The following is a 144,179-nucleotide window of genomic DNA, read 5'->3' as shown; positions in this document are numbered from 1 at the left end:
TGAAAAATATACATATCTAAAAAAAAAAAGAGAAATAAATATGAAATAAACTATAATATAAAAATAGAATAAGAATAAAAAAAGGGAGAGGGGTTAGTCTTATATATATATATATATATATATATATATATATATAAGGTTCGCTTTTTCTGCAGTTACTGTAGATAAGTTATCTGCAGTAAGCTCAATACGATGTCATTTTGAGGCACAAATCATGTTGTTTTTGTAATTTTAACTTATTTCAGGGTTATTATAAACTTTATAATTATTTTTTTTAATATTTCAATCTCAAAATGATGTCATTTTGGGCGTAATGCAGATAACTTATCTGCATAAATATTTTTCTGATATATATATATATTGAAAAGTTTTTTTTTTTACAAACTACACTAAGTATGACTAGTCAGACACTCTTGATTGAAGTCTGACTAGTCATACTTAGTGTAGTTTGTAACAAAAAAAGTTTGTCAATATAACCTCTCCCAATATATATATATATATATATATATGGATAGGTTATTTTTTCTACTCTTATTTTGCCTACCTTTGCCTACTCTTTTTAATACGTTTCGATTACAATCTCATCCAACGGTCAATGGTTGGCAGAGGAAGAGAGAAGGGAGGAGAGAGAAAGGGTGTGGGAGGAAGTGAGGAAAAGAAAGGGGGAAAAAGATTTTTTTTTTATATCACAAATATATACCGTTGGATGAAATTGTAATCAAACGGTATTAAAAGGATAGGCAAAATAAGGGTAGGTAGAATAACCTACCCTATATATATATATATATATATATATATATATATATATATATAGACACACACACACACATGTTATAAGAGATAAATTTTATCTCCTACACACACATAAAAGTGAGTGAGGCCTATGTGACTAGAAAAGAGAGAAAGAGAAAATATGGACCCCTGACATTTTTATGTGTGTGTAGGAGATAAATTTATCTCATATAACATGAGAAATAATAAACTCATATATATGGGGCAGGATATTCTTACACTAGTGTAAGAATAAGAAGTCTTACACTAAATTTTGATTGTTGTATTACTTGCATCTAATGGTTCAAATATCTAATAAATCAGAATTGTTAGATATAAAAAGGATCAACGATCAAGATTGAGAGTGTAACTTACACCGGTATAAAATAATTATGAACTTATATCCAGTGAAATCAAAATGACGTCATTTTAGGGTGAGAAAAAACTATATTTGTAATTCTAATTTATTGCTGGGTTATATTTGTCTTTATCATTTTTAATTTTTAATTTTTTAACCTCATAACAACATCATTTTGGGTTCACGGGAAATAATTTTATCTCCTATCACTTTTTTCGCTATATATATACGCTTTTCGCTATATATATATATATATATGGATTTACATTTACGTACTATCAGTGCTAATATTGCCATGTTTGGGTCGATGAAACAAAAAAGAATAACAGATTAGTCCTTCTACTATACTAAAAGTATAGAAGAGGTTATTCTACCTACTCTTACTTTGCATACGTCTTTCAATATCATTAGATTACAATCTCATCCAACGGTGAAGATTTACGATATAAAATAAACTCTTTTACCCTTTCTCTCTCCCACTGCCTCTCACTCTTTCTCCCTCCTCCCTTTCTCTTTCTTCAATGGCTTTTCAGCATAAAAAAAAGGTGCAATCTTTTTTCTCAATTCATCCAACCCAGCCATTGTTATGAGCATTTACATAAAAAATTGAAATGAGGTGTCAAGAATAAATAAACCCAGATGCCCTATGTTATGGAACCAAGTAGACTTGTTGTTGGGCGTAACATAGAGAGAACATAGATCTTTTCTTCACTTCAAGGTAAAAAATAAGATAAAAGAAGGAGATAAGTTGATTCATTTCAAATTTCAATAGCAAAGTAGAAACGTTACGGTAATCGTGGATTAATTCAAATAAAGGGTTTTTCGTGGTTTTCATTTTTTTGTAATTTTGTGATTTCTGCCGTGTTCAATTATATCAGATTCAAAAAAATTTAAAAATTATACTAATCAAGCAGAACCATCATGTCATTAATCATTGCATGGATTTAGATTCAAATATAAATTCAGGTTGTAAATTACGCAATTCGATAGAGAGAAAGGGGAGGAGAGAGAAAGAGTGTGAGAGACCGTAAGGAGAAAGAAAGGGAAAAAATGTTTATTTTATTATGCCAATCTCCACTATTGGATGAGATTGTAATCTAACAGTATTGAAAGGAGTAAGCAAAGGTAGGCAAATTAAGAGTAGACATAATAACCTATCTCTAGAAGTATAGAGTATAGGAATTGTTTTTTTCTTCTAAAAAAGAATCAAATTAAGAAATATTCATGGTAACCACTCATGCAGTTGAAATTAGTAAAATTATCCATGAATGTATTGAGCAATATAATACCGAAGTAAAAATTATAAATATTGGGACCGTATTTCAAGTAGGCGATAGCATTGCTCGTATTGATGGCCTGGATAAAGTAATGGCGGGTGAATTAGTGGAGTTTGATATATATATATATATATGGTTAAGATATGGTTGTAAGAAGTTGTAAACAAAAATAGGTTAAGTATAACCTTCCCTATATATATATATATATATATATATATATATATATATATATATATATATATATTTCATTTTTTATTTTATATAGATATATTCATTATTTTGTCTTGCCTTTGTTTTAATATAGACTATCCTTTTACGTAATTCTGATTTAATAGGTTCCAATTCTACAATATCCTAGCTATATTATATTATCTCGGTACTAGTATTTTGGAGATGCATACAATTACAAATATACAATATTGCTGTGGCAATTCCATCCGAAGGCTAAAAGGATCAAACTTTCAATTTTGAAATTTAAACAGATACTTTTTTTTTTTTTTTTTTTTGAGGTTACAAGGAATTGAACATAACACCTTACACTACTCACACCCCACACCCCTAGGCTAAAAAACAGTTACCTTTAACCACTACGGCTAAAAAACAGGACACTTCTTTTAACTCAAGCGAGTTTGCTAAATAATTAAGGAAGTTACGTTCTTTTGCTATTTACGTTTGAACTTTAGGCGAATATATATGGAAAATTTTTATTTATTTATTTTGCAAAAGAAAATTATTTTCCTTACAATCAATAAATTGAAATAGAAACTATTCTCATAAGATCGTTCAAAGAAAAATTTAATTGCAATAGTAAAAAATGATTTAAAAACATTTTTATCAGAAAAAATACTTGTCTTTACATAAATTCTGTTTAAAGACAATAAACGTCATAACAATAGTATTAAAATTTGAACACATTTCAGGCAAAGTAGCTATAGCCCAAAAAAGAGAGAAAAGTTAATTTCACTGTTATGCATACCACAATGATAACTTATAATAATGTAAATCTTGCATTTACTATTAAACATTGATTCCAATAAAGAGAAAAGTTAATTTTACTTTTATATATATATATAAAAGAATGATCAACTTACAACGGAGTCTTACACTCTGTATCGTTAGGTTTTGTGAGCCCACTATGTACCCTATAGGGTAATGTTACTATATGGATTATACCACTAGGCGAGGTAATGACCAGACTAGTAGGTATAGTTCCAAGAGGCAAGCAAGCTAATAGCAATGGCAGATTAATAACAAGAGTATGACTTGGAAGTAAATGAGCATAACAACAGTACATAAAAGATACCTCTAAGGTGTGCCCAGGAGGGCTATTTATAAGGGAAATGGAGCGGGTTGGTGAGGGAGAGGTAAACTCTCCTTGGGATTTACTCCCATGGTGCAGTGTTAGGCGTGCTGGCGCTGTCATTGTGGCAGTGCTGCCCCCTCTGCACTCTGGCGGTGTCAGCGCCGGGCAAAGGGGGAGTTTCCCTTTGTGGTTTCTGTCGTAGTCGCCTTCAACGGTTAGCGTTCCAAGATGGGACATTTTGGTGTATGCCTTGGGCCTGCTGCTACGTTGGGGGTTGAGGGGGTCCAGGTCAGCCCTAAGGGCTGACGTGGGGCAAGGCTGAGGCTGGGCTTGAGTGATTGGGCCAGCTGAGGGTTGGGCCTGTGTAAGACTCGTTCGGATCGGGATGTTTAAGATGCTCTGGCGACCGTTCAGGCGTTTTTTTTTTTTGGCGCGGTTGGTATGTCAACAGCGGCCTTATGTTGTAGAGACTATTAATATAAACGAGTGGATTTCCTTTACCTTTGTCATTTTTCACGCTTTGTCTAAAGAACCGCTTTATTTTCCTTGCTTACTTTTCTGTGAATTAAGCTTGATTGTAAGAGCGTTGGCTGGGGGTGAGGACCATCCCAGTCCAACTGCGGCGATGGTGGGAACCATCTTGCTTGCTAGGCGTTGGCTGGGGGTGAGAACCATCCCAGACCAACTATGGCGGGGGTGAGAACCGTCCCGTAAGTTGGCTGGGGGTGAGAACCATCCCAGACCAACTATGGCGGGGGTGAGAACCGTCCCGTAGCTGAGCGTTGGCTGGGGGTGAGAACCATCCCAGACCAACTATGGCGGGGGTGAGAACTGTTTCGTAGCTGAGCGTTGGCTGGGGGTGAGAACCGTCCCAGACCAACTATGGCGGGGGTGAGAACCGTCCCGTAGTTGGGCGTTGGCTGGGGGTGAGAACCATCCCAGACCAACTATGGCGGGGGTGAGAACCGTCCCGTAAGTTGGGACCAACTATGGCGGGGGTGAGAACCGTGGCTGGGGGTGAGAACCATCCCAACGTAGTCACATTTGATAGTGTTAAATTGAACTGGCGATCTTTATTGAAGCTCAAAACTCTGCCTCGTTAAAAACCTTTCCCAGCAAAACCCTATGGGACAAAAGCCTAGGAAAGGAAAAGAGTGCAGGAGTTGTTACATGATAACTTAACTATAATACATTTTGAGCTTATCGGCGTTCCAAGCCCTTGGCAGCGCCTTTCCTTCTAATGTTTCTAGGTAGTAGGCTCCATGACCTAATTTGTTGGTTACCCTGTAAGGTCCTTCCCATGTTGGGGCGAGCTTTCCTTCGCGGGCGTTTTTATTTCCAACGTCTGCTCTTCGAAGCACCAAATCTTTTTCTTGGAAACTCCTGGGGATGACCTTCTTATTGTAGTAAGTAGCTGATTTTCCTTTAGAATGGAGATCAGACTCGGCGGCAGACCTTCTGAGTTCGTCCAGCAAGTCTAATGCTTCTTTCAAATTCTGGGTGTTGTCGATCTCGGTTACGTGCTCTCGCCGCCAGGAGGGTTCACCGATTTCTACTGGGATCATGGCTTCAGCGCCGTAAGTCAGCCTAAACGGAGTTTCTTTTGTGGATGACTGGGCGGTTGTCCTGTACCCCCACAGGACGTTGTCAAGATTGTCAATCCATGCCCCTTTGTGTGCATCTAGCTTCTTTTTAATTCCTTTGCCCAGCATTTTATTGGCTGATTCAACCAAACCGTTGGATTGTGGGTGTTCTACGGCAGCAAAGTGGTGTCGTATGTGCAGGCTGCTCATTAATTCGCGGAACTTGGCATCGGTAAATTGAGTGCCGTTATCCGTGATAACTTCTCCGGGGATGCCGAAACGGTACACGATGCTTCTCCAGAAGAACCGTCTTGCTTTTTGAGAGGTTATAGTCGCCAAGGGTTCTGCTTCTACCCACTTGGTAAAATAGTCGATAGCGACTATCAGCCACTGAATTCGCCCAGCTGCCATAGGGAAAGGACCCAGAATGTCGATGCCCCACTTGTAGAAAGGCCATGATGTGGTGATTGATGTTAACTCTTCTGGCGGCGCTCTATGTATGTCGGCGAACCTCTGACATTTTTCGCATTTTTTGACGTGTTCGTGAGCATCACGTTCCATAGTTGGCCAATAAAATCCAGCTCTCAACGCCTTCTTTGCTAGTGAGTGACCGCCCATGTGATGGCCGTTGATTCCTTCATGGATTTCTTCTAACACGTATGGAACATCAGTGGGATTTAAACATTTCAAGAGTGGGGTTGAGAGTCCTCGCTTGTACAACCGCCCTTGTACTATGCAGAAGTGGGCGCTTCTACGAATTATCTTTCTAGCATCTTTTTGGTTGGGAGGTACGGCCCCTTCAGCTAAATAATTGACAATGGGCGTGATCCAGGTTTCTTCAGTGGCTCCAGGGGCTTGCTCTGAGATACACATGACTACGCACGGGTTTGGCATACTCTGCTGGACTATAGAACGATTGTTGCCTGGGCTTTTAGTGCTTGCCAGTTTGGACAGAATGTCTGCCCGGGTATTTTCAGTACGCCGGATATGTTCCACCTCAACACTCTCAAAACTTCCGATTAGCTCTCTGACTTTTTGTAAGTATTTGCACATCAGTGGTCCTTTGGCCTGGTACTCGCCGGAGATTTGAAATGTCACCAGCTGGGAGTCACTAAAGACTTTGAGGCGGTTGGCCCCCATTTCCTTTGCTTGGATCAGACCAGCTATCATGGCCTCATATTCTGCTTGATTATTTGTGGTGCTGAATTCAAACGATAAAGAATGTTCGATAGCCACGCCATCCGGATTTTCTATTATCATCCCAGCACCGGAGCCTTTGGCGTTTGATGAGCCATCTACGTATAGTTTCCACATTTCTGATAACGGTGTTCCCATGGCTTGGTTCTTGGGCGGGGAGAGCTGCGTCATTTCTGCAATGAAATCAGTGAGTGCTTGAGCTTTGATGGCAGTTCTAGGCTCATAGGTGATCTGATACTCGGACAACTCGATCGCCCACGACATCATTCTTCCCGCCAAGTCTGGCTTGTGCAGGACTTGGCGGATTGGTTGGTTGGTCCTGACGGTGATTGGATGGCATTGGAAGTACGGTCTTAAACGCCGTGCGGCAAAGATAAGCGTCAAAGCTACCTTTTCCACCTGTTGGTATCGAAGCTCTGCTCCTTGTAGAACCTTGCTGATGAAATATACTGGCTTTTGTCCTTCCATTGATTCTTTGACAAGGGCTGCACTGATTGCCTCGGTACCTACGGCGAGATACAAATAAAGCATTTCTCCATCGTCTGGTTTGGCGAGCACTGGTGGACAAGAGAGTGCCCTTTTGAATTCCTGGAAGGCGTTCTCACATTCTTCCGACCACCGAAAGGCGGTTCCTTTTTTTAGTAAGCCAAAAAGAGGGAGCGATTTGTGAGCCGAATTGGCCAGAAAACGAGTGAGAGCTACTAACCTTCCTGTGAGTTGCTGAACTTCCTTGATTGTTTGCGGGCTTCGCATTTCAATCACTGCCTTGCACTTATCAGGATTGACTTCAATGCCTCTTTCAGTGAGCATAAAGCCTAGGAATTTGCCCGCGGGAACTCCGAAGGCGCATTTGCTTGGATTCAAGCGCATGTTGAATTTTCTGAGTCTTTCAAAAACACCTTGTAGATCAACCAAATGTTGTTCCGACGTTCTTGATTTGGCGATCATGTCATCGATGTATACTTCGATGCAATTGCCAATCAGGTCTCTGAATACTTCATTCATCATCCTTTGGTAAGTGGCCCCAGCATTTTTTAGACCGAAGGGCATCATTGTATAACAGTAATTGGCGTTCTGAGTGATGAACGCCGTTTTGTCTTGGTCTTCTTCAAGAAGTGGGATCTGATTATAACCAGAGTATGCGTCCATGAATGATAGCATTTTGAATCTGGACGCGTTGTCAACCAACTGATCGATGCTAGGAAAAGGGTAAGCATCTTTTGGACAGACTTTGTTTAGGTCAATGTAGTCAACGCACATTCGCCATGCGCCGTTTGGCTTTTTTACCAATACTGGGTTGGATAACCAAGTTGTGTACTTGATTTCCCTGATGAACCCGGCGGCGTATAGCCTTTTGACCTCTTCATCAATCACACTCTGGCGGTCGGGACCGAATTTCCTCTTTTTCTGGGCGACTGGCTTGGCTTTGGGATCCACCGACAAACGGTGGCAGCAAACGTTTGGATTGATACCTGGCATGTCAGACGGCTTCCATGCAAACAAATCTTTGTTTTCCTTGAGCAACTTGATTAACTTGTATTTCATCTCTGGTTCGATGGTGGCCCCGATGGTTGTTGTTTGATGATCCGCATCTCCTAAGACAACATGTTCCAATGCTCCATCCGGCGTGGGTCTGTCATGTTCCACGCGCGGATCGTCTCTAGCGTCAAATTCTACCAAAAAACATTGGTCACGCTCTTTTGACTTCTCGCCGAGATTTCTTTCTGATGGCGACGTCGTCCCCTGCTTGAGCGCCCTTTCATCACTGAAGCTAGCTTTGGCCATTGGCCGTAAGGATATGTTGTAGCAGCTTCGGGCTATCGTCTGGTCTCCTCGCACTGTGGCGACTTTGTTCGGGCAACGAACTTCATTGCCAAGTGGGGGTGTGAAATGCTTGCCTCGAAGGCAGCAAACATCCTTCTACCAAGAATGGTGTTGTAAGCTGATGGGGTGTCGAGCACCAAAAACTGGATGTCTGCGGATCGTGAGGTGGGCGGCGTTCCAAGGGAGAGCCGCAAGGTAATCACTCCCAGTGGCTTTGTGGTGGTAGCGTTGAAACCTGAGAGTTCACCTGTAACAGGAGTTAGACTATCAACAGTGAACCCTAACGCTTTAAAGCATGGTAAAAACAAAATATCGGCTGAGCTGCCGTGGTCAATAAAAACGCGATTAACGCCGAAGTTGGCGATTATAGCTTGAATGACGAGCGGGTCGTCATGTCCTGGGAGGACGTCGCCTAAATCGCTGGCGTCCCAGACAATTTGAGGCCTTGTTGGACTAGGACTGTGCTTTTCTTTGCTGATCACTTTGCCAGCGACCGCCAGACACTGCTTCAAGTGTTTCTTTCTAGCGTTCGCAGTCTCTCCTCCTCCACTCAGCCCGCCTGAAATCATGTTGATCACCGCGGCTGAATCTTCGTCTACTTCTTCGCGCCTTCCTCTACGGTCTGGACTTGATTGCGCTCTACGATTCCTGGGGGAATCTTCTCTCCTGTCACGATTGTAGGAGGGTCTGGATCTAGGTTGACGCGTTCTCCTTCTTTCAGGCGACTTGCTGCGCTCTCGATATCGCCTCCCTGTTCCCGAAGGGCGTGAGCCGTCTCCTCCTCGCCTCTGCATTCCGCTTTTGATGAGTTCATCGATTTCGTCTTTGAGGTGCCTGCACTGGTCAGTGTTATGACCGTTGCTGCGATGGAACTTGCAGTACATGATGTTTTCTTCAGGCGGGTTCTGAGACTGTTGGGTGTTCTTGGATTCTTCTTTATACTCCGTTTGTAGGACGGCGTGTGTCTGACGACCTGATGTATCACGCCCGGAAGGGCGGTTTGAATATTTGGCTGGTTTATTACCTTTTTTACTCTCTTCCATTTGGTTCTTTTGTTTACCGAGTGCCTTTTCTTGACCGTGGGTGTCCTCGACTCGACTTCCTTTGTACTCTTTGATTCGCATGTACTCCTGGGCCAACCTCTTGACTTCTTCCAGGTCAGTGATCTCGTGGCGGGCGAGCTCGTACGCGAACGCACCTTGCCGTAAACCCGAAAGAAGTATATGTACCTGTACTTTTGGGTCCAGGCCTTGCACTTGTAGGGCCTCCTTATCAAAGCGATCTAAAAAGGACCTGAGGGATTCGCCTTGTTGTTGGCGTACTTTTTCTAGCGAGTGGACGGATTTCGGCACGGGGCAACTGGTTGCAAAGTGAGGCTGAAACTTGCTTGCCAACTCATCCCACGAAGCGATACTACCAGTCGGTAGAGTAGTGTACCATGTTAAGGCTCGTCCCCCAAGTAGCGTGGGGAAGGTCCTGCACATGAGGAGATCGGTTTCACCATGGAGAGTCATGGCTGCCTCAAACTTCTGGATCCATTCAAAAGGATCGGCATCTCCGACATATGTGGTGATATTGGAGGGTCCTTTGAAACCAAGGGGTATGGGAGTTAACCGGAGGATATCAGTCAGGGGTTTGTTGCGCCCTGACGTATGAGCTGGCGTGACTCGTAGGTGGTTGTTTCGGGGGGGCGGTCCATTTGCGGTTGAGGAGCTTCAACGGAGTAGGAGAGGGCTGGGGCGTGATTGAAAGGTTGTTGGGCGGCATATGGTTGCTGACCCTGGATTTGATAGGACACTTGGTGTAGTGGAACGGCCGGATTTTGGGGTTGGGCAGCGTAACCTTGGAAAGGAAAACCAGCTGGGTAAAGCTGAGGGAATGGGGCGTATGGTCCCATAGGGAACGGGGTGACCATCGGTGTTCGGTAATCGTTGTGCATGGCTACTGGTAGACTTTGGGCTGGTAGCGGACGATGGGCTCGTAGGACGGGAATGACTGGTGGGGCAAAAGTGTGAAGAGGCATACCAAAGCGAACTCCTGGTGGCGGGGGTTGGTCTTGTATCAAGTTTTCTCCTTGCATTTCACGCATAGGCGCGTGATGGTTTAACTGTGCTATCCTGGGTTCGACTGCTTGCATCTGTGGACCGACGGATTGTAGTACTGGCTGGAGCATCTCGCCGGGGGGTCTCTCGGCTAAGGCTGAATGCATCGATGGCGGGGAGTTTGAATGTATTGTTTGTACGTGACCGTCAGGTGTAACAGCCCTGGTTTGTTCTGCTCTTCTGGTTGTGACGACCATGTTTGTTACCAAAACGTAAAACACGTCTTGTGGATCTTTGGTAGGAGAATGGGAATAGAAGTTTATAGTTTCCCACAGACGGCGCCAATGTACCGTTAGGTTCTGTGAGCCCACTATGTACCCTATAGGGTAATGTTACTATATGGATTATACCACTAGGCGAGGTAATGACCAGACTAGTAGGTATAGTTCCAAGAGGCAAGCAAGTTAATAGTAATGGCAGATTAATAGCAAGAGAATGACTTGGAAGTAAATGGGCATAACAACAGTACATAAAAGATACCTCTCAGGTGTGCCCCGGAGGGCTATTTATAAGGGAAATGGAGCGAGCTGGTGAGGGAGAGGTCAACTCTCCTTGGGATTTACTCCCATGGTGCAGTGTTAGGCGTGCTGGCGCTGTCATTGTGGCAGTGCTGTGCCCTCTGCACTCTGGCGGTGTCAGCACCGGGCAAAGGGGGAGTTTCCCTTTGTGGTTTCTGTCGTAGTCGCCTTCAACGGCAGGCGTTCCAAGATGGGACATTTTGGTGTATGCCTTGGGCCTGCTGCTACGTTGGGGGTTGAGGGGGTCCATGTCAGCCCTAAGGGCTGACGTGGGGCAAGGCTGTGGCTGGGCTTGAGTGATTGGGCCAGCTGAGGGTTGGGCCTGTGTAGTTGGGCCGCCCAATATTTGGGCCATCCAGAACAGACAAGTAACCCCAAGCAGCACTGCAAGGAAACAACTCCTTCACCTCAGCGTTGTTGTAGATCTTCCTTGCAAGTGTGGTCTTGCCCAACCCACCTGTACCGATTATGGAAACTACTCTAAGACGTGAATCAGTTTCCTTGAGCTGCTTAATTACAGCACTGTCGTCATCAAGAACTAAGCCCACCACATGTTCCTCCTCCACGTCACTCCTCCTTTCACGGAGTGATTCCATAACTTCTTGTTCTGCTTCTCTTCTAAATTCGTCTTCTCCAATGCTGTATCTCCCCTTCTTTTCATAGATTTCTTCAATGCCGCTCTTGATCTTCTTTATCTGAAGATCAACGTCATGAAGCTCGATCAAGTGTGGTGACTTTTTAAACACGTTCTTGCTTCTGTGTTCGATGACACTGACAACGTAGGTGTCAATCACATCCTCAGCGTGACGGACAACATCTCTTATCTGGGTCGCCAATAGTTTCACAAAATCGTTGTCGCGTTTCCCCTCGGAGCTCTTGAGGAATAAGTCGATTAACTGGAGCTCTTTGGTGAGGGAATTAATTTTATCTTTTACCCCAGAAAGTGACTTATATTCATCCAGAAGGAGAGGTGTCAATTTCTCCATAAGGAGTGGCAACTTATTTAGCAAGAAACGAACAGCAATATTCGCCATTCGTGTCAAACAGAGGTTGATACAGCACAAAACTCAAGCGACAGAGAAGAGACAGCAAAACACAAAACTCAAGCGACAGAGGTCCAGGTTATTAACAAATATTAGAATTTGAGAGTATTTATAGATTTTTTTTAAAAAAGAATTTACTATTAAGGATTCATAGTATTGAATTTTAAAGAATTTTAATAGAATTCATAAGATTTGGAAGGACGATATGAATTTATAAAATTTTAAAAAATTATATGAACGATTTTGCGTTTGATTTGCGAAAATAATAATCATATATGAACAATTAACTTCCAAATTAAATATTAATGAATGAGTGTGATTTGCGAAAATAATAACGATTGATTGACGGAAATCAACGGTTAAGATATGAGTGTAAAAAGTTATAAACCAAAATAGGTTGTAAGTATAATATTCCCCATAAAAAAACAAAGAAATGCAATGAAATTAATAAAAAAAATAAAACCTAATATAAGTTTCTCAATCAGTAAAACATAATATAATTTTTCACAAACATCCAAAATTACTAAACAACAGTTTTTCACGTATCTAATGGGTTGAAATTTGTCTACTTCATTTGGTATCAAAGTTATGCAAAAAAATTAAGTTAATGCTTTTTAATAAATTAATTACGCATTTATTACAGTTATGGAAATAATTAAACATTTATTGCACAATAAGACGCACAATTTGGGCGTCACCAATGACGCCTAAATTGGGCAACACTCAGGAAGCAATTACGTCTAATTTAGGCGTCACTCCTCAGGTGTTGACACGTGTCATATTTTTATTCAAAAAAAAATTAATCATAAAACTTTTGACTCAGGTATCCAAATCGGATAATTATTTTTTTATTCCACATAACTTTTCGAGATCTACACAATGACATATCATTTGATATATTTTATTTATCACAAACATAATTTAAATTTAAATCAGGTAATCCTTCTTCCTTAAAGATTTAGAATATTTATTTAATTATTCCTTTATTAATACAGATTTTTCAAATTGATTTTTGAGTTTAAATCACAAATCAAATCTTTATTTTGTTTTCCTTATTAATAATAATTGTTATATTTAATTTAAATCACAAACTAAATTTTTTTATAATAAAAATATTAATTTAAATCACACATCAAATCTTGATTTCTTTTTTATATTAAATCACAAACGCAGAATTCAGATGATTCTGAGTTTAAAAATGTGACACATGTCAACGCCTGACACGTCATCAATCACGTCTAAATTGAGTTTCAATCAAGAGGCAATCACGCCTAATTTAGGTAATTTTATTTTTGAAAAACATTCATAAGTTATCATTAATTTCAGACCACGAATAATAACCCATAAGCTTATAGAATTAATCATTAATTTCAAAAATAATATCTTTCTTCCTTAGAGATTTAGAATATTTATTTAATTATTTCCTTTATTTCTACAGATTTTTCAAATTGATTTTTTAGTTTAAATCACAAATCAAATCTTTATTTTGTTTTCCTTATTAATAATAATTTTATTTTTTTAATTTAAATCACAAACCAATTTTTTGTTATAAAAAAAAAATTTATTATAAAAAAAATTAAATCACAAATCAAAATTTTATTTATTTTTTTATATTAAATCACAAACCCAGAACTCAGAGGCTTCTGGGTTTAACCGCTCTTATAATATCAATTCTTGCAAATTAAAATTGTGTTTGTGAAAAATAAAATATGTCAAATGAGATGTCATTGCGTAGATCTCGAAAAGTTATGTGCAATCAAAAAAAAAATATCTGATTTGCATACCCGAGTAAAAAGTTATGGCTTTCAAAAGTTTTATGATTAAATTTTTTTTTTTTTGGAAAAAAATATGACAGACCTGATAAGTGACGCCTAAATTAGGCGTGATTGCCTCTTGAGTGAGGCCCAATTTAGGCGTCATTGATGACGCCCAAAATGGGCGTCGTATTGTGCAATAAATATGTAATTATTTCCAAAACTGTAATAAATGTGTAACTAATTTATTAAAAAAGCATTAAATTAATTTTTTTGCCATCAAAGTTATACATATATTATTATAAGACTCAATTTTTTTAATTCTAAAAATAATTTTAAATTTGCATATAGAACCTAAAGTTCATGATAAAATTTCGATTGGAATTTTTTACAATTGATCTTGAAAATCTTGGAGTTTTTGTTTTACGTGATGAGAGTTTTCTAAAAATAATTCTAAATTTGCATATAGAACCTAAAGTTCATGATAAAATTTCGTTTGGAATTTTTTGCAATTGATCTTGAAAATCTTGGAGTTTTTGTTTTACGTGATGAGAGTTTTCTAACCATATATCATATGCATATTTTCATTGAATATTCTAAGAAAATTTTGAATCTGAAATTTTGGATTTAATTATATGAAAGTTTAGAAAATTTCTCAAAAACATTTCTGTCGATACATTAAAACCTTAAATTGCTTTGGGGCTTTTGAGAAACAAGTTTTTAGTAATCTATTGACAAAAAAATTGTTTGAAATCGTTTCCTACAGTGAAGGAATTTCATTCATGAATGTATTGTTACGAAATATAGGGTTCATATTATGAAAGTTCCAATCTTTCTTTATAAATTCATATTGTTTCATTGATGTAAAATGAAAATTGGTTTGAGGGTTTTACTTCCCCTGTTATTTTTCCACTATTTTATGTTATTTTTAATACAAAAATCACATGTTTTTGTGCAGAGAAAAACCGCAACCCATAACTTGAAAAATCACTTTTTAAACTTCCAAAATTTCTTAAAAAATGGCTCCAAAATATGTTATTTTTGAGATAGATTATATTAATCTCGTTGGTTTGTTATTTCTGGATTATTTTGTGATGAAAATCGCTCAAAAATATGCTCTTTTTTTTTTTGCAGAGCCGAATTTCAGTCAAATTGGGGGTTAGGGTGAGATTGTGAGAGAGACATCTTATTTATATTTTTTACTAAAAAGTCTCACGAAATCCACACCAATAGAAAATCAATTAAAATCGTCGAATTTTTGAATACCACGAGATTGTGATTCCGTTGTTCATAATCCTGATTGAATACCAACGGATTTGGACGTATTCTAAAATAATCCTTTAAAATCCTAATCGAATACCACGTGATTTTTTTTCAATCCATTAAAATATTAATCGAATACCAACGAATTTTTTTGTCCAAAAACAATCTATTAAAATCCTTTGGAATCTCAATCCAATACACCCTCCTAACTCTTACGTTAAGTCTAGCCCAACTCGTGTTGCAGCAAGTGAGTGTGTGCGTAAATTCCGCGTCAGATGCAAGGTTTATACAACCAACTAATCACTGCTATTGAGCTTACTTGTGTAAGAATTCTTTTCTGAATAACAAGAATGATTCAGTTTTCTCTCAGTTTCAATAGTTATCATATAAATATATTACTTACGGATAGAGCTGTCAAAATGGGTCAGCACAGTCCATTTAGTCCTAGTCCAAGTGGGTTAGGGCAAAAAAGTCCGCAGGGCCAAAAAGCCCACAATGATATAGATCCGCACGGGCCAAAGCCCTAGGGATTAGGGCCAGCCCGCGGGCCTTCTAAATTTTTTATGTATTTTTTCCACTACTAAAAAAGATCATATTTTATACAAAAAATCTACGTTGCAAACGAAAAAAAATTCGACGAAAAAATATTTTTTCGTTCGAATACTTTTCATTGAAAGCGATGGAATTTTTATCCGAAGAAATTTTTTACAAAAATAAATTTTTTGTCAAAATTTTTGACCGAATTTAGTTTCCGTCAAAAGTTATGATGAAAATGATTTTTTAAATATTTTCGATAAAAAAATTCCACCAAAAGTTTTGACGGAAAAAAGAATTCCGTCAAAAATTTTGACGAAATATTTTCCGTCCAAAATTTTTGATGAAAATGTGTCCCAATGAAAATTTCGACGGAAATACCTTTTTCAAAACTTTTGAGGAAAATGTTTTTGTGAAACTTTCGACGAAATTTAGATTCCGTAAAGAATTTTGACGAAATTGTTTTTCGTTGAAATGTTTTTCGTCGAATTTTATTACAAAAATAATTTTCGTCGATTTTGATAGAAATGATTTTTATCAAAAAATTTGTCGAAATATTTTCCGTCAAAAAATTTCGGTGAAATGTGTTTCGTAGAAAATTTCGACGGAAATTTTTTTCGTCAAAAAGTATGACAAAAATATTTTCATCGAAAACTTTTGACGGAATTTAGATTCTGTAAAGAATTTTGACGAATTTTTTTTTTTGTCAAAATTTTTTACAGAGATATTTTTCGTCAGAACATTATACAAAAATATTTCAATGAAAATGTGTTTCATTAAAAATTTCAATGGAAATGTGTTTCGTTAAAAATTTAAAGGAAAATATTTTCGTCGAAAATTTTGACAAATATGTTTTTTTGTCAAATATTTTGACGAAATTTAGATTTCGTAAAGAATTTTGACAAAAAAAAATTTCTGTCAACAATTTTTACAAAAATATTTTTCGTCACAAATTTTTACGGAAATATTTTTCGTTGAAATTTTCACTGGAAATGTGTTTCGTTTAAAATTTTGATGCAAATGTTTTCTGTAAAAAAATTTGGCGAAAATATTTTTCGACAAAATTTTTTACAGAATTGTTTTGTATCGAAAAATTTGGACAGAAATATTTTTCCTTGAAAAATTTGACGAAATTATTTTTGTTGAAAGTTTCAACGGAATTTAGATTCTATCAAGAATTTTGACTGAATTTTTTTCCGAAATAATGTATGTCAGTTATTATGGCCAAATCTTGTTTCGTCTCTATTTTTGACGTAATGTGATTTTTATCAAAAAAATTCGTCACTATTTTTGACAAAATATTTTTCGTCGATAAATTCTGTCAGTATTTGACACTTTTCTAATAATGTTACATTTAAAAATGATTCATATTTATATAATTTTCACATTTTAATACTGAAGATAGATATGTAACATTTAAAAATAATTCATATTTATGTAAATTGGGTTGAATATTGTAGCCTGCCGGCCAGCCCCAATCTAACCCTATAATGAGAGAGCTTTAAGATGGTAGGGTTAAAATGGTCCCATTACATAGAGGACTAAAATTTTATAGGACTTAATATTGGGCTACATGGGCTGGCGATAGGGCTTAAGCTCTTTTTCACAGTTCTACCTACGGATACAAGAAGGACTCATGTATTTATCATATACATCTCATTCAAGCAAATAAAAAAGCACCTATATGCTGCGTATGAGTCAAATTACTGTTTCCATTGTAAATCAAAATGTACCTGAAAATAAAAGTATGATAAGAAATAATTTTTTTATGTAAAACGCTTTACTAGAGCATGTTTGGAACAATTTTTTTTAAGTTAAAAGATATTTTTAAGTTTAAGTTAAAAAAAAAAAAAACTTAACAAATAAAGTTAAAAGCTATTTGATAATTGTATAAAGTTATTTTTAGAATTTTGAAAAAAAAGAGATGAAATGATTTGTTATTAGGGTAAATAAAAAATTAGAATAAGGATATAATTAAAAAATAAATATAAGAACTCTAAAAAGTTGACATACATCTTAACAAAAACTCCTACAGCTTTTAGTTTTTAACTTTTCTCTTTATTATAAAAAATAAAATAAAAATCGTTTTATTATAAAGACTTTTGTAAAATTATGATTGGCTAAACTTTTAATTATAAGGAAAAAAGAAGATAAAAATAAAAAAATGACAGCTAACAGGCCACAGATAAATAAATTATACTGACACAAACATATTGGCAGTTTCAAATAACATGTTTTTCCTTCTCCATAGTAGAAGCACCCAACTGCTTTCTAAACCCCATCAATCTTATGCTTTAGAAATTTGTATGTATAATTGTTTGGCTAACAAATGTGTTGCTTTCCACGGGTTAGTGACCCAACCAGACAATGAGCGTAGGTATCAGAATCATCAATATTACTCCTGAGAGAATTAGGTTAAATGCATAAAATGGAATGCAAGATGCACCGAGACACAATTACAAAGTTGAAATTCAACAAACTATTTTCTAATTCTTGAGAAGTATTTCTCCCGCCAATAATCCTTGAACTAAAATCTACCCGTTCAAATCAAAAAAAGGAAAGAAAAAAAACTAGATGGGCAATTGTTAAGCAACCATCTAATAACAAAATGGTGATCAAGTTTAAAGGGAACTACAAAATTTATAAACTTGAGCAGAGAGCTATTATGGTCAATCTTGCATTTTCAGGAAGGACCAAAAATGAACCTTTACATCTTTCCAAAATAAAGATGATTTTCTGATGAATCTCTTCCCCAAAACAATGTTTATCAATGCATCTGAGTCTCTTTCCTTATTTAACTCTTGCGTCCCAGTGTTTGAGCCTGAAGATTTTGGTTGTCTTCCAAGAGTCTGTCATATTCAAGTAGTAGATCTGCAGCTTGCTTTTGGAGGGAAGCAACATGAGCTTCAGCAGTCTCAACTCTTGTGTCCTTCTCTTCAGATTCCAACTTTATCTTTTTCAAACTTTCTGACATCACTGAAAGATCCTCCTTCAGCTGTTTTATCTCCTTGGAAGCTTTCCCTTCCTCTTCTTTGAGCTGGACAGTTTCTTTTTTAAGGTTTTCTAATTCTTCTTTCGAAGCTCCCGCGTTACTCCTTAAATTAATAAGTTTTTGGAGATAATGATGCATGCGATCAATTAGGAATCCAAGGAATAATGTAAAACCTGCAAGATCAAACTAATTTATTTAAGACAAGATCATCTAGCTAAAAAGATGTATGGTTATTCTTCACTGGATTAACAGCAGACAGACAAAACAAAGTCTAGAAAAATAGATAGGATTGGGTGGGCATCATGGCTTATTATGCACTTAATCATAGAATAAACTTGCTGAATAGAACGCAAATGATATTGATCACATGGCCAAATAAAACATCACATCCTCTATCAAAAAATAAATACATGAATAAAACATCACAACAACAAATGCAGATACTTCAAATACTTATCCTAGAATATTTGGTCTATACTTCAAAATCTACAATGTCAGAACCTTATTGCGATGATAACCAATAGAGGAAAACCTACCTAATAGTATATAATTTATCAACATTTTAAGAAAAAGCATGACGAAAGACTGACTAAATCCCTAATCAGAACTTCTCAAATTTCTACAAAACAACTCTATAACTAACAACAAAGAAAGCCAATAGATGAAAATTTATAGTATATAACTTAGGGTTTTGTTATCATGTTCCCAGCACGTGTTAAGAAGCATTTATTACCCTTCATTAGCATTGCTCATAATTTGGTTCAGATATACCGGCATTTTACAAAGGAGAAACTGGATAGTGGACTGACCACCACAACATATGTTTCCTCAAGGGTTTAGTTGGCATGTGTTAACTAAAAAACTTCCTACAAAAAGGTTTCAGGATCTTACCAGTAACCTACGAATGATTGATATCTATTCAACAGTTTGAGGGAGAGTGTTGTAATATTCCCACATTAGTTAGATTTGTAGTTTTTGTAATTATTGTAAATTAATTTGTGATGGGGATAGGTCGGGGATAGGTCGCTAGTTACCATAAACTGAGTCTTATTTTAGGAAAGTAATTATTGAGTTTAGCCTATATATTGTATTGCGTTGTACACATTTTACCAATTCATTCAGAAACTAAATTTAGTCCTTTTTCCTTAAAATCTTTCTACACAGATGCACAATTAATGTATCATGTTCTAAGATCTCATTCCCTTGCTGATAGTTCTTTGATTACTGAATTGCCTACATGATTAATATAACAAAACACACCAAATGACACATATTAAATCCACAAACAAATAAAATATAATGGTAATGAATACAAAAAACATTAATATGGTTATAAAGCTGCAGGAAAATAAACAAAACAACAAGAAAATGCTATATAAACCTAAAAGTAATGATAGAAGAGCTAATCAAAGAACTATATGAATATATCATAAGCAGAAACAATTTGGCAATTAGCTAATCACATTTACCTAGTTGGTCCTTGATACGATACCTCCACCTTATACAAAGAAATTCAATTCAAGCTGAGTCAGTAACCAGGCAGTTAGAAGGGAATATTCTCAATAATGACAACGGCAATTCAGTTAGAGGAGAGAGAGAAAGGATTGCTGACATGGAAGTTAGTTAAGAAGGCTGTATATATGTGAGGAAAGGAAAAGGAAGGGGCATCAGGAAATTGGGACGCACATGGGCTGGGAAACCAGATTTGGGAGAGACCTCTTGAAATTGATAAGAACTCAGCCAATAATAACAGAAAACAGAACTAAAGTCTGTATTTAGATGAAAACAAAAGCTTGCAAAATTGGTATTAGTCTCAGCAGTACAAGAAATTGAAGTAGATAAAAAATACAGATAGAACGGTAATGGCAGAAAATTACAAGTGAAAAACTGAAAAAGAAAATGATAGTGTAGAGCAATTAGAGAGGCTCTACTCACTCCCAAGTCCCAAGTCCCAAGCAATTTCCAAGATTATTCTCATGCTCCCAGCCCTCCACTACTTATTTAGCTTTTCCCTCCATTTCTTCCTAACCGTTTTCTGTTTTAGTCACACCTAACAACTCATTTGCTGACTCATCCAAATGACTTTCCCTAAATGCCCATAAAGGTAGTATCATATCAGTCCTCTAGTCAAAAGGCCCAGCAATATTTATCTTCATCAAGCATTTCCACACGATGAATTAGGGTGGTCATACAATGATACAATTGGTATTACTCAAGGGGGCTAGCCTGCCATGTGGAAGGTGTATGTCCGTAAAAAAAACCAAAGGAAAAGGACAACAGTTAGGAAGTACTTATAAAGGGTAGTTTTATGGGAAGGGAAATACGGTTATGGGTATAAGTAGTTGAGGTGGTCTTTGTTGAAGGGACTTTTGGGATTTAGTTTGTAAAATCTGATTCTATACTCAGAGGAAGGGAGAGTCTCCCTTGTGAAGAACATTTGTTCTTGAAATCTGTCTTTTAAGAAATAAAGCTCTCTTTCTTGATTCTTTCCTACCCATTCTTGTTGTTTCCTTTTACTATTAATTTCTGCTCACTTAAGGCCCAGAGCCACAACAGTGGTCCGACCTGCCGGATTCGCTCAGGGATAGATGGCTTCAATTGAGACAAGAGTGGAGGCTTTGGAACGTTCCATTGAGGTATTGAATCGGGAATCCAGCGAAATGGTGCAAAATCTGAGCGACATTCGTTCAATTCTCAAGGACATATCGTTGAAAAAGGACAGGGAGAATTCAGATGAACCATCACATAGTGAAGGACATGGCGCCAGTTCGGGTTCCAAAGACGATTCTAATTGGACGTCCAAGGTGGAGTTACCCAGTTTTGAAGGGTATGACCCATTCGGGTGGATTGCTAAAGCGGAGAAGTTCTTTGAACTTCAAGGAATTCTAACAGCAAAGAAGGTGCCTTTAGCAATCGTTAGTATGGAAGGAGGAACAATACATTGGTGTTAATTCTTAAAAAAAGTCGACCCAATCTTGATTGGGGAGAATTGACCAAAGCACTCGTGCAGCGTTATGGAGACAAGAGTCAAGGTGGTATCTATGAGCGATTAGCTAATCTTTGGCAAGAGGGGACGGTGGACGATTACATATGAACCTTTGAGGTTTTGGTAGCTTAGGCGGAGGATGTGAGCGAAGATCAGTTATTAGGTTACTTCTTGGCTGGTTTGCGTGTTGACATACGCTCGAAGGTTCATCACCATGATCCTCAAAACAGATTTGGCCAGAGACGTCGAAGGGAATTTTGACCAAGAGCTATGGAGGTGTGGGATCAAGGTTGTTTGGAGGAAGCTCTGAATGGTCAAAACAGGAACAATTTCTTCGCGGGCTGGGTCGTCTTCTTCTGGAATCTCTAATAACCTATTTCCAAATCAGAATAGTAGCGGGCCGAGGCCCAATCCGACTCAAGAAGCCAATTCTTACGACGGAGGGTCTCGTAATGCCTCACAGTTGTCATCTTTGACCAAAAATTCCCAATATGGAGCCCTGGTTTCTTCTCAACGTCGTTCGCGTGTGAATCGTCAGCTTCCTTATGATGAATTCGTGCGTCGACGCAAGGAGGGTAGGTGCTTCCACTGCGGCCTTCCCTTCTCTCCAAGCCATAGATCCGAGGCCAAAAAACTTTGTCTCACTATTCTTGGTGAAGGTGAATCTGAGGCTGGAGACAACGACATTGACTCGAAGGGCGTTCGTCAAGAAGTGGGTAATACAAAGTTAGTGCCGAATCCAGAATAGCAGTGGCTGGAGCTGTCTTTGTGGCCTAACCCAACCCATCACCATGAAGCTTCGAGGGAAGGTTCATGGCCATCAGATGTTGGTGCTCATCGACAGTGCCGCAAGTAACAATTTTGTGGGGCAGAAGTTGGTTCGAGCTTTGGGCCTTGATTGCAAGGAACAACCTTGAAATTTAGTACAACATATCACCCGAAGATTGATGGGAAAACAGAGGTTGTAAAAAGGACCTTAGAGATATATTTGCGCTTTTATTGCAATGAACAGCCCAAGGATTGAGGTTCTTTTTTGCCTTGGACAGAGTTCTGGTATAATACAAATTACCACTCGTCTGCCAAGGTTACCCCTTTTGAAATAGTTTATGGCAAAGCTCCTCCCTCCATTCTGAAATTTATTCCAGGGGAAACCATGACCGAGTTTGTAGCTCAAGATCTTTTAAGCCGGGATGAAGCTTTACGGAAATTAAGGTTTCATTTGTTGCGAGCTGTAAAGCTAATGTGCACCATACTACCTCTCCTATACAAGTTGGTGACCATGTCTACTTAAAGTTACGACCACATGCTCAGTACTCTTTAGGCTCCAGGTTAAATCCTAAGCTTGCAGCCCGGTATTATGGGCCATTTTTGCTTATTAAACAGGCGGACATTGTTTCCTTTCAACTGCAACTACCTCCTAAGGCCTGTATTGATCCCGTTTTTCATGTGTCCCAGCTCAAGAAAGCTGTGGGAGATCACCCAGTGCAGTCTTAGTTACAAGTAGAGCTTCAGGTAAATGCAGATCTGTATGTACCAACTGCTGTGTTGGACTGTAGTAGGGTCGTGGAAAAGCAAGGGGATACTAGGGAGCAGGTATCGATTCAGTGGCAGCACCACCCTCTTGAGGAGGCTTCTTGGGAGGACTTATCCACGACTCAACAGCAATCCCCTGAGTTCAACCTTGAGGACAAGGTTTTTCGCAAGGAGGTATTGATACAATTGGTATTGCTCAAGGGGGCCAGCCTGCCACGTGGAAGTTTTATGTCCGTAAAAATAAACCAAAGGAAAAGGACAACAGTTAGGAAGTAGTTACAAAGGGTAGTTTTATGGGAAGGGAAATACGGTTGGGATTTGGGATTTAGTTTGTAAAATCTGAGTCTATGCTCAGAGGAAGGGAGAGTCTCCCTTGTGAAGAACAATTGTTCTTGTAGTCTGTCTTTTAAGAAATAAAGCTCTCGTTCTTGATTCTTTCCTACCCATTCTTGTTGTTTCCTTTTACTGTTAATTTCTGCTCACTCAAGGCCCAGAGCCACAAATCTAAAGTCTTACAGTGTCAACTAAAACTAAGAAAAGCTAAAGTAGGTTTGAATATGGAAAGAGTAACTAGTTGAATTCAAAAAGTGCCTAGCAAAATCCAAGAAATACAACATGCATGGTGTGGTGTATTAACATAAAGGAGAATGGAGTTTCTAATTCTAAGTTATCACAGTTATTAATTGAGTAATAAAGCAAGTTACAAATCCTTCTTTTGACTTTCAACATAGTAAAACAATCAGGAAAGTTTTTATACTGATGAATCAAGTAAGGAGAAGGAAATGACATCCAAATATAGTCCATTAGCAAGTGATTCCAGTTTCAGAGGAAAAAAAGCACAATAAATGGCAAACAGCTACTCTTCTATAATTTCTTAAAAACGAAATCGTGAATAGTACTCATAAGTCTATGCTTATTACCAATATAACTAAAGCAACTCTTACAATTTGATGATACTCAGGTAACCAATCTGTTCATAATTATTTCATCATTTCATGACATACACAATTGCAAGTTTGCAAGATATTAGTACTCGCCTCACATGAATCACATAATCAGTTAAAAAAAGATCAATAAAATAAAGAAGTTAACGAATAAAGTCAAAACTCATGAATCATGATTATTACAAACATATAAATATGTAATGTTAAATACGTGCATTTAATCAAATCAGCTAGAAATCAATCATCAAAACTATTTACGAATAAGAGCTATCAATGATATACAAGTATAACACATACGGAACGCCATATGCTGATTAGTGAGTCAAAAGAGAATTTTTATGTGTGAACTTATAATAGCAACTTAATAATGACCAGTATTCCTTTGAGTTTTTTCTTGGCTTGAAGAGATTATAGATATAGTTTTCCAAAACAAGTGCAATAATAGAGCACCAAAACTTTTAACTTACTCAGGCCTTAATCAAATGGTTATACAAAGAAAATAATAAATTTGATCATTTTTGTTATGAACTACACACATTACTTAGAGAAACAAACCATCAATAACAAAAACCATATGCAGAAGAATATTCTTCTAGTGTATATAATTATGTTTCCATTGCAAGACAAAAGCTAAGAAAAAAAGAAAAAACCAAAGACCATCAACACCCAATAGCACATTATTTCATTATCTTTCATGAAAGATTTTAAATCTTAGACCACATTTCGTGAAGCGACCACAACATCGCCGTGATTGCATCCCGCATGGCATGCAAGAAGCCGCAACACAACCATTGCCATACTGCAACCAAAATTTATTGCTTTCAAGAATAAGCACACGCATTGATAATATTTCCTTTTGGTTTAGAGCTAACAGAAATGGTCAGCAGAAAAATCCATCAAACACTAATCAAATTTAAATACTTCACAACTTCAACTAAAGCCCAAACTAAAGAAGAGTCAAGCAAAAAATGCACATAAACACTTCTTTGCAACAATTGAAAATTAACACAAAATTTTACAGGAAGAGCCGCATAGCTAATAAAACCCATAAGCATTAAAAATTTAACACAATAAACAAAGGCTGCAAATGACCAAGATAAAAGGAGCATGAACGCACCCATGAGTGAAGCCTCAAGCAAGTGAGTTCTCCACAGAACTTGATCCATTGGTGACATAGTACCAAGCTTAGCACCTTTGTTCTGGATCTTAACAATGCTCATAAGGCTTGAAAGGAGAATCACAGACATGGTACCAGCAATAGTTTTCACTGTAGCCGGACCCTTACCCATCTTCAGCTGATCCAGACTCTTTATCACAAGATCTCTCAATGGCCCTATCTTCACCAACAAAAGGAATGCCAGAACACCCTCAGCAAAAAGCACCAAAAACAACAACTGTATCATCCTTTTGCTTCTAAAAAAAAAATGTCCACTTCACTCTAATTTCCAAAAAATCCTTACTTTTGCCAAATAGGGTGTTGTAACTTCCAAGCAAGAAATGAAATCTACCCCACAAACAAATTCATTCTTCAAGTTGAAAAGTACACAAAGCTAACCTTGAACCAAATAGAAAGAAGAACCCTCCTCACATCGCACTTACACCTTTATCATTTTGCTGAAACTGAGACACACAACAATGACCCACATGAATATGCAAACAAAAAACTGATATCCAACATGAAAGCTTGAATCTTTACACGCATTAATATCAAGGGCAATGCTTAAAATTCCACTTTGCAAGACACGGGGCTTGGGCATTCAAGAACTAATGCATATTAGTGGGAATAGGAGTCTGAAGTAGAAAGACAAAAGCTTCGAGAATTAAGAGGCCTTTAAACCCTTTTGAGAGAGTTGAGGTTTTTTGCTGGGAATCGAGAAGTGTGTCATAGGAAATTAAGAAAAGAAAAAGAGAGGAAAAGAGTCACTCATGGCAACAGCACCGCTTGAGCGTGACAGAGGTCATCGTTCTGTTTGTAGCATGCCAGGTGGCCGAATCAATATTTTTCCCCAAATGAAATGAAAAAAAGTTTCCCCAAAGTCTCCACTTTTTTTTTTTAAGTGTAAATTATTTGTTAGGATCTCAACAAAAATTATGGAGCATGTTTTTATTCTTTACAAAAAAAAAAATTATTTGTGAAACTTCTAAAATTCAAAATAAACTCAGACAATTAAAATTGTGCTACGTTTGAAATTTAAAGAAATCTCACGTTAGTTCCTTTAAAAAAAATTAATATTGATCTATTTTGAATTTCACATGAATCAGAAGTTGACTTTTTTTCTAATGGATTAAATTGGACATTGTGATATTTGTTGAGAACACAAAAGATACTTTACTTTTTTTTAACTAAGACAAATTTTTAAAATATATATATATAAGGATGTTTAAATCATTTTTTTTACTTTATTTATCATTTTACTATCTTGCCCCCTTTTTAAAGTCTTTATTTTTTTAAATAAATTTATATAGGATAAGATATTGATAACAATCAAGTCAAGACAATTGGAATTAAGAAAACACTAAACATACCAACAAAGTCCGGCACAATTAGTAAATGGTTGAGTCCCTCAGCAAAAGGAAATTAAGCCTATTTTTTTCTGATAGGTTCGATCTTTGGCCGTGTGTAGGGGTGTTAACAAGCCGAGCTTTGGTCTTAAAAGACTAAGCCTGTGTTTAAATGTGTCAGCATGACCAAGCCTATTACCTGTTATAAATATAATTATCGGCATGTGGCCTGACTTATTTACAAAAAATAAAAGTCTGGCTTAGCCTGTTCAAAAAAATAAGACAACCAAAATTTATCCAAAAAGAATATATAATCAACAACACTAGTAATTCCATAAATATTCATAAATTAAATGTATATCCAAACAACATAATATCAAACAAAATCATTCAAAAAATCTGTTTAACCAATAAAATGGGTGAAATGGATTCAGGAGAAAGAGAGGGCTATTACAAGTAGTATGATATATATATATATATATATATATATATATATATATATATATATATATATGGGCTTATCGTTTCTCAAGCTGCTTGAGATAATCTTATCTCCGGCTACTAAATCATAACCGTACAAAGATAGTTCAATGGTGATAAAGGAAGAGAGAAAAAGGGAATCATAACCATTCAAAGGTGAATCAATTGATATAAGGAAATGAGGTAGCCGGATTGAGCAAATAGAACGTCATCCCAGGCTTATGCTATTTCTATACGTCTTTTTGTCTCTTTTTCCTTTTTTTGTATTTTACTCTCTCCCTTTTTATCACTTTCTTTTGTCTTTCTCTCTGCCATAGAATCAAAAATTTTAAATTCTATCTTTTTCTGCATCCAATTTTTGAACAGAAAAAATAATTTCATTGACTCGAAAATAAAAAAATAAAAGAAGGGGGTTTTCTCTATTTTGTCCAAAAAATGGGGGGAATGTGGACTTTCTTGAAACAGTTTCCACGTGACTGTCTTACGTCCTTGAGCGTGTATAGATCCTGTTATTATGTCTCGTCGAAAACCCGGTTGTTGTGCATAACGTATTAAAGCCAATTCCCCATTTTTATCGATATTATTGTGTTCCTTAGTATCAGTATAAGTATCTTCATTTTTTGATTTTTTTAGTTTTATATATATATACACACTAGGCCTACCTGAGAGGCAATAAAGCCGAGCTTTTGAATTTGAGTCTGAGGCCTTTTTATTAAACGAACGTTTATACAAGTTCAAGCCTGGTGTCAACAATCAATTTTAGACATGTAAGCTTAGGCCTTCACGAGTCGAGCCAAAGACCCTTGGTTAGTTTAGCACCCCTAGTCGTATGTATGAAAAAGACTTTGTTTATAGAAGCAAAACTCACTCCAGAGATGTCTACACCAAGAAATGATTAGTCTTTGGTTGTCAGCCAGGAGATACCTTAAGGAAACTCAAAAAAAAAAAACACTAAATATTACTCCACGGCGGCAATTCGAGGATGTCATCAACTCCATAATACAAAATAAGAAAGAAGATAAATCAATTATCCAATTTTAAGATAAAAAAGAAAATACAACTTCGTTCCTTATCATTCATTCTGTTAGAATCAATAGCAAATGTATTGCCCCCACGGTAAGCCCAATAGAAGATGTATAATAGACACCTTCATGAAGACTGAAGAGTCACGTGTATGAGTCACAAGGTTTTTTAAGTGCCACACGTATTAGTCACAAAGTCTTTTAGCCATCCAGATCTAATCTTCACTTTTTTACCTCTTCTTCGTGAAACCTATGTCCCTGGTTCCTGAACCTTAGTCATTGGACCATCAGCCTCCTTGCTTAGGTGCGTATCAAATATTATACGTATCTTTTTATCCTTACTCGATGTAAAGAACTAATTCAACCCAAGAGCTTAAGTTGTTGGGTGAGGGCCTGTTTAATGGTTTATACTACTCTAACACGCACTCTCACACAAGAGTCCACTAGGCTTGAAAGGTGAACAATGCATAAGCCTACCTACCTGTACTAAGTAACTTATAACAACCTGCATCGGCAAGGAAAGCAATAAGAAGTCAAGAGTACAAGAATCAAGTGAATATGGGAATGTGCTACAACAGGTAATTTAACCGCTACAGCAGTTATGCAAAAACCCACTATTAAGAATTTAATTGGTATTTAAGACAAGTAAATCATATAATTAATATGATAATATGAAAAAGGATTATTTTGGTAATAAGAATGGTAAAATTAATATAAGCTTATGATTTAGAGCATTCTGAAACCTTTCGAGAAAAAAAAATGTGAATAGTAAAATTCTGTCGGGTAAAGTGTTGCTATGAAAACTATTGGAGAAACTCTGAAAGGAGGCAATTATGTAAATGATGTCATAATTATTAAATTATGTTTTTGGGGTTAAGTTATAAGTGGTTTAAGTTAGAAATGTTATGTAGAATAGAGTGGAAGTCAAAGTCAGCTCAAATGCTCACTCACTTAAGTGACATGGCAAGGAGAGAGAAGACATAACATCAAAATTCATCTTCTCCTTCCTTCCTCCAACAAAAACCGCGACCATCTCCTCATCTTTAGGGTTTGGGTTTTTTTCATTCCTTCTTCATTTCCATCTATTTCCTTTCATCAAATCAAGAAACACATAACATGAAATTTGTTCCTTTGCCTCTAAGGATCAAAACCCACCCACTATTTCTAGTTGCGAAGTATTGGAGTGAGAGATCTTTCCCCTTATGTAGCTCGAGTTACTGTTCACAAAGTGAAGAAGTTTTCATGATTTTGAATGATTTGAAGCTTGAAACTTGAAGCATTGGTTATATTGAAGCCATTCAAGGTAAGATAGCTTGTTCCTGTGGTTTTAATGCTTGTTCCATGATTCTTTGTTCATGAATATATTGGGGGGAAAGCCATGGATTGTGAAAAATGAATTTGATAGTGTAATGGTGTGTTTATGAAAGATTATGGTCATAGAGTATGAATGCAAGTTTGGATGTGTTGGAAATTTGAAAATGGTTTAGAAACACTATATATGATTTTCGGCCAACCTATGATTTTGGGGATTTGTTATGTTAAATTCACATGATGGATATAATAGGCTTATGGTGTGTTGTGAAATTGACTTAGATGGGATAAGTCATGTCAATGTTGCATGAAAGTTTGAAAATCCTTCTTGACTTGCCTAGGTGTGCCTTCGGCCTATATAGTGAAAAAGAGACTTGGGATTGTGTTAATCTTCATTGATTGATGGAAGGACAAATACCATATTGGTTGTTGAAGTTCAATGTAAGAATCCATTGACACTTGTTGGAAAATCCCTTGATATGCCTATTGCATGCTCTCGGCCTTCTTGGCCCTCTTGTATGGGAAAATGAGACAAGAGATGAGTTTTAATTATTTAACTGCTATAGCAACTAACTGTGGGCTAAGTTAAAGTAGTATAGTTCAACCCTAAGTACATGGGCCTCGGGCTTAATGAAGATATAATTGGGTTTTAGGGTTGTTTGAACTATAAGTTTGATAAATGGACTTAATTAAGTGATTTGAATAACCTATGGGGTGTTTGAAGAGTTTGAACCCTAGATGGACCTTTATGGTCACTAGTTGGACAATTGCTTGTGAATCAAGTAAATGAAGTACATAACTAGTGATAGGGGCTAATGAGAGCCCTAGTTCAATTTGAGATTATGTAAGTTGTAAGGTGTGTCCTTGCACATTGTCTAAGCTAATAGGTAAAGTTATGATGAATTGAGGTGTGAAAGGCAAATGGTGCCTAGGCCTATGGCTTCGGCCATATATAGGCATTTGTGGGCTTAAGACTTTGTTAATTATCAATCGTTACCTAGGATACACCCTTGGGTCACTCCTAGTGTAGGTATGTAAGTGAAACCATGTGGTTGCTTGTTCCACAAGTAATAACCTAATTATAGTCTTATATGTTAAGTTTTGAAATGATTAGTAATGACTTTTTATTGACATGTAATTGGTATATGAATATGTGAAGTTAGATTATGATAAAGTGAAATGACAGTAAACTAATTGATATGTCATATATGTAAAGTAAAGGAATAATACAAGTGTGAATATCTTGAAATTATACTTGACGATTGATCTATTAAATAAATATTTGAAATTGATTCCTTCTCTAGGTCTATATCTAAAGACTCTGTGATTGTGGATCAAAGATTAGAAGGGGAGTTTTAGCTTTCTTGTTAAATAAGTAAGCATTTGGTAAAGCTTCTATAAGGTAAGCTCTATGTTTAAGGAGTCTCCTCTTACTTGTGTGCTCCACCATGGTTAATGAACTATAGTTGGATTGTATGATTGTATTTGATGCTTTCTATAGATGCATTCATATAGAGCTATATGATAATATGATATGTTTTGTTCTGATGTGATTTTCGTAATGATCTTTGGCCATTGATTCTCTGTGCACTGATGTCTACTTGGCGTCCTCCCTTGGGACTAACTGCGTATATATCTGATATGTGTTTGGTTCCGCTCGGGGTCCTCCCTTGGGAACACGTGCGCTGAGTTCCGCTTGGGGTCCTCCCTTGGGAATGACTGCGTACATCTCTGATAAGATATGTGTATATGCTTTGTTCAGTTACGATATTTGTTTATATGATGCCTTCTATACTCCGTATCTGACTTTCATGCAGGAGTGGGCCCAAGGTATGGAGAATTCTCTATAAACCTGGAGCTTATTGAGATTTGTTATCTCACCCCGTTTGGGGACATCATTTCAGGTGAGCCTTCACGAGGCAAGGATATGACCCGTGGCTAGAGATGTCGTAATGGAGATGTGTATTCTGGATGATTCATCATCACTGTGTAGAGACATGATCTTTGGGTAGCATTATGTTGCCATTATTCTGGAGGACATGTATTATTGCTTATTCGTGTTTTATTCAGGTTGGGATCATGATGTCGGATCCATTATACTATATATGTTTTGTACATGTTTTCTATTTTGATGCACGTACATTTGTGTACTCAGGCATGTTATATGATAATGTAGTGTTCAAATATGTGCATGTGTTGAGTCATGTATGATGTTAGACTTTATGGCATGGAGCCAATTATGCATGCGCCCATGGATGGGCATTAGGTCTGTTGTTGGACAAGATATGATTATATGATATGTTTAAGATGATATCAGGTATGGATTATGAGAGTGGGATTTAATCCCCATTTGTTCGGTTTACAGCCTTACGCTGTCCGATTTTAGACTCCGTTTGGATTGATACTGGTTGTCATATTTGGATGGTCAAGGGCCATTGCGTATGGTCACTGAGGAAAGATGAATGTTTAGAAAAGGAATTATGATGGATAAGAAAGAAAGGATATAATGCTATATATTATGCGAAACGAAATAAAGAAAAGAAGGAAAAAGTTAGCTCGTATTTTTGTAAGCTAATGCAGGATTATAAGTTAAGTCTTCCGCTGATGTATATTTAGTACCATAGGATGTTAATTGAACCGGCTCGAGACGGGGATGTTACATAACTCAATGTAGGGCGGTGGGGATCGAACCCATTACACCGAGACTCTGATACCATGTAAAGAACCAATTCAACCCAAAAGTTTAAGTTGTTGGGTGAGGGCCCTTTTAATGTTTATACTACTCTAACACTCTACCTACTCATCTCCAATACCATTGAATCAGAATCTCAAGAGGAGAGAGAAATGATGAAATTTAGTTGAGATTATCATTTAACGGCATTGGAAATAAGTAGGTAAAGTAAGTATAAAAAAAGTATGTACAATAACTTAACCCATTTAATATTATCAAACTTGAATCGATTATCGACTTGTGGGGTATTAGATCATTGAGTTACTCCTTCAATATGTAAGTTACTAGATCAATCACTTGAATTGAATGTATATAAAATTATATAATAAATACAATTATGAAAACATTTTAATAAGTAAGTCAATAACTTTGAGGTTAAAATTACACATATCCTATCCAATTAGTGAAATTCAGTTGGCAACATAAGCTAAGTAGAGTGGAGAGAGAACTTGGATTTAGTTATCACTAAATACATCTTTTGGGAGGGGCGATATGACTAAGCCTCAATTCGAGATTAATCTCATAACCGACTCAAAGAGTTGAAGTTTGTCGAGATATCTGAGGTTGACTCTCCTCAAAGATATAATTAGAGTTGGTATAAAAAAAATTACATGTATCCATCAACAAGATATGGGTTTAACATTAATACATTACAACTCTTCAAATATCTTAAACCATATCAAATATCTTAAATCATTTTTTTTTAAAAACCGGTATAAATTTAAGAGGAAGATTATACCTATAATCTATTTTCGTTTACAACCATATTTTGACCGTTGATTCCCGTCAATCAATGGTTATTATTTTTTAAAATCAAACTCATTAATTAATTATTAATTCGCAATAAATGATAACTGTCGATTGACAAAAATCAACAATTAAGATATGGTTGTAATAGGTTGTAAATGAAAATAGGTTATATGTATAACCTTCCTTTAAATTTAATAACAATTGGGCCGTGATTTATTGGAAATTTATCGGTTTAATACTAGTCCTATCTGATCAATTAGTGATCTAATTTAATGGTTGAACTAGACGATTCGATTTTAATAATAGTGACTAATAATAAATATTTTGAAGACAAATATATTTAAAGCTCTTCAAATAATTTTTTTTGGGCTATTATATTTACATCATTTTTAGACTTACCATTCTTATTACATATTTTATTATTGTTGGATCAATTTGAGTTCGATGACAATTATTTATTTTCTCTTTTTCAATCGTTGATTTTAAATTGATCGAACGATAACCAATCAGGTAATAAAATTGGTAAATATAAAATGATGGTAAGTATAATATATATTTTTTAACTTTATTGTTCATTTTATAATTTTTTCTACACAGAACAAAGATTATACTTACTACCATTTTAGATTTATTACTCTTATTATCTGTTTGGTTACCTTTTGATCGATTTGAAATCAATGGCAGATAGTTTTTTCTCCTTTTCAACTATTGATTTCAAATTGATTCAACAATAATCAAGCAGGTAATAAAAATGGTAAGCCTAAAATAGTAATAAGTATAGACATCCATCTTTTAAATCTTAATTGGGTTGAAAAAATATGAATACATTTGCAAGTCTATTTTAATCGCACAAGTTGAATAAGGCTAAATGTTATCGAAATAAACAATCAAGAACCATTTTATATAAATGAATAAGGATTATGACGTGCAAATGTGTTCTTAAGGAAATTCATTTTATTTAATGGGACTTAAGGACATCAAACAAAACATTGATAGAAGAATGATTGCTTAAATAAGATACAAATTTTCTTCTCTCTCTTATGAAAATATAAAATGATGTGTCATTCAAATTTGGAGATTTCTTTTTTATAATTAGATGCAAAGATGAAAAGAAAAAGGCTATTTGATTTGGATGATTTTCTTCTTCTTTCTTTTTAATGAGAACTATTATACTAATATATAATGATAATGATATTGGAACTATTCTTTTTTTAAATTATAAACAAATGAATGAATAAATGAAGAGTTTAGTGTTTCTCCTTATCATAGGAGATAACCTATAATCTCAAAATAATGATGTTTTGGGGTTTAAGAAAAAAGTGTAGGATATTTTTGGAAATTCATGTTGTAAAAGAGAAGAAAATTTTCTCCAACGCCCTTCGTTTTCTTCCCAAACCCAAAATCACCTTGTTTTGGGGTTGCAAAAGGTATTTTTATCTCTTTTGATAAAAGAAATATTTTTCTCATAAATAAAGAAAGATAGTAGATTGTTAACAGATTAAAAATGACCTAGAGAAAACATTAAATTCCTTAGACTTCATTTTTGATGAAACGAAAAGGATTAGTTTTCATTTTTGGAAAAGAAAGTGGATGTCATTGATTTTTTCTTATGAGAATTTTTTTATTAAAGGACATCTTTGATAATTAAATTATTAATCCACAAATTCATAATTACTCTGGTTTCAATCAAGGCTCATTTTCTTTAGAAGGATGTTAAATAAGAATAAATCATCTCATGTGTTATTATATATGATCAAAATAATTCTAGTTGTTCATTGACAAATTAGTGGTTATTCTTTTGCTATTCTCTATCCTAACTATTTTCTCTCATCTCCGAACACTATTTATTTCTTAATGAACAAATGAGATCACTTCACATAACTTGGTCATGTTAATTATACATAGTAGGATTTATAAAACCTCGCAATTCTAAATTATATATTAAAATATTAAACATGGATTAAAGGGAAGAATTAGTACAAATCCTAAAAATTAGGTCAAAATACAAAGGAAAGGCAAAACGGTAATTAGCCAACACGCAACCCTAGGAAGATAAAAATTGAGTAGAAGGTCTCAGATAAAAAATAACCCTGTAAATGGATTCATAATGAAAAATTGAGTGGTTAGGCAAGTTTCAAAAAATTCAGTGAATAGTATTTTTACCGGGTAAAAATATCACGGTATAGTTGCACGTAAAGCGTGCCGATTGAGTTTTGAACTCTAGGTTTTGAATACAAGTTATAAATGGTTTATAGAACTAGAAAATATGATTTTTGATGAAAATTGATAGAAATTAGTGAGTTTGGAGAAGCGTGCCTACGGTGCGCGCAACAGCTTAAAACAACATTTTCTCCGAATGACCGAAAAACTCCGGATTCATCTGATCAAGTGTAATTAAAGGACAATGGTTAATGTTGAAAATTAGAGTTTCTAAATAGGTTGTGAATTTATGGACGTTTAGCGAAATCGGAGGAAAAATTTAAGTTAGTTTGAAATCGCGTGAGGTGGCGGTGGGGCCCACCTCACTTAAAAACCGCTTAAGCCACCTAAGCTCCACGCTATTCACCATCTTCTCTCTCCTTCCCTTGTCAAGGTCGCGACAGCCCCCCCCCCCCCCCTGTCCATGGTTTTGTTTGATTCTTCCTTCCACAACTCCACCAATACTCCACCAAATTCATTAATCTTTGACTTGAAATTCATTAGAAATCATCTTCTAAACCCATTGGTGGTATCCTTGAACCTTGAAAACCACTAGAAATTGAGAAAACTCCCCCCAAAGTCCGTGTCCCTTTTCCTTATATTTGTGTTCATGGTGTTGATTGATGCTCCAATGGTTTAGTATGTCTTGGAGGAGCCTTGTGCCAAGCTTTTGAGTAAGTTTCCTTGCATTTCAATGGTTTGATTCATGGATTTAGTTTCATAAACCCTAAGCTTGATTTTGTTGATGTGTGTTGTTAGAGAGCTCAAATGGAAAATATTTGTAGATGAATATGTCTTAGAATGATGTGTAGGAGCCATAAATGCAATAAAAATTATTGGTGAAAATATGATTTTAACTTTTTAGGAAAATTTTGATGGTGCCATGACTTTATGTTTTTGGAATTGTGTAGGATTGTGTTGGTGAGTTGTTGTATGGTTATATGATGTTATAATAGGATTTTATGAGGTGTGGAATAGTTTAATTGGATTGAAAATCCTTTGAGGTGTACCTAAGTACAATTCGGCCTAAATGGAATAATTGGGGAATTGATGTTGTTGAAATTATTTGGATGATGTGTTATGTGTTAAATGGTAATTAGATGGGTTGTGTGATGGTTGGAAGATTGGAAAACCAATAGAAAAATAATTGGTAGTGTTGAGTGGTGTAATTGAACCTAAGGCAAATTAATTGGAAAAACAAGGTTTGAATGATGTAGGATGCAAATTGGCACCTAAAATGGTATTTCGGTAACCTAAGGATGCCTAAGAAAATGAGAAAGAAAATAAAGAAAAATAAATTGTAAAAATGCACCTATATGGCCGAACCTACCTAGGGTGGGGGAGGATTTTTGACGTTTTCGTATTTTGATAGAATTTTCGTGTTTTGACGATCCGTATATGTCGTTGTAGGTTGCCGTACGTGGATTTGAACCCCGACCCGTGAGCTCGGTGGGTTGTCCTTGGTCTCGGACCAATTGGGATTGAGGTGAGTAATTGGAACCATGCTTGTAGAATTAGTAACTTGCATGCGTTTGTATAAGTGGTAATTGATTGGGAATGTCCTATGTGTAGGCATTTCTGTTGTGAAACGAGCTCGGAGAATATATTACTTTGGAGCTAAGTGGAGAGGATTATACAGGTAACCTCTTGGTACTGGGGCTTGGTCCCTTTGTGTGTTCCACCATACCCATTGAGGGTGATGGTAGGAAGTGTATGTAAGTAATGTAGAATAACATGTTCATGCATTTAGTATGTGTGTTGGTACATAGGATGTACCGTGTCTCTGGCCAGTAGACAGTTTGCCTTCGGGCGTTACGGACTTCCTCTGGATAGGTCTCCGTGAGGGAGTTCCAATTGAACTAGGGTCGTGGCGTGTGATCCGGATAGGATCACACTAGGAAGTCTCGGGTGGCTATGGATGGAGGGTGCTTTGGTTTGATGTTCTAGGAACACGCCTTGGATGAGACCCGTAGGCTTATATGCCGAGCCAATAGGCTGGACGTTGCGTGGTATTGGCATCGACCATTCCAGCTTCGTCGTATTTTGTGTCCCTATGCTCCCCTATTTCTCTAAATCCCTTGCTTTATCCCGTTTTCAAGATGTTATTTTATGTTATTTATATGCATCGAAGTGAGCCATTGGGCGAAGTATTCTCTGGAACCTCTGGGTTACTGAGATATATTCGTATATCTCACCTCGCCTTGGAGCTTTATTTCAGGAGGTAGCAGTGGTGCAGGAGCGGCGGGCAAGAAGCCCGTAGGATGATTAGCTGGAGGATTATACATTTTGCATTTTGGTGGCCATTGGGCCTAGGCTAGACTTAGGGCATGAACATTGCATATGTATTTAGGAGGAGATGCATTGTCATATTTGTTCATGTCATTTTGCCTAAGTCTAGTTACATATGTCATTTTAAAGGTTTATTCATTATGTTGTAATTGAAGGCTATGGTTTGTAAGTTGTAATATTTCATTTGGAAGTTGTAAATTGTACATGGATACTTGTTGTAATATGGAAGCATGTAATATGATGAAAGAGCAATAAGCCTATTTTAGGATTATTATTATGTTTATGTTTAGAAAATGCATGCAAATGGACATTGGTGATTGAAATGTGTTAAGTGTAATAAAGTAAGCAATATAGTATGAATTGAGTAAATTTATATAAAATGTGAAGGGTTGTAAGAGCCCCAAGGCATTGCTAGTCCTTGTGTGTTCCACCCTATGATTATTAGGTACAATTTGAGGTCTTAGATCACTTTGCAAATTTGGAGATTTTTGTAAAAACAAAGGAAACTCTGGCGAATTTTTTAGAAATTGGCATAATTTAGGAGAACTTTGGGAGAGGATATCTCCCTCCACAGAAGTCTGATAGAGACATGCCATATGCCGTTTTGAAGCTTGAGATGTCCTTTATCTCGTGTCAAAAGATGGGAGTTTTCTGGGTTGAGAGTCGGCCTGTAGAAGGCAGAGAGTGCAGACTGCCCATTTGGTTACTGCACATGTGGCAGTTCCGGACCGGTTTTAGAAAATTTATTCCTGCTTCGTTTGTTGGTATATTTAGATGTACGATATATAAAATTTAAGATTGAGGTGTCTAGTTTGTTGTATAAAAATTTGAGAGAAATTGGCCGAATGGATTTGCTGCAGTAATTGATTGAGTGAAGGATGTTTGAAGCTGTTTTGGGGTTGGCTGACAGATTTGCTTGTCCAACTTCAAACGGCGATATCCGGAGCAAACGAGAACTTTATGACTCGTGTGTTAGCTTCCTAGAAAGGTAATTGAGTCTAGAATAACATACTAAAAGATGGGAGGCTTGTAGAATATGGTTTGTCCGCAGAAAATTAAAGACCGAACCATGTTCGGATAGGTAAAAAACGTAAAAGTGAGAAATTAGCTAAGTGGGTTTATGGGAACCTCTTAGTGACTTCTGGGAAGTAAAATATGTTATAAAAGTAGTTTAAATAATTATTCCACAAAGAGTTTACAGTTACGGTCACAACTTTTATTTATTACGCTTTTTATTGTTTTAAATGCTCGCATAATAAACGAAAAAAGATTACTCGCATTTTTATAAATGAATTGCTGTGATTGTAACTGCGCTTAATATCATAATTAATGTTAACAATACCGGTATACAACAGGCTGTTACAAAATTCACCTTAGAAAATTTTAAATATAAATTTTCACTTTAGTAGACTAAACAATTTAACTAGCAAAAGAAGTATTATTTATTTTATTCTTAATTTTTAATAAAAGAAAGATATGCTCTATTTTTTTCTTTGACAAGGATGTATTTGTCAATGAACAAACAAGATCACTTCACACAATCTGGTTATGTTAAATGACACATGAGATTTATTTTTATTTTTTAACAAAAGAAAAGTATGCTCTATTTTTGTCTTAATTAGGATAGCATTATATAACTTCAATCGTAAGGATCATTGGATTTTTCATAGCATTCATTAAGGTTTTCAAAAACTAGAAAGGTCTTTGGTCCAAAACTAAGATCCCATTATAGGAAGTTAATCATAACATCAAGTTAAACCCTTAAGTGTTGCACTTTTTATACTATTGTCAAACTTTAAATAATATTTTCATGATAACCGAACAAGATGTATATAAAAAAGTAGCTGTCATTGCACAACCAATTACCTATCCTTTATTTCACTTGATAATACAACTCATAGTTGTGTGAATAATATGTAGTTATAATGGGAGGAGGGAACATCAAATATGAAGTCCTACAAAAAAACCACACACATATAAGTTGTCTAACCTAGGATTCACAAGAGTAAACATTGAGTAATAACAATAATAGCAATGTAGCTTACCATAAGGTATAGACAAACAAGCAAAAACAACATTAGCTAGTGTTCTACACCAAACCGATAAGGCACCTTAACTACTATATTGTTGTAACGCCTGACAACTTGCAAGGATCAACGACTGTCTCCACACACTAACAAGAGACTTTTTAGCGTGATTTGTCCTCACCCGCACACTTCTCGAGAAAACTTCTCAGGAAGTCACTCATCCCAGAATTGCCCCAAGTCAAGCACGCTTAACTATAGAGTTCTTCCGTTCTGGGCTACCGAAAAGTACATGCATCTTTTTAGTATAGGTAGTACCAATTAATTCTTATAAGCTATTCCCAACTGTATTGTCCCATTCCAGCACAGTCTCGGGAATCCCTCTCTTTCGGGTGTTGATTCAATTCATTCATGTACCACCGTCGCTAGAAGCCTGCCAAGAGCCGCTCCTTGTCCATGCCTTTTCGCACCGGCGATCACTCTGCCCTCATCAAAGCCCGAGATGTTACATGCCCACCAGTTTCCGCCTGGTTCATCCTCGAACCACACCTTACTGGAAGAGAAGCCATGCTTTGATACCACTTGTAACGCCTGACAACTTACAAGGATCAACGACTGTCCCCACACACTAACACGAGACTTTTCAGCGTGCTTTGTCCTCACTCGCACACTTCCGGGAAAGCTTCCCAGGAGGTCACCCATCCCAAAATTGCCACAAGTCAAGCACGTTTAACTATGGAGTTCTTCCGTTCTAGGCTACCGAAAAGTAGATGCATCTTGTTAGTATAGGTAGTACCAATTAATTCTTATAAGCTATTCCTAACTGTACCGTCTCATACCAGCACAATCTCTGGAATCCCTCTATTTCGGGTGTTGATTTGATTCATTCATGTACCCTCGTCGCTGGAAGCCTGCCAGGAGCCGCTCCTTGTCCATGCCCTTTCGCACCGGCGATCACTCCCCGCCCTCGTCAATGCCCGGGATGTTACATAACATTCGCAATCTAACACGGTGTGGTAGTGCACTTGCCTTCCCTAATGCCTATTGTATGTTCCTGCACCTAATGGGTTTTTCTCACAACTTTCTGCAACACATAGAAAAAAGGTTGAATATACAAAGGGTAAATCAAAAGTTATGTTACGTGATGTAACATAATTTTTCTACACACGCAATTGAGAAGAGAGATAAGAGAAAAATTAGGGAATGAGGCCCACATAAAATTGTGTGTAGGAGAATTATGTTACATCATGTAACATAACTTTTGATTTACCCATAAACAAATTAAGGAATTTATAAAAGCGAACCCTTGTTTTCAAAAATAATAATCAATTTAGAATTCAACAACCCCCAAAAAGAGTGATAAACACCCTTTATAAGTTGTAAAACGCAATTAAAGTATACTTGAAAAAGGAAAGTTTAAATATAGTTGATTACAAATCAATCAACATTAAACACATCTAAAATAAGAAGATAATTAAAATCAAATCAGCTTAATAATTAAAATATCAATAAAAGAAATCAAATCACGTTTAAGTTTTCCCATGTAAGACAATTAAAAGCACATCACTAGTACTATGATTTACGAGTCTTAAGCAAGGACAAACCTAGGGGAGGGGCAATGATGGGCGATCTCCCTTCCTTAAACTTGATTTTTTTCCTATTATTATATGTATAAAATAATATTTTTTAATAATAATAGACTATTAGTGTTAATAATTAGCCTCTCCCTAAAAAATATTTGGAATATTAACTCCTCCCACTAATCTTAATAACACTTGTAACTTTGATATTTTATTTTCGTCCCTATTATAAAAAATCATAGATTCGCCATTGGTCTCAAGGGAGCTACAAAGGCCTAAATGCAAATATATAGTCAAAACTATAACAAAAGTCAATTGGGTCTCATCTGTGAAATCAAAGTGACAATATGGATCATATGCACTCCTCAAGATTGATATCCTTGATGATGCCACAACAACATAGTTTTTATAATAACCCTAACATGTAAATTATGAAATTATGAATTGATTGAGGATTTAATCATGATTGCTAAGGATTAATTAGATGAGAGGTCTAATTAATTGAATTAAAATCACTTTTGGGAAAGTGTGAATAGTAAAAGTTTGGGGGGTAAAAATATGGGTAGGAAAAATTACCCTAAACTTCAAAATAAATTAGTGGATATTATTATAAAAATATTATAAGCAAATATGTTGAGTTTGAAAGAGAGTTAAGTGAGAGAGATAGATAAGTCGTTACATACTTGGATATTTGAACTCACTTAAAATAGCCTATGTTGTATTAAATAGATTAAATAGATGATGCAAACCTTAAAAAAGATTGATATATGCATATGTTGTATGAACTGTCAATCAGGTTCAAAATGAAGAGTTTATGGGAGCAAAAGGTTGGATTTTAAATCCCCAACCCGAAACTGGATGTTTCATTTTCGCTACTAATATGAAATATCCAAATATCGAAAGTTAAATATTTGGATATATCCCCAACATATATTCAAATATAAGATATACAGAAATGTCTCCTAGGATATACGGATATTCTGGGCGAACAGAGGCTAAAACAAAAGGTTTTCACAAAAATGCTAGAAATCGTTATAGAATGAGGCATGTATAGAAGGCTTAAATCTACTTCTAATGAAATGTGGTGCCTTAAGAAATGTGTAATGATTATTAGGATAGTTAATGTAACTAATTCTTACATAATTGACCGACATAAAGCGAGTAATTAACATAACGCATAACATTGGGTAATTATGAAATTAGTTGTGTGAATTGCAGTACATTAGGAAAATGAAAAGTTTATTCACATTTTCATACAAGATTAATTGTGAATCTAAGAGTTACCTTCCGCATTTGATTAATTAAACATGCCGCGCTTAATACCATTTGCATGACAATACACCAGGTGCACACGGGATGTTACAGTTTTGATGATAAGAAACAAACTTGGAGAAGTTGATTCAAGAGCCATAAGAAGCAACATTCAAAAAGAATCTAAGAGTATGTCAAAGAAATGCAAATTCAAGTGCTCAAGTGTCAGAATCAAGGATCAAGCCTCAAAGCATGAAGCTAAGTCCAAGATCACATTAGAATATGTATTTCGAACTTAGAACATATATGTAAAGGTGTATAGTAGGTAGCGTTGCATGAGCTCAAGTCATTCTTACCATTACATAATCATAAAGTGCTTAAAAACATTGGTTTAATATGTCAAAATTGCATCGGAAGATTTTTAATATGATTTGAGCACATAAGCAGGCTTGTATAACCTAAATACACGTGCTCACGCTCTTGAAAATCTATTTGAACTCAAAAGAATGCATCTTGGACATTAAGCATTGAAATATGACTTAATTGAATGGTTTAATATGTCAAAATTGCTGTCGAATGGTTTTCAGATAATTTGAATGCTTAGAAATGTTTTCCATATCCAATTACATGTGTTCAATATAAAAGAAGTCAAAATTTCGTGCAAGAGTTGTTGCTGCCATGAAATATCCGGATATAGATATATATTGGCAAATCTGAATATGTAATTTTAGATATTCGGATATTTAAGGATTACCTATCCGGATATATGAGGTTTATATTTCTGGATATGCCCTCGACATGTTTCCGGATATAACTTGTCCAGAAAATGCTCCAATGGCTATAAACAACTAGTTTTTGTTAGAAACACCTATAAATACATTTGTAATGTCTCTAGTGAGAAAATAAAATGAACAAAATTATATCATTTGTTGATCCATTATTACTCCTTCTAACTCATTCTTCCTCATTTATTACATACTTTCTTCATCATCATATACTTGAGCTCATCTTTTGTTGTTTAAGTTATACACCTACTAGTTCTTTAATTTGTATAATATGTACTTTGAGAGTACCTAGCTATTGTCAAATACCCCCCTCTTGTATTCTTGAATTGAGAGGGTAGTGAAACCAATTGTATTAGAGAGGTCACCAAATACCTAAGTAAATTTGGAGTGGAGTATAAGATATCCAAGAAACCAAAGTCTTAGAAAATTGTCGCGGTTTGTCAAGCTCCTTTGAAGCTTGATAGTTAGTGAAAAAGTTGATCGGGCATCTTCAGTCTGGATTTAGGTTACAAGTGGTGTGACCGAATCAGGATACATCTAGTTTGCAATTTCTCTAACGTTCAATTCATTACTTTTATCTCTAAATTGCATTATTAGATTGTATTTGTTTGTTTTATAGCTTATATATATACATATATATATATATACATATATATACATATATTGATCACACACTAGCATCTTCACTCAGAATTATTTGTGTTAAATCAATTGATCGAAGAAACATCCTTTAAAATACCAATGAAGGTGTTTTGCGAAAAGATTTTATAAAACTCAATTTACCCTCTCTCTTGAGTATTGAAGCCATTTGTTTAACACCATTAAATCCTATCTTTTGCACTCGAGGGCTAATCTTCGTTTGGCCTTAGGAAACCTTTGCACGCCCCGATTACTTTTGGGGAGACCTATGCCCCATAGAAACTATCTATCTGAGACTGCCCATTGGCCCGTAGGTCCTAGCACAAGGTTAGAATTCTAGGTCTTCCAAAGTGGTATCTCAATGATGGCTCAGGCCCCCAGAAGGATGATTTCTTCACCATCCACCTAAGTTGCACAGGAAAAGCCCACTTCATTGCTCCAACTTCATCACAATCAATTCTGCAAGTGCAGAGTCATTTAATCAAATCTTGTTTTGTGCCACTGCATCTGTTGCCTATTTGAAAGATGTCTTCATTGTGCTCCTGACATCAAATCTTTTTGTTACGTGGATACAAGTTATGTTTTGATTATAACAAATAGGCAACAATAGAAAGAGAATAACATTGATCATGATCAAGAGAAAATCATCAACCTTGTGTGAAGATTGGAGATTTATATTGCAACCATACAAGAAGAATGATAAGTCAATAAAGTAGCAAGAACATGGATGAACCATGAAGAAAGATAGTAATGAAATCAAGAGCAACAAGGAATAATTAGAATTGCAACACTAAGATTAAAGACAACAAATCATTGACAATATCTAAGAGAAGATCGATATCACAACCATGGTGAAAAGGATCAAAACCAACAAAGTGTCAAGTATTGTCATATCCAACAAGTCAAAACATTAAGCTCAAGTAAAGAACCAAGATTCAAATCACAAGACATTAAGCTAAGTCCAAAATTTTATTTAAAATTATTTCTTTAGGACTTAGACTCACTCATATGTAAGGATATATGTTAGATAGGGGTGTCAAAATGGGTTGACACGACACGAATTCGACACGACACGAATTTGACACGACACGAATACATCAACACTAACACGACATAAATTTTTATTCGTGTCAAAATCTTCAACACTGACACGACACGATTTTTTTGCGGGTTGACACGACACGACACGAATAACACGCAAAATAGGGATCAAAACAGTAATTGACAAAAAAATTTAAAAAAATGCGTCGAAATTTAAAAAAATTTAAAAAATAATAATAAAAAAATAAAAATTAAAAGATTAAAAAAAATATGGATCAACACGAACACGAATACATCAACACGAACACGACACGAATTTTTTACGTGTCATTTTTTCCAACACGAACACGACACGATTTTTTTTGCGGGTCAACCCGAACACAAATTTTCGTGTCGTGTCGCGGGTCGACCCACGTGTCATAACCTATATTGACACCCCTAATGTTAGATTGCATTGCATGAGCTCAAAGTGTTTCTCAAAGTAAACATGTTTTTCAAATTGCATAATCCATAGCTTTTAATTCTTGAAAATGATTTGAAAAACCCATAGAAAATGTTCTTGACATGTCTTAGAACCTTGAAATATCTTTTCCAAGTCAAGAACATGCTTTTTGAGAAAGTTTGGAGGAATTGGAATCAAAGGCAAGCCATTTTGAACTACATAATTTGCTACTATCAAGAAGGGATTCAAATCCCTCTCTGTTTGGCATTTGAATCCTTCGCTGTTAGTTAAGGAATTTGAATCCCTCCTTACTTGGCATTCAAATCATTCATTGTTAGTTGAAGTAATTCGAATCCATAATGAAAATGATTTTAATCCTCCTTCCTAGAAAGCAGGGATTCCAATTCCTCTCGAAAAGGCTTTGAATCCTTACTAGCTAGTATGCATATAACGACTATAAATTGTCATAAATAGCTGGTTTTTATCGAAAAATTTATATATACTCATTGATTATGCCTTAAACCAATCTTGGACACTATTAAATCATCATTTAATCCTTCCTTGATTGATTTTATTGCCCATATACTTGCATAACACATACTTGATCCTTTCAGCTCATCTTGCCATAAATCATATATCAATATGCTTCAAGTTGTATACTCACTCTTTGAGAGTGTATATTCATTTTCAAAAACTTCTTTCTTGTATACTTGAGTTGAAAGGGTTGTGAAATCTGTAGAGTTTGAAAGGTAACCAAATACCTAGGGAAAATTGGAAAGAATTGTAAGGTTGCCGAGTACCTGTAAAATTGGAGGTTGTAAAGTTTTCAAGCACCCGGAATCTTGGAGGTTGTAGCAGTTTGTCAAGCACTCGTGAATCTTGACCGTTAGTGAAAGATTTGATCGAGTAACTTCAATATGGATGCAGGTCACATGTAGTGGTGATCAAATCAAGATAAATCTTAGTTTGCAATCTATTTATCCCTTAACACTTTTATTCTTGCATCAATTGCTTCTTTGATATTTTGTACATGCTAGTATATGTTGTTTAATTGAGAAAAATTGTGTATCTTAGTCTGGTTGAATGTGTTGAAAATCTTTTCAAATATCAAAGTAAACATGAAAAGATAACTTAGAAAAAAGAAAGGGGAATTTGCAAAAAAATATTGTAATACTCAATTTATCCCCATCTTGAGTATAGAAGCTATATTCTTAACATTTTGTCTTTGCAATAATGGCTTTTTGACCCTTTTGCCCCTCATTAATTAATTAATAACCAATTTTCCCTTCCCCCAGAACTATCCACCATCCTGCCCCCATTTAGTCGATCAAGTTGTACTTTTAATCGACTAAATGGGAAAAATTCAGAAATCAAGAAACACAAATTTTAGTCAACTAAATATTCACCTTGATCGACTACATGTCGAGCACATTTAGTCGACTAAGACCATTATTTAGTCGATTAAATATCGCGGATCAGGTTTTTTAAAAAACCCCCATTTCGCAAAGGGGGTTATTTTCAAACCCTAGTCGACTAATTTCGCTCCAAGAACCCCTATCTTCAACCAAGTCCGAATCTCATCCCTTGAAGGTCCGATTGAAGCATCATTGATTCACAACTTGCGAAATTGACATTGTAGGTAACGTTTTCTGACTTGCATTTGGTTTTAGGTTTAGTTTTTTTTTTGTTTTCTCCATGCTTTGGTTTATGTTTTTTTAAATTTCTTGTTTATGGTAGAAGGTTGTTTGCGGTTTTGTGGCTTTAGGTTAGGGGTAGGGTGTTGAGTTTGATGTGAGGGTAATTGACTAGGGTTGATGTGGTAGCTTAGGGTTAGGGTTTAGGGTAAGGGCTGCTGTTTTGTTTGGGGTGTAGGGTTAGGGTTCCTGTTTTTATGTTAGGGTATATGATTGTTTTTCCTGTGATGGGTTAGGGTTAGGGTTGCTGTTTGGGTTTGTGTTGCTTTTTTTGATTGGGTTTAGGGTTTACGTTCCTGTTTTTATGGTAGGGTATAGGTATAGGGTTTGTTTTATGTTTTATGTTTTATTTTAGGGTTAGGGTTTAGTTTTTATATTGAATTTTAATTTTTTTTATATTGTTATTGTCCATTGATATTGTTTCCACTTGTATTGTAGGTACCGTTGTTCCCATGGCTGGGCGTAGAAGATCGGATAACGTGGGAAATAAGAGACATAAGAAGGTACGACAAGACCGTCCGTCTTCGTCAAGGCCACAAGATGAAGAGCCCGCTTCTGTCGACCTCCCATTCGGATACTTGTTCGAGCATGACCCCATGGTTCATGATTCATTTGTCCGTGACTTTGCTAACCGACCCATATGTGGGGCCAAATCACTTGATACAACATTTTTTGAAGCAAAAGGTTTTAACATTGTGAGGTGGTTGGAGGGAGCACATCTTAGGGTTTTGGCTGAACTGTCGTGTTCATATTCAGAGCTGCATGTACGAGCCTTCTACCATAACCTCAGCTACGTACAGGGTGAGCTGAGTTCGAGGGTCTGCGGGGTGGAGATCATCATGACAGCTCCGGTATGGTTGCAGTTACTGGGGTATGACTTTGATTCTGTGGACACTGTGGAATATGACGCAGATAGCGGCGCAACACTTCCAGGATATACACGAGGTGATGCCATGCAGGAGCAGAGCAGAGCCTGTGGGCAACACATTGCCTATACGGTGAGGTTGCTTACTGTGGAGTCCCATATACTACACTATGTCATCACCCACATTCTGTTTCCGCGAGCGTTCAATCATTCCAGGGTGTTGGAACATGACATTCCCATCATGTGGGCTATTCGACATGGTACTTTGGTGAACTGGAGGCACTACATCTGTTGGATGATGTATAAGGCCAAACACAAGGGTGCACTTCCATTTGCTTGTCTTGTTCAGAGGATATTGGAGCACTTTGGTGTTCCCATGGGAAATGTGACCTTAAAGAAGACCACAGGGTATAATCATAAGTTTGGAAAGCGTCTACTGGAGCAGTGCAAGATGACAAAGAACATACAAACATGAGTGTGGCAGTTCACAGGCGCGGCTGATGTTGAGGTTCCTGATGTTGCTCCACTTGCAGACATGGTTGAGCCCGAGGTGGAGGATGATGATGACGATGATAATGAGGGTGACCAACAAGAGATAGCTGAGCCTGAGGGTGGGTTTTCATTGCGTGATGTCATGAAGGGCATAAACGCCACGCTGAAGAAAATAGGAAAAATGGCGCTGAAACACAAAAAATGGAGGAAGGGTCACATCCAGAAAGGGAATGAAAGGTTTAAACATATACAGGGACGGTTCAAGGGTGTTGAAGATAGGCTTGCTCGTCTAGAGCTTGGACGAGGACAGCAGCAGGTTGAGGATGTTGCAGGGCAGGGGGCTGATGTGTCCGACGAGGATGACGAGGAGACGGCGTCCGAGGAGGAGGAGGATTAGATTTAGGGTTTATGTTTTTTACTTTATGTTTGTAGTGTGTGTTGATATGTAATTGACTTCGGTCTTCTTATTTGACATTTGTAGTTTATGTGTTTTTATGTTTAGGAGCTGAACTATTTAATGTTCCCATCATGTTGTGAACCGTTTACTTATTTATGTCATTTTTATTGTTTACCACATGAAGAAATATGGTATTTTTCCATTCTTGTTTTCAATTTGGGTCTAATCATAGTCCAAAGGGTCTAAAATGTCCAATGCAATTCAGAACAGTCACTCGTAAGAGAGTTAAATGACGAACACAAGTTCCGGGTACCCTAAACCAAGATTTATGCAATACATGTACATATATGGTTTATAACCGCCACAATACAATTTTGTACCTGAAATTGTGTTCCCCAAGTCATAATATGCGTGTACATTAGTATTCAATCGGTTCCATGCCAAAAAAGAGAGGAGAAAACAGAATGGGGTGCCAAAACCAATGATTTAGTCGATCAACCTGTACTGGTTTAGTCGACTAAATGTGTAGTCGACTAAACCAGTTCAGGTTGATCGACTAAATCAGTGGTTTTGGCACCCCATTTTGTTTTCCTCGAATTTTTTTGTATGGAACCGATTGTAGTCTAATGTACAAGCGTATTATGACTTGGAGAACACAATTTCAGGTACAAAACAGTCAATACCCCATTCGTATGCATTGTTGGGTATGTATTGATTGAAACCGTTTGTTTACGCTCCCCGAAACTAGGTGAATTCATTTAGGGGTCATAATAATAATTGTTATGAGTTTCAATCTATCAGTATGGACCAATGTTACTAATTTGAATAGGCATGAAAAGTCAAATAACATAATGAGTTATACAGTAACACAAAGAAACATAAAAATTCATAACAGAATTACATGAACTCTACCATAAGACCTTAAATACATGCACATGATTGGTTCAACTTTGTCTAATCCTCATAGGACATGTACGTTTATTGTGACCAATTTGCTTGCAGATGCTACATCTACTTTGACTGCTTGTGGGTTGGGACTCAACCCAATCCATCTCATTCTGTATCCTTGAAGACTTCGGTCTCCCTTGTGCACGAACCAAAGATACATTTGGGATAATAGTTGGACCATCTATTTCTGGAATCAACAACTCATTACCCATTGGAAACCAATGTGCAGCATAGACCTTCTCAATTTGTGTAATTGAGAACACAGGATCGACATAGTCATAGTGGTTCAATTTTTCAACCTTGCACACCGCTAGCACATGACTGCAAGGAAATCGTCTAGCTGTGAACCGTCCACATTGACATTTACGATTTAGCAAGTCAACCCTATTAATGTCGCCGACATCATGCGTAGATTGATTGTAGGCATCCTCAACTTCAAACAACTGCAAGTCTCTATCAAAAACACAGACACAGAGACTGATAGTTAACTGATCATTCTTTTGTAAGAAGTCCTCAACCTTTTTGGCAATTCTCCAGCCTTTGTCCTTTGCTTTTTGGATCTTTTCACGCTTCTTGACAAAATACTCTACAAGTCTACTTTGCGTCATCTTGACCAATGTTGTTACTGGCAAATTACGTGCACCCCGTAGGACCTTATTGATACACTCAGATAGGTTAGTCGTCATATGACCAAACCTTCAGCCCTCCTCATCATAAGACCTGCACCATTTCTCTTTGGGAATCTAATCTATCCATGAGGCTACTTATGGGTTACTGTCGACAAATTCTTGAAATCTTAAATCAAAGTGAATCTTCGAACACATGTATCCTGCAAAAAGTGAACCCAAATTAAATGAGTTATACATATACAGCATTACATACAACATGTACACATTCATGAAAATAGCTTACCTAGTTTCATCAGCGTTTTCTTCAATTCCACGTCCCTAAACTTAGTGTTAAAGTTGCTTCCAATGTGACGAAGACAAAACACGTGATACGCAAATGGAGGCTGCCAACCAGCATGATCCTTCACAGCCCTGATGATGCTGGGGTGACGATCGGATATTAGACATATACCATGCCTATGTGTGACATGGAAACACATCAGGCTAAGAAACCATAACCAATCATCCAATCTCTCACCCGGTGGAATAATGGCAAACGCAATAGGCAGAATGTATCCATCACCATCCTGTGACGTAGCAATCAAGAGGGTACCTTTGTATTTCCCGTACAGGTGCGTGCCGTCAATTTGGATTATGGGTTTACAATATTTGAAAGCCTCAATGCACTGGTGAAAAGTCCAAAATACCCTGCGAAAGACAACCTTATCAGTGTAGACACGTCGTTCGTCACAACACTCGTCCGTATCAATCTTGAACACAAAACCAGAATTAATCTGTGTCATGTAGGTCAGCCAACCAGGTAAGATGGCATATGATTTATCCCAGTCGCCAAACAACACAATGGCCTTCATTTTAGCCTTCCAAGCCTTCCTATAAGATATGTTGTATCCATACAAACATTGTACCCTATCCTGAATAAGAACTGGTTTCAGAGATGGATCTTCTTTTAACATACCTATACAAAAATCGAAGTCAACACAGTCAATAATTATACCGTAAAAATAATGTAAACATAAACCCTAAACCAAACATCGCGCTGCATAGATTACATCAGAATCCAGCTGTCTATGGTCCCGGGTAAGGCCTTGATTTAAGCAGGTGTGTTCTGTACCCCACTTACTAACAACCCAAGTATTTCCATTATTGGGCAACATAGCCCGCACGTACCAGGGACAACCATCATTATGGTGTCGACACTTCATCACAAATCTATGGTCATCACTTTTTGCCACCACAGCAGTACGATGAGACTTCATACAATATAATTTGACTGCATGTTGCATTTCAGATTTAGTTCGAAACTCCTGGTACAAATATAATGGATCCCCTAAATGCCAGCCACCGTGGAAGTCATCGTCGCCATACAATATCTCCGTCTCATCATTAGGGTGAGCCCAATTAATGAAGGAATAATGTGGACTTTCGTTCCAAAACGGCTCAATATCGGAACCTACGTCCAAATTCCAGGAGTTTTCCGTCAGTAGGATTGATAACACAAATATGAAATATTCATTTAAAACTTTAATTTACTATCTTACCACTGCTAACAGGGTCAACACGGAGTGGTGGCATCACCTGGGAACTCAAGTTTCATGAACTAGTGTCAGCGTCAAAATTCCCCTCTACGTCTGCATCTGAGGTGTCACCCAGCGGAATAACACTCTCGGGTTCACCATCGTCTTCATTGTCCATATCCTTTTCATGCTCATCCTCATCCTCGTCTATTTCCCTCAGTGTTATCTGACTTAAGACAGGTGCAGACGCAGATAAACTGACCACTTTGTCTTCTTGACTTTGACTTCTTTCATGCATAGGTGCAGATGAAGATTGCCCACAGTCTATTTCAACATATATCTCAATAAAGTTTTGAAATTTTCGGTCCACAATTGCATCTATGACACATTCCACATCTTCATCGTCACACATATCATTACCAATGTAGAATATTACATCCTTACCAACTGTAGACTCTACCCTGGCGATCATCCGTTGAACGCACTGGCTGCCTTGTAGCCCCAATTTTTGGTGAATCCTCCCCTTAAGCTCATTGTACGTAGTGCCCCGTTTGATTTTCAACATTTTCGTTTTTCCTTCAAATTGAACACCGTTGGGGCCTTCATAATGCTTTCCATCATAGTAAATCATGGTAACATACATGTTTGGACTTGAGCTCATCTTTCACACGAATTTGGGGGTAGGAATCGGATTTTAGGGTTTTGGGTTCGGATTTGGGGGAAACAAATCAGAAAATAAGGGAAATGACAATGATTTCACAATTACTATGCTTTAGAGATGGTGGGATGAAATGGAAGGGTGAATGGAAGGATCACAGCTGACAAACAAGAGAAAGAGGGGTTTTGATTTCGAAAATATTGCAAATGAGACCGAGAGAGGTCTGGATATAGGGTTTTCTGCGATATTTAGTCGACTAAATAATGGCCTTAGTCGACTAAATGTGCTCGACATGTAGTCGATCAAGGTGAATATTTAGTCGACTAAAATTCGTGTTTCTTGATTTCTGAATTTTGCCCATTTAGTCGATTAAAAGTGCAACTTGATCGACTAAATGGGGGCAAGATGGTGGATAGTTCTGGGGGAGAGACAAATTGGTTATTAATTAATTAATGAGGGGCAAAAGGGTCAAAAAGCCTTGCAATAATGCACTCTTTTACTGGAAAATCCTTAGACTTGTAAAATATAAGGAATTAGGAATATATTGCACACAAATTCATTAAATTCTTATGAAAATAGTAAGTCCTAAACGCAATTCCTTATTATGCGCTAAACACAAGGAATTCCTATAAAATTTGGACATTCATAAAGCTTTAAGAGTTTATACATTCCTTTTTACACATTAAAAATAGATAACCCTCCAAAGCATATAAACAATGAGGAAAATATAGTTGCAATAAATCAACATGAGTCATATAAATGAATCAACATTCCTTTTTTATATTTGCATCCTTATATTTTATATCCTTGTTTTCCTTTGTACAATAGCTTGAGAAGGAATAAAGAAAAATTTGAGAACACCTATTAATTAAAAATAGGTGAATACCAGAGAACATAAAAATGACATATCTACCAACGAAACACAGACTCACAAATTTTTCTGAATTGTGCGTGTCGGACACGTGTCCGACACGGACACGTTCCGACACGCGTCCAACATGCGATCAATATTTTGTGACACGTGGTCAACTCTCGGACACGCTCCGACACGTTTTTCCGACACACAGTCAATTTTTTTGAACACGTGGTCAATGCTCGAACACGTTTTTTTTTTAGTCTTAATTTTATTTTATTAACTAAAAATAAAAATAAAAACATTTATAAATCAGTTTTTGTCTGTTATCAAATTTGACATGAAAAATTAACAAGGTACGGAAAATTATTTTTGTTTATATTTATGTTATGAAATTTGAATATTTAATTGGTTATATAACTTATTATAGACTATTATATCTATTAAATATAAATTATATTATATATATTAAAAATATTATTTAATATCAAAACGTGTCCTAACGTGTCAAAATGTGCCATTTTTTAGAATTAACATGTCGGCATGTCGTGTTCCGTGTCTCATGTTAGTGTATGTGCATCATAGATATCTACATATAGAACCTTGAGAAGCCATTTAATATTAACAAAAACAACAAATGCATTCCAACATTCACAAATTTACCTCTTTTATGCATGAGAATGACAATTAGGATAACCTCGTCGCTAGTGGCGGAGCCAGGGTAAATACCCAGCAAGTGTCAAAAGACTCAATTAGTAAAATTCAGCTAATATCAATGTTATATTATTTTTTAAAATCTAACCAATATCAAATTTATACCATAACTTTTAAAGAAAATATGTAACATTATTTAAAATCAGCTGGTGCCAAGACATCACCTGGGAGGCAAGTGGCTCTGCCACTGCGTCGCTCCAGTTCCAAAAAATAACCTAAAATTGCAGGCCTTTTGAATATTCATATACCCTAACTAGTAAAATCAATACAAAGTTATCTCTTTGGTTTTTTGTTTTTGTTTTTTGTAATATCCTCAAAGCCTTTCGACACCAACTCTAGCTCGCGGAAGAAGAAGATGTCGAAGTGGATGTCAACGGGGAAGTTCAAGGGTGGATGTAAAAGGTATTACAACATCAAGGAATAAAAAGTGAGAAATAAAATTATGGAAAGGGAAAGATTCACATGCTGATTATTCCTCACTAATAAATTGAGGCCATTAAATTGGAGTAAGATCAATAGCACAAATTAGATGCAAGATTTTTATTCTTAGACCAAACGAAGGAGACAAATTTGGGTGACTAGTAACTTTGTCTAGAATGATATGCCGCATATGTACCCAAAAAAAAATAAAAATGATATGCCGCATAAAATGGCTAAACCACATAATGTGCCAAATTAATGAGTAACTCAATTAACTCAATGAACAAATTTAACAATTGGACACATGTTTTACATGAATGAATCAATTTCAGGACTCACTCTATTTTAGAAGTTTACTTGGTTTTTGGATGGATTTAAAGTTATTAAAGTTACTTTAGATAATTTTATTTAATATTTATCAAAATACATGCATAAAAGTGTGTGTAGCTTTAATGGGTTAATTAAATTACACCAATTTTATTTTGTTAAAAATTTGTTCCCACTAAATAAAATGGCTGCTGCCCAACTCATCCTACCACAAAAAAAATATTTTTAGGTTTCTAATTGAAGTGAATTTTTTAAATTTCTATCTTTTTTATTTTGATTTGCCTTTTATTTTATTAGAATAGTTAGATTCCTATCTATATTGCGTGATTGTGTATATATTCAAACTTTTTTTTTATGTGTGAATTTATTTATTGGCTACTTGCTACAAATATCAAAGAACCAAATGGCCCCCAGCCCATGCACAGCTGGGGAGGGACTCAGTCGTGCCAATCGACAAATCTTACTCACCACGAGGGATCGTCATTATTTTTTATTTATCGAAAGTTCTCAATTATATATAATACGTACTTGAGAAATATTTTAAAATCCTTTAGATGAACTTAGTTAAAATAATTTTTAAAATGCGTATACATTATTTTAACTTATTTTAGAAAATAAAAATTGTAACTTGACGTAAACAAAAAAGAGCTTATGCAAAAATTTTGTGATGATTGAAATAACTTGATTGGTTGAATTGTTAATAATATTTTTTGTCTGAAAGTATTGACCTGAATAAATTATTAGTTTCAAACGATCATAATTTTTGTTTATTATTATTTTTTCAAATATTAAAGCAAACTTTATTTTTTTTTGGTGAACAAGCAACCTTTATTTAGTGTGTTTTACATCATACTCATGGCAATATAAAAAATTTATTTAACAAACTTTACCTTTTTCTGCGAGTTTAAATCTAAGGTAAGGTTGGTTATTTTAATCAAGACAAGTGCATAATGTAATATGTTAACAAAGATATAGACATATGTTTAAATTCAAATTAACCACACATGTTAATAACATGAAGTTAAGTTTGTTTAGCAAAAACATGAAGTTAAGTTTGATATATGACAATTTATTTTGTTTTACTAGTTCATCAATTACATGATTAATTTGGTTGAGCCGGGCAAGATTATAAGAATGCAAAATTTTTCCAATTAAATTCTTAAGACAGTTATCTAGAACTCAAAATCACTAATTAATATAGAACAACTCTATCAATTAATCCACATATTTGGTGATGACATGCCACCTTTAAATACTCTTGGATATAAATTAATTAATATACACAAATTAATCTAAGATACCACTTACCATAATAAAAGTAGACATACCTTACCTTAACTAAGTTAATAATTAATCAATACATATAATATTATATAAACTAACTACATAACATGAAAATCTAAGTAGTTAATTTATTTTAAATAATGATATAAAGTTATTTATTAACAATCTATACATTTAACTAAGTTGAACTTAGTCCCATTTTTAACTAAACTATTTTCATCCAACTAAAAAGATTAGCTAATTTTTTTTTTATAAAATTCACTTAAATTCAAGTCTAGTTATTAGATAAAAAATAAATTAAGATTTAGAGAAGCATATCTAACTACTCTGTCTAAGATTTCTGGCTAACATTTTTTTTCTTAATCGTAATGGGAAATTGACTCAAAAATCAAACAAACGTGTGCTCTGGAAGAAGTGGAAATGGTAATAGGCATTTATTTCATGCGAGATTCAAATAAATAAATAAATAAATAAATCTGAAGGCTATGACTCTCTCTCTGTAGAGAGAGAAGGACTTTGAAACATAAAAACATAGATTTTACATAGAGAAGGAGAGAATGATACTAAATAGGGTTAGTAAATTAATTAGGTGAAATAAGAGTATGTGTTCGATCCTCCAGAGAGATTTAATTTATCTAAAATAAGACTAGTCTGAATTGATAAATTGATTAGAATATCTCGAAAACAAATAAACAGAGAATGATAGAAAACTGAACAAATAAGATGAGAAACATGTGTTTGATTTTATTTAAAAATATTTTAAAAATGGATTTAAAATCATAATTATGAAATGCTTCTCGAATCAAATTACTACTCAGCCAAGCAATGAATCGAATATTTCAAAAAAACAGAAAGAGAGAATGGTCAAATATTGACCGGTGGCGCAGGTCAGTGGTTGATAAACCCCTCTCTCTCTCGCTTTCTCTCTCTCTCTCACAAGTTCTTCTTCTTCTCCTCCTCTCTCTCTCTTACTGGGTCTTTGAATTCTGTGGAGGAGCTTGTTGGGTTCTTTGAGTTTTCACCTTTACAGGCTCTGATCCAAAGAAAAATCTGAACTTTCTTCAACAATTCACCTCTTCAATTTCTGGGTAGTGGTTGTTTTTTCAAGCTCAGTTTAGCTGGAAATGGCAACTGTGAGTTCTTTCTATTTTCTCTCTCCTCTTTGTCAATTATTTTGGTCCTTGTTTCGCCTTGTTTTTGCCGTGCTTTGTGCGTCTCTGACTGAAGAGAAAATTTGAGGAAAAGGGTAGGGAATCAGAGATTAATCTCTTGCATTATATTATAATCTTTCGTTATGTCAAGTGAATCTCCTTTTTATTTATTTATTTATTTTTAAGTCTGATTTCGCCGCTTATCATTTTTCTCCATTTTCTGATGCTTTCATATAGTTGACCAAAATTTGATTCTTTTTTTTTTTGGTTTTGTTGCCCCATCATTCCTTATCTCATAAACCAAGTACCATAAGTAACTTTATTTTCTGTTTGTTGGAACCTTGAGGCAATTCCATTAGAATATTGACATGTCCGATTTTCTGAGTTTATGGTGGAAACTAGCCTCATAAATCAGGCTATGTTGAAATTTTAACTTAGCTTTGTGAAATACTTAAAAAAATTGTTAGGTATACAAGGTGTAACTGGTTAATTTAAAAATATGATATCTGGGGGTATATGTATTAACATTATTGGAAAAACAGGAATTCTTAAATGTATTAGTTGAATTAAGATAGACAAAACAATGTAGTTAAGCAGTATAAGTATGCTATTCTGCTGTATTCCTATGTTTCAGTTAAAGGAAAACCTTCTTTGAGCTGTAACAGTGTTCACAGTGGAAGTTGTTGTGCCATGTATGCTATTTGACATTTGTAGCTTTTTCATTTTTATTTTTATTTTTGTGTGTGTGTTTTTCTCTCTCTCTCTTGAATTAGAACAGGTTGGTGATGCATGCGATTGTGACTGTAAAAAGAATCAAAAGATATCATTGCGATCGTAGAATTTTGTTATGTTATTGAACGGATTTTGAATGGATGGAGCTATATCATGTTGGATATTAATCTCTGAATATTTTAGGGTTCCCAATTAAATGATTAGCAACATTATAAGACTTATTTTTATTATTTATTTTAGAGGTATTCTAGTTATAAAAGGAAAAAAACATGTGCCCCTGTTGGTGGCTTTTTCCACTTTCCATCAAAGTTTTCTTTTATAAAGTATTATGTGTGATATACTTTACACATATTAATTCACGTATGTTTTGTATCTCTTTCCTTATATATCAAGTCCAAAATTAGCAAATTTTGGTTGATTTAGAAGCTTCCTGTGTTTGTTATTTCTTGCAAAAATGAATGACTTGTGTAGACCTAATATAGTTTTAATGGTATCAATAGTTTCATTGCCTTGTATAACAATTTTTTTATAATGGAATGATCTGATGGAAGAGATAAGGGTGAGAATAATCTTTTTGTGATTTCAGCTGTACTGATTTTGCAAATATGTATCCATGGAAGTAAAACTGTTAGGTTTGTAAACTAATTCTATGGCATGTTGGTATCCTGAACAAAATAAAACTTTTAAACAAGCTCCAGCTTCATGGAATTGGAATCAAGAAATCTTGATTGAATTTAGTTAGTTTGACTAAGAACTTGATGAAAATGTAAACGAACAAACTCCAACCACCAAATTATCATGGATCACCCTTGGGGGAAGAGGTTAAGAGACTTTCTAAAATATTAGACATAGAAAATGATATATGACTTAATATAACAGCACTAAAACATGTACTATGAGTTTCTTTTATGCCTTCTAAAAGATACCGGGTGTTATATAATATGATGGGCCTGAAAGCGAGAGAGCTAGTTAGTTAGTTAGTTAGGGAATTCTTCTAGTTCCTATAGGATGGGATAAAAGGTGGGAGAATATGGGAAGTGGGGTATGTGATTTGTAATTGATTTGGTTGGGGTATTGGGTTGGGAGAGGTTCTGTTGGAGCCCTCTGTTACCTGTTCATCAGATTCAGTGTAATAAAAATTGGGTTTCATCATAATGTAATTATGGAATGACAATAGCTTTGCTCCTTTAGCGACTGGTTTTTGGGATATGGGGTTAATTCCTAGCCTTTTCCTCAAGATCAAATGATATGAAGTTAATGAGCATTGCAAGAACATTGAGCATATTGAATTTTATATAATAGGACAAGAGACTTGATAATTGAAGTCTTTTATTGAAATTTAAGCATATTAAGGTAGTTTCAACACTAGATCTGTTTTTGTTCCCAAGGAGTGATGAAGAACAATGAGGACTGTTTTGAGTGTTGATTAAGTGAATGTAATGAAGTCATATGTGAACTTAGTACTCTGTTGTAAAGTGTGGAGAATTGCATGCTTGATTCCAATAAATTAAACTACGAGACATCTTAAAATACCATAGTAATAACAACAGATAATTATGATTGGTAAATTTCAAATTGCATCAATCTGGTAACCTTGTTGTCCGTCTTTGGATTGATACAGTTAAGTTTTCTTTGGCAAAAAGTAGATTATTGTTGGTGATTAATACAAGAATGGTAAGAAAAAAAGTTATAAGTATGAAAAACAAATCAAAATGGGAAAATGGATGAAAAACAATGCTTAAATGTTATCTTCGTCTTTTATGAAATTCTGAAGGGAAGTGGATGATTTGAATTGAATATTGTATTTTGATCAGTGTCTGCAAGGGTTTGATTTTGCTTTAGTAATAAATTGGAATATTTTTTGAGATTAATATGAGATTGGTTATAAATGGATAAATGGGTGAGAAATACCTTAATGTATATAATAAGCATTGAGAGATACCATACCCGAGAGGGAAAGAGAGATTAAAGACAAAGCAAGGAGAAAGAAGATCAGAAAAGGTGAGATGCAAGTTGGACTTCAAAATGCAGGTATTATTGTGAATGAGGAAATAATTAATTTTGGAGATCAGCAGTTGTATAGATTTGGTGACAAGATTATAGTTCTCTCAATTGATGAGCCTTAACTCAAATGGTATGCCGCTGTGTCTTTATGCTGTTGGTTGGGGCCTGGGGGGTTAGATCCCCCTGAATTCTTTTCCCCTATTCCTCCTTAGATCCCAATAGGGGTCTCCCTAGTCACCAAAAAATAGACTTCTCAAGGTTCTGTCCAAGATATTAATCTGGTTTATTGTTTTATCTAGGTTATCATTAATCTTTTGCAACTTACATGAATGGGGCCAAGTAAAACATTATCTCTTGATGTATAAAGTCACCGGATTTTGGGTTTCATTACCCATTCTAATTTATTTTGAATAGTTCAGTCGCGAGGACAATTTGGAATAGGTTATTTGGAGTTTTTCTGCATATTTCTTCCAACATTTAAGAGCGCCGTGGTGATTCATCTTGATGGATGATAATGGATAAGAAAGAAGTTAGATGGAGAAATTTTGTTTGGGTGTGTGCAATGTTTGCAGTAATTTTACTCTGCTTACTTGTAGAAATGTAGTTTACTTTTTAATGTCATTTGTTTTGGGAAAATTAGTCCTCTATGCTTCCTTAAGGTGCTTTTCATTTGCTTCTTTTTTCATTTATAAACAAAATTTTCATGAGAAATCTCTTAGCGACTTAAATTGAATTTGATGGGATAGTAAATCATCCTTTGTCAGCTTTTGTATCATCTTACATGCAAAGTGAAATAGATCCCACTGTACTATATGGTATATATTATAGAGTGGAATCATTATCTTATCGCAACAGCACCATTTCACGTGGAAATAACCTTGTAACATGTTGAATCTCCTGGAGTACCAAAATATGATCCTCCTTGCAAAGAAAGCAAAAGGAGCAATATCTTTTTGTTTCCTTTCACTGTTATTTCCCTATTGATAACTCTAATTCTGATATGTGAAGTACATTTATTAGCATTTAGAACTTGTATCAGTTACTGAATAGCATCTTTTCAATGTGTCAATTTAACAGCAACGTTCTCATGTTCCAAAGTTTGGCAATTGGGAGAGTGGAGAGAATGTTCCTTATACAGTTTATTTTGACAAAGCCCGGCAAGGTCGACCTGGCGCAAAGATGATTAATCCAAATGACCCTGAGGAAAATTTGGATTCAGTTCTTGAAAATTCATCTTCTGCTGACCCCGAGGATCCATCTGGAGGACCAGCGATATCAACACATGAGTTACAAAAGAGCAAGGAGGATGGTGATCCTAAGCATTTTATTGACTCGCCAGCTCGTCATGACAATGTAGGTAATAGGACTGCCAGTGATTCCGCCCATCGTCCTGGAGGCCATGGAGTAGGTTCTGCTGACACCCGTAGAAGACCTTCCAGACAAAGCACTGGGTCCGAGTACAGTGTTGAACGTTCACCCCTTCACCGCCAGGCTAAAGCCCCTGGCAGGGACAGTCCTTCTTGGGAAGGGAAGAGTTCGTATGACAGCAGCCATGGTACACCAGGAAGATCCAGATTAAGACCAGTTAATCGAGGGGACGAAAGTGTTAGTTTTCTTTTCCACTCTCCTATTTTATTACCATGTTTGAATATATATTGCATCAATAAGATCGATCAGTTTGGAAATTTCTGAGGATTTGACTTTAGAGTCTTTATGAGACTTTCCTTCACAAATAATTTCTGATTTTTAGCATTCTGATTTGGCAGCCTGATAGAGGTGCTGCTGTTCCAAAGTTTGGTGAGTGGGATGAGAACAACCCTGCATCTGCTGACGGCTATACTCACATTTTCAACAAAGTGAGGGAGGAGAAACAGGTTGGAGCTGGACATGCGCCAGGCACGCCTAATGGGAGATCATATGTTGTCCGGAACCAACCTGCCAATGACAAGGTCCAGGTATGTCTGCAACACCTGTTTAATATTGAGACAGTAGATTTGTAACTTTGGTGTTTTCACCGTACTGATACTTCATTGCTTTTCATCATGATTTGTTTCTCCAGAGTTGCTGCTTTTGCTGGGGCAAAAAATGATTTCTTGGAAGTGTGAATTGTATTCTGAACAGAAAAGATTTTAGTGTTGTGAATGGTCAATAGGTGTGTAGCACTTGTAAATATTCAAGGCTCTTTCTCTCTGCGGGAAAACATCATTATGTATCTTTCTTTCATTTGGTCAGTAAAAGACACTTTGCATGCATGATTGTGATTTGTCCTTTTTATCTTTTGTTATGTAACTGCCACGCTTTATAGTTCAGTTTTATTTGTATTTAGCTGAGATCTATAAGATTTATGTAATTCTTTTCTATTGAATTGATGGGTGGTGATTTGAGTCTTATTGTGTCCATCTTGGTGTTTACCTCCTGTATTTTTAACTCAATGGTTCAATCCAATAACAAACTCTTTCATAAAAGTTAAATAGGTTCTTAAATGAGTTCATGTTCTGTTTAATTTATATACTATCCTGCACTCCTTCAAGAAAGTTTTTTTTTTTAATTATTATTTTAAATATATACATTGTTTTCGTAATTTGGACACATAAGTTATGTTGCATCAATATTGATACGACACGATACTCTGATACATTAAATAATATTTTGACACGTTTCCATTAAGATTTTTATATGTTTTGATATTAAATAATATTTTTAATTTATGGAGTGTATATTATATTTAGAGTAAAGTCCCTAACAAAAAGTATGGTTTTCATTTTTGTTCTTAAAAAAAAAATCATATTAATTCTTTTTTAGGGATTAAATTGAGTCTTCGTTGAATTTCTGAAGGATTATATTTTTAAAGAACTGGAATTGTAGAGAAATTAAAAGTTAATTTTTTTTAATTTTTGTAAGGAGAAAAGTGATGATCGAATTTTTTGTTAGAGATCCAAAGAGACTTTATTTTTATATTTAATATTTAATAATTTAACAAAAAAATAAAATAAAATCTATAATACCCATTAATTTTGCGTAGAAACATAAAATATAAATATTTACTATTATGTTTTCAAATTGAAAATCTCTTATACATTTTAGTGAGATTAATTTGGTATTAATTTTTAATTTTTATTATATCAGTATAGTAAAATATTGATTAATTCTTTTATAATATGTAATAAAAATTTTAAATATTATAAATATCAAAACGTGTATTGGAAAGTATACGCTTCATAATTTTTTGAAGTGTCGTGTAATATAGCACGGAAATGCCGATGGCCAAAGGTCTTTAAAAGTACTTCTCCAAAAATCAAACTTTTGATTTTAGGGTTCAAAGTTCAGACAGCTTTGAAGAAAGTTTTCATTACGCATCTTTAATGTTTGAAAGCTTAGGTTAACAAATCAATAATAACTGCCATGATATACATCATTAAGAGCTGTTTGGATGAGTTTTTTTTCTTCAAAATCTGCTTTTTTTAAAGAAAAAAAGCACTTCTCGAAAAAAGTCTGTTTGGATGCATGTTTTTAAAAAAACAGAAGTTATAAAAAAAATCAAAAATCTACTTTTTTCGGAAGCTAAAAAGTTTAGCTTTTAAAAAAAGCAGAAGTCAAAAGTCAATTTTTTTTTAAAAAAATCAAATATTTTAAAAAAATCTAAATAGTTGTAACTTTTATAAAAAGTACTTTTAAAATAAGAAAGTGATAAAAGAACTTTCTTGAAAAGGCAATACAAACGAACCCTAAATCTAACTAATTTTGTTTCCTCATAATAATATGTCATGTAAATGTTTCTTTTGTTAAACAAATTTTATTTATCTCTTTATAAAATATAAAACGTATAATTGACAAGTTAGAAACATGAAACTCTCTTGGGATTTACATCGACAGAAGGCTGATTTGTTAGTTTCTCCTTGAATTCCTTCTTTTTTTCTACCACGTTGCCAAGTTTTGAAGTGCACTTTTACAGTTCTAAGTCTAAGTGTTGTTGGCTTTAGGTTCATTTCATACTTTTGAGTAACTAAAATCAATGAATGTGAAACTCTCAATATCAGTTACATTTCCTTTAGCATAAGTTTGTTTCAAGCTACTTGATTATATTCTCAGGAATGAAATTTTGAAAAATATAAGAAAAAATATTTGTCCTTTTAAAGGATATAACTTTGTGTAAACGATATCATTTTGATGTATAATTAATAATTTTTTATATACTCTCTTCTCCATTTTCTTTCTCTTCCTATCTTTATAGAGGAAGAAAAATATAAAAAATTATCTAAAATAACTTCGTTTCAAGTTACTAGATTATATTCCCAGGAATGAAATTATCTAAATGTTTTTTCTAAGTAAATCACATGTTTGGTTAGCATTTAATATTTTAAAAAACGTTTTTCAAAATCCAAATGATGCGAGAAATATTATGGTTGGGTTATAAGATAACTTCCTTTAACGTGTTTGTTCCGGATGGCCCAACAAGAGTCAGGCCCAATAGTTAAGGCCCAACACCTACCAAGCATCCACGTCAGCCGTACTAGCTGGGGCGACGTGTACCCCCCAATGTGGTAACTTCTCAAGGCTAAACACCAAAGTATCCCACATAGGGACCTCAACTCCTGAAAGAGGTCGCCCAAATGCCTTAAGAGGAAACTGTCCCCCTGGGACCAATGCTGACATCGCCAGAAGCAGAAGGCACAGCGCTGCTGCGATGGCAGCACCTGTCACGCCCAACACTGCCATCGGCATATGGTCCCAAGAAGAGTTGACCTTCTCTCCACCAACCTTTACCAGGTAAGCACAATCTTCCCTTATAAATAGCTCCCCAGGGGCACCTCAAAGATCATCTTATGTATGGTTATACTGCCCATTTCCTTAGAGTTATTTTATTACCCTAACTTATTCATTGATTACTTTGCTTGTACTTGGCACTATACCCCTTAGCTTGGTCTGTACCTATGCTAAGGGTATCATCCATACATGAAAATATTATATTCTTACGTTCACTTTCTCAAAAATAATTAAATAATCCTCGAAACAAATACACCCTTAAGCTATTTTAATTGTTTGAATTATTATTTCAACCATTCTATCTACCCCATTCTAAGAAGAACGACAGAGCTAGTACCAAGAGAGATCCTAATTAGATCATGAGGAGTTGGGGCAAATCAAATATGGTTGAGCTTAATTCAGATAGATGTTTTGATGAAATAGATGAACGTGACAGGATCTTTGCTCTATCATGCGAGATAATGTTGCGGGATAATGATATTCAATATTGCAGTTGTATATTCTGACTACAACAAGAGAGGATTAGTATCCATAGACATTCCGAGACTCAAATTAGTGTTTTTTTTTTTCTTCCGGTAAACACTCAAATTAGTATTTAAATAATGAGTTAAGTATGATGAGAAAGTTGAATATACTTTGAGAGTCTTGGCCTCTCTATTTATAGTATGCCATATGACATGCTTGTTGACTTAACTAGAGCTGGCAAAATGGGCTCGGCTCGGCGGGCCAACCCACCCAACCCGCCAAACAGGACGGGGCGAGCTGAGTTTTTTAACCCATCTCAAAAACGGGGCGGGGCGAGGCGGGGCGGGGCGGGGCGGACTCATTTTTTGGCTGGTTGACGGCAGGCCGAGGCGGGTCACTGTAAAATAGGCTCGGGCTGGCGGGCTGAGTTTTTCAGCCCATTTTCAAAAGCGGGGCAGGGCGGGCTGACTCATTTTTTGGCGGGTTGATGGCGGGGTGGGGCGGGCCGCCCACTTTGCCACATCTGCTTAACATACCATCTTAGTATAGCGCAGTGGTGGATCCAAGAAAAAAAATTTATGTCCGCACATTTAGTGGCGGGGGCTGCCCCCAAATTTTTTTTTTGTAAAGAAAGTTGAACCCGCTCATAATCTAGTTGCTTCCATAACAAGTTGCAGACAATAGTTTGACCAATTGTTGCCCCCTAAATCTTACAAATTCTCCAAAACAAATATGAGAATATACTCCAGTACATCCATACATCATCATTCTATTTTATAGTGGTGAATAAAAAAGTCAACACTACCTGTACAGAAGGTAAGAAAAATCACAGTGAAGGCCTCGTCTCTTTTTTTTGTGGCAAATGAAGGCCTCGTCTCTAGATATTAACTTATTTGAGAATGTCAGACCTGCAATCAATCCTCTCTTTTTATAAAAATGAAAAAGAAAACAAAGGATGAAGAGAGCTGAGAATGGGTACGTAACACGGGAGGAAGAATAAGTTTTCTCTGTAATCAATTTGCGTTGCTACGTTGTTTTAATCATCTCTGTACGTTGCTAACTAATATAAGAATAAATATCGTTTTTGGTCCCTAACAAAAAATTTGGTCCCTACTTTAGTTCATTATAAAAAAAAAATTAGTCACCTGGTTCCTATGAAATTTAAAGTGACCCATTTTGGTCTATTTGAGGGACTAATGTAGGTCTTTTTTGAATTTGTGAGTGACTACGATTTTAACTAAATTGATCCACTTTAAATTTTTTAGGGACCTCGAGACTAATTTTGTTTTTTAAAAGACTAAAATGGGGATCATGTTTTTGTTAGAGACTTTAAAGGATATTTATTCCTAATATATATTGAACCAAAGGACAAATAAGGACCTGCAACCAAAAAAGAAAAAAAACTGAAATAAAATTTTTTATGACCGCACTTGCGGGCATTTGCCCGCAAGTGGGTCCGCCACTGGTATAGCGGTATGATTGATACTTTTGATATACTAATTTAAGAGGCTTTCCTTACACACCCTTAAAATGGGCAGTGACAGAGCCACTTGTTGTTTAGATGGTGCCTTGACACCAGCTAATTTTTAAAAATAATATATTTTTTTTTTAAAAATTATGGTATAATTTTAGCATTGGATGATTTTTTTAAAATAATATAACATTGGCACCAACTGAATTTTATCTAATTGAATCTTTTGACACCATTTAAGTTTTACTTCTGGCTCCGCCATTACACATGGGAAGCCTCTTGATGGGCTATATTGTTGAGGTTTGGCTGGAAGTTTATCCTGGTTGTTTGTCATTGACTAATAAGAAGTTTTGTTAGACCTGTGTTGCTGGGGGTTTAATTCTTCGTATTATGTAATATATTTACTTTACGTATATCTAATATGTTTCCTTATTAATTAACTTTTTAATTCGTGCTCGACTGTTAATGTATTGTGCCCTTTATAGCTATTAGGTCCCGATTAGATCCAAATAAGCTGTTGCGAGCCCCAGCTCATTGTTCATTACTGGTTGTAGAGCTTCTTTCTTATTTTTTCTAGAGTAGAACTATTTTTTATATGCATCATATTGATTATAATTTGAGGGTAAATTTTATTGTATATATTACCCGGAGTAGGGGTGTGCATGGGTCAGGTCGGGTCAGGTTTTTGTCCGACTCGACCCAATTTGGTTTTTATAGGTCAGGTATTTTGACTCGACCCGCTTTAATTTGATCCAAGTCAGGTCTGATTTGGTTTGGATTTTGTTGAACTAGTTCAGAACTGGGTCGAATCTGACCTGACTTGGTTTCTGAAATGGGTCTGACTTGATTTCTGAAGTGGGTCAAATCTGAACTGACCCGTTTTTGACTTGGTTTCGTTACAAAATTTTGTCGAAATTTTTACGTTGCAAACGACGAAAATTTCATCACAAAATTAATTTTTCGTCGGAATACTTTTTATCGAAAAACGACGAAATTTAGTTTCTGTCAAAAGTTATGACGAAAATGATTTCCTCCATCAAATGTTTTAAACGAAAAAAGAATTCCGCCAAAAATTTTGACGGAATGTTTTTCGTTCAAAGATGGGAATGTGTTCTGACGAAAATTTCGACGGAATTTGTTTTGAGGGAAATGTTTCATTCGAAACTTTCGACAAAATTTAGATTCTCTAAGAATTTTGATAGAATATTTTTTCCGTCAAAATTTTTTATCGAAATATTTTGTCAAAAATTTTTACGAATTTTTTTTACATAAATGTGTTCCATTGAAAATTTTGATGGAAATACTTTTTTATCAAAAAACTTGACGAAAATATTTAGTCGAAAATTTTCGATGGAAATGTGTTTCGCTAAAAATTCCGACGAAATTTTTTTTTGTCAAAAAGTTTAACGAAAATGTTTCCGTCGAAAACTTTTGTCAAAATTTGAAATCTGTAAAGAATTTTGATGAAATTTTTTTTCGTCAAAAAATTTCGATGGAAATGTGTTTCGTCGAAATTTTTGATGAATTTATTTTTTTGTGAAATATTTTGACGAAATTTAGATTCCGTAAAAAAAGTTGACAAAATTTTTTTACAGAAATGTTTTAGTCACAAATTTTGAGGAAAATATTTTTCGTCAAAAAATTTTGCGCAAATTTTTTATGGAAATATTTTTCGTAAAAAATTTTGATGTAATTTTTTTACGTTAAAACTTTTCTTTTAATGTAATTGCGATTTTTTTTCTTTTTTTTTCACATACTGGATATGGGTCAAGTTTTGGATCAATGGGTCAAGTTTTGGTTCAATAGGTCAATATTAAAACAAGTCAGGTCTAAAACTGATCCAAATAGAAGTGGGTCAGTATTTAAACCAGTTCAAAAAAAAAATATTTATGGGTCTGGTCAGGGTCAGATCAAGGGCAGGGCAAGTGAACCAGTTTTTTTGAGTATATTCTGGTTATTTTGTATTCCATTCTTTTGGTGGATCATGATGTCTGATCTGATACTTGTATATGGCCTGTATATGTTTTGTACGTGTTTCCGTTTTGATGCATGTACAATTGTGTATTCAAGCATGTTTATATTATGATGCAATATTCAGTTATATGTTTATCTATTGGATTGTATGCTGTTAGACATAGTGGCACAGAGCCAAGTTATGTATGCGTCCATGGATGGGTATATAGTCCTATATGGATATCTGGTATTTCTGAAATCATATATGGTATAAACTGCGTATCAGGAAACCTTGAGATTGGGATTGACAAATCCTCATTTGTCCAATTTACAGAGTTTACAATGCCTGATTTTCGTCTTCGTCAAATCAGAATTAAATTAGGATTAGTATGCAATGTGAGATATCATGTGAAAAAGGATTAAAGAAAAAGAAAAAGTTAGCTCGTATTTTTGTAAGTTAAGTTTTTCGCTGTTTATATTAAGTATCATATGTATGTTAATTGAACCGGCTCAAGACGAGGATGTTACAATAAACCTCAGAACTAAGTAGTTTCTCCCTTAATTTAGTGTGTTGTGATTTTCTTTTAATAGCTTGATGTGCTAAATGTGATATGCACATCAGCTATCAGTGTATACCAAAATTAGTTCATAAACGAAGGTCTCTGGCAATTAGTTCTAGATCAGTGGGTTTATGTGAATCATCATCAAAGAACAGATTGAAGAAAAACACCAACCACTTGGATATTTGAAAAATTAATTATAGCAAGTCAAACTAGTATACTATTAAGTGAATTGGTTTAACAAATTAGTACTGAGAAACCATAAATTATAGTTAGAGCACTAATTGGAGATATCTTATTTCAGAAAAGGAAATTAACAGAACAATGACTTATGGCCATGCACCATTCGTGTTCCGTTTCAGAAAACTATTATCATGGGCATGTTTGGTGTGATGTATAAGGCCTGGTATTATAAGTTTATATTACATTATGACATTTTTAGTTGTTTAGTATGACCATCGTATAGTATAAGTTTATACAGCAGGATCCCTTTATACATCAAAATGATGAATAACTTAATCAGACCTAGGAAGGTAGAATTAGGCCTGATAAGGGGTTGATGTATTAACCAATGTAATTATCAGGAATTAATATATTATTTTAATATTAGTATATTAAAATAAAAAATAAATTTTCAATATATAATTTTTAAAAATATTAGAGATTTTTATTTTTATAAAAATTAATATATTTTTTGGACACACTGATCAACATATTTCTATAAAAAATAATATCATCTGATATATTTGGAAGAATTATGTAAATTCATTATTTTTGACAAAAATATTTATTTTTAACCTGTCTAGTATTATACAGTATATTACCAAATATTGGATGATATTATCTCATACAATATATTATCTTATACAATATCATGTCAAACGTTGGATAGTATTAAAATTTAATCAGGTCTTATACAATCATACCTTATACTATCAGGGCTTATACTATCAGACCTTATCATATACTATGTACCAAACATACCCTATACTAGCATAAACAACCAAGGAACTTTGCAGACAATAATATTCACAAAAATACAAAATCAAAATCATTACCTGAAGAACTCCATTTAAACCAAAGAATGATAGAACTCAAACTCTGAAATTAAGAGCTTGGATTCTATAACTTCATCCGAAATTGTAAGTGCTGAACCTTACTGGATGACCTAGACAAGTCATACATCATTGGTTAAATGTGGCCTGGATAAGATTCCTGCTTAATATGAAATTATTTATGATGAACCATATGCAAGAAAAAAAAGGCAAACTCGAGTAAACAAAGCTCCCTATCTTTGCGAGAAAAGAGGTGATGATCGATTGTACACAATCTTACCTTTATATTTTTACAAAAACAAACTCAAAAGTATGGCCTTCCAGTAACAACGGAACAACCTTACCACTGCTGAAAGACTCGCCCTCTTATAAGGAACCTTTGCAGATGCCACAAAAAATTGCCATCAAGTCAGATAGGGCAGAGTGTTCTAAAGAGAAATAGCATGGAATCTACCATTCATAAAGGCAATAAAGTGCTAGTAAAAAGAGATGACTATGCTGTACATGTGCATTGCAGCCTAAAGAGACTATTTTAAAGTTGCAATAATCATGCAAAATTTCTTATCCCCCATGTTTGTGATGTTAAATAGAAACAGCACGTAGAAAGGAACGTGATGAGGTCACCATTTATTCACCTCATCTATCATCATGCTTGACTCACTTTGCAACTGACCAAGGTTTGGTGATCATCAATACCAATGTGGAATCTAGTTCTTTTTTTTCAGCCAAATTGACTATCTTTCTGCAATCAGCATCGAGTAAAGGAGAATTGATATTATCTTGGTATTTAAACTCAACTGTATTTAGATGTTCAAGCTTCAGTCACAGCATCATAGGCTTGTACAGCACCCTAGCACGTTTTCCTAAGTTTTGGTAATTTTTGTTACTCAGAAAACACACATTATGTGTTATAGAATTTCAAAGTAACTAAAAATGCCAGTTTGAACTATCCCATTGAAGTAACACATTTCTTAACATCTGACATCTACTTCATGATATTGGTTATATATGTATTCTAAGGCTAACAATCAGAATTCCACCCAGCCTAACCTAGAGATGATATCCTGACCCTAATTAAGGTCTTATTTAAATTAAGCTCTGAGTTCAAATTATTTTTGCTCTACAAATTTAATATTTTAAGTCCCATACAGGTCATAACTTTAATGCGTGACTATAGAAAAGCACAACTATCTGGTTATACTCAGAAAGAAAGAAAAGAAACAAAGTTTTGACCTGAATGAACTCGATATGGTTGGATGATTTACCTGACAAGAAAACCAGATGATTTATTTGACATTAAATCCAAAAAGTTATATGAAAGATGGCTTAAATTACTACTAGGGCTATATAAAGCAAATTTTATTGAACTGAAACTATAATTGATCCAAATTTCTCTTCTGATCTTTCTACTAACGTACATTTAAATGAAACTTCTTTAAAAAAATAAAAATAAACATTACCTCTGTATTAAATCTCTGTACAGAAAGGTTAGTATCTGCTTTGCCATTTGTAAAATACCATTGCAACATTAGGTCAATTCTTAAATTTTATCCACTATTGCAGCCACTCCCATTGACCAAATCTTAGGAATTGAAGCCACAAGACTCATTATTTGACAAAATTTATAGTTTTCTGTGAATGTTAAAAGAAATATATCGGGCACTTTTGGCTTTCCTTGTGCCAAGTGCCAACCTTCGAAGATATGAACTAATAGTAGGTAAGTGACTCATCCAACAAGACGAGGGGAAGACTAAGACCTAAAACATTCTACTCTTTAGTTTTAAAAGTAGCAGTTGTCTTCAAACCTTCAAAATAGGAAATATCAGTTATTGCCTCCTTCCTGAAAGAAGACTTCAAAAGGCTTATTTATTGTAACCATCAATAGTGCCATACATGAACTTTAACCTTTATTGAATATGCTTGTAAGAACATCCTAAGACAATTTTTATATGAAAGGACTTCTGACTGCACAGCACCTTCCTTACTAACAAATTCAATTTTGGGTAGAAGGCATCGCAATACTTCAAAAGAATAAACACTACAGAAATAGCTTAACATCATATTCTAACACTAACAATTTGGTACCAGATATGTGAACTTAATCTAGGAAGATCTCTCAATTTCAATTAGAATAAGGCATATGATTACATGAAAGTGTCAACTTAACAAATTGGGGAACTGATGGGGGGAATATAATAAGAGAAGCCAAATGAAGATGCTATGAATCTGATAGGAACCCAAGACACAAATGCACAAAAATAGAACATGAAATATGGAAATCTATATTAAGCTCTCTGGTATGAAAGCAATATCAGAGGCTTGCAGAAATTGAAACGATATCTGGCTTTCGAGTGGGTAGTTCTCTCTAACTCCCCCCCCCCCCCCCCCCCCCCCCCCCCCCCCCCCCCCACCTATTCTCTCTATTCTTCTCCTATTTATCCTACACCTTCCTTCTCAGTGGTTACAACCGTTTTCCCCTCCATGTGAGGAGTCACACTCCCCACGCTTTGAGTGGAAATGTATTACTTACACCCCTTCCTTGACAGGAGGTTTGGGTTCCCAACAGAATCCTAATACAAACAGACTAAGAAAAATAATCATGTTTTTGTGCAACATCAACTACCGCATGTCATTTATTAATAATCTCATATGGTACAGTAGTTAGAGATGATAATTGGTTAAAGAACCAGTTTTAAGTAGAAATGTAGCTTCACAACTTCTCAGTCAACCTGACCATGAAGGAATTCACCACGGAAGAATCCAGAACAATCCAAGATGATTCAAACAGCTCATGGAAGAACTCTGTTCCAATCTCCTCAGCCGCATTTCTAAACGCAATCCCAAATGCATTTCCCTGAGCCCCAGCCAAACGGGGCTTCCCGCAAACGCCTACAATCAACACTTTATTAGGTTCTTGAGACAAGCAAGCACAAAGAAGAGGCTTCATCCTTGCCCCCTTCTCTCTCAAAGCATCCATGAGAAAATAACAGAATTTAGTCAAGGCCTGCGGGTAACCCAGCAACTTAGTGTCAACTGAATCTTCGAGTTTCATCCACCGGAACTTCCTTCCACTTCTTATACATCCACTCTTGGTAATTGCTGTCCCCCCTTGCCTAAGAATGGCCCTCTGAATCTTGATAGCATGCTGCATCCCAGCTTTCAGCTTATCGAGATTGCTCAATGACAATGCATCATAAGCCACCCCAAATTGCTTGGAAGCACAAGAACCATCAGATTTCACAAATGATTCGAGCAAAGCAGTGACCCCATACACCACATCCGCAGCAGACACCCTTGAACTATACCCATGTATCCTCACGAAACTCCTATAGTACAAATCAGTAAGCCCATACTCCGGCAAGAACCTCTCAAACTCGGCTTTCATCTTGTGCTTCACCTCCAAATTCATGTACTGAAATTTCTGCTGGCAATCCACGAGTGCAAACCCCATTGTGGCCAATAGAAGCTTCAGTTTCTTCACCCCATTGTCACTCCAAGTCTTTAACTTGGTCGCAGTGTACGAAGAACACATCATTGAATCAAACAAATTCCACTCCTGCAACAGCATGAGCCTAGGCTCATCCTCATAAACAATCCGGGACGAATTTGGTGCTCGAATTCTAGTCCCATCCTTGAGTGTAACCGAAGTAACCGCATCCAAATTCCCGGAACTGCTGTTTATGTGCTGCTCAAGCTCCATGACACCAACATGGTACCTCTCATCACTCAACCTCTCATGCACAAATTGATCCGTCAAGGCCACACAAGCAAGCCAGAGCAACTCATTAGTGTTCTTCCTAAGAAAATGAGCTAGGTCATACATCAAACACCCTGAGGGCTTCCCATGGAAAGTTCCCAATCTATAATATTCCTTCTTCAGCTTCTTGTACAGTTTAACCGGGTCCTCCTCTGAAACCGTATCCCTCTTCTTCGATCCAATTCTATCGCCCTCTTCATCGCCTTCGCTGTCGTCTTCTTCTTCTTCGGATTCAAGTTCTTCATCGTCGTCGTCACTGTTTATCTCAGCGGCGGCATTGGCCAACGCGGTGAGGTCAAAATCGTAGGCAAGATCGGCTTGCTGTTCATCGTCCTTGGTGAAGAGGACAACGACGCTGTCGTTTTGGTCACTGAGGTTGTGGAGGTGAATTGGGCGGTGGCTGTCAACCACAAAGACGCGAGTATTGGGGCCAAGGTTTAGGGTTTTGCGGAGGTCCCTGTGGCAGCCCCAATTGATCAAAACGATGGAGATAGGGTTGTCGTTTGTGGTGGGACTCGTATACTTGTGGATCTCGTGGAACGACGACACTGGATAACACGCGTATTGAATGGAATCTGACTCGAGAATGTGGAAGATGATTTTGAGAGTGCAAAGGGAGTCAACATCTGAAGTCGAAGGGAAGATGAGTAAAGGAGAGGATGAAGAAGAAATTGCCGATTGGCGAAGTTTTGAGTAGAAAGAATCTACCCTGTGCTCTCTCACCATGATAACAACAATTTTGATTATAATTGAACACTGCACAGAGAAGAATAAGAAGAAATTGGGACTTTTTTTCTAAGTGAAGGGAATTGCATTAGGTTTGGATGGGTCATCAAGAGAAGAAATTTTTCGGTTGGAGTGGGGGAGTGTATATGATTGTAAAGAAAGAGATTCAGATCTTCAAGTTTAAGATTCAAACTTTTCTTTATAATGAAAATTTGAACTTTCTTGAAACGCGCGCAAAAATTTGGCGGTTTTGTTATTATTTGGGACAAGGGGAATCCGTCGTTCATAAATGAGCGGGACAAGTTAAGCTTTAACTTGAATAAGTTTATATAAAATATATTAAGTCTTGCGTGATTTAATAGTCCCTCGTAAGTTAATTTGTTCCATCTTATTTTCAAAAAATATAAGATTTTTTTTTATTTGACATGGTCTGTCAAGCCTACTGAATATTCAAAAAAAGTATCTTATACTTTATAAATTATAGGTTATGATTATTTTGTATCATAGTTAAACTCATAACTCACAATATTGACAATTTAATTATATTGTTGGAAACAAAAAATAATTAATTGAATCAAATTGTAATAATTTTTTATTATAAAATAAAGTTTTAATTTAATTTAAATTAAATTAAAAATTTATACTTACACTTGCGTGCACTCTCCCACACACACACTAACTATATATATGCATATATAGACTATATATATGTATGGGCAAAAGTATTTCTACAGCAACTTTAGATAAGCTTATCTACAGTTGCCATTTTTAACTATATTCTCCCGGGAGAATATAGTTATAACGTTAAAGTTGCTCTTTTTTCTCTTTCCTAATTTACTTTTCAGAACTTTTTTGTTGACGTGGAGAGAGAGAAAAGAGCAACTTTAACGTTATAACTATATTCTCCCGAGAGAATATAGTTAAAAATGGCAGTTGTAGATAAGCTTATCTAAAGTTGCTGTAGAAATGTTTACCTCATATATATGTATATATAGAGCTTATCGTTTCTCAAGTTGCTTGAGATAAATTTATCTACAGCTACTAAATTATAATCTTACAAAGATGGATAATGGTGATAAATGAAGAGAGAGAAAAAAGAAATTATAATCATTCAAAAGTGAATCAATTAATATAAGGAAATAAATAAACAAAACGACGTAGTTATTGGGTAGACGGAGATAAATATATCTCAAGCTGTTTGAGAAATATTTTTCTTATATATATATATATATATGAGGAGGGATCATTTGACTCCAGAGTAAGATTTAAAAGTCTTACTCTTCATCCCAGCCCTTGATTTCCGTTCATCCAACGGTTATTATTTATTTGAAATTAATAATTAATTAATGCATTAAATTACTAAATGATAACCGTTGGATGAACGGAAATCAAGGGCTGGGATGAAGAGTAAGACTTTTAAATCTTACTCTGGAGTCAAATGATCCCTCCCCTATATATATATATATATATATATATATATATATATATATATATATATATATATATATATATATATATGGCAGGGTCATCTTCCACCGGTGCAAGATAAATAATTCTTACACCAAATCTTAACCGTTGATTTTCTTGTATCTAATGGTTAAGATTTATTGGGTCCCACTCATTAATTAATTATTATTCCCAAAAAAATCTCAACCTTTAGATGCACGAAAATTAACGGTTAAGATTTGGTGTAAAACTTATTATTTTTACACTGGTATAAGTGTTGGACAAATAGCCTCAAACTCACGAGGGGGTGAATTGATTTTTAAAAATATTTTCGCAAAATGCCTCACTTTCTTTTTTGAAAACGAATTTCTTGAGTTTATATGATTTGACACAAGAAAAGTCTAAAGAATAGAAATTAATATAAGCAAATAATATGCAAAGTACGAATTTAAATATGCTGAAGTATTCTAACAATGCTTATGTAAAGAGATAAGGAGTTAGAGAGATTGCAAACAAGATATATCCTGGTTCGGTCACCACCACTGTGACCTATGTCCAGATTGAAGCCGCTCGATTAACTTTCCACTAATGGTCAAGCGTCAAGGGTGCTTGACAAACCACTACAACCTTCAAGAAATTTGATTCTTGAAACCCTTACACTTCCACTCAATTTCTTAGGCTATGAGCAACCTTTCCATTAGGGTCTCACTACCCTCAACTCAAATAAACAGAAAGAGAGTGTTTAGAAATAGATTTGTACTCTTAAAGTACAAATTATACAAGTTGGAGCTTATTGGTATTGATCAATGAAACAAGAATGAAGCTCAAAGGAGTTTTATAATCGATATAAGGAAGAACAAGTAATGAATGTGTTTGATTCAATGAGAATAATCAAGAATGATTGTAAAATCATTGAATGTGTTTTATTTTTACACTGGTGTAAGTGTTGGACAAGTGGCCTCAAACTCAAGAGGGGGGTGAATTGAGTTTTAAAAATATTTTCGCAAAATGCCTCACTTTTTTTTTTTAAAACGAATTTCTTGAGTTTATATGATTTGACACAAGTAAAGTCTAAAGAATAGAAATTAATACAAGCAAATAATATGCAAAGTACGAATTTAAAAGTATTCTAACAATGTTTATGTAAAGAGATAAGGAGTTAGAGAGATTGCAAACAAGATATATCATGGTTCGGTCACCACCACCGTGACCTACGTCCAGATTGAAGCCGCTCGATCAACTTTCCACTAATGGTCAAGCGTCAAGGGTTCTTGACAAACCACTACAACCTTCAAGAAATTTGATTCTTGAAACCCTTACACTTCCACTCAATTTCTTAGGCTATGAGCAACCTCTCCATTAGGGTCTCACTACCCTTAACTCAAATAAACAGAAGGAGAGTGTTTAGAAATAGATTTGTTCTCTTAAAGTACAAATTATACAAGTTGAAGCTTATTGGTATAGATCAATGAAACAAGAAATGAAGCTCAAAGGAGTTTTATTATTGATATAAGTAAGAACAAGTAATGAATGTGTTTGATTCAATGAGAATAATCAAGAATGATTGTAAAATCAATGAAACAGCAATTCTTGTACTTCTGAATCACAATAAATGTGTTTATATACGTGTTGCTACGAAACTAGCCGTTTGAATGCTTACTGCCAGTGAGGATTTGAATACTTTTCGTGAAGTATTCGAATACTACATCAAGTATCTGAATACTTTTCATAAGGTATTCGAATATATTGTTCTCAACACAAGTATTCAAATACTAGTCAAGAAAGTATTCGAATACTTTCTTGACAGAACTTAAGTATTGCAGTTTTTTAGTTGCAAAGCATTCCAATCTTGTCTCTAATCACTTTTAGTGCAATTCCTTGACTTGATAAAACTGTTTTGAGGTTACGAAATGTTTCAAGGGTCTTTTTCACGAGTTATTCAAAAACTTTCAAGTGATTAGTGCCATGGATAATGCATGTACATAATTAAGTATCCTTTGAGCTCATTTATGCACCATTAATCAATTACCTTTACTTTTGGATCTAAGCCCCAAGGATATACTACTATCTTGATCTTTGATCTTGATCATGTGTGTCTTGATCATGTGTGTTGATGGTTTTGCTTCTATTATCTTGTTGAATTTCTTCCTTGGACTTTTTGATTGTTGTGAGTTGTATTATCCTTGAAGTCGCTTCCAAGATTGTTTGTTATTATCAAAACCCTTGCACTCTTCATTTTGAGTGCATTGGTTTCATAATAAGTTGATCTTATCCTGATATATATATATATATATATATATATATATATATATATATATATATATGAGTTCATTTTTTTTAAGTTACTTTAGACAATTTTGTCTAATATTCACTGAAACGACGTCATTTTGATGCGGAAATCATGGTGTATTTGTAGTTTTAATTTATTTCAGTGTTATAGTAGTCTTTATTATTCTAATTTTTTTATTTTTCAATCCCACAACGACGTCGTTTCAATGAACGTTAGACAAAATTATCTAAAGTAACGTTAGATAATTTTATGAAAAAAATGTTTGTCATTTTACATAATATAACTTTGTGTCATTTTTAATGAAATTACGTCATTTTGGTGTGTTTTGTTATTTTTTATAAAATTAGGAAGAAAAAGAAAGTGGAGGAAAGAAACTGTGAAAACACACCAAAACGACGTAGTTTCATTAAAAATGACTTAATGTTGTGTCATTTAAAATGACAAACAGTTTTCATATATATATATATATATATATATATATATATATATATATATATATATGGGTCAGGATCATTTTACACAAGTGTAAGTTACACTCTCATTCTTATCCATTAATTCCATTTATATCTAACAGCTTAAATTTTTTTATAATGTGAGCCATTGGATACAAGTGAATCAAAAATCAAGGATTGAGTGTAAGACTTCTAACTATTACACTGGTGTAAGAATATCTTGCTCCTATATATATATATATATATATATGTGGGGTAAATATTCCTACAGCCACTTTAGATAAGGTTATCTACAGCTACCCCAAAAACTACGTCGTTTTGATTAATGAAGGATATTTATGTAATTTTAGGTGAATTAGTGAAGGGTGTTTCTGTAATTTAAAACACACTTCATTAATTCACCTAAAATTACAGAAACACCCTTCATTAATTAAAAAGACATAGTTCTTGAGGTAGCTGTAGATAAACTTATCTAAAGTAGCTATAGAAATATTTTTTCCTATATATATATATATATGAGTGTGTGCATCGAAGTGAATATATAATTTTTTGATTTAATTTTATATTTAAATTATTTTATATATAACTTTTACATTCAATATAAAATTAAATTAAAAATTTATATACACATTTACATGCACACACTTAAATAAATATATATAATAATTTAGTAAAGAAATTTTCATAATACCTATATTCATTTAACTTTTTTATTTAACTAAAAAATCAAATTGCATTTTTATTCTTACATTAAATATATATATATATATATATATATTATACAATTGACAGTTAATTTATTTTGATATTTAAAAGTCAAATTTTTTATTTAATTATGTTTCATCTTGTCTTCTTTATTCTTCGGCACGATTTGATCCAGCTTCATAGTGCCATTCTTCTCATCTTTCTGTAGAGTCTTGCAGTCAGGCTTCTTGTGATCGGAATTCCAACAATATAAGCATTTCAACTTCTATTTCGGCCTAGACCGACCCCTGGTCTTATCTCGTCTGTCACGACCCTGGTTCTTGCTACGACCCCGGGCATTGGATCTTCATCTATTCTCGGTCACGTTTGCCTTAGATGTGCTGGTTACACCTCGTTCTCTTCTCCTGGATTCCTCACTCAGTAGGCTATTTGTCACGATCCATCTTCAATTTTTCATCTGGAACTGAGTTACTCAATATCATTATTAGAGTATCCCAACTTTCTGGCAGCTAGCTCAGCAGCAGCAATGTCTGCATCTCGTCATCTATTTTCATCTCGACTTTAGATAAATGATTCATAATATCTTTGTAGGTGTTGAGGTGTTCAATCATACTCATGTCGTCCTTGCACTCCAGTTTCACAAGTCACAAACCAAGTGTGCTTTGTTCCTGGGAGTTTTCTTCTGAATCATTGACTCCAGCTTCGTCCATAACTCGAACGCGTTTGTGAACTCAAATATGTGCTCAAAGAGATTTTAATCAATGTATTTTCTAATCATTGTCACCGCCTTCTGTAACACCCCGTTCTAGAACCGGTTTGTTAACATTGCTTTATGATATTAAGCGCAGTTACAATCACATTGGTTCAATTAAAAACCTGGATAATTTTATTTTTTTCATCTTCTTTTTAAAACTTACTTGCTTTTCCTTTTTAACAACGTTGAGTTTAAAATAACCAATTGCATGACCATAACCTTATTATCTTGCGGAATAATCACAATTAAACTTAACATCATATTATTATTTCGTTTGAGTTCAATACTAAACTCTCTTCACTTTTTTTCTTAAATTGGGAATTCTATACTTACTTTATAGTTCTTATCTCACATTTTGTTATAGATCTATCCGTTAGCTTTGCGTGGGTTCAAATCACGCTCAAATCAGAGATCGGTAGCTTAAGTTATGCTAATTTTACTAAACTATGTTCATGTTGTTTTCGGGATGAGCGTTTTAGCGCCCAACTGAGCGTTAAAACGCCCAGAGGCAGAAAATTTTTCCTTCTACAGGTCTTTAGAGCGTTTTGGCGCTCGACTTGCAAGTTAAAATGCCCGATTGAGCGTTTTGGCGCCCGTTTTCACGTTAAAACGCCCAGGGGCAGTGAATTTTCCTCCATTTCACGAGCATAGAGCGTTTTAGCACCCATTTCAGCGCTAAAACGCTCTCCCGCTGGGCAAAACATGCCCTCCCCTGTTTTCATGTGACTTCATGGGAGATTTCCTCTCACTTTCACCATTTTCTTAACACCTAATAGACATTATACAACTTTAATACATGATCCTTATCTATGTTAAGACACACATTCATCAAATGGCATCCATGCCCTTCTATTATATATACAATATTACACAATTCCAAGTGTCTCTATACATAATCATGAGACTTAGATACAAAACACTATGATCAAGTCTTTGGCTCCCATCCACAAAAGAGATACCAAAGGAGATGAGCATAGGCTAAGTCCATCAAAATAAAACATGACCTACATATAACAAATGACTTTCAAATATCAATCCTATACATAGGAACTACAAAATGGCATGCATAACCCAAAATGATGCAAAATCTTCATGTATCAACTAATCCAAGTATGGCCACTTGCCACCAGAGGCTCCTGCAGTATCTTTACCTGAAAGTGGGTCCCCACAACACGGGGTGAGATCTATGAATACATCTCAGTAAACCAGGGGTCCTTGGAGCATCTCTCCACCCCATAGTTCACTCACAGTATAATAGCAATAATCAGTAAATAATGCAGTAAATACATATTCATGCAGTGTGTAAAAACATCTCCAAGAGACATCCATCGAGCTCTCATGCCGTCCTAAGGATACTTAGATGCAAAATAGTCCTACTGGCCAGCTAAACTACCAAGTATGAATTACGCATCGTCATGCAACATACAAAACATAGGGAAACACCATCCTATGCCACACAAAATGCATACACATACGTATAACAAAGCATTAAACTACCTTATTGCGTATACAATACTATCAATAACCAATACCCATTCCGGGCTTGGTGGAACAATAAAGGGATCAATTCCCAAGGTCCGAAGGCTTACCTCAAAGCTCCAATTCAACCTTTGCTCCCCAAAAAGTTTTGCAACCAATCAACTTTGAATTCAAGCTACAACTTGCAAAATACACACCTACACCAAGGTGTCACACAATCAATCAATACAAGTTAATGAATATCCTCATATTCATCAACAAAACAACAACTCTACACCACAAATTGGCATGAGCTTACCTATCCAAATGGGCTAATCAAGCTCCATAGCTTGCTCCAATGAGTGGTCACTCAATGTTGGTCCACTTGCCTCAATCCTAGCAACACAAGGACACAATCAATCATCCAATTTATAATTTGTTCAAAATGCTAGAAAACTCACAAACCCCAAGCATGAATTTTTCTAATACATTGAACAACAACCAAATGACAATCTAAATCCATTTCTACCGTTTATTTATCATTCCTAACAACTTTTACAAAAGGATTTAGCACCAATCTAACTCAAACATACCCCACTATTCATGCATTTCCCAATTTAGAACCCTAACATACCCAACATCATAAAATGCAAGAAAAAGGGGATTTCTAAACACCAACTCACCTAAAATCACACAAGAAAGAGATTGCAAGCTTCACTTTAAGAAATGAGCCACTCCAAGGTCCTCCAAGTCAAGTGGGTCGCCACTTTCAAGGTGGAGTTTCTCCCTTCACAATGGTTCCCAACAAAAGCTAAGTGGTGGGTTTTGAAGTGGATGGAATTTGACACAAGTTAGCCTTTGGAATGGATTGATTTGGTTGAGAGATGAGAATGTTATGCTTCCTTGAACTTCTATCAATGGCTTCAACCCTCTCTCCCTCTCTCTCAGATTTTCCACGATGAAGAAGAAAGGAAAATGAGTTTGGTTTCATCAGTTTTGTCACTTAACATAGGTTAAGTGACTTTAATCGGGTATAAGCCCATCTATCTATTTAACTCCATTCTTTACCAAACTTTACCCAAAGGTCTGGAATATTTTTCTAGGAATTTTTCTAATTTTATTTTTATATTTTGGGTACTTTTGCCTATACCCATTTTTATCTCATAATTTTCAATGACAGCACTTTTACCTCAAAAGTGACCCTAATTCATTTAATTAGGCCTTATACTTAATTTTACTCACTAATACATGCTTAATTACTTAATTACATGTACTTTACTAATTAATTAGGCTGGGGCTATTATACCTTCCTATTCAGGATTTCCCATTCCTTCTCTGTTTTGCCTTCAGGCTTCTCTTCATGGATGATTGACTCATACATGTCCTTGCAGTACAGATGGTCATCCATCATATGTCTCCAGTAAGTAAAGTTGTCTGCGTTCAGCTTGAACATGTTTCCATCATGTGAGATTCTACTGGTCTTCATCTCGTCTCCTTCAGAACCCGTTGAACTCGGGCTCTGATACCACTGTTGGGATGAACTCGGTCCCTCAATCTCGGCTAATAAGCCCTTTGCGGGAGTCAAACATCGAGCTCGGAGCTCAGCTCTCACAATCAGAGGTAGGCCTGAATCACCAGGTCGACCTATGCATAACAGATTTTAACGTGAAAAAACCTTCTCCAATACAAAGAAGTAAAAACCCACGGGACACTAGTCCAAAATCAAACTTCCACTATGAAAATAATGAGTTACAAGAGGTCAAACTTTACCAATAATGGTGGTACATTCAAACCTCAACTATAATGGTTGTATTCTCTCAAACTTCCCTAAGAAGGTCTAACCGTCTAACTCTCAAGCTTCTCCTTAGAGGTGCTGTCAAAATTGTCTCTCAAAAAATGTCTCAAAGTTGTCTCTGAAACCAACCTCTCCTTCAACCCTCAATTAATGCTTATACTAAGGAGGAGAGAAAGTTCTAGAATAATAAAAGAGGGATTAAGGTTTTTTGAATCCCAAGTTTTTTGAACTCCACTCACCAACATTGGGCCTTATGCATCTAAGGAGGAAAAAGACTAACACTAGTGTCATGCGGATACTACGCAAGTTCTTCATTGACAAATATCGCATCTGTTTCACACCTAGACGCCTTGCCTTAGATTTGCCAAATAATAATTACATGAATTAAAACTACAATCTTAAGAGTCACATGGGAGCAACAATAACTATAAGGTAAGGTGGCTATTATAGACGTAAACAATGATTCTAACCTTTCTTGGCTCATAGGAAGATCTTTATAGCACCATGTTAACTGTAAATATTTTTGTTTAAAATATGAAAAATGTTAACTGTAATGCTCCCTAGTCATAAACTAAAAGAAATACATGGACCTGATTAACAGAAGAAAAGTCTTACTTCCTCCCTTTTTGGAATAAAGGCTTTCCTTGTTACCAAATCTTCACATTCAGTTTTCAAAGTTCATGTTTATCTTTCACCTCCCAACAGTTCCACGTGTCTCACACAGACACCATTTATGTTCAGAATTCAGAAACCTTCCACTCTGTAGCAACAAGAAGACTCTCTCTCTAAGCTCAACCTCCTGCTGCTACTCTTCTCATACTCCTTGATTCGTTGAACATGTACTTAGTCTCTGATTTTCTCCTGAGATCCATGTTCTTGCATGGCTTCATGGGTTTTCTCCACCTGGTTTTGTTTGTGGCATTTTTTGTTCTGTGGGTGTGCAAGAAAGTCACGGTGCAAAATAGATGGTTCTGTAGAAAATTAGAATTCAAACATGTTTCCGTTTTTATTTCCTATTAATTAGGATTGATTATGATTGATTAGGATTGATTATGATTGATTAGGATTAATTGTGATTGATTAGAATTGATTGTGATTAGGATTGTGATAGGATTGATTAGTCATCGCTTAGTCATTCTTAGCGATTCTTTCTTGTATAAATACTCACTCATGTAATTTATTCAATATCAATATACAAAAACTTCTTTTCAATATGGTATCAAAGCGGGTTCGTTCCTACCCTAATTCAAATCTGAAATAACCATCCAAACACTTCCATCACCGTCAAACACCTCCTAAACACCGCCTTGAATCTGTCCAACACAGAAACCTAGTTTACTGACCTTCGATCAAAAAAGTGAGGTGACCATTCGACTCAGAAGGATCCGACGAGTCGACCGCCGCTGGACCCATCGCCGTCAGCCGCTGCACGCGCCACCACGCGCCGCCTTCCAGACGTTTTTTTTCCGTCGCGACTTGCACAGACCTTCTCGCCGGCTTCTCCCCTTCCTGTTCCAGAGGTCAGATCAAAAGTTTACAAAACTTGATTTTTCATCAACGGTCAACCCTTCTCTTTTTATTCATGGCTTCCTCAAAACACTCTTTTTATTACCACGAGCAACCTCCTAAGGCCACTAGTCATGTGGTCCAGCAAGGTACAACTTTCCATGTTGATAGTCAAAATCATTGGATCCTTGATTCTGGAGCCTCTGATCATATGACAGGTAATCTTGGCTTGTTTTGTTCATACACTCCATATTCTGAACCTTCTCGGGTCAAGATCGCCGATGGCAGTTTTTCCCAGATTGCGGGACACGGAACCATTAAACTTTCTGAGCTGATTACTTTGACATCAGTTCTTTATGTTCCTTCTCTGACTTGTAATCTCATTTCCATTAGCAAGCTCACCTCTGAGTTGCATTGCTTTGCTAAATTCTTTCCACATGGTTGTGTTTTTCAGGAACAGGACTCGGAGAGGATGATTGGCAGTGCTAGAGAGGATGGTGGACTTTACTACTTTGAGGAGGATGTGACTCATGAAGCTGTTTTCGTAGAAAAAAACTCTATGTTTCCTTTTGATTCATGTAATGATGTTATGCTGTGGCATCGTAGGCTAGGCCATCCAAATTTTATTTATCTTCAGAAGTTGTTGCCAAACTTATTTATTAATAAAAGTCCAAGTTTGTTTTCTTGTGATATTTGTCAACTTGCCAAGCATACTCGTGCTCATTATCCTTCTAAAGTTCACCATGACTCTTCCCCATTTTCCTTAATTCATAGCGACATATGGGGTCCAGCCCGTGTTAAAAATATTTCAGGTACTCGATGGTTCATTACTTTCATTGATGACCATTCTCGAGTTTGTTGGGTGTATCTTCTAAAGGATAAGTCCGATGCTGCATCCGTGTTTAAAAAATTTCATGCCATGGTTCAAACCCAATTCCAAGTTGCTATACAAATTCTTCGTACAGATAATGGCAGAGAGTATTTTAACTCTATTCTTGGAGAATATCTTTCCCAACATGGCATCTTTCACCAAAGCTCGTGTCCTGACACACCCCAACAAAACGGAGTTGCGGAAAGAAAAAACCGACATCTCCTTGAAGTTGCTCGGGCTCTTATGTTTACCACGAGTGTTCCTAAATATCTTTGGGGAGAGGCAGTTCTCACTGCCTCGTATCTGATAAATCGAATGCCATCTCGCATTCTGAAATTTCAGTCTCCTCTTTCTAGTCTTGTTCGTATCTTCCCTTCCTTCCGAGGTGTCTCCTCCTTACCTCTCAAGTTATTTGGTTGTGTTGTATTTGTCCATATTCCCTCCCATCAACGGTCTAAGCTTGATCCTAAGTCTCTCCAGTGTGTCTTTATTGGTTATTCTCCTACTCAACGTGGCTATAAGTGTTATTCACCCTCTCTTCGTAAGGTCTTTGTCTCTATGGATGTCACTTTTTCTGAGAATGACCCTTTCTTCCCCTCGACTTCTTCAGGGGGAGTCTATAGGAGTAGATGAAGATCAGTCATGGGAACCTATTAATGCCACAGTATTACCTCTACTTTTGGAAACAGGGGGAGCTACAGAATCCTCACCATCAGGAGCCTCCTCAAAATGGGGACAAGTTTATAGCAGGCGAAAGCCTCCTCAAAGTGTGAATAACCCAGAGCCTCTACACTGCCAGGATTCTGAACCATGTTCTAGTTCCAGCACCCCAATACTTGAGTGTCATGGTGAAAATGATCTACACTTGCCCATTGCTCTCAGAAAAGGTACTCGATCTTGTACTACTCATCCTATTTCTAATCATATTTCATATGGAAAGTTGTCCCCAGGGTTTCGTGCTTTCAATACTATGTTGGATAGTACAAAGATACCGAGAAATATACATGAGGCTCTCAATGATAAAAAATGGAGGGATGCTGTCTTTGAAGAAATGAATGCTTTAGAAAGAAATGGAACTTGGGAGATAGTGACCCTACCCAAAGGAAAAAAGGCAGTAGGATGCAAATGGGTGTTTACAATAAAATTCAATGCAGATAATAGCATCAACAGATACAAGGCAAGATTGGTTGCAAAGGGTTTCACTCAGACTCATGGGATAGATTATCATGAGACTTTTGCTCCGGTTGCTAAAGTCAATACCATCCGAGTTCTCTTATCTCTTGCTGCCAATCTAGATTGGCCTCTGCAACAGTTAGATGTGAAGAATGCATTCCTAAATGGTGACTTACATGAAGAAGTCTATATGGATCCTCCACCTGGTTTTGAAAGGGGAAATGAATCAGTGTGTAAACTAAAAAAGTCTCTATATGGATTGAAACAGTCTCCCAGAGAATGGTTCGACAAATTCACACAAGCAGTCAAAAGAAGAGGCTTCATTCAAGCACAGACTGATCATACTCTCTTCCACAAACACTCTAAGGATGGTAAAATTGCTATTCTTATTGTATATGTAGATGATATAATTCTTACAGGTGATGATATTGAGGAATTGAACACCTTGAAGAAATTTCTAGCAGCTCAATTTGAACTCAAAGACCTTGGCACTCTCAAATATTTCCTTGGTATGGAAGTTGCTAGGAGCAAAACAGGCATCACTCTAACACAAAAGAAATATGTTCTAGATCTTTTGTTGGAAACAGGAATGTTAGGGTGTAAACCTGCTGAGACACCTGTGGAACCTAATACCAAGTTAGGTATTGAAGATGGGAATGAGGTGGATAAAGAACAATATCAGCGATTGGTTGGTAAACTAATCTACTTATCTCATACGCGTCCTGACATTGCCTTTGCGGTGAGTATGATTAGTCAATTCATGCACTCACCCAAGGAGAAGCATCTTAGTGCAGTCTATAGGGTGCTTAGATACCTCAAGAATACTCCAGGAAGAGGATTATTCTTTAAAAAGGGGTATAAAAGGACAATTGAAATCTACACTGATGCAGATTGGGCAGGCTCATCAGTAGACAGAAGATCTACCTCAGGCTATTGCACCTATGTGTGGGGAAATCTTGTTACTTGGAGAAGCAAAAAGCAAACAGTGGTTGCAAGAAGTAGTGCTGAAGCAGAATTTCGAGCTTTAGCTCATGGAGTTTGTGAAGGAATCTGGTTGAGAAGACTTCTTCAAGAGTTGAAGATTTCATATTCCCTACCAATAAAACTATATTGTGACAACAAGGCAGCTGTTAGCATTGCTCAAAATCCTGTGCATCATGATCGAACAAAGCACGTGGAAGTTGATCGTCACTTCATCAAAGAAAAATTAGATGATGGAAGTGTGCATTTGATATATGTTCCAACCAAAGAGCAAACGGCAGATGTCCTTACCAAGGGCCTACACCGTCCAGCATTCGAAGACTTGATTGGCAAGTTGGGAATGATCAATATTTACCTCCCAACTTGAGGGGGAGTGTAGAAAATTAGAATTCAAACATGTTTCCGTTTTTATTTCCTATTAATTAGGATTGATTATGATTGATTAGGATTGATTATGATTGATTAGGATTAATTGTGATTGATTAGAATTGATTGTGATTAGGATTGTGATAGGATTGATTAGTCATCGCTTAGTCATTCTTAGCGATTCTTTCTTGTATAAATACTCACTCATGTAATTTATTCAATATCAATATACAAAAACTTCTTTTCAATAGGTTCAAAAGTGAACGTTAAGTAAACTTTGTACACCAAGGCACTGTTTTCTACTATGGGTGTTTCTGTGTTTAATCTTTTCCTATTTCTGTTTGATTACTTTTGTTGGATTGGAAATGGTTGGTCTAATGAAAAGCTAGTGAATCTTATGAGTTTAGCTGTTGGTGCAGTTTCTTGGGGAGCAGTTTGTGTTTACATGCATAGTGGATTCATCAGTTCAGGTGAACGAAGGTTTCCATTGTTCTTCAGAGTTTGGTGTGGCTTCTACTTTTCTTTTTCCTGTTATTGCTTCACAGTTGACATGATTCTCTATGGGCAACGGGTTCTATCACCAATTCAGTACTTGGTTTCTGATTTGGTATCTGTTTTTGTGGGTTTGTTATTTTGTTACATTGGGATATTTGTCCAAAATGATTGTGAAGATAACATACTTGATGAACCTCTTCTAGATGGTAACTCAATTGTTAGTAACTTGTCAACTAAAGGGTCTGAAACTGTTACCCCTTACTCAACTGCTGGAATTTTCAGCATTCTTACCTTCTCATGGATGGGTCCTTTATTTGCTGTTGTAAATAAGAAAACCTTAGGCCTTGAGGATGTTCATCAACTCACTAGCATTGATAGTGTATTTGGTGTTTTTCAAACTTTTAGGAATAAGCTAGAGTTAGATTGTATTAGCAGAGTAACCACACACTTAAGCTGATGAAGTTGTTGATTTTCTCATCTTGGAAAGAGATTCTGTTGACAATTATTTTGGCATCAATGTACACTCTGGCTTCTTATGTTGGTCTATATCTTATTGACACTTTTGTTCAATACCTTAATGGAGAAAGAAAATTCAAGCATGAGGGCTATCTTTTAGTGTCTTTGTTTTTTGTTGCAAGGTTGTAGAGTGTCTTTCACAGAGGCACTCATTCTTTAGGTTTTACCGAGTAGGAATTAAGATCCGAGCATTACTGGTGACAATCATCTATAACAAAGGCTTGACCCTTCCATGTCAATCAAAGCAGGGTCACACTGCTGGTGAATTAATCAATTTGATGGCTGTGGATACCGAAAGAGTTGGTGACTTCAGTTGGCACATGATTGAAGTGTGGATGGTGCTTCTGCATGTTACATTGGCCTTGTTAATTTTGTATAAAAATCTTGGGCTTGCTTCTATTTCTGCTCTTGTTGCAACTTTTGTTGTGATGTTGGTAAATATTCCCTTTGGATCATTGCAAGCCAAGTTGATGGAATCAAAAGATAGAAAAATGAAGTCCACATCTGAGATTTTAAGGAGCATGGGGATTCTCAAACTACAAGGATGGGAGATGAATTTTCTGTCCAAAATTATTGAATTGAGGAAAAGTGAGGAGGGGTGGTTGAAAAAATATTTATATAATTCAGCTATGACTTCATTTTTCTTCTGGGTTACCCCCATGTTTGTATCTGTGGTTACTTTTGGTACTTGTATACTTATAGGGATACCACTTACATCAGGGAAGATCTTATTTGCACGTGCTATGTTCCAAATCCTTCAAGAGTCCATCTACAATCTTCCTGAAATAATTTCAATGCTAGCACAAATAAAGGTTTCCCTTGACAGGATTGCATTTCTTCGCCTTGATGACTTGCAGTCTGATGTTATAGAGAAACTTCCTAGAGGTAGTTCTGGTAAAGCAATCAAAGTGATTGATGGAAATTTTGCCTGGGATTTATGCTCCCATAATACAGTACTGAAAAACATAAACTTTACAGTTTTACATGGCATGAGGGTTGCAATTTGTGGGGCTGTTGGCTCAGGTAAATCTAGTTTACTTTCTTGTATAATGGGAGAAGTACCAAAGGTATCAAGTATTCTAAAGGTATGTGAAACCAAGGCCTATATTGCTCAGTCACCATGGATACAAAGTGGAAACAAAGAAGATAATATACTATTTGGTAAGGATATGGATAGGAAAATGTATGACAAGGTCCTTGAATCATGCTCCTTAAAGAAGAACCTGGAAACTCTACCATTTGGTGATCAAACAATTATAGGAGAGAGGGGAATCAATTTGAGTGGAGGACAGAAACAAAGAATTCAGATTGCACGTGCTCTTTACCAAGATGCTGCTATATATCTGTTTGATGACCCCTTTAGTGCCGTGGATGCTCATACTGGATCTCACCTCTTTACGGTAATTCATTTAGTGTTGTAAATATTAGGTCTTTTATTATTATTAGTATTTGTTGTATTGGGCCAAGCCCATTAGGTCAAGAATTAGGGTTTTTGGTCTCTATAAATAGAGACCTCTTTGTATCATATTAATTCACAATTCAATAATATTTCAAATACCCTTTTCTTTCAAGTTGGTATCAGAGCTCTCGATCCAGAGGGCTCTGCTTCCGCGCCTACGAAACCTTTCTATTCTTTTTTACGTCTCTCGCTGCCATCAGCCGCCACCGGAAATTTTTTTCCGGGGACCTCTTGGACCGAGAAGACCATTGCTTCACTGTTCCTCTTTCTTTTTCTTGTCTATTACACAACCAGAAACAAACGTTCACAGAATCAACGTACAGAACCACCGTACAGAACCTGTTCATCGCGATTGGAACCTTTTTCCGGTGGATTCTTCACTCCGAACAGCCACAGAAACCATCGCGCTCGCCGGACGACCTTCGCCTGAAAAACCCAGCACCATCGGAGGTCAGACGCGCCTCCACGCGCCGCCCTTGTCTCTGCGCGTGAATCCCACGCGCCGCCAGCTTCACCGGCGCGTGACAGCGCGTGACGGTGGTTCTCGGCCGCGGACCACCACGGTTCTGATCGTCTCTCCAAGCCGGTTCTGGATCTGTGCTCTCTACTTTGATCGGACATCGTTTGGTATTTTTTTTCAGAATTTCTTGGCTTCTTGGAGTTTGTTCTTTCACCAATTTCTTGCCTCCGACCAGATCTGACGTTGTTTGGTATTTGTTCCGGTCACTGTGTTACTGTTTCGGCCGCTGTGTTACTGTTCCGGTCAGATCTGACGTTGTTTAGTATTTGTTTGTGATTTTGTGGCTTCTTGGAGCTTTTCTTTGACCATTTGCTGTGCAGTATGGCCTCTTCTCAAAGGAGTTCTTTTTCAAAATTTTATGATGGTACCTCTTCTAGACCTAAGAGAAATGATCGATGGTGTTCTTATTGTAAAAGAACAAGTCATATCAATGATTTATGCTTTCGCCTTTATGGAAAGCAAACTGTCTTAGAAAAGATGGCAAGGATGCGTGGTCAAGCGCATTTTACTTCTTCTGAAATAACCCCTGCACCTAATGAGACCCAATCTGCATTTCGTCCAGATGAGTTGGAACGACTCCGAACCATTTTTGATTATCTGAGTAAGCCATCTGATACTAGTGCTTTGGCTATGACTGGTATGAGCTCCAAAACTCATTCTTTCATTTCTTCATGTAATGATTTTAAACATTCTTGGGTTGTTGATTCTGGTGCTACTGATCATATGGCTTGTTGTGCTGACTCCTTTATTTCTTATCATCCTACCATTGGAACTCATACAATATCCATAGCTGATGGCTCACATACATCAGTTGCGGGTTCTGGTGACATAAACTGTAACACCCCGTTCTAGAACCGGTTTGTTAACATCGCATTATGATATTAAGCGCAGTTACAATCACATGGGTTCAATTAAAATCCGGATAAATTTTTCATTTTAAAACGTACCGAACTTATAATACCCAATTTCGTGATCGTAACCATGTTACCTTGCGGAAACAGATAAATTAAGCTTAACATCATGTTCATTTTCCATTTTTAAATCATTAATTTACTTCTTATTTAGTTCACATCTTCTACTATATTGTAGGTTCCTTCATTAGCTACCCGTGGCTTCAAACCGTGCTCAAATCGGAGCACTGTAGCCCAAGTTAGGACCATTTGAAGCAACACAAGAGAGTGTTGGTCACAGGCCCAGCGCGCTTCAGCGCGCTACCGGGCGCTCAAGCGCGCGCTATCGGGCGCTAAAGCCTCCATCCGGGCGCTTAAGCGCACGGAGGCAGTAAGCATCAGGCATTCTAGTGTGGATGGGCGCTTAAGCGCGCAACAGGGCGCTCAGGCGCGCTATCCTGGGCGCTCAAGCTCCCACGGGGACGTTTTAGCGCGCAGAGACAGAGGCATCTCCTCCTTCAGTGGCGAAGGGCGCTTAAGCGCGGACCAGGGCGCTCAAGCGCGCAACCCTGGGCGCTTAAGCCCCACCCTGGGCGCTAAAACACGAGGGGGCAGTAAGCCACCCAACTTTCTGCAGCAAGGGGCGCTTAAGCGCACGCCAGGGCGCTCCAGCGCGCAATCCTGGGCGCTTCAGCCCCCACTTGGGCGCTCCAGCGCGAGGAGGCAGAATGCATTGGCACTCGCAGGGGCAGCAGGGCGCTTGGGCGCGCTCCTGGGCGCTTAAGCGCGCTGCCAGGGAATTCCAATTCCCACATTTCCCAAGTCCAAGCCTAGGGGAAAATGCATCCCCATTACAAACCCCAATTGTCCATGCCCCAAAACTAAATCCTAGCACTCATCCGACCTCTCCTCATGAGATTTAGCTAGAATTTGGGCAGCATGACCTTTGTTTTCTCATCGTTTACCAGTTTAAACAAAAGGGTACCTAATTGATTTTCAGCCCAACCAATTCAACAACTCAATACATAACAAGCATGCATATATTGAATTTCAAGTAGGCATCATTTACATTACATATCATTTACCAATCATAGAACTTAGCTTACAAAACACTATGATCATTCCCTTGGCTCCCATCAACAAAAGGTGTAACCAAAGGCATGAGCATAGGCTAAGTTCATCCAATGAATCAAGATATACAAATGACCATGGGCTTTCAAAATAAAATCCTATACATGTCAACTACAAAAGGCATGCATAAACTCAAAGAAATGCCATATTTCATGCATAATCCAGATATGGCCACTTGCCACCAGAGGCTCCTGCAGCATCCTTACCTGAAAGGGGGTCCCCACAACACGGGGTGAGATATACGAATATATCCAGTAAACCAGGGGTCCTTGGAGCATCTCTCCACCCCACAGTTCCATATCAGTGTAATAGCAATAACAATAATAATGCAGTAAATACATATCTATGCAAAGTGCACTACATCTCCAGGAGAAATCCCTCGAGCTCTCAAGCTGTCCTAAGGAAACTCAGATGCAAATAGTCCTACTGGCCAGCTAACTACCAAGTATGATTTACGCATCGTCATGCAACATACCACATAGGGAAACACCATCCTATGCCACACCAAATGCATACACATATGTATAACAAAGCATTACACTATTTTATTGCATTTATATACACAATCACAACCTCTACCCTTTCAGGGCTTGGTAGAACAGTCAAGGGAATTACACCCAAGGTCCGAAGGCTTACCTCAATGCTTCAGTCGACCTTTGTTCTTCACCAATGTCAACAATACTCTACTCCAAAACCAACACCTACACATGGTGTAATGCAATCAACACATTGCATCCAAGAGTATTTCACAATCAACCATCAAATGTTCAATTCAAAACACCACACAAGTGTGAGCTTACCAATTCCAATGAGCTACTCAAGCTCCATAGCTTGTTCAAGCGGTTGATCACTCACGGTCGGTCCAAATGTCTCAATCCTAGACATCATTAGGACACAATCATCAATCAACCAAGCCATACCATTTATCAACAATGCAAGAAATCCAATATCAAGCATCATATTCTTGCCATTTTACAAGTATACTCATTTAGCTATCTAAGCTCATTTTCACCGATTAAATGACATTCCTAGCATTTTCCATAACATGCTCTAAGCTCCATTCTTCCTAGAACATAGCTAATTTAACAACATTCATCAAAATCCCTAAAACACTATTCATAAACCCTAACTCATGCAATTTTCAAGGAATCATGAGGTTCAAGGGTTAGAATCTTACCACCAATGGTCACACAACCAAGCAAGGAGTGTTCCTCAAGCTCCCATGGAGGTTGAACTTCCAAAACTCCAAAATCTCTCCAATAGCCGAATTTTTGAGAGGCAATATCCCTCTCCACAATGCTCCCCACTTAAAACAAAGCAAGGATTATGAAAGAGGAGGAGATTTGGAGTGGTTTAGGCTTTTGAACGGATGGATTTGGTTGAGATTTGCTTTCTCTCTCTCTCTTTCCCTTTTCTTCTTCCCTCTCTTCTCCCTCTCTTCTCTTCTCCTCTGTTTTCTGGCGACGGGTTTCAGGGGGAAATGGGGGGTCTTTTGGTAGCTTAAGTCACTTAACATAGGTTAAGTGGCTTTAAGCGGGTATTGGTTCGTCTATCTATTCAACTCCAATATTTACAAAACTTTACCCAAAAGTCTGGAATATTATTCTAGGAATGTTACTATTTTTATTTTTATATTTTGGGTACTTTTGCCAGTACCCATTTATACCCCTTAATTTTCACTGAGTACACTTTTTAACTCCAAAGTGACTCAGAATCATTTAATTTAGCATTATACTTAATTTTACTCACTAAAACATGTTTAATTAATTAATTACACTTGATTTCCTAATTAATTAATATGGGCTATTATAGTCACCCCACCTTTTAGTGATTTTGTCCGCAAAATCAAGAACGTACCTGTCCTTAAACTCAGGATATTGCCGGAGAAGCTCATCTTCCCGCTCCCAAGTGGACTCTTCAGGCGTCCTTCCTTCCCACTGGACTTTCACCATAGGAATAGATTTATTTCTCAGCTTCTTCTCATCTCTTTCGAGTATCTTCAGTGGTCCAATAGGAGTCTTCAAATTCTCCCGGATTTCAACATTATCAGGTTGAACCACATGAGAAGGATCAGCTACATATTTCCTCAGCTGAGAAACATGAAACACATCATGCAAATTTGCTAATTGCGGAGGTAAGGCAAGCTGGTAGGCAACCGGTCCCACCCTACGAAGAATCTGGTAGGGTCCAATAAATCTCGGACTCAGCTTCCTCACTCCAAGGGCTCGTCCCACACCCGTAATTGGTGACAGCTTCAGGAACACATGATCTCCCTCCTCAAACTCTAGAGGTCGATGCTTGAGATCATAGTAACTTTTCTGACGATCCTGAGCCTTTTTCAGACGATCCCTAATCATTTTGATCTGCTCAGTAGTCTCCTGAACAAAATCCAATCCAAACCGCTCTGTGTCTCCAACCTCTGACCAACAAGTAGGTGTCCTACACCTGCGACCATACAAGGCCTCGTAGGGAGCCATACCCAGACTAGCATGGAAACTATTATTATATGAAAACTCAACCAGTGGGAGATATCGATCCCATGCAGTACCCTGCTCCAGGGTGCAAGCCCTCAGCATATCCTCCAACGTCTGAACGGTCCTCTCAGTCTGACCATCCGTCTGTGGGTGATAAGCAGTGCTCAGTCTCAACTGAGTGCCAAGAGCCTCCTGCAATGCTCCCCAGAAGCGAGAAGTGAACTTCGGGTCCCGATCGCTAACAATACTCTCAGGCACCCCATGAAGCCTCACAATCTCCTTCACATAGAGCCTAGCCAATCTCTCCGCAGAGAAGTCTACCCGAACTGGTAAAAAGTGTGCGGATTTTGTCAATCTATCCACAATCACCCATATAGAATCATAACTAGCCTGTGTTCGCGGCAATCCCACTACGAAATCCATGGAGATACTCTCCCATTTCCATTCAGGAACATCCAGAGGTTGCAGCATACCAGAAGGCTTTTGATGCTCAATCTTTACCTTCTGACAAATGAGACACTTAGAGACAAATTCGGCAATATCTTTCTTCATACCAGGCCACCAGAAATTCATCTTTAGGTCCTGATACATCTTTGTAGCTCCCGGATGAACTGTAAAATGACCCTTATGAGCCTCTGTCATCACTTCTTCCGCCAACTGCCTAGGTACAACTACACGACCCTGATATAATAGTATACCCTCATCATTGCAGGATACACCACTCTGACCTTTTAGTCGTCTAGCACTTTCATTTTGCAGCTGGGCTTCTTTGATTCTGGTCATCAGTTCATTCTCAATGCTCGTGATTTCAAAGCCACAAATTTTACATGGAAAGATTTTAGATAATTGAATATCTCTGAACCTCTCTATCACATCATAATCTCTAATCATCATGCTTGATATGCTCACAGATTTACGGCTCAGTGCATCAGCTACAACATTAGCCTTGCCAGGATGATATTTCAATTCAAAATCATAGTCTTTTAGGAACTCGGTCCACCGTCGTTGTCTCATATTCAGCTCCTTTTGATCAAACAAGTATTTCAAACTCTCGTGATCGCTGAATATTGCAAATTGCATTCCATACAAGAAATGCCTCCACTGCTTCAACCCAAAAACAATTGCAGCAAGCTCAAGGTCATGGGTTGGATAATTTTCTTCATGCGGTTTCAATTGCCTCGATGCATAAGCTACCACTCGCCTATCCTGCATCAGCACACATCCCAATCCCTTCTTGGAAGCATCGCTGTATAGCTCAAATTCACCTTCCGGGTCGGGAAGTACTAACACCAGGCTGTACGCCCGTTGCCCCACGGCCACTTCTAGGCCTCACAAGAGCAGCCAAAACAGGTTCTGGCTGAGCATTGGTGTTTGATGGTCCGGGGTTGTTTCGGTTCCTCGTCATGTCACTACACATGTTACACAAAGAAGTGAGTTGATCAGGCCCACACTTAGTGATCACAAATGCAACAACCATACAGAGTACTAAAACAACTATAAAGCACCAAACACTAAGCATACTCAACAATAGCTAACAGTTATTCCCGACGAAACTGCTCTGATACCATAAAATGTAACACCCCGTTCTAGAACCGGTTTGTTAACATCGCATTATGATATTAAGCGCAGTTACAATCACATGGGTTCAATTAAAATCCGGATAAACTTTTCATTTTAAAACGTACCGAACTTATAATACCCAATTTCGTGATCGTAACCATGTTACCTTGCGGAAACAGATAAATTAAGCTTAACATCATGTTCATTTTCCATTTTTAAATCATTAATTTACTTCTTATTTAGTTCACATCTTCTACTATATTGTAGGTTCCTTCATTAGCTACCCGTGGCTTCAAACCGTGCTCAAATCGGAGCACTGTAGCCCAAGTTAGGACCATTTGAAGCAACACAAGAGAGTGTTGGTCACAGGCCCAGCGCGCTTCAGCGCGCTACCGGGCGCTCAAGCGCGCGCTATCGGGCGCTAAAGCCTCCATCCGGGCGCTTAAGCGCACGGAGGCAGTAAGCATCAGGCATTCTAGTGTGGATGGGCGCTTAAGCGCGCAACAGGGCGCTCAGGCGCGCTATCCTGGGCGCTCAAGCTCCCACGGGGACGTTTTAGCGCGCAGAGACAGAGGCATCTCCTCCTTCAGTGGCGAAGGGCGCTTAAGCGCGGACCAGGGCGCTCAAGCGCGCAACCCTGGGCGCTTAAGCCCCACCCTGGGCGCTAAAACACGAGGGGGCAGTAAGCCACCCAACTTTCTGCAGCAAGGGGCGCTTAAGCGCACGCCAGGGCGCTCCAGCGCGCAATCCTGGGCGCTTAAGCCCCCACTTGGGCGCTCCAGCGCGAGGAGGCAGAATGCATTGGCACTCGCAGGGGCAGCAGGGCGCTTGGGCGCGCTCCTGGGCGCTTAAGCGCGCTGCCAGGGAATTCCAATTCCCACATTTCCCAAGTCCAAGCCTAGGGGAAAATGCATCCCCATTACAAACCCCAATTGTCCATGCCCCAAAACTAAATCCTAGCACTCATCCGACCTCTCCTCATGAGATTTAGCTAGAATTTGGGCAGCATGACCTTTGTTTTCTCATCGTTTACCAGTTTAAACAAAAGGGTACCTAATTGATTTTCAGCCCAACCAATTCAACAACTCAATACATAACAAGCATGCATATATTGAATTTCAAGTAGGCATCATTTACATTACATATCATTTACAAATCATAGAACTTAGCTTACAAAACACTATGATCATTCCCTTGGCTCCCATCAACAAAAGGTGTAACCAAAGGCATGAGCATAGGCTAAGTTCATCCAATGAATCAAGATATACAAATGACCATGGGCTTTCAAAATAAAATCCTATACATGTCAACTACAAAAGGCATGCATAAACTCAAAGAAATGCCATATTTCATGCATAATCCAGATATGGCCACTTGCCACCTGAGGCTCCTGCAGCATCCTTATCTGAAAGGGGGTCCCCACAACACGGGGTGAGATATACGAATATATCCAGTAAACCAGGGGTCCTTGGAGCATCTCTCCACCCCACAGTTCCATATCAGTGTAATAGCAATAACAATAATAATGCAGTAAATACATATCTATGCAAAGTGCACTACATCTCCAGGAGAAATCCCTCGAGCTCTCAAGCTGTCCTAAGGAAACTCAGATGCAAATAGTCCTACTGGCCAGCTAACTACCAAGTATGATTTACGCATCGTCATACAACATACCACATAGGGAAACACCATCCTATGCCACACCAAATGCATACACATATGTATAACAAAGCATTACACTATTTTATTGCATTTATATACACAATCACAACCTCTACCCTTTCAGGGCTTGGTAGAACAGTCAAGGGAATTACACCCAAGGTCCGAAGGCTTACCTCAATGCTTCAGTCGACCTTTGTTCTTCACCAATGTCAACAATACTCTACTCCAAAACCAACACCTACACATGGTGTAATGCAATCAACACATTGCATCCAAGAGTATTTCACAATCAACCATCAAATGTTCAATTCAAAACACCACACAAGTGTGAGCTTACCAATTCCAATGAGCTACTCAAGCTCCATAGCTTGTTCAAGCGGTTGATCACTCACGGTCGGTCCAAATGTCTCAATCCTAGACATCATTAGGACACAATCATCAATCAACCAAGCCATACCATTTATCAACAATGCAAGAAATCCAATATCAAGCATCATATTCTTGCCATTTTACAAGTATACTCATTTAGCTATCTAAGCTCATTTTCACCGATTAAATGACATTCCTAGCATTTTCCATAACATGCTCTAAGCTCCATTCTTCCTAGAACATAGCTAATTTAACAACATTCATCAAAATCCCTAAAACACTATTCATAAACCCTAACTCATGCAATTTTCAAGGAATCATGAGGTTCAAGGGTTAGAATCTTACCACCAATGGTCACACAACCAAGCAAGGAGTGTTCCTCAAGCTCCCATGGAGGTTGAACTTCCAAAACTCCAAAATCTCTCCAATAGCCGAATTTTTGAGAGGCAATATCCCTCTCCACAATGCTCCCCACTTAAAACAAAGCAAGGATTATGAAAGAGGAGGAGATTTGGAGTGGTTTAGGCTTTTGAACGGATGGATTTGGTTGAGATTTGCTTTCTCTCTCTCTCTTTCCCTTTTCTTCTTCCCTTTCTTCTCCCTCTCTTCTCTTCTCCTCTGTTTTCTGGCGACGGGTTTCAGGGGGAAATGGGGGGTCTTTTGGTAGCTTAAGTCACTTAACATAGGTTAAGTGGCTTTAAGCGGGTATTGGTTCGTCTATCTATTCAACTCCAATATTTACCAAACTTTACCCAAAAGTCTAGAATATTATTCTAGGAATGTTACTATTTTTATTTTTATATTTTGGGTACTTTTGCCAGTACCCATTTATACCCCTTAATTTTCACTGAGTACACTTTTTAACTCCAAAGTGACTCAGATTCATTTAATTTAGCATTATACTTAATTTTACTCACTAAAACATGTTTAATTAATTAATTACACTTGATTTCCTAATTAATTAATATGGGCTATTATATAAACTTACAGCAGTCCTTACATCTTAAGGATGTTCTTCATGTTCCTAAACTCTCCACGAATCTTCTTTCTATTCACAAAATTACAAAAGATTTGAATTGTACTGTAACCTTCTTCCCTACCCATTGTGTTTTTCAGGATCTCGCCACAGGGAAGACGATTGGTAGTGCTAAAGAGCAAGGTGGGCTGTACTATCTGGTGTCACAATCTCCCGCAAATAAAGTAATAGATCACACATTCATGTCTCATGGTCAATCAACTGCTGATTCTTTAATTTGGCTGCATCATAAGCGTTTGGGTCATCCTCCATTTAGTTTACTCAAATCTTTATTCCCGTCATTGTTTTTGTCTAAGTCTGTTGAGTCTTTTCATTGTGATGTTTGTGAATTTGCTAAGCATCATCGTGTGTCTTTTCCTTCTAGTATTACTAAGAGTGTTGAACCTTTTGATCTTATTCATTCTGATGTTTGGGGTCCTTCTAAGGTCCCTCATTCTTCTGGAAATAAATGGTTTGTTTCTTTTATTGATGATTACACTCGTGTCACTTGGGTTTACTTAATGCGTGAAAAGTCTGAGGTACCACAACTGTTCTTTCAATTTTATAAAATGATTGAGACTCAATTTTGTAAAAATATCAAAAGACTAAGGACAGATAATGGTACTGAATATGTCAATCACTCTTTTTCCCAATTTATACAAAATCAAGGTATGATTCATGAACTTACTTGTGTAGACACCCCTCAACAAAATGGGGTTGCTGAAAGGAAAAATCGTCACCTTCTTGAAGTTGCTCGTGCCTTACTGTTTCAAACACATGTACCCAAATGCTATTGGGGAGATGCCATTCTTACTGCAGCGTTCTTGATCAATCGTCTACCCACTCGGGTTCTCGATCATGTAAGTCCTATTCACTCCATGACTTCTTTTTTTCCTTCTGTTCCAACTTTGCAAAGTCTTCCTCCTCGAGTGTTTGGGTGTGTTGTCTTTGTTCATATTCATAAACAGCATCGCAGTAAGTTGGATCCTAGGGCTCTTAAATGTGTCTTCCTTGGTTATGCTCCTGATAAGAAGGGCTACAAGTGCTATCACCCTGGAAGTCGGAAATTTTTTGTTTCTATGGATGTTACATTTCAGGAATCTGAGTCCTTTTTCCAAGGTCCTCATCTTCAGGGGGAGAATAATTCACCAGAAGACTCATCACCTTCCTTCTTTGAATCTTCAGTGTCTACTTCTTCACCTGTGTCAGTGTCTCTTCCTCTTGTTCCTGTTCCTAATGTGTCTATGTCTGATCCTCCTGTGACTGATCCTCCTATGACTGATACATCAAATACACCAGAGATATGGAAGATTGTGACACCTGAATTGGTATATCAAAGAAGGAAACAGCCCACATTGCCTCAACAGCAACCTCAATCGTCTGAACCACTGGTAAGTCCTGAATCTCATATTTCTGATCATGATGTTAATACGTCTGATGACTTACCCATTACTACTGTTTCTGATGACTTACCCATTACTACTGCTTCAGATGATTTACCCATTGCTTTAAGAAAAGGAAAAAGATCTTGTTCCAAGAAAACTTGTTCTTCCTGTCCCTCTTGTACTCAATACCCTATCTCCCATTTTGTTTCCTCTGCTAATCTTTCTGTGCAGCACAAAAGCTTTGTTTCAGCACTAGATTCTACTTCAATCCCAAAATCAGTACATGAAGCTTTGAAAGATGGGAATTGGGCTCAAGCCATGCAAGAGGAGATGAATGCGTTGGAGAAAAATAAAACATGGGAGGTTATTGATAGACCCAACGGAAAGAAAGCAGTAGGGTGCAGATGGGTTTATGCCCTGAAATATAATTCTGATGACACTCTTGAGAGATACAAGGCTCGATTAGTCGCCAAAGGTTACACTCAAACCTATGGCATTGATTATGAAGAAACCTTTGCTCCAGTTGCAAAGATGAATACAGTGAGAATCTTGTTGTCCCTTGCTGCCCATTACAATTGGGATATAAATCAATTTGATGTGAAAAATGCTTTCCTCAATGGTGAGTTAGAAGAAGAAGTCTACATGGAAATCCCGCCTGGTTTTGATTCTGTGAAGGGGGAAAATAAAGTTTGTCGATTAAAAAAGGCCTTGTATGGATTGAAACAGTCACCTCGTGCTTGGTTTGGAAGGTTTACTAAGGTTATGATGACCTTAGGATATAGACAGAGTCAAGGAGATCACACTCTTTTCTTCAAGCACTCCCAAAATGGGAAGCTTACTGTGCTCCTTGTATATGTTGATGATATTATTATCACAGGTGATGATTTTGTGGAGAGACAGATTCTGCAGACACGACTTGCCTCTGAGTTCGAAGTCAAAGACCTTGGGAAACTAAGATATTTCCTAGGGATAGAAGTAGCTCATTCAAGCAAAGGAATTTTTATCAGTCAGAGGAAATATGTTTTGGATCTTCTCAAAGAAGCAGGGAAGCTCGGGTGTAAACCCTCTAATACTCCTATTGAGCAGAATCACAAGATAGGCTTTGAAGAGGAGAGTCCTCCAGTTGATAAAGGACAATATCAACGGCTAGTTGGAAAATTGATATATCTGGCCCATACTAGGCCAGACCTAGCTTATGCTGTTAGTGTTGTCAGTCAGTTTATGCACGATCCAAAGGAGAAACACATGCAGGCAGTAGAGAGAATTCTTTAGTATCTTAAAGCTACTCCTGGTAAAGGATTGTTATTCCGACGTGATGGTAATCTCTCTTTAGAAGTCTACACTGATGCTGATTATGCTGGATCCGTGACTGACCGTCGTTCTACCACTGGTTATTGCATGTTTCTTTGCGGTAACTTGGTGACATGGAGAAGTAAGAAACAAGATGTGGTTGCCAGATCAAGTGCAGAAGCTGAATTTCGAGCTATGGCTCAAGGCATTTGTGAGTTACTGTGGCTGAAAATTGTACTTGATGATCTCAAAATAAAATGTGAGGGACCTATGAAGCTGCTATGTGATAATAAGTCCGCTATTTGTATAGCTCATAATCCAGTTCAACATGATCGGACTAAACATATTGAGGTCGACCGCCATTTCATCAAAGAGAAACTTGATAGCGGGTTGATTACCACTCCATACATTCCCACTGGGCGTCAATTAGCTGATCTATTGACAAAGGGACTTCCTTCAGATAGATTTCAAGAACTTACTAGCAAGCTGGGAATGATAAATATCTATTCCTCAGCTTGAGGGGGAGTGTTGTAAATATTAGGTCTTTTATTATTATTAGTATTTGTTGTATTGGGCCAAGCCCATTAGGTCAAGAATTAGGGTTTTTGGTCTCTATAAATAGAGACCTCTTTGTATCATATTAATTCACAATTCAATAATATTTCAAATACCCTTTTCTTTCAAGTTTTAGCAATCTTGTCTATGCACTATGGATTAAAATGTATGTATATACTACTTAAAATTTGAATACATACCTCTGGAACCGCACTTGGGATTGCAATGCATAAGTCTCATTAATTTAATCTGTACGTGGTAGGAATGTTTTCTGGGCCTCTTAGGTATGAAGACAATGATTTATGTCACTCATCAAGTAGAGTTCTTAATAGCTGCTGATCTTATTCTGGTGAGTAATTTTAATAATTCCAAAGAAATTACTTTTTTTGTCTAGGTTTTTTCTTATCTCATATTATGCCTTTTTTAGGTCATGAAGGATGGGAAAATTACTTAATGTGGAAAGTATAATGTTGAGATATATAAAACCATTAATGTAGCCTTACCCAATAGCTTAAGTTTTTGAGTTGAATTGGTTCTTTACATGGTATCAGAGCCTCATGTCTCGGGTTCGATTCTCACTGCCCCCACTTTCTTTCTAGTGGAATTTCTTTCTTCCTACAGGTAGGTGGGCCTGTGCATCGTCCACTCTTCAAGCCCAGTGGGCTCTCGTGTGAGGGGGCGTGTTGAGATATATAAAACCATTAATGTAGTCTCACCCAATAGCTTAAGCTTTTGGGTTGAATTGGTTCTTTACATATAATGATATACTCAAGGGGCTGATTTCATGGAACTTGTAGGTGCACACAAAAAAGCTTTGTCTGCCCTTGATTCACTAGATAGAAGGGTGGTATCTGATAAACCAAGTACCTCAGAGCAAGATTTAAATGTTTATGATGCTCAACATGTTGAAGAGAAAGAGGGAAACAAAAAAGTAAAAAATGATAAACCAGATGAAATAGTTAGGCCCAAAGGCCAACTTGTCCAGGAGGAAGAAAGAGATAAAGGTAAAGTTGGATTTGCAATATATTGGAAATATATCACCACTGCATATGGAGGAGCTGTAGCACCATTTATAGTATTAGCTCAAATTATATATTTCAGCTTCTTCAAATTGGGAGCAACTACTGGATGGCTTGGGCAACTCCTGTTTCAGCAGAATTGAAAACAGTAACTGATCCCTATGTTCTTATAGTTGTCTATGTTGCGTTTGCCATCGGATGTTCCTGCTGCATCCTTGCCAGATCAATGCTTCTTCTAAAAGCCGGTTTGAAGACAGCTACTGTAATCTTCAATAAATTGCACTTCTGCATTTTCCATGCTCCAATGTCATTTTTTGATGCAACCCCAAGTGGAAGAATACTTAATAGAGTATGTAGAACTGTGGATATTATATACATTTTTTCTCTCTTTAGATTTTTGAGAGACAAATATTGTTCAATGTATCTTACATAGCATTATCCTTTAGTTTTAACAATTCCTTTCATTCTGTTTGTGCTTTTTTGATAACATAATGAGTATGATGGTCTACCCTTGTTTTGGCTATATTGTCCCTTGCAGGCTTCAACAGACCAAAGCGCTGTGGATACAATTATTCCATATAAAGTTGGGGGATTTGCCTTCTCTTTGATCCAGCTCCTTGGAATTATATTAGTGATGTCTCAAGTTGCGTGCCAGTTTTTATCATCTTTATACCTGTGACAGCAATCAGCATCTGGTATCAGGTAATTTGTAGTTTGGACCATGTTCTATATTATGAGCTGCCATATAACATCTTAAATGGGATATTCTTGTGCCTGCAAAGATTGAATACCAAAACTATTGTGCAGAAATTTGATCTCCTATTGTTGACAGCTGATCATTAACATGTAATTCTGCAGCAATACTATTTACCATCAGCACGAGAACTACAGCGATTGGTTGGAGTATGCAAAGCTCCAATCGCACAACGCTTCTCTGAAACAATTTCAGGAACAGCAACAATCAGAAGCTTTAATCAGGAGTCAAGATTTCAGGAAACAAATATGAAACTGATGGATGAGTACTCACGGCATAGGTTTCATATTTCTGGAGCAATGGAATGGTTGTGCTTCCGTTTAGATATGTTGTCTTCAATTACATTTGCCTTCTTCTTGATATTCTTGATATCTGTTCCTGAGGGGGTCTTAGATCCAAGTAAGGAATTCATATCTAACTATCAAATTTACTCTTCTGTGGTAATGGGGTAAAGCAACATATTTGTTTGTTCTTCTTTCTGATTTCTCTTTTTTGAAGGCATTGCTGGCTTAGCAGTTAGATATGGGCTTGAGTTAAACATAGCACAAACCTGGCTTATATGGAATCTTTGCAGCATGGAGAACAAAATTATATCAGTTGAAAGAATACTTCAGTATACTTGCATCCCAAGTGAGGCTCCTCTTGTAATAGAAGAAAACAGGCCAGATCCTTCTTGGCCTTCATGTGGGAAAGTTGATATTATTGATTTGCAGGTAGTTTCATATTATGTTATATTTGACTCCAAGAAAAATACCAGTAGTACATTTTGAATATTTTTTTTAAGGTTTTAATCTAATTACAAAACTTGGTTATCTTTCCCTAAAGGTGTCAAGTTACCTTCCAAACAGAAAAATCCTAATCTGTTTACAAAATTTTTGTTTAGACATATTTTGAAGGATAAAGGTGATGTTGATATTGATACATATTGTGAAGGTGCGTTATGCTCCACACCTGCCACTTGTGGTGCGCGGTCTAACATGCTCATTTCTTGGAGGAATGAAAACTGGGATTCTTGGGAGAACAGGAAGTGGTAAATCAACCCTCATACAAACAATTTTCAGAATAGTTGAGCCTGCTGCAGGACTAATAGTCATTGATGGCTTCAACATCTCTTCAATTGGACTTCATGATTTAAGGTCTAGATTGAGCATTATTCCTCAGGATCCAACCATGTTTAAAGGGACTGTAAGAAGTAATCTGGACCCACTAGAAGAGTACACTGATGATCAAATTTGGGAAGTGAGTTAGTTTAGTTTAATAAGCATAGACTCACACTAATCTCAGTCCCAAAACTTGAAATTGTGGTTTCATAATGTAGTGTTATTTTCATTCATTAAAAGCTTTTTTAGGTTCTGGATAAGTGTCAACTTGGGGATGTAATTAGGAAGAAAGAAAGAAGGCTAGACTCTGCAGGTTTGGCACTTTAGCTATACATTTTAAGAAGATAAAAGGATATAAAGTATCTATTCTTGAACTTATGTTAAAAAAGTATTTCTTATGTCATATGGATACTGCAGTTTGTGAGAATGGGGAGAATTGGAGTATGGGTCAGAGACAATTGGTTTGCCTTGGCAGGGTGCTACTGAAGAGAAGAAAAATCTTGGTGCTGGATGAAGCTACAGCATCAGTTGATACAGCTACAGATAATTTGATTCAGCAGACTCTTAGGGAACACTTTTTTGACTCCACTGTCATTACAGTTGCACATAGGATAACTTCTGTGCTTGACAGTGATATAGTTCTTCTTCTTAATCAAGGTCAGAAAATAAAGGTTGTTTATATTCCTATTTAGTATTTCCACAGTTTGGTTGATAATTTTTTGTTTCTTTCTCTCATGAACATTTGCAATTTGTTGAACATCATGAGTTTCTCTGCCTGTGTTTTGATTTTCTAGCACTTTCTCCAAGTTTCTGTTGATGTGACTTATCATTTCTATGCTTTCATGCAGGACTAATGGAAGAATATGGGTCTCCAACAATATTGCTGGAGAATAAAAATCTTCATCTTTTGCTAAACTTGTTTCAGAGTATACTTGAGATCCAACTCCAGCTTTGGGAGTTTCGCTGATAACTGATTGAAAATTACATGCAGTTAGCTCAATCATGGACCAGAAAAAGAAAAAGAAAAAAATAAACTTGGTAATTAGTCATGTGATAAGCATTGCTGTCATTCAATGAGAAAAAATGATCAATTTCATAACATCACTGTTTAATAGTGTGCACATATAAATAATCTTTTTTAATGTTTTATGATCTCCAAGACAACATCTCTATTGAATGAGCATATTTTTAGTACTCCTGTAATCGGTGCTCCTTTACTAGAAATAGAAAAAAAAATTGGGACTTATATGACATTAACAATAAAGGAGTGGATGGAATAAATGCAAGTAGGTGGATTACTTTTTTTCAATTTTAGTGAATGATATACCGAGTCTTTAGAATTATGGGAGCACCGAAAATATTTTCCTATTGGAGAGCAGCCACACTGAAGATGGTGGTTCACATTAGGGTGCTTTTTCTGACAATCAGGCTGCGTACTTCTGATTGTTTGATACAGTTATTTATACATATTCAGATCAACCAGCATGATATCCATGCTGAGAAGAAGAAAGCAAAAGAACCATGCCTGAATGATGGATTGGATGGGACTTATATTTTTGTTGATGTTGCATTCTTCTTTGAGTTAAGTATTGATAAATTTGGCATGTCTTCTGCTGTTGTAACCAATGCATCCTGCAATTTATACATTCTAATGGATTGGAAATAGTCAGAAGTTAGAAGAAAAAAAACTTGGGATTTGGCTTAATTTAGTGAGCAGAAAATGGATTTTCTTTTAGATAACCAGTTACTATATGATTAAGGACGAGTTTGTAATGTTGTTATATATGATTCCAAATTCACATATTGTATTTTTTGATTAAATTTAAATCCTGTTATTTTAGCGTTGACATGACATTGCCATTTTAAGACAGAAACATAACTGTTCACTCTGAAAAAAAATGTGGAATCCACTCCTCACATTTTTGTTTTGCTGCACCAAAAAATCATTCACAACAAGATTTTAATAAATCTATAAGAACTTAGTTAATTTAAAATTATAGGATTTTACAGTGGGCCTCATACGTGGGCCTTTGTAACTTGATTGGACCTTCATTTGACTCAAAAAAATTTGTTCGACTATTTCTTGACCGGTTCTTTTACCATTTAGTTATTTGCGTTGATTGAATCGGATACATAACTGGTTCACTAATTTTTTGGTAGAATGGGCTGGTTTTGGTCTGGTTTATTCACCTTCATATTAAGTAATCCACTACTGAGAAACATGTTCCCCATAACAATAATCCAATGTTTGTGACCTTTGTAACCTTTTATGAAGGATTCAAATTGAAGTTTGTGATAAATTTATTATAAAGTTTGTACAAGTATCATTACTCTTTTAAAATGTACAAGTTGTTTAATGATCTTAACATTTGAAAATTAAAAACAAAAATGAAGATAATGCTGATTAACATATAAATTTCGGACAAGGGATAGGTAGTTCTAACTGGTAAGAATCAAAACAGTTTACAGGTAAAGTTAGGTTTGACTCTTGACATAAGCTACCCTTCTTTATTAAGCTACATGTAAGTACCTCTAAACCTTCGCTAAGGCTTGTGTCATGGCCTAGCCTTATAATACAATTGCCTTATTTCCTCCAAAGCTTATTGTGCTATCTTTTCAACGGGATGGACAGCGTGTGATTACAAGCTGTATATCCTAATCTTTGCATAAAAATAGAGTGCTACTACTACTAAAATTAAGACTCAAAAAATGAAACATTTTGCTTAGTTATTTAAGAAAATTAAACTTAATCAAGAACAACACTTACCTAGTAATTAAATATTCTGCATCATTTAAATAAATTTCGTACAAATTTAAGAACTCCCAGTCAAAGCATAACTACATTCTTCAGATAAACATGCGTGGCACTTAGTACTGGTAGGCAGGCATAAATTACTTGAATCTTTGATAGGTAAAATTTACTTTACTGCATACAATCAAAAGGAGAGAAAGAGCCAGAGTAGTAAGACAATGTACATTATAAGACCATAGAAAAAAATACCCTGGTTGAACTTGAATAGTCTTCATATAATTATTTAAGAAAACATATTCTAGGTTGTCAGTAGCGGCCCGTAGCACAGCTAAACCGCTACCGTAACGGGTAGCGGCGGTCGGCCGCTACAAACCGTGACGCTACGCGACATTGGCCATAGCGGAAGGTAGCGGCGTAGCGTAGCAGCAATACCTCTACCCGCTACACCGCTACACCACTCTCATGTTGGAATTTGATGGAGAATCCGGAGATGATGATGATTTTCTTTATTAGTTCACTTTCTGTACTTGACTATTTGACAATTTTATTGTTTAGTTGTGTTTAATTTTAGATCCTTCCTTTATGTTCCTTGTATTTGACATTGATTGTGGAATTATGTGTTTGATTTTGTGTGACTTCTTATGTTTGAGCATTAATACTAAAAGCGGTATTGCCTCGTTTCTTGATTATTAGTATAATATATGTGGAATTAATACTTCACCGTAGCGGTAATACCGCTACCCGCTACACCATTTTCAGGGTTGGCCGCTACCGGCCGCTAACTGCTATTGACAACTATGAACATATTGTTTGGGTCATGCAGTAGGACCATATGCTCAAGAGTCAAGACATGTAGGCTACAATGACATTCATGGAATCAAAATGCCAAAGCATGAGAGATTATGTTTAGTTATTCAGTCTAACTACAGGATTTGGAGTATAATTTCAATTTGTGAACATGACAAACAAGAAATCAACAACAAAATCTAGCTTTCCAGTCCCTACCAAGTGCATGATTTCTAAGCAAACTATTGTGTGAAAAGAGAAAAAAAAAAAAAAACAATAACAACAACAAAGAAAAACCCAAAACAGAACTAGAAAGATAAAAATAGAATTATAAGGCAGGAGCACACTTGATGGTCCTCATCTTGGAGCTTTCTTTCTCCATTCTGTTCTACCCCGGTTTATCTCAAGTCCTTCATCAGTAGACAATCTTAGTAGATGTAGGAACTGCTGGCAGGCTTGTGTGTCTTCCGTTGCTATGGCAAATCCATTTGTACCTTTGAGTTCTGGAACCACCTCAGCACCCTCAAGTGGTTCCTCACTGGTGAGGGAGTCAACTATGTCATTTCGTTGGCACTCTCTTCTGTAATCCAAGGTGATACTCTGCAACTCATGGCTATCAATGATTTCTTGAGGCATGCTCTGACAAAGTAATAATACAGTTAGTCAGCTAGTCACACCAAAAAAACTAACATTATTTTTTTATATGAAATTAATGATTTAGGTCAGGTCTATGTGTGTATTTATGACAAGGATATTAAAAGCATAAGCAACAAACCAGAAGAAGTTACAAAGAATTGCAATTTAAAAGAAGTGCATGGAAGTTTATTTCTACACAATTACTATTTGAAACTTCTTCCTGACAATGTTAAAATGGGGAGAGTGACCATTTTGCTACGTTTGGACAAAAAAATTACCAGACTGCCACGCCAACAGTAAATTTTGCCAAAATGCCACACGGCATAATTCGCTACACAGTGTAGCGAAATATGCCACGTCAAAACGCATAGAACCAAAAATGCCACATGTCAAATTTTGCAAAATTCGCTACATAGGGTAGCGAATTTTGCAAAATTTGACATGTGGCGTTTTTGGTTCTGACGTGGCATATTTCGCTACACTGTGTAGCGAATTACTTGCATACATAATTCGCTACACTGTGTAGCGAATTATGCCGCGTGGCAGTTTGGAAAATTTTACTGTTCACGTGGCATTCTGATAATTTTTTTGCCAAAACGTGGCATTTTGATCACTCTCCCGTTAAAATGCAAGTCCCAGTCGCATGTCTTTTGAAAAAAGAAAACAAATACAAGTATCCAAATCATTAAAGAAAAGTAAATATATATATATATATATATATATATATATATATATACATATAGAAAGCATGTCAAGTGAGAGTACTCGTTTATCAAGAGAGCATGATGAATTGATGAGTAGTTTTAATTTTGATCCAAAGTCCATGTAAAGTTTTTAATTAACACTCACTAAATCATGATTGACAAATCATTAAGAGTTTGACTTTTTAAGCATTTGTCATATAGTCAAACTCTTGTCGTGATAGGGAAATTCATGAATAAGCCATAGTGTAAAAAACTTTTGCATTGACATGGGATGGAAGTCCCATCCATCCAAGCACACAGACCAACAGAGGGTAGAGATCAGTTCATGCTGATGCAAAACAAGACACACATCCCGGAATATCTTACAGATATATTTTGTTGTCAATGCAACCACTGAATTATTAATAATTGTGATTTTGATCAAGGTGACAAAATTTAGAAAAATTGGACCAAAATAAGTATGCTATCAAGTAATTGATATTTTCTTATATTTAAAAATATTGCACTACGAGATATAAAGATGGGGTACAACAAAAAGGGTAAAATAAAAATATGCATGAAGTGTCAGTAGAACCAAACTCATAAATAATGAATAGAAAGTATTTCAATAAATTAAAGAGACAATATAACAACCTCAAGCACCCATCCAATATAGGTGACATTGTTAACATGGTGATTCATGTCCAGATCTGCTCTTCTAGGCTGCAATATATAAAAGCATAGTGAGAAGGCCAATTATTTTTACTCCAATGAAATTCTTTATTTTGTGCCTGATTAAAAAAGGAAAAAGATTCTTTGAGCCAAATGATCATACCACAAGTCCAACTCTGGAAGACTGAGCAGGATCTTCCAGTTTTGGAATTTTCTTCAAGCAATTACTATCCTCCTCAGGAATTGCTAACCTAAAACCACAAAATAGAAATAGGAAAAAGGGAACAAAAATTAACCACTTTTAACCTAAGCAGCAATCCAGCCAGGTTATTGAAATTCACTAACAGACAGGTAATGTAATTGGGCAACCAACACCATATGCCCCATAAAACTCCAACCAAGATACTTGTAGTATGCTTACTAAGACTGAAAAAATTGTTTAAAATTTAATTTTTGTACCAATGAAAAAAATAATTCATTATAGGAAGTTTCTGCTTGTAGAGGCCCCCAATTAGGAAGGTGAATGAGAGAGGAAATCAGGATGGGTCCAATTACTTAATTGGGCCCCTCCCTGTTATTAATAGTAGTTCCAGTTAACTGGTTTTGTTAGATATATTAGATACAGTTACCTCAGAAGCCCCAGAAATTATTCCTCATCTGCTTAAAAACACAATTCAAAAGCAACTAAACAAAGCAAAACATTGAGTAAATTTTGAATGTTTTAGCGCATTATCGATATATGGTAAAGAAAAGTGCCTACCTGGGCTCTCGAGGACAAAACATCAAAACCTCCTCTCGAACATCATCAGAAACTTTTTGGAGTCGTCTGGTGTCCTGATTCATCATTAACCACTTGCTAAATAATAAAATGTAGATGGTCAGCTTTACTAAAACTATCGAAAACAAGTGATCGCATCAGACAGTATAGCATACAACATAACATGTCAAAATTTAGAGATGCGCCAATTTACATGATGCAAAGGAATTCATTGTTAACGTCACTTGATTTGTATCAAAGGATAGTTTTCTGTCAGATCTAGATCTTAGGACATTATTATTTCTGAACTTTAACAATTTATAAAATTCTGAGCATCCTTGTCACTTGGGTACGGAGTTCAATGACCAGTAGCTTAGCCTCCTATTCTTTTGCCACTAAATAGGCCAGGTCATAGGCTTATTGCCGATGGTTGGTATCACAAGAAACTATTATGAGTTCAGATGAGGACATAGATTTTAAAAGTGCAGAGGACATCGAAAACAAAATCATGGGAAGGTCCCTCTAAATGGTTGCCCCAAAAGTAAAAAGTGGTCAGATATCATCCTACATGATGAAGGCATATACTACCAATCATTAACAATTGATTAGATTAGCATCTATGAACTGGAAGGTTCCAAACCAGAAAATCTCGGTAGGCTGTTACTGTATAACACTGATCATATAATTATTATAGGGAAAAATATCTAAATCTACCATGACCGTCCAATTTGAAGGCGAAACTAGTACCTTGTTGCTCTTCCGATGACTTGATCAGTTGCATGGTCTTTAAGTATAAAATCACGCCTTACTCCAACCCTCCCTTCCCCTTGACACCATGTCTCTATCTCAACAACATCACTCCTGTTAGAAAAAATTTAAGTTAGATTTAGCAAATTACAGTTTATAAACTGAGTGTATTGAAGCGCAAAACCCACCAAGCAGGGTATTTGTAGATTTCAATGTGCATGCGAGCAGTCACCCATATGAGACGCAATTTTCTCATGGTAGGGGTTGTTGCAAAACCATCAGTTGAATATCCAACACTCTGAGCATGATTACATCCAACCTCCTGCAACACAAAGTCAGTAGACATTTCAAAGCAGAATTGGTGTGGAATACAATTGCACATATACTTTATATTAGACAAATCCAGTTCCTCCAGTGACCAATAAAGAATGATCAACAGAAGTAATACAGTGTTCAACTGACAAGATAAACATTTGCAGATAATCAAATTCAACAAAAAATTTAAATTGAGACTTCAAAGTTCAATAGGCTAAAGTTTCTCAGTTGAGAAATCAGTAGACCTGCAATATCAGCAAGTACAAGATATGTAGCTCAATACAGAACAGACATTATCTGCTGAAAGGAAATAGCTGAAACAAACATTCAAGCGATTTAGAAGAGTTGTGTAATCCAAGAAAAACCAGACAAATAAACAATCCCAGCTGCCAAAATTCACAAAACTCATTAAAAATAAAAAGTCAACTAAACAAATTATTAATTCTAAAAAGCATGAATAAGAAAGATAAGAGCACAATTTTCCAAAATTTTGTCCTCCATGCATGGAACTCTGCCATCAAGATCTGCACAAATGAAATTGGTACAAAAAAAAAAACAACCTTAAATGCCAAAAATCTTCAATTTGTACTTCAAAAAAGATTTCCAGTCAAAAGAGGCAAAAAAAAAAAAAAAAAACTGCACAAGAACCAAGAAATAAAACAACCCCAAAGCCAAAAATCTTCATTTTATACTTCCAAAAAAGGAAAAAAAAAAAAAAGTTCCCACTTCCCAATCAAAAACAGGAACAAATGCACATGAACCAGAAACTTCCAGATGTCTAAAATCCCACCCCCAATCACAATCAAAAGATTAAACGTCCACTTGTCCCTCACAAACAATTGGATCAAACAATCAAATCACCAAAGAAGCAAACAATTCAAAACTCAAAATCAAAAACCAAAACCTGCAAGAGATTTGCAATGGTTTCAACAGTAGCAGTCTTATTGATCCCAACTTCATAGCTTCTGACAATGAACTTCTCCTTATAAGACAACCCATCCTCCGTCAAGCTCCCAAGCCGCAACCGGTCCGCCAAACTCCCCGAATCCGGTTCGACCCGGTTCACCGCAGCACCGTCCCTGTTCGATACCACGGCCACAATCGGCGACCCTCTGGTCACCGGAAACCGGAACCCGGCAGTGGTGCTCCTCCCCCGGCTAGCAAGAACAGAAGCGGGTCGACCCATTAACCCACATTGGGCGAGGAATTGAACCCGGTCTGCGCCATTGCACGAAAGCTTCAACATTTTTTTTTTATTGAAAACACAGAAATTAAAGAAAAAGGGTATCAGGATCTGTCTGAGTGTGTAAGTGGGTATATGCAGAAATTGTAGTAGATAGATACGAGGAGATAATTGAGAAGAGGAAAATGATGTAGTGGTTAATGCAGTTGCAACTTGTAAAGCGTTAAAGAAGTGATTTTGAATATAACGATGTTGGATAGGGATGGCAAGAAACACAGCAATGTGAGTGAATGCGGCACGTGTTATCAATGACCATTTTTTTGTTTTTACCAAATTGCCTTTGTCTTTTAAACTTTTTACCCCAAATGTTTTGTACTTTGTCGACATGTCAAGTGTGGAGCTCATGAATTTCTTACAGACATGCACCAACTTATGTTAGAAATAGTTTTTATTAACAACTCAATTTAAATTATTAGAAACTAACTTAATTTAATTTATTAACTTAAATTACAAGATTTTGTTAGACCAGTTTCCTTTCAGCTTAAAAATTAAGGGCCAAATTGGTAACCGGATAAAGATGATATGATATGATATGATAGATTATTATATTTTATTTTTATGTATTATTTGGGGAACTAAAAGAATATAATAAGGCTATCATGTTGGCTCATCTTACCATACCTGTAGGCTATAGATAAATCTTTGGTATTATTATTATATCCAAGTGGGTATAATATTTTTTCAATTTTGGAAAAAAGTGTAATATGGGGGGAATTTTTTTTTGAAAAGTGTTGAATTTTTTTCCAAAAGTGAAAAAATGTTGTACCCACTTGAGTACAACAATGGTACCAAAGATTTATCCGCAGGCTACACCAAAATAAATTATCTTAAAAGAGGAATCGGGTTAGGAAAGAACAAAATAGGAGATTATATGTCACATCCTCTCATCCAAATACAAACTTATATTCTTCTCCTAAGAACTTTAGCATATGACAGTCTCCCTTTGTCACTGAATCAATTACCGCTGCCTATGGTGCATGTCATGGGTCACCTCTACCACCCATTGTCACTCCCATCAACCACCACCATCGTCACACATCATCACCAGCATCATTAGTCACCACCACAACATTGATCAACCCCTACAATTGTCATCGGTCACCATGAGCATTGCCACCACTACTTCCACTGACTATCCCACCAACCAACTGCCACCATCGTTGTCGTTGCCATTAGCCATTGTCGTCGTTGTCGGTCGCCACCACAAACCAGTTGCCCCCAACTATTAAGCACTAGGTACCAACCATCACCACCATTGTTGTCGGTCAGTGGCGGACCCAGAAAATTGTATTTGTGTCTGCACATTTAGTGGTGGATCCGCCGTTGCATATAGCTCTAAACACTGGTGGTAGGAATGACAAGGAGCATGCCTTGGCCTCAGAAACAACGGTTGAAACATTGAACATGATGCAACAAGATACAGATGAGAGATAGGAGAGGAGTTCATCCAATTTGTCATCAGTGGATGTATCCTCTGATGCTGAGAGTCCAGTAAATGGTCAAACTTCTATGGCAAGCACCTCAAATCATATTTTAGTGACAGCTCAAAAGCAAGTTGTTTCCCCAAATGCTGATCCTTCTTACCCCTCCTTGGAGGAAAATTTTTCCTTGTTTCTTTTAAGTACTTTAAATTATTTGTGTGTAACAAGAACCAAGCGAAGGAAAAATCGAGCTATATTCCAGAAAATTAATGTCTGCAATTGTAGACATAAGAACACATGTAGGTCCTCCATTGTTGTCGGTCAGTCATTACAATTATCACTGGTTATTGTTGATAACGTCACTAACACCAGTATAAAATTATATTTAAAAAAGGATTTTTTATCTATATATATTAAGGGTTCATTTTTTCTACAGTGAATGTAGATAACTTATCTACATTGAATCTAAAACGATGTCGTTTTGAGGCGGAAATCAAGGTATTTTTGTAATTATAATTTATTTCAGGGTTATAAGAGTCCTTTTTATTATAATTTTTTTATTTTTTAACCCAAAATGATGTCGTTTTGAGAGCGAATGTAGATAACTTATCTACATTCACTGTAGAAATATTAAAGCCATATATTAATTACCATAATACTATATGGTTTAGTTTAAATACCAGATAATATTATCTTATTAAACTACTTATCTAATGTATACCAAATACATGATAAAATACGACTTTATCAAGTTTATGTCATTTCCTAGTTTTATCTTGATATTTTACCTTATTTATTCCTAGTCCACTAAAATCAATCGACCCAGAAAGAGGGGAAACATTGATGGTTTCTCATGTTGTAGGCATATTGGCTAGATGTATGGGAGGAGATTTCCTCAACTATAAATTTTTTAATGATAATTGTAATTTGGAGAGTTCTATTTTTTTATATAAATGTCGCTAGAGCACACATGTAAATATGTTTTTTTATATATTTTAGTGACTTGTTTAGAATCAACGAGAAAAGAACTAATCAGGTTTTTAATATATATATATATATATATTAAAAGAAAAAATTAATTACCAACATGTAACAATTTTATACTGCGCGTACATGTCAAATGTGTAGCTCATCAACTTATGAAGAGTTTCTCATCTCACACACATGCACCAACTTAAATTTATTAACTTAAATTTAATGAGTTTGTTTGGCCAATTTTTGCCATCTTAAAAACTACTTTAAATAAAAATAAAAATAAAAATAAAAACTCAAAAAATAAAGTTAAAGCAATTTTAATGTTAGTTGGGCAACCAAGCTACTAATTAGGCAAGGGAAGATGAATATCGACTTTGAAACAACAGCAGCGAATCAAAACCTTCTTACTGCACTTTACTTTCAGGTGATTGAGCTCTTGGTACCACTTGACATGTGATCCATACACAACACCTTGCCAACATCATCATTGTGAACCGTTCTAATCAAGGGATATAGGGAATTTAAGTTGTTTCTCCATGCTTTTGTGCAAGTGAAAAAAGTAATATTATTATTATTATTATTATCATAAATGGAAATAAAAAAAACTAAAATTTCACTTGACAATTTTTTTTATGAGAAATTTTTTACATAATTTTCTTTTATAAAAAAATTACCTCTTTATTTTTTTTTCTAAAAACTATTTTATCCAATTTTTCCTCTAAAAGTGAAAAAGAATATGAAAATAAATAAAAAATGTAGTTATTAAATATACAAATAAAAAGCTAAATAGCACAAAATCTATACTCAAAAGGTACTTAAAATCATACAATATATTATTACTGAAATTAATTTTTTTTTTCCTTCTAACTATATATATAGCATCCATGCAATTTGGAGGGTTGGGTAAGATGACAATATAAGTACTATCAGGGATGAAAAAGCTATCAAACTAGCAAGGGTTTCAATAATGAGTTTTTTAAATGTACTACCGATCTTTTAGGTAAAAAAATGTCCATATAATTTGTTTTTCAAAAGATATTTCAAATTAATATGGTCCGATCAATCCTGCACATTGATTGTACGAGACAAGTCACACATATCAACTATGCAAAACTTAATGTCAGTATGAAAGTCTTACACTTTAACTGTAAGAGACTTTTAAGTAACGCACATTAACCGTACGAGACTTTTAAGTCACGCACGTTAACCGTACAAGACTTCTAAAGTCGGTACGTTAACTATGCAGATCTAGTGCTAGGGTGGAAGTCTCACATGACAAATATACTGCACTTTGCGAGACTTAAAAATACAAATGTATGAGACTATATATGAGAGTCCGTAAGTTTATTGCATGTGGGGCTTTTACACTATCACTATGTCTCACATGGTTAACATATGTGACATAAAGGGGTCGTTTGGCACGAAGTATTTTCTTGGATTTTTGGGAAACTGAATTTTTTTAAATTTTAAATTTTTAAATATTATCGTAAACGGAAGGTAAAAATCATATTTTTAAAAATTAAGATTCCTGTACCAAACGTCCCCAAGAGTTTCATACCAACACGGTCAATGTGAAAATTTCCAATTTAACACTAAGTCTTATATGTCAACGTACAAATAGTTGTCATACAGGTTACTCTAAAATATCTTTAAAAAAAAAAAAAAAACTAAATAGGTATTTAATTTGGCCAAACACATTGGTATGGTTAAAAAATTAAAGTCAAAGCTAGATAATTATTATGCTAATTAGTTATGATAAATTTTATATCTATGTGAGTTTCTTTTACAACTCGAGCAGCGGAGATAACAAGAAAACCTGATTAAAAAAATAATTAACATCATTAAATAAAACAATTACATAACACCCATGCAATTTATAGAAGTTGACGTTTGAACGGCAAGCTAACCCTATTAAAAAACTTGACTTATTCCCCTTTGAACGGCGAGCAAATCCTATAAAAAATAGCCCCGTGTCACTCGTATCTGCTTATATCAACACAATTCAATTGGAAATAGCCGCCTGGCTTTTAATTATAAGCTGTCGGAGTTCATCAAAAAAATAATAGCAGACACCGGGTTGTATGAACAGAGAGTTAAGTATCCTTCAACATCCATCCATTAATGTTTCAGGCTTTTGTCAACAATCAACTTCATATTTTTTTCACTTGAGACTTCAACATCCTGCAATTAAGGTTCCTGCCTTTAGTCAACTATTGGTGAATTAGCACTTTCTATGACTTAGTCATGTAACAGTCAGCCACGTAACTGATTTTTTTGGGTAATATCATTTCATTGGTCACCTTATAAGGTGTTTTATCAAATAACAACTTGTACACGTAATATTGGATATGTAAAAAATTGTCCCATCATAACTTTTAATTTTTTTAAACCTTATTAGTTTTTCCCCAAAATTATGTTTAACGTTACACATACATGAATATATTGTTAGAGTAAAAAATTAAAATAAAAAGACAATTTAACTCTTTAATTTATTTACTTTTTAATTAGATACCATAGCTCTTTTATTTTATTTTATTTTGATCCTTTGGGAATAGATAAGGAAAGTTATATATTCAAATTAACAATTTTATTGGAAGAATTAATGAGTGTATGTTACATAGACCTGTGGATAAAAGCTATTCTAAAGAATAAAAAAAATTAAAGGGGTATTCATTTTTCATTTAATTAATAGTATACCGTCATCTTAATTCATTAAAATTTCGAAGTAAATATGCCTTTATTTACTCACTTTAAATATAATCTTTTTTTGGATAACACTTTAAATATAATCTAACTTTAACTTTAAATAAGCATTTTATATGATTTAAAAGTTACCATTTAGACCAAATGGTGGTAGCTCAGTTGGCGCATGGGAGCTGAGCAGGTGGGGGTGAGGGCATGTGTTCGAACCTCCCAGTACCACCTTTGGGAGGGGTTTAAAGCCTTAATCCTGGATCCGCCCCGAATCGGACTAATCGCGAAGCGATGAACCGATGGAATATTTCCAAAAAAAAAAAAGTTACCATTTTGTGGCCAAAGTTACCATTTTATTTGGTCTACGCTTCTACCACCTTGCAGGGAGACTTTCTTTGGGAAGTCTTCATGAATAGTTATATTGGAACTGGAAGCATAAGGTGAAAGTTACAGGTATGATTTCTTGGACTAAAATGTTTGTTGTTGGCTGCTGGTTGATTTGGGATTGGTGTAACAATGTTGCACAGGCCAACCATCCTCTCCTTTGTTACACTCACATTTTGCTGTGATTGACCTTGCACAGCATGTTTGTGCTGCATTTCAAAGGGACGCTTATGTTTCATCTCAGTGTCACATTCTTTGGCTGCCTCCTCTAATAGAATTTAAACACAGATGATTTCTTGGGCAATTCAGGTGTGGCTGCTTGTGGTGGGGTTTTGCGCGACTCAAATGACAGTTGGAAATGTGGATTTTCTTACAAAATTGGTTCTTGCTCAGCATGGAATGTAGAATTATGGGGTGTTTTAAAAGGCTTCCACCTTGCTTGGCACAAGGGTATCAAGAAGTTAGTCTTGAAAGCGACTCTAGCTTTGTTGTCGCGTTGCTCACCAAATACGATGAGATAGCTCGAGAGCCATCTTTGGTGACTTAGATTCTAGCATATTAATCAATCAGAATTGGCAAGTTCATTTCATTCACACGATGAGGGAGACTAACAGCTGCGTTGATTGGAGGACGAATCTTCTACTCGATCACATAGAAATAGATTATGATTATGCTTTTTCGGATCCCCTTGTGGCCTTCTATTGTTTTTGTTTGCGGATTCTTCAGCCCCTTCTCGCATTTGGAGTGGTCGCTAACTATTTTGATTTTTTTTCTTGCTTTTGGTTTTTCTAATTCTCTTCACGTGACAAAAATAAATAAATAAATGACATATAAACAACCTTACATAACTCATTCCTCAAAATGCATATTTCGATGACCCAACATGTTATCAATATACCAAACCAGCAGCTAAGATTTACATTTAGTTACGCTTTACCTCACCACTTTGCATTTCAATGATTCATAAACCCTTATTTTATTCTATTCCTTTTTCAACAAGAGGACCAATATATGAAGTTAAAAGAAGAGTGCAGCTTCCTAAAAGCAGGTACATGGGCAGTCAACGAAATACATATCAAAATAATCGGTTGGGATGTAAATGGGTCAGACAGCTAATTAGGGGTTTATACTTTATCAGTCTTGACTTGATCCGTTTTAAAATAGTACGGATTTAAGCTTATTAAAATGCCTTTTTAGAAATGAAACCACAAATCTTTTTCAAAAGGCTTGGCCTCTAAGCCTCTAGGCCGGACATATATTTTTTAATAAAATAATATCTTATTATTTTTTAATAAAATAATATTTTAAGTTGTGGTGTGGCTCCAACAATAATTATACTATTTTGACTTTCTGTTAACTTAAACATATGAATGAAGCAAAATAATCATAACCTATACTTTATAGGGTATAATATGTCATTTTTGAAGGTTTAATAGGCTTGATAAACTAGACCAAATATTATATTTTTTTAAAACAAATTTAATCAAGCTTATAATTTGACTTTATCAGGCTAACAAGCCAAAATATGCTTGAAATATTTTACATAAACTTAATTCATTTAGACTAAAACCTGAATAATTTAGCCCCTAGCAACCAACAGTATTGGGCTTAATTAGGGGTTCAATATCTTATCCCATTCATATTAATTATTCAATATCTTTCACTTCAGTTTCTCGCACAATGTATCTTTTTAATGAGGATATCCACATCCACACACAAGGCGTGGGACCTAGGGACATAATAGTTTTGGCACACAAATGCATGACATTCTACAGGATATTCAAATGATCCACATCCATCACATACGCACGACTGATATATGGACTTTTGGCCATTGCTCCTCTGCATGACTACATCCTCATCAGCTATATATGCACCCCTTTCTTTTCATTTACTCGCGAGAAACTTGCCCTCTAACACGATTGTCTTAGCATTTAGCACTAATTAAAGCCGACGACATGTTGAGCCTTGGTAACTCATACCAAAACCTCTTAATCGGTCCATATAATAAAGTTCATCTTCCCTTTGGTTTGAACATCCACTCTCATAGAGTACTCCATATCACACCTAAAGAAAGCAGCCACCCAGAGCAGCAAAGCCCTTTTGACTTGGTGCTTGATGTTACTTTACATTTAGTGAAATATGGGATCACCCTTATGGTTTTTTCTCGTTGTATGCCAATTTAGAACTGTTGGAAATCGACAACACACAAATCGAAAACGGAAAAGAAAGAGAGAGAGAGCGAGAATAGACACAGCGATTTACCCTGGTTCACCCAATTTAGGCTACGTCCAGCTCGTGTGTAGTATATTCACCTCACCGCCACAAATCGAAAACGGAAAAGAAAAAGAGAGAGAGCGGAACCCCAGTTGCCTTTCTGCTGACCCCGACAACTAGGGCCATTATCAGCATGCGAGGTATGAGCCATACCCAACATTCTCCCACTTGGTGAATGCTTCGCATGTTTCTTCAATCCCAATGTAGCTGTACACCATTCAAACTTCTCTGAAGTCATTGCTTTGGTCAGAAAATCAGCATTGTTGACCTTTGTGTCAACCTTCTCCAGCAATACAACCTTGTCTTCAATCTTCTCTCTGATGAAGTGGTACTGTATGCCGATATGATTGGTCCTCGCATGGAAACCTGGGTCCTTAGCCAAGAAAATGGCGCTCTGACTGTCACACCCAACGATCATCTCTCCTTGTGCAAAGCCAAGCTCTTTGCACAACCTCGGTAACCAAATAGCTTCCTTAACAGCATGTGTCAAGGCCATGTACTCAGCCTCTGTAGTAGATAAAACAACAGAGCTCTGCCTCTTACTCATCCAACTTATAGCTCCGCCGAATGATGAAACAACATATCCACTTGTAGACCTTATACTATCAATGTCACCTCCCCAATTAGCATCCACAAAGCATCTCAGTTCTAACAATGTCTGTCCCCTTGAACCCTTCACGCATTCATAGCATAACCCAAGGTCAGACGTACCACGAAGATAGCGGAACACACGCTTCACAGCCGTCCAATGCTCCTTTCCTGGCTTGGACATATATCTGCTCAATACTCCCACTGCTTGAGCAATATCAGGCCGAGTACAAATCATGGCATACATCAGACTCCCAACTGCACTAGCATAAGGAACTGACGCCATCTCCTATTTTCCTTCTTCAGTCTTGGGACACTGGTCAGCCGATAACTTAGAACCAGTAGACATGGGAGTCAACACAGGCTTGCAGTCAGTCATCTTGAATTTCTTCAGGACATCTTCTATATACTTCCGCTGACTTAACCATAATCTTCCTTTGTCATGCTCCCTCTTAATCTGCATACCCAAGATTACATTTGCAGCGCCTAGATCTTTCATTTCAAATTGCTTTGCTAGCAGTCCTTTAACAGTGTTGATCATCTTCGAACTGTTTCCAACGAGTAACATGTCGTCAACATACAAAGTTAGAATAACAAAGTCACCTTCTAACCTTTTCACATAAACACAGTGATCAACATCACAACGGTCAAAGCCAAGCTTCACCGCATAAGTGTCGAACTTCATGTACCACATCCTCGGGGATTGCTTCAGGCCATACAGAGATATATTCAGCTTATAGACTAGCTCCTCTTTGCCTCTTGCAATGAACCTCTCTGGTTGCTTCATGAAAATAACCTCCTCCAAATCACCATGAAGGAAAGCCGTCTTCACATCCAGCTGCTCCACCTCTAGGTCATATGCAGTTACTACAAACAAAACCAGTCTTATGGAATTTAACTTTGCAACAGGTGAAAATACCTCACCATAATCAACCCCTTCTGCCTGTGAATATCCCTTTGCAACCAATCGAGCCTTGTAGCGCTCAATCTCCCCATTGGCACCAACTTTCTTCTTGAACACCCACTTGCAACCAATTGCTTTTCGGTCTGCAGGTAGATTCACCAAACTCCAAGTTTGATTTTTCATTAGAGATTTCATCTCTTCTTTCATAGCTTCCTCCCACTGTTTGGCATCCTCCGAGCTCCTAGCTTGCCTTACGGTGCTCGGATCATCACCTGTAATACTAAATGCACAAACATCATCACTAGCACACATGATATAACTTTCAGGTGTATATCTCTCAGATGGTCTTCTTTCCCTCGTGGATCTCCTCAGCACTGGTGCTTCAACCTCAGCCTCAGTTTCAGAAAATTCATCCTCTACCTCGTTATATTTAGCAGCTTCAGAATTCAAATTTTCCAATTCAACCTGTGAGTTTACTGTATCCTCTTTCAAACCCACACCAACTGCACTGTCTGTGACTTTTCAGGAGCTTCAGGAAAAATTTGATTCAACTTACATTCCCTGAATACAACGTCTCTGCTGTAAGTTACACTTCTAGTATCCGAATTCCACAACTTATAACCTTTGACGCCATCCTTGTACCCAATAAAGATACACTTTTCAGATTTACTGTCAAGCTTGCTTCTTTTCTCCTTGGGTACGTGCATATATGCTTCACAGCCAAACACTCTAACATGAGATACGTATGACCTTTTTCCAAACAGTGCTTCATACGGAGTCTTCTCCATTAAGGCCGATGTAGGAGATCTGTTCTTCAGATAACAAGCAGTAGCCACTGCCTCTGCCCAAAACTCAGCTGCCAAGCCTGCAGCGCTCATCATACTCCGTGCTTTCTCCATGAGAGATCGATTCAACCTCTCTGCCATCCTATTCTGTTGAGGTGAGTAGGGCGTAGTCTTCTGTCTTACAATCCCATTGCTCGCACAAAACTGGTCAAATTTTGTTGAACAGAATTCCCCTCCATTGTCAGTTCTTAGCACCTTGATTTTTCGATCAAACTGATTTTCCACCAAAGCCTTGAACTCACAGAATTTATCGAACACTTCATCCTTGCTGCGCGAGAAATATATCCACACTTATCTTGAAAAATCATCAGTAAAAGAAACATAATACCTTGATTTTCCATGTGATGCTACAGGTGTGGGGCCAAACACGTCGCTGTGTATCAGGTCCAGAATCCCCTCAGATCTTCCTCCTATGGAATCAAAAGATACCCGATTTTGCTTCCCTTGCAGGCAATGCTCGCAAAATCTAAACCCCATAGAGCAGCTCGGAATTCCTTCCACCAACTTCTTTGATGTTAGAGTCTCCAGACCTTTTACTCCAATATGCCCCAGCCTTCTATGCCATAACATAGCAGTGTCCTCCTCCGCCTGTTCTGAAACATAGCTTTCACCACTGAATACTGTGCTACCCAGCAGTTTCCACAATTTACCATGACACTCTCCTCTTGCAATAACCAAAGCTCCTCGAGTCAGCTTGCAAGAATACTTGTCACTGCTAAAATTAATACCAGCATCTGCCATACTACCAACGGAGATCAGATTTTTGGTAAGCCCCGGAATATGCATCACACTCGGCAGATTCTTGACTGTCCGTCACTCATCTTCAACTTTACCTTCCCACGCCCCACAATTGCATGAGTCGTGTCTGAAAGTTCGAATTGGCCTTGAAGGCCGTAGCATGTGAGAGGGAAAAACAAAAAAAATTTCGCAAGCGGAATACACATGCATGTCAAGATACATACTTTAAGACGTTTGTCATACCTTGTTCGTGAAAACTCAAGATGATCAAGGTAGGTCTGAAGGGTTCAGACCCTCTAACGCTGATCCACACCACCCGCGTCTAGATACAGGAACTCCTTCCAGTAAAGCCGCCGACTGATCACCACAATAAGGCTTGCTATGCGCTTAATGTGTGATAAAAGGAGACTATGTAAAAGTGTTTAGAAGAGTGAAGTTTTCAGAGAGAAAACCTCACAAAAGTGGCGCAGGAATAAGGAGAGAATGGCTTAGGCTTTTTACAAAACCCTAGGAGGAACATATATGCTATTAGGCGCACAAGAAGTGATCAAGAGAGTCATGATGCAATCAGATTTTTAATCCTCTAAATCCCTTCAAAAGGGCGCTCCATCAAAGAGAGAGAGAATAAGATTTGTTGCAAATCAAATCTCATCAAATCTTGCCAACAACATCCTATCATATCTTTATGATATATTAGGTTCAAAACCTAATCAAATATCTGATCATATAATCAGTTATATGGTGCACCCCATATAGCCTAAATAATGACCAGATACATTGGAGTAGTTGCATTCAAACTTGAATCAAATCACTCAAATATTCTCCCAACAGATCGTATCTTCTGGAGCTGATTCTGATGACTAACCAACAGCCAAATCAGCACCCCAAATCTTCTTAGATTATGTCCAAAAGATTTCCTCTTGATATGTTCCAACAAGATCTCATCTTATCCTTTTGTTATGAAACAACTTTTCATAGCCAATTCAAATTCGAATTTCAAACATTTGAATTCAAACGTTCAAACACTTAAATTTTAAATTCAAATTCAAATTCTAAATTCAAATTCACATTTCAAATTTCAAAATTCAAATTTCAAAATTCAAATTCAAAATTCAAATTTCAAAATTCAAAATTCAAAATTCAAATTCAAAATTCAAAATTCAAAATTCAAAATTCAAATTCAAAATTCAAAATTTAAACATTTGATAATTAATTTAACTAATTAAATTAATTAGTAATGTCTTGGACTATCCAAGCCCATTACTTAGATCTATGCGCCCTCCACCCTATCTGTGGAGTTCCAAACTACTTCTTGGGCTAATAACAATTGTTAGGCTCAATACCATTAATGCTAGAGCATCTAGACAATTAGGTGTTAGTGTGTGACCCATTAGGTCCAACATAGCCACTGACATAAATGGGCTTGGGCCCAATAAGCCCACAACCCATCTAATGACAACACAGAGCACTAACAATGCTTTGTTGCCCCAGAACTAGTTAGATTAGTGACTTGATCATCCTATTACACATATTTGGTTGTTGTATATATTTCCTTTCATCTCGGTTACCTTCCCATAAAACCTAGGGTAAGGAAGCGTATCAACCCCTGCAGTTTAGGGTAAGCTTTATTCGAAATAGGGAATCTTCAATTTACAGACTCTAAAGGCAGATCATCTCATGATCTCTTTTACTATGCATAGATTCCCGATTCCCTGTAAATGTCATCTCGATTTCTCCGGTTTACAGATAACCTAATCTCTCACAGAGATTTGACGAATTCCTTCAGCTTATCACCCTAGCCCTGTGTTCTTTCAGGACAAGCCCAACAGTATACCTATGAGTCTCCATGTTTCAGGCAGACGAGGTGCACAATCAAAGCATGCCTTCTAGAACACAGTCTAGGTAATAACTTCTGGTCTTAGGAAAGACATACCTAAATATAAAGAGACTACTCTAATGATACTCTCTGTGAAAGTTCCTCATAGAGTCTCTTTGTGGGTCTGTTCAGTGTGAGCTATACCCTTATAGGTCCACCCACGACTTTAGCTAAGATATCTCCATATCTGTAGCACATGAGGTCTATACCTTGTATCCATATACAAGTAGATAAGTCGTGTTAGTCTTACCCGAGATTACTGACCCCATTCTCAGTATCTCTAGACTAGGAACATAAAATTAGGAATAAACATCCGGTATTCTTGAATCCTCATGATTGTGATCTCATCACAGATACTCAAGAGATACTTATTTTATTCCACGGGGTTTATCAAGTTATTCATAATATATTAACATTAATTTCGAGACAGAATTATGAAACAAGATAAAGAGTGCTTTTATTTATTTGCGACAATATTAAAAAGGTCTACATCTATGTCCTTATTTAATCATAAGATTGTCTCTAGGACACCCAAATACTAACAGTGTCATCTCCCATTTTAATTGTACCGCCAGAATATGATTCATAGGTGCAGAACCATTTCCTATGAGGTGTCATATGAAACGACGCTCCAGTGTCAATAATCCAGTCATTACAGTTACTATGACTGTCAAACGCATGTACAGGTCCCCTGTACTATCATCATCATCCTTTTTTGTACCCGAAGCAGAAGGTTGTGAATCATCCCGCTTCTCAGGACCTACGCTTTTACTTCTGCAATTCCTTCTCAGATGTCCAACCTGTTTGCACCTCCAGCACCTCATTTCAGATTTATCAGATTTATCACGGGACTTTGACCGTCCCCTCGATCTTCCTCTGTGACCAGACTTTGATCTGTCACCACTCCTCCCTCTAGCAACCAGAGCCTCATTGCTGGTACCTTCAGAACCTACCCTTCTCATCTCCTCAGACAATAAGGAAGCAACAACCATCTCAAACGACAGTTTATTAACACCAGTACCAATTGACACAATGATGTGCTCCTAAGAGTTGGGCAGTGAGCACAACAAGGTGCAAGCTTTGTCTTCCTCATCCAGGTTGATGTCTATAGACGAAAGTTGTGCACAAATAGTATTAAATTCATTTAAATGTGCAGAAAAGGAATCACCTTCGCTCATCTGCAATTATACAGCCTCCTTCGCAGGAACAACTTGTTCACGAGTGACTTGCTCTGATAGAGACCTCCCAGCTTCATCCAGAGATCCTTCGTGGTCTTCTCAGAAGTTACGTTCACCAGAACGTTATCTGCCAGGCATAACCAGATCAGGCTTCACGCCTTTAGATCGTCTCTGGTCCACGCCTTCAACTCCTTCGACTCTCCGTCACCTGACGTTTCATCACCGACAGGTTTCGTTGGTACCGATGGCTTATCATCTTCGATCACGTGCCACACGTCCCTGCCAACTAGCAGGGCCTCCATCTTCAGCTTCCATAACTCGAACCCTTTTCCTCTGAACTTTTCAACCTCGAACCGTGATTGGCCAGTCGACATCCTCTCCAGATCAATTTTGCTGTTTTCTCTATGCCAAGAAAAAACCCCAAATCGCGAAACTCCAATCTGTCACAGGAACCCTGGTCGCAGAACCTAAGCTCTTGATACCAAATGTTGGAAATCGACAAAACACAAATCGAAAACGGAAAAGAAAAAGAGAGAGAGCGAGAATAGACACAGCGATTTACCCTGGTTCACCCAATTTAGGCTACGTCCAGCTTGTCTGTACTATATTCACCTCACCGCCACTCGTTACAAGTCTCTTGGTTTATAAGGCAAATATAAATAGGATTACAAAACCCTAACAGCAGCTATTCATAAGCCCAAGCCCAAACTGCTAAGAAAATTACAATAAAACAGAGGCTCACAACAGTACCTAGCCTCTACGGGCCTTTGAACTAGGGCCAGTTGCCTTTCTGTTGACCCCGACAACTAGGGCCATCATCAGCATACGAAGTATGAGCCATACCCAACAAGAACGAGTTTATATTTGAATTGTAAAAGGAATAATGGATTAAGATTATGCGTGCCTTTGAACAATCTTTAAAAAAGTGTTTTTGTGATTTTTTTTTCAATAGCTATTCTTTATAACTTCTGAAAACAAATATTATAGTTACTACAATTTTTCTAGATTCTAGTAATTTTTTTAAAATACTTATCTAATTATTGTAAAATTTGTTAGATATATCTTTTACTTACAAAAGTACTTTTTTTTTTTGAAAAAGTGTAAACAAATGGACCTCATAGTTGTTGTTATTTTTATTGGAAAGTGAATGTCTAAAACCAAAACTACAAAACTGTTATTTTAAATTGTGTTTTTACTATATAGAAAAAACTTGTATCTAACTAGAATTTAGTTACAAGAAGACTTGATGCATTTAGAATTGCTTTACTTGGGAAGGTTTAGATTTGGAACAAGATTTGATTTCTTTTCTTAATTTTTTAATTATTAGGTTGATTTGATTTTAGTTATTTCCTTATTTTATGTATGTTTAATGTTGTTTCATTTGTAATTAGATATATTTAAATTTTTATATTTTAAGAATTTTTAATTAAATTTTAGGGTTATTTAAACAGGTATTTAGGACTCCATTAGTAGGTTGTTGAATTTCAAATATTAATTATTGTTTTTGAGAACAAGGGTTCTCTTTTATCAATTCTCAAATTTGGTTGTTCAGCCTCTTTTCTATGCTTTTCAACATTAGTTAATATCAGAACTCAGGTTGGCTTAATGGTTGAACCAAATCATGGTGGGCGTGGACAACGAGTTCGTGGTGGCAGGGGATATAGAATCACCCCAAAGACCAAAGATGAACAACTGCATCAAAGAGACCTATGTGACCATGAAAACAAAGAGCTATAACGACGAGTTGAGGAACATGAATGACAATTTGCGAGATCGCAAATGTCCGTTCAAACCAAAGACACGATGGAATCCAAAGATACATTTGATGACAATGACAAGGATGGAGATGACAATCCGTTAGCAATTATGAGCCAGAAGCGAAATTAGTGGATTTAGTGTGAAGTTTAGTCTTTTCTTTCAAACATTGGGATACAAATCGAGATTATGAATATGGCTTTTTGCCACTGATTGTCCAAATCAACAGGTTGGCTTGCTTGTTGATAACGAAGACCGTTAGGATTGTCTAGTCTATGACTCTAACAGAGAATAAGATTGCGATGGTGATCCAATCTATGACAACTCTAATGGAAGACAAGATTGTGATGGTGATCCAATCTATGATGAGTCCAATTGAGAACAACATTGTGACAATGGTCCAGTCTATGATAAATCAGATGGAGTATAAAATGATGAAAATCCAAAGCAATATGTTAAATATGATAATGATTATGAAGATGGTGAGTGTAAGAACCCGCACCGTTAATTAAGGAATTTAATTAATAAATTATGCAAAATTAGGAAATGATTCCATAATTGACCCTAATAATTATTATGAGACTTTAATAATTATAGTAAGTGAGTAATAATGTTGAAAGTCGCTTTTCGGAAGAAAAGTGCAGATACCGGTTCTGCTAGTCTGTATAAATGCGTACCGAAAAAGTATCCCGGAAAATTATAATAAGGGTATGATAATTACTAGAATGATATGTAGGACTTGTAAAGCGATTTTCAAGTCCAGATAATGAGAACTGGTGCTGGAAACCGGTACTGGTTTGGAAAAGCGCGTACTGGAAAGGTGCTCAGAAAATTATAAGAAAAATATGATAAATCTTAGAAAATTATGTAGTTTCATAATCCAAAGTTTGGGATTAAAATGCTAAGCGTAGAAATTAAAGTTAATACTATGTGTTTAAGTGCGTTTGGGCTATAAATACCCTTTTAAGGGCACATAACCCTAGAAAACTGTCTCTATGCGTGAGTGTCTTGTGGTGGCTGATCAGTTTTACTCTGTGTTGGTGCTCTGTTCCCTTGTGTGAGCCTTGTGACCTTCAACCTCCATGTTACCTCTTCCTAAACACTTAGTCTTGAGGGTGTGAGTCTTGTGAGCAGAAAAGAGTCATCTTTCTAAGTTTATGAGTTGCTGTTTGTGAGGTTCTTGCTCTGAGTTGGAGAGTTTGGAGGAGAGTCATCTTGTTCTTGGTGGTTTAGAGCTCCAAGTAGCTTCCTTGGTGAGGAAATGACTCATCTTGTTGGTCCATTTTCGTGCACCTTGTTGAGTCAGTCTTGAGGGGCTGATTGTGAGCTCCAAAGAGCAACCTCTTCTTCTGTTTTGAGCTGGGGTATGTGTACCAACCTTTGATCATGAGTTTAATGCTTAAAAATGAAAGCTTGATGCATGTTAAGGCTTAAAGATGATAACTTGTTGTTGGGTAATGTTGAACACACCTAGAAATGCATGTTTAGGTGCTTTAAATCGTTAAAAACCCAACCTTGGAAGGATATCTTCACGAAATGCATTTTCTGCATTCTGTTGTGAAATATCCGGATATGTGCCCGATGAATATCCGGATATGTGATATCCAGATATGGGTTTTGAGTATCCGGATAATAGATATCCGGATATGGGATTCTGGATATCCGGATATTGCATATCCGGATATGGTCCCGAGGAATATCCGGATATTGTGGGATTTCGTAGAACAGTAGCTGTGTTGTGTGTACAGTAGGCTATTGGGGGTTTGTGGACCCTAGATTGAGGAAGTTGAACTTCTGTTTTAATTAAACTAAGTCAGAATCGTTGTGATTAAGGACTTATGGCTTGATATGGAGCCTTAAGACATAAAACGTAAGGAAAGACGTTGTCTTTAAGTTGAATGAATGTGGTACATGTTTATTGATATAATGTTGGTCCATAACAGATTGTGAATCTGTTGTGTTTGGACGTTGAGCTGTGGACTCTTGGTTATTGGATAGCTAGCTTGCGAGGTAAGCTTTTGTGTCCTCGATTTAGCCATGTTGTGGTTCCACCATGTCCCTTGGGGGTATGGTTTATGCATGCTGTGTACATGCTTTTGGATATTTGATATGTTGGTTGAACTTTACATGTAATGGCTTTTAATATGCATGTGTTGTTTCATCTTGACGGGAAGCCTGAGTATGTAGCGTCATACAAGACGGTGTACCGGGGTGAATGCAAGTGGTACTTGCACGGTGTGTAGGTGATAGACGTATACCTGCACTGTCTCTGGCTAGTAGATTAGTATTGACACACATGGCATGATTATCTGGTGCATTGCTTTGTTTTAGAAATGATAAATGATAAACTGCTTTTGAACTTATATTGCACATGTAAGTGAGCTTGGGGTGGAAGATCCTTGAGGACTCACTGACTTACTGAGATTTCTAGATTAGAGATCTTACCCCACGTTTGGGGAATGCTTATTTCAGGATCAGGTAGTATGGGTACTGATGCCTCAGGCGGCAGGAGGCCGGAGCTTAGCTGATTATGTTGTTTCTGCTTATTTGTTAGCATGACTGGATATTGATGTTGATTATGTTTTATGCCTTTTTTCATTATGTTGTTGTTGAGACTGATGTTGGGCATATTGCCTTATTTGAGTGAGCATGGGGATTGTCCATGACACTCTCTGTTAGTACTTTTTAGATTGGAGTTGTATAAACTGTTAGATGGTCCGGTCTACATTGTTGTAGTTCCGTGACTAGAGCCACACTTATATTATCTATGTTATGAGGTATTTCAGTTAGCTGTTTTATTGCGATTACATACAGGTGATGTTTTATTAAATTGATTATTAAACAAGTTGGTAATGTTAATGGCATCATAATTGAAAAGAAAAAAGTAATTCTGCATTTTTAATTAAGCGCAGCTTAATACGATATTATGATAACATTACCGGATATATACAGGGTGTTACAGTGAGTGTAACGCCCGGCTACTTGTAGGATTAATGACTGTTCCCACAAACTAACACAAGATTCTTCAGTGTGATTTATCTTCGCTCACACACTTCCTGAGAAACTTCCTAGGAGGTCACCTATCCCAGAATTACTCCAAGTCAAGCACGTTTAACTATAGAGTTCTTAAGTTATGGTCTATCGAAAAGTATATGCATCTTGTTAGTATAGGTGGTACATATTATTTCCTTCAAGCTATCCTCAACTGTACAATCTTATACTTGCACAACCTCTGGATCCCTCTCGTTCAGGTGTTGATTCTATCCATTCACATACCCCTCAAGCTGGAAGCCTGCCAAGAGCCGCTCATCATCTGTGCCTCATTTTTTTTGTACTGGAGATCACTCCCCGCCCTCGTCAGCACCCAAGATGTTACATGTCCACCAGCTTCCTCTTGGTTCATCCTCAAACCACTCCGTACTGAGAGAGGCCCAACTCTGATACCACTTGTAATGCCTGGCCATTTACAAGATCAATGACTATCCCTAGAAACCAACACACGACTTTTTAGCGTGCTTTGTCCTCACTCACACATTTCCTGATAAACTTTACTGAAGGTCACCCATCCCAGAATTGCTCCAAGTCAAGCATGTTTAATTATAGAGTTCTTAAGTTATAGGTAGTACATATTATTTCTTTTAAGTTATCCTCAATTGTACAGTCCCATGTTTGCACAGCCTTTGGATCCCTCTCGTTCAGGTGTTGATTCAATTCATTCATATACCCCTAAATCTAGAAGCCTGTCAGGAGTTGCTCCTTGTCCGTGCCTCATCTCTTTTACACCTGCGATCACTCTCCTCCATCATCAGCACCCGAGATATTACAATGAGGTTTTATCCCTACTTGAGGCCTTTGTTGACATGGTACCAAAGGAGATTCCCTTTTAGTTACCACTCATGATTGACATTCAACATTATATTGATTTTATACCAAAATAATTGTCATTCCTAATCTGAAACATGCAAAATGAGTCCAAAGAAGCAATACGAAAAGTTAGAGACGCAAAAACAAGAGTGGTTAGAAAAATGTGCGGTATGAAAAGCATGAGTCCTAGTGTAGCTCTAGCATTGTTGACTTCGAAGAAAAATATGTCATGGAGAATATGCAAAGATTGCAAAATTGTCAATCAAATCATCATCAAATACAAATTTTCTATCACTCAATTTGATTATTTATTTGATCAGTTATACATGGAGCGATCATCTTTTTGAAGATAGTACCTGAAGAATTGTCACCTCGATTGCCACCTAAAAGGGTTAATATCAGTGAAGACAAAGTTGACTCAAGGGAAAAAAATTTCCTAGCAAAGGATGGTGATGCACTTAGAATTGTATAATGACCCTAACTTGTAAATTATAAATTTATGAGTTTATTAAGGAATAATAATAATTAATGAAGAATTAATTTTACGAGAGGTCTAATTAAATAAATTGAAATCCCTTGTGAAAAAAGAATTAAAATCACCTTTTGCTAAAAAGTGTGAATTGCAACAGTTATACGGTAAAAATGCGAGTAGGATAAATTACCCAAAAGTTAAAAGTAAAATAGTGAATATTCCCCCAAAAATATTTTAAGTCAATTTATCAAGTTTGAAAGAGAGTTCAGTGAGCAAGATAAATAAGTTGATGCCCACTTGGTTAGTTTGAACTCACTTAAATGAATAGAAAATACTCTCATCTTTCATTTTCTTCCTCTCATACCTGTGACTACATTTTCCCTCACCACTGAAGAAGAAGACTTATTCCTCCTCTTCATAGTGATCCATTGAGCTTCAAGAAACAAGAAAACACACTTTCTAACCTTCATCTTTCACTCGACACTCTTAGAAGTAGTTGGAGTTAAGAGATTTGAAATAGAAAATCCACCCAAAGTTCTACCATTTTCGGATTTGAGCTCGGGAAGAGGAGTAGTTCGTGATTGGAGGCTTGGGTTATCTTCCATCAAGTGTGGGAAACTCCTAGGTAAGAGAACACAACATCCCTCTTTGGATTTCATGAGTTAGTTTATATAAACCTAGGGTTATAATAAATGGAAGGTTAAAGCATATACTCATGAGTAGTAATGCATGATAAAATGTTTGAAGAGTGTATTTTGGTGAAAATGGACTCCAATTCGTGTAGGTTGGTATTTTTGTCAACTGAAGTGAAATATCTTGATATTGCCCAGCCCATGGAATATTCGGATATGGATATCCGAATATTTCCCCATGGAATATCCGAATATTGATATCGGGATATTGATTTTGAGATATTCAGATATTTCACTGTTTCGAGCAAAAATGATATTTTCCCCAAAACAGAACCCTTGCAAATGGTATAGGACCTTTAAGAGATGTTATTAAACACTTGAAAGATGAGTTTAAGTCACAACTTAAGTAATCATTCAGTATGATTTAAGAAAAAAACCTTAATTGCTTAAATGGACAAAAGATATTGAAGAATTAAATGTGGTGGACTAGTATATATATATATATGTATAGTATATATATATATATGTATATATATATATATATGTGTATATATATATATATATATATATATATGTATATATATATATATATACTGATTGTCTTCGCATCTTGGAAATATGTTGTGATATTGTGAGAGACTGTGGTTGTGACCCCCTAAAAACAAAGAGTACATCGGAGGACATTGCTTGACAGGTAAGCTTTTGGTCCTTGGGGTTAATTCCTCATTTGTTCCACCAGACTCCAAGGGAGGATGGTTCTTTGATATGGTATATTGAAAATGAACTGTTATATGATGCATGTATATGTATGCATGTTTGTGTGCCACACAAGACGACTTTCCTTGTGCGAGGAATGTCCGTTGTGTATAGCATAAGACAACTTTCCTTATGCTTGGTATGTTGCAAGGCGACTTTTTCTTGCGTAATGCATACTTGTTATGTTCTCTGGATAGTAGGATTCATTATTGCACACATGCATTGATATACATATCTGACGCATACATTGATTTTATACTGTGGTTATGCCTGAAGTGAAACTAGGGGAGGAGGAGCCCTCCAAAGACCCCTAGTTTACTGAGATGATTATCTCACCCCGCATTTTGGGGATTATCATTTCAGGTACAGTAGCTGTAACACCCCATGTGCACCCAGTGTATTTAACATACATATGGTAATAGCGCAGCTAATTAAATGCGGAAGCTAACTTTTCTTTTTAACAATTATGACCATTAATCATTAACCAAGTTGATTACTTATCCTTTTTCAAAATATTGTCTGTATGTACATTACAATAAATAACTAACTGAATAACCTCATATCATAAATAGTATCAAGTTACGGAACTACAACACGTAGACCTGACCATATCCATATACAATTATACAACTCAACATAAGTAACTTAACAGAAATCAATGTGGCATGGACAACTCCCATGCTCACCAAATAACACAACATAATCATTATGTCTCAATACAATAGCCATAAAATGTAAATCAGGCATAATCATGCAGTACAGATAAACCACTAAGTATGCACAAGTCAGCTCAACTTCGGCCTCCTGCCGCTAGAGGTATCTACCCCCGAGGTACCTATACCTGAAAATGTGCCCCAACACGGGTAAGATCTCTAAAAAGAAATCTCAGTAAGACAAGGGGTCCTCAAGGATCTCTCAATCCCAAGCTCACTTACATGTGCAATATAAGTCCAAAAGCATAATATCATCATCATTTCAAAATCTGTGCAATGCAGCATATATCCATGTAATGTGTGTATGCATCCTACTGGCCAGAGAATAAAAATAGGAATTACATACGTCTATGACCTACAGTACAAGGAACACCGCTTGCACCTCACCACAGAGTTACCATCTTGTATGACGCCACATACTCAAGGGTTACCGTCTAGGTGGTACACCACACACATATCATATGACACTTGCACTCAATAAAACAGCTCAATAGCATGTCAAGAATCATCATTTATTTTCATAAACACACATCATGCATAACCATCCCTCCATGAGGTAAGGTGGAACCATCAGAGGGCAAAACCGAGGACACGAAAGCTTACCTCGCAAGCTAACAATCCAATAAAGAGTCCACATCAACCCAAGGTCACCAAACAACACACTCACGGTGTGTTTATAACAAGAATATCATCAATATTCATAGCCCCAAAGTTTCACTAAGTGTTTATGACTTTCTTTCTTGTTTTAGGTGATTTTAGGCTAATTATGCAGGAGGTAGTTGAATACTCCTCGATGAGTATTCGAATACTCCATGTCTCCAAAAAGTATCTGAATACTTTCAATAAAAGTATTCGTATACCACAAAGTATCTGAATACTTTTCTCACAATATCCGAATACCACAAGGTATCCGAATACTTTCACTCCATTATTCGAATACCACCAAGCATTCAAATAGATTTACTAAGGTATCCGAATACTTTTCTTCCTAGAAAAGTATCCCAATACTCCTTCATGAGTATTCGACTACCTGCTGATGAGTATTCGAATACTCCACGAAAAGTATTTGAATACTTATCAGACAGAATGCAGAAACTCGTGCAGTTTCTGCATAATCCACAGTTTAAAGGTCCACTCACGATTTGGAGTCCAATAACTCCAAAACAGAAGTTCATTAATACATTTTAGGCATAGTTTATCAACCTTTAACTTGAATGATCAAAGTTTCACTTTTTAATGACTCAAACAAGCTCAAACCATGGAATTTCAAAGAGAGTGATCATGGTTTACCTCAAGGCTCAAGAACTCAGAAAAATGGACTGACTTGGAGCTTCTCACACAACACTATGGTTCAGCCACTTCAAGACCACGAAAATGCACTACAAGCTTGGTCCTTTCTTTATCAAAATGGCTTCTTGAAGCTACAAGTGCCAAAGAAATGACCTCAACACCATTAACCAATGGAGTCAGCCCTCCACCCCTCACCACACAGTAGGCACACTAAAAAATGTGCAGCAACGTTCTCACACAAGCCTAGCTCTTACTCATAAATGTCATTTTAGAGAAGGAAGATTGAAGAAAGGTGGTCACCTGGTGCATCAATGGAGGGGGAAGGTGGAGCAAGGTGGCTGCACCCAAAGAGCCTCAGAAATTTCACGTAGAAGGGAGCAAAACTGACCTAGGGTTTTGTGCCCCTTTGTATTTATAGCCCATTTAAGTTTAATCTGTCGGTATTAGCATTAATAGATTCGCTAATCATTTTAATCTCAAACTTTAGATTCTGAAACTAGCCATTTTTTTTAGGATTTGTCACATTTTTATTATAATTTTCGCAGCACTTTGCCGGTACGCATTTTACGTAGCCGGTATAAGTTCTGACGTCAGTTCTCATTATTTCGACTCTAAACTTGACATATCAGTTCTAAATATTATTCTAGGAATATATACATACTCTTTATAATTTTTCGGGATACTTCATCGTTACGCATTTATACCGTGAAAATGAACCAGTATCTGCATTTTTCGTCAGAAAAACGACTTTCAACATGATTAAGCACTTACTATAATTATTTACGCCCTCTCATAATTATTCAAGGTCAATTATGGAATTATTCTTTAATTTCATAATTAAGTTATTTAAATTCCTAAATTAACGGTGCGGGTTCTTATAGTCACCCCACATTTTTAAGAATTTTGTCCGCAAAACAAAATTAGAGACATACCTGTTGCTAAACTCGAGGTATTGCCGGAGAAGCTCGTCCTCCCGCTTCCAAGTACACTCCTCTGGAGTCCTTCCTTCCCATTGCACTTTGACCATGGGAATGACCTTACTTCTCAGTTTTATTTCGCCACGATCAAGTGTCTTGAGTGGTCCGACGGGAGTCTTTAAGTTCTCCCGAACCTCCACATCATCAGGTTCACCACGTGCGAAGGATCCGCTGTATATCTCCAACGCTGAGACACGTGAAACACGTCGTGAATGTTGGCCAAGTTCGGAGGCAAGGCAAGTCGGTAGGCAAAAGGCCCTACCCTACCAAGTATCTGGTATGGCCCAATGAATCTAGGGCTAAGCTTCCTCACTCCGAGGGCCCGACCAATACCGGTGACAAGTGAAATTCTCACAAACACGTGCTCACCCTCACTGAACTTCAGTGGCCGATGCTTGTCATCATAGTAACTCTTCTGGCGATTCTTCGTCAGTTTCAACTTTTTTCTGATTATCTGGATCTGCTGGGTAGTCTCTTGGACAAAGTCCAAGCCAAACAACTGTCTATCTCCAACCTCATACCAACAGGTAGGAGTCCGACACCTCCTACCATACAGTGCCTCGTAGGGTGCCATGCCCAGGCTAGCATGAAAACTATTGTTACTCCACCATTGGAAGGTACCTATCCCATGCTGAGCCTTGCTCCAATGTGCAAGCACTCAACATGTCCTCCAATGTCCGGATGGTCCGCTCAGTCTGTCCATCAGTCTGACGGTGATAGGCTGTACTCAACCTCAATTGAGTACCAAAAGCTCCCTGCAACGCCTCCTAGAACCGAGAAGTGAACTTCGGATCCCTATCACTAATGATACTCTCAGGCACCCCGTGAAGCCTCACAATCTCGCGAACATACAGTTTGGCTAACTGCTCTGTAGTGAAGCTCACCTTCACAGGAAGAAAATGGACAAACTTGTTCAATCTGTCCACAATGACCCAGATAGAGTCACAACCAGCCTGAGTCTTTGGCAATCCCACCACGAAGTTAATGGAAATGCTCTCCCACTTCCATTGTGGAATCTCAAGAGGTTGAAGTTTACCAGGCGGTTTCTGGTGTTCAATCTTCACTTTCTGGCATATCAAACACTTGGACATATAAACAACTATATCCTTTTTCATGCTCGGCCACCAGAAGTTTATCTTTAAGTCCTGGTACATCTTTGTAGCCCCAGGGTGGATAGTGAATTCGCCCTTATGAGCCTCTGTCATCACCTCCTCAGTCAATGGACCTCTAGGAATTACTATCCTTTTCTGGAACATCAACAATCTGTCTTCAGTCCATGACACATCATCTTGGTTCTTCACGTAATCAAGGCACTCTCTCTGCACTTGCGCCTCTTTAATCTTCTCCATGAGCTCATTATCAACTCTAACAATTTCCATCTTGAGAAGTGCACCCCCAAAAAAAGAGGTCATTGTCAAATCCCGAAACTTCTCAATTATATCATAGTCACCCATCGTCAAACTGGATAGACTCACAGATTTCTGACTCAAAGCATCAGCTACCACATTGGCCTTGCCCGGGTGGTACTTCAACTCAAAGTCATAGTCCTTCAGGAATTCCATCCATCTCCTTTGTCTCATATTCAGCTCCTTCTGGTCAAACAGATACTTTAAACTCTTGTGGTCACTGAACACGCCAAACTTCAAGCCATAAAGGTAATGCCCCCAAATCTTGAAAGTAAAATCAATCGCAGCCAACTCCAGATCATGAGTCGGGTAGTTCTCCTCATGAGGCTTCAAATGCCTCGAAGCATATGCAATCACTCTGCCAGTCTGCATCAGCACACAACCGAGTCCCTTTCCAGAAGCGTCACAATACAACTCAATCTGCTCTGCAGGATTAGGAAGGATCAACACTGGTGCAGTGGTCAATCTTTCCTTCAACTCCTGGAAGCACTCCTTACACTCGTGAGTCCACACAAATGGAGTCTCCTTCCGGGTAAGGCGAGTCAGTGGCAATACCATTTTGGAGAATCCCTCAATGAATCTCCTATAGTAACCTGCCAAACCCAATAATCTCCTCACTTCAGTAACTGTTTTGGGTCTCTCCCAATCCAACACTGCCTCAATCTTGTTTGTGTCCACTGCAACTCCTTCTGCAGAAATCACATGCCCAAGGAATTTCATCCACTTGAGCCAAAACTCACACTTAGAAGGTTTAGCATAAAGCTTCTTCTCCTTCAGCACCTGTAACACGATCCTCAAGTGCTCTGCATTCTCCTCCTCATTCTTGGAGTAAATCAAGATATCGTTAATGAAGATAATCACAAATCAATCTAAGTACGGCTGGAAAATACGGTTCATGTAATCCATGAACACTGGTGGTGCATTGGTGAGTCCAAACGGAATCACCAAATACTCATAATGACCGTATCTCGAACGAAACGCGATCTTGGGGATATCCTCCGACTTAACTTGAATCTGATGGTATCCGGACCGGAGATCAATCTTCGAGTACACGCAAGCACCCCTAAGTTGATCCAACAGATCATCAATGCGAGGGAAGGGATACTTGTTTTTGATTGTCACCTTGTTCAGCTGTCTGTAATCGGTGCACAATCGCATGGTCCCATCTTTCATCTTAACAAAGATAACCAGTGCTCCCCATGGAGACACACTCGGTCGTATGAAATCTTTCACGGAAAGATCCTTAATGTGCTTCTTCAACTCTGCTAACTCAGGTGGAGACATCCGGTATGGAGCTAATGAAATAGGCCCCACACCAGGCAATAGGTCAATGGAGAACTCTATATCCCTTTGTGGCAGAAACTCAAGAATATCCTCAGGAAACACCTCAAGGAATTCCCTCACCACAAGAATGCCAGTAACATCCTCATGTGTCCCACTTACCAAACCTCTTAACATGACATAACCAAATTCCCCTGCTCTCAAGGCTCTCATAGCCTGCAGTACTGAGATGTAAGGAGAAGAATTGGCAGTAGAATTACACGAAGACATCACCACTTTCTTAGCACAACAGTCAATCATCACACAATTCTTGGACAACCAATCCATGCCCAGGATGATCTCCAGATTAGCCATCAGCAATCCAATCAGATCTAACGAGTACTCACGGCCATCCCACTGAAACACGACATCGCGATGCACAGCGGTAGTATCACACTTTTCTCTGGTGGCAGTAGCAACTCACAACGGTGGAGAAAGCACAAAATAGGCAACTCAAGCCCCACAACAATCGGGGCCGCGATGAAAGAATGCGTAGCCCCGGAGTCAAACAATACATATACAACATGACTACCAATAGAAACGGTACCTCTCACAAGGTTCGGAGCTCGGTCCGACTGCTGCCTATCCAAAGTGTAAACTCGGCCAGTGGCTGGTGGCACGACAGGTGCCGTTGTAGGTGGAAGAGGAACCATCTACAATGGAATCGCCAAAACCGCTGCCGCCTAGCAGCCGACGAAGGACAATCTCTGGTATAGTGGCCCTCTTTTCCACAATGGAAGCAAATAAGCTGACCGGTGGAACACGGCCCGAAATGAGATCTCCCGCATCCAGTACACTTGAGAGTAGTGGAAGGTCTCGCTGCACTCTCCTGCGTCGAAGTCCTCTTAAACTGACTCGGTGCCTGCCGAGTAGATAACTGCTTCCCCTTTCCTTTTCCTCCAAACTTCTTGTCTCTCCAGGAAGTGGAGCTACTATAACACCTCGTAAATCTAAATATGAAATTATATGCTATAATGTGGGTTAAAAGGGAAGGATTAGTGAAAATCCGGAAATTAAGGCCAAACTGTGTGAAAAGGGCAAAATGGTAAATTACCAAACACGTAACCCGAGGCATGAAAAATTGAGTAGAAGACCTCAAATGATAAAAATAATGCTGGAAATGGATTCAGGACGAAAAATCGAGTGAATAGGCAAGTTTTGAAAATTTTGATCAATAGTGATTTTTCCGGTGTAAAAATATTGCGGTATAATTGTACCGATAAGCGTGAAATTTTTATCTGTATTTTTAGGAAACAAAAATATGACGCGAACAAGAAAAATATGTAGGTTATGAATTTGTGGTTTAAATTAGGTGATTAATTAAAGTTAAATCGCGTGTGGGACCCACTAATAGTTTAAGTGACTTAAAAGTCACAATTACATGACATTCTCTCTCCATTTTTCTTCCTCTTGCAACTTCTTCATTTCTTGACCGATTCAAGTGATTCTTGGCTTGAAATTTGTTGGAAACAACCTTCCTAATCCATTGGTAGTAGTATTAAGCCATGAAAACCACCACATCTTGTGAAAAACCCCATATTCAGCGGCGGTTTTGGATGATTTGGAGAATTTTTGGTGACTTTAGGGTTGATTCATTGCTTGGAGATCAATCCCTAGGATCATTGGAAGCTATTGGTGGTAAGGTTTCTCACCCTCACTTGGTTTTTTGTGAGATCATAAGATTGATGAGGGTTTTGAAGTTGTATGTTGAGTGATGATAGTTAGGAGCTTCAAATGATATGTCTCCTTTGTAATTAAATGCTTAGAATGACAAATGATGATGATTGATACAATAAAATTTATGGTGATGTGAGAATTTTAACTTAGGCAAATTTTGTGTTGAGTTTTCAAGACTTTGTGAATTTTGTATGTGGTGTAATTGAATAATTGAATTATGGACCATTGGTATAGGCTAATATTAGGATTTTATGATATGTGTAAGTGTTGAATTGGATTGAAAATCCTTTGGGATCCTAGCATGAAGAAATCGACCTATTGAGGTCATGTATGGTTAGATGATGTAAAAATGATATAGTTGATGTCATATGATCGTGATTGGTGTTTAAATAAA

At 36.8% G+C, this 144,179-nt stretch overlaps 6 protein-coding genes, 1 long non-coding RNA gene and 1 pseudogene across 9 annotated transcripts; 2 read left to right on the top strand and 6 right to left on the bottom strand.

Moving 5' to 3' along the window:
* Positions 1-8,306: 8,306 nt before the first annotated feature.
* Positions 8,307-9,827, bottom strand: LOC133302540 (uncharacterized). Its single transcript, XM_061502328.1, has one exon. The coding sequence runs from the start codon at positions 9,825-9,827 to the stop codon at positions 8,307-8,309; it is 1,521 nt and encodes a 506-aa protein (XP_061358312.1).
* Positions 9,828-9,940: 113 nt separating this feature from the next.
* Positions 9,941-10,612, bottom strand: LOC133302539 (glutenin, low molecular weight subunit-like). Its single transcript, XM_061502327.1, has one exon. The coding sequence runs from the start codon at positions 10,610-10,612 to the stop codon at positions 9,941-9,943; it is 672 nt and encodes a 223-aa protein (XP_061358311.1).
* Positions 10,613-18,070: 7,458 nt separating this feature from the next.
* On the bottom strand, positions 18,071-25,780 carry LOC133302544 (uncharacterized). 2 transcript variants are annotated; one of them, XM_061502337.1, is made up of 3 exons: positions 25,679-25,780; positions 25,100-25,602; positions 18,071-18,692 (listed from the first exon to the last, which is right to left on the bottom strand). In XM_061502337.1, the coding sequence occupies exons 2-3, from the start codon at positions 25,383-25,385 to the stop codon at positions 18,322-18,324; spliced, it is 657 nt and encodes a 218-aa protein (XP_061358321.1). In that variant the 5' UTR covers positions 25,386-25,602; positions 25,679-25,780; the 3' UTR covers positions 18,071-18,321. The 2 variants fall into 2 exon arrangements, with proteins under 2 accessions (XP_061358321.1, XP_061358320.1); XM_061502336.1 differs by having other exon boundaries at positions 25,100-25,714.
* Positions 25,781-56,765: 30,985 nt separating this feature from the next.
* Positions 56,766-62,091, top strand: LOC133302541 (RPM1-interacting protein 4-like). 2 transcript variants are annotated; one of them, XM_061502331.1, is made up of 4 exons: positions 56,766-56,956; positions 60,788-61,315; positions 61,477-61,659; positions 61,770-62,091. In XM_061502331.1, the coding sequence occupies exons 1-4, from the start codon at positions 56,948-56,950 to the stop codon at positions 61,797-61,799; spliced, it is 750 nt and encodes a 249-aa protein (XP_061358315.1). In that variant the 5' UTR covers positions 56,766-56,947; the 3' UTR covers positions 61,800-62,091. The 2 variants fall into 2 exon arrangements, with proteins under 2 accessions (XP_061358315.1, XP_061358314.1); XM_061502330.1 differs by having other exon boundaries at positions 61,477-61,665.
* A 10,597-nt stretch (positions 62,092-72,688) lies between these two features.
* On the bottom strand, positions 72,689-74,461 carry LOC133302547 (uncharacterized). Its single transcript, XM_061502339.1, has one exon. It carries the CDS (start codon positions 74,459-74,461, stop codon positions 72,689-72,691), a length of 1,773 nt encoding a protein of 590 aa, XP_061358323.1.
* Positions 74,462-88,679: 14,218 nt separating this feature from the next.
* On the top strand, positions 88,680-107,388 carry LOC133302534 (ABC transporter C family member 3-like; annotated as a pseudogene).
* Positions 93,274-94,114, bottom strand: LOC133302535 (uncharacterized). Its single transcript, XR_009750363.1, has 3 exons — positions 94,070-94,114; positions 93,906-93,970; positions 93,274-93,475 (listed from the first exon to the last, which is right to left on the bottom strand). It is a non-coding gene; the product is annotated as an uncharacterized LOC133302535 (long non-coding RNA).
* A 2,690-nt stretch (positions 107,389-110,078) lies between the features above and the next one.
* Positions 110,079-115,181, bottom strand: LOC133302536 (oleoyl-acyl carrier protein thioesterase 1, chloroplastic). The gene is made up of 7 exons (XM_061502325.1): positions 114,705-115,181; positions 113,674-113,807; positions 113,486-113,599; positions 112,742-112,837; positions 112,145-112,232; positions 111,964-112,032; positions 110,079-110,629 (listed from the first exon to the last, which is right to left on the bottom strand). The coding sequence occupies exons 1-7, from the start codon at positions 115,044-115,046 to the stop codon at positions 110,348-110,350; spliced, it is 1,125 nt and encodes a 374-aa protein (XP_061358309.1). The 5' UTR covers positions 115,047-115,181; the 3' UTR covers positions 110,079-110,347.
* Positions 115,182-144,179: the final 28,998 nt, after the last annotated feature.

Source organism: Gastrolobium bilobum, unplaced genomic scaffold, assembly GCF_033153095.1.
Source record: "Gastrolobium bilobum isolate Gb01-03AN ecotype WA unplaced genomic scaffold, APGP_CSIRO_Gbil_v1 utg460, whole genome shotgun sequence".
Taxonomy (NCBI): domain Eukaryota; kingdom Viridiplantae; phylum Streptophyta; class Magnoliopsida; order Fabales; family Fabaceae; genus Gastrolobium; species Gastrolobium bilobum.
The sequence above is the reverse complement of the archived record's forward strand: the minus strand, read 5'-3'. Positions and strand labels throughout refer to the sequence as shown.

Coding starts and splice junctions, on each gene's coding strand:
- LOC133302540 (XM_061502328.1), bottom strand. CDS start 9,827: ATGACTCTCCATGGTGAAACCGATCTCCTCATGTGCAGGACCTTCCCC.
- LOC133302539 (XM_061502327.1), bottom strand. CDS start 10,612: ATGGTCGTCACAACCAGAAGAGCAGAACAAACCAGGGCTGTTACACCT.
- LOC133302544 (XM_061502337.1), bottom strand. CDS start 25,385: ATGATACAGTTGTTGTTTTTGGTGCTTTTTGCTGAGGGTGTTCTGGCA. Junction 18,693..25,099: donor GCTTGAGGCTTCACTCATGG/GTGCGTTCATGC, acceptor TTGATCTTGCAG/GTTTTACATTATTCCTTGGA.
- LOC133302541 (XM_061502330.1), top strand. Junction 61,316..61,476: donor TTAATCGAGGGGACGAAAGT/GTTAGTTTTCTT, acceptor CTGATTTGGCAG/CCTGATAGAGGTGCTGCTGT. Junction 61,666..61,769: donor CTGCCAATGACAAGGTCCAG/GTATGTCTGCAA, acceptor TTGTTTCTCCAG/AGTTGCTGCTTTTGCTGGGG.
- LOC133302547 (XM_061502339.1), bottom strand. CDS start 74,461: ATGGTGAGAGAGCACAGGGTAGATTCTTTCTACTCAAAACTTCGCCAA.
- LOC133302536 (XM_061502325.1), bottom strand. CDS start 115,046: ATGTTGAAGCTTTCGTGCAATGGCGCAGACCGGGTTCAATTCCTCGCC. Junction 113,600..113,673: donor ATCTACAAATACCCTGCTTG/GTGGGTTTTGCG, acceptor TTTTTCTAACAG/GAGTGATGTTGTTGAGATAG. Junction 112,838..113,485: donor GTCATCGGAAGAGCAACAAG/GTACTAGTTTCG, acceptor TTTATTATTTAG/CAAGTGGTTAATGATGAATC.